Source organism: Indicator indicator, chromosome 6 (genome assembly GCF_027791375.1).
Source record: "Indicator indicator isolate 239-I01 chromosome 6, UM_Iind_1.1, whole genome shotgun sequence".
Classification (NCBI taxonomy): Eukaryota; Metazoa; Chordata; class Aves; order Piciformes; family Indicatoridae; genus Indicator; species Indicator indicator.
Genome location: NC_072015.1, coordinates 34,454,368 through 34,598,546, shown reverse-complemented (window position 1 = coordinate 34,598,546; position 144,179 = coordinate 34,454,368). Strand labels below are relative to the sequence as shown.

At 38.1% G+C, this 144,179-nt stretch overlaps 2 protein-coding genes across 3 annotated transcripts in view; one reads left to right on the top strand and one right to left on the bottom strand.

Annotated features, from left to right (window-relative positions):
• TEX10 (testis expressed 10) overlaps positions 1-51,616 on the top strand; it is a 54,577-nt gene extending 2,961 nt beyond the window's left edge. Inside the window, exons 3-14 of one of the 2 annotated variants that reach the window (XM_054381554.1) lie at positions 4,327-4,570; positions 6,516-6,628; positions 8,788-9,026; positions 12,134-12,269; positions 18,918-19,093; positions 20,049-20,226; positions 34,284-34,372; positions 35,685-35,818; positions 46,861-46,941; positions 48,890-49,071; positions 50,208-50,361; positions 51,479-51,616. In XM_054381554.1, the coding sequence (XP_054237529.1) occupies positions 4,327-4,570; positions 6,516-6,628; positions 8,788-9,026; positions 12,134-12,269; positions 18,918-19,093; positions 20,049-20,226; positions 34,284-34,372; positions 35,685-35,818; positions 46,861-46,941; positions 48,890-49,071; positions 50,208-50,361; positions 51,479-51,592 (1,840 nt within the window). In that variant the 3' untranslated portion in view covers positions 51,593-51,616. Of the gene's footprint in view, positions 1-4,326; positions 4,571-6,515; positions 6,629-8,787; positions 9,027-12,133; positions 12,270-18,917; positions 19,094-20,048; positions 20,227-34,283; positions 34,373-35,684; positions 35,819-46,860; positions 46,942-48,889; positions 49,072-50,150; positions 50,362-51,478 lie in introns of both variants that reach the window. The other variant, XM_054381552.1, reaches the window with a different exon arrangement.
• A 1,205-nt stretch (positions 51,617-52,821) lies between these two features.
• INVS (inversin) lies at positions 52,822-141,444 on the bottom strand. Its single transcript, XM_054381811.1, has 16 exons — positions 141,318-141,444; positions 135,478-135,644; positions 106,084-106,257; positions 100,785-100,952; positions 94,642-94,822; positions 90,771-90,880; positions 86,251-86,422; positions 81,302-81,457; positions 79,314-79,543; positions 77,618-77,724; positions 73,806-74,018; positions 68,533-68,825; positions 64,983-65,790; positions 56,755-56,987; positions 55,770-55,850; positions 52,822-52,963 (listed from the first exon to the last, which is right to left on the bottom strand). The coding sequence occupies exons 1-16, from the start codon at positions 141,421-141,423 to the stop codon at positions 52,848-52,850; spliced, it is 3,315 nt and encodes a 1,104-aa protein (XP_054237786.1). The 5' UTR covers positions 141,424-141,444; the 3' UTR covers positions 52,822-52,847.
• Positions 141,445-144,179: the final 2,735 nt, after the last annotated feature.

The window sequence follows — 144,179 nt, the reverse complement described above, 5'->3', positions numbered from 1 at the left end:
AACTTTAGTTGGAAACAGGACCAGTGAAGCCTTCTTGAGGCAGGGGAAAGGGTTTGGGCCTCAGCCCAAAATAGTTCTGTGAACTTCATCTCTGCAATCAGAAGTGTACAGCCATGGACTACCGTGTATCAGAGGATTCTTCCATTGTGCCCTGAATGATATGCAGTGCTAGATATACCATGCCTTGTGACAGCTACTAAGGTTGAGGAAAATAAACTTTTTACATCTGTTGTCACCTGAATTGGATTCCACTCTTCTGAGGAGCTAGAGTTTGGTGAAACATCGTGATCCGCTTGTGGTTATAAATACTTTCAAAAAGGCGTTTGCAGGCATGAGGAGGAGCCAGAAGAATAGAAGGAGACATTTTGAGAATCCAAGGCGAGATTGGCAAAGCAAGCTGGTGGCAGCAGGAACAGAAGAATGGAAAGAGAAGGGGTATCTGCAGAAGGTACTAAATTGTTCTCATCTATTGCTTTTGTGCCTATTTTTGGTGTATTTATTTTGCACAAAGGGCCAGTACAGCTTTGCTTTAGAGGATATATGCATAATTCTAGGAGTGGAAGTTAGTGTGGTGCCTTTTTTATTTGCCACTGAAATATTTTCTACTCATCTGAAAATGTTTAATTCCGTCTCTTCCAATCCCATCTGTGGCCTTTTACAGGCATTCCCAGTCCTCTACTTTGGCCATACTGCAAGGATAAATTACTTTTAGTAAGACATGGATAAAACATCTGTAATGCTCCTTGGGTACTTCCAAAGTCTGAAACAGTGTGTGTGGGTGTGTGTTTAGAGAAGTCAATGCACAAAATGGTCAAGGCCTAACTATAAATAATGAATTGACTAAACCATAAGTAACTAATTACAATGCATGTGTGTTGATGGCCTCATGGCTAATACTGCAAGTGAACTTCAGCTTAGTTCTTTAAAAACAGGCTTCCAAACACCACTAATAGTAGGCTAAGTTTGTAAAGTTTCTGTATCCTTTTAATCTTGCAAGTTCACTGGGCAGGGATGGCACCTCACTGATAACTTAGTTATTACAGAAAGGGATTTTCAGAATCAGTTTGTGGTAGTAACATTTTTTAAAAATTGTAGCTTCTGAGTTTGGAATGCTGGGTAATTCAGTAATGTAAATATTCAGACTTATTTTCTGCCATGTGCTAGGTCTTTTTACTGTGTGTGAATTGGGAGATCATTAGAATATATCCTCTGCCTTGTGTGCTGACTGTGTTTTGCATCAAACTCATTTCAGGTGTGGAAAACCAGAAAGCTTTTGCAACTTAAATTCGGTGATACCAAGGTGTGAGATCTTTCTTTTGGACTGGAAGTGGTGCTGAAGAGTGGTGCTTCTGTTTCTGCTGAGAAAGGAGAAAAAGCTGTAGAGCAAAGTGAAGAAAACTTCAGAGATCAAAATGGAAGACAAAGCATAGTGAATTAATGTGTGCAATGTGACCTGTGCATCAGATAGAAATGGAAAATACTGTTTGCTGGGAGTTTTGAGTGTTTCTTTGATGCAGTTGGCAGTGCACACAAAAAAGGAGGACAGTAACCTGACTTATACTCTGAGCCATAAAAGCCTATTCAGTGCCGATGGCTTTTTCCCATTTCAAGCAGCAAAAAGTTGTTTCCTTATTTTCTGTTTCTTTCACACTTACTTGACTTCCTTTTGCTGAATTTCTGGTGTCCTCTTACTGTCAAATAGTAGGTTTGTTAATTACTTTCTTTTGTTTGGTCCTGCTTTATAAAAATACTGGTGTTTTAAAGAAAAATGACAGCCTAAAGGGTACACAAATGTTTTGCAGCTCCCCTCAGTAGAATTTCCTATATTCTTATTCCTGTTACCCTATGAGGGTAATAAATTTTGTAATTTGAAAGCCACCTTACCATTAAAGAACAGTGATAACATACATGTGACAAAAAGATTTAACACTTTTAATTGACATAAAACTGTCACAGTTCCAGTGAATCTGTATTGCTAAGGATATTACATTAATCAAATACATAGTGAATAGATGGGTGTAATGCTTTGTCATCTGTTGCTGGCAATTGGATGTTATTTACACCTTTTATTGTTAACCATGAATATTTGAAGGAGCTTTATTTTGAGACATGGGGGTATATTTTGCAGGGGTATGTGAAAGCCATGCCAACTCTTCTTGCCCAAATGCTTTCTGCAGCTGGCTGGAGTAGCCCTTTTGGCATGGGTTCTTCCTCCTTTTTCCATTCCCTGTTTCAGACATGTACTGAAATAGGTGGGGGTTGTGTTGTACTTTCCTAGAAACCTTCCGGTGTGTATTGGCAACTTCTTGGGTTTCATCCATTGTTTAATGGGCAGTTGTTTGTGTTTGGGGTTTTTTTTTTGGTGTGTTTCAGAAATACTTTTTTAGAATTCTAGAGCTCTGTTTTCAGAGAAACAATTAAAGACTGCAACTTCACAACTATGTCAGCCAATTACTGACATTTCAGAATCTCAGCTAACTGTATCATGGCACAGCATTCACAGGACAACCTACCTTTTTAAGTGAGGCTGTGGTGGTGGTGTCAACTGGCTTGTTCAGTGATACTTTAGAATTCATTGTGGTTATAACTGGAAGGTAGATTTATCCTTTGTGTCTTTAGAAGACTTGAGAGTTAAATGTCTGTTGGAACCATTTATCCTAAACTCTCTTTATAGCCTAAAGGAAACTGATGTCTTATGGCAGGGAGGACATGGAAGAACAAAATACGGACAAGTGAGCCGAAACAGGTTGACTGCATGAATTGGTTGCTGCAGTTAATGCTCAGCTTTATTAAATTTTAAGGTATATGGTAGTTGTTGTAGGTACTAAAGTAAAAGTAACATTTTTAATTTTTTGTGACCAACTGTTTCCACTCATTTTATTTTGTGCTGGAGGTTTAAATTCTCTCTCCCATCCTGCCTTCATTGAAATAGCCTGCCTTTGTCTCACATTTTATTCTTTTGCAGATGTCTTCTTGCTACTCCTTTTATAGTTTATTAATACCTGGATTTGTTGTGGTCCAATAATTTTCTTGAGATACCATTTTCAAACAGAAACAAATGACAATAAAATTTTCTGTTATGTGCATATTATAGATAATTGCAACAGCATGAGAAATTAGAGCTTCATGGAAGGATGTAACTAATTGGATAATTTGGAAATGACAGGATGATCAGGAAAAGCTGCTTCACCTCTTTAATCCAATATGGATTGAAAATATTTGTAAACAGATTTCTCTGCCAGTGAAAAGAAAGCAAGTAGTTTTTCAGATCCTATTTCGGGTGTATATGTAAAGAAAAATCACTTGGAGAAAATCACTGAAATAGGAGTTTAACAGGAGATTCAGTGTACCAGTTGCATATTTGGAAGTTAGAATTATGGTGGGAATTTCCTGCTGTGAATCAGAAAACAAAATTGTCATGGAAAACAATGTCAGAAAGGATCAGCTGAAATTATTGTTGCTTTTTTTTTTTTTTCTTAAGGGCTCTTCATATTTGGAAGTCTTTTCAGAAGCTTTTGTACTGCTTAAAATCATGTTTCTTTCTTTAAAGAATCTTGGTTTTGAAATGGATAAAATTCAGATGATCTTTTCCAGGAGCAGGATTTGGTAATTCATACTGATAATCCCTTTTAAAACTCAGATGAAGGGTGTTAAAAGGGAGTGTGTGTGAATAAAGTCCCTGATTTTCTTGCTTTCTGGGGGATGTCCTTTTAATTTAAGCCATATGTGCTAATTTTTTGATAATTTTTGTTTAACTTAATTATCAGATCATGTTAATTTTTCAGCTAGTTCTCCAGAGCTTTATGGGTGGGAACAAAAATTAGTTTTTTGCAGAATGATTATTTTTTAATTAATATGAACAACTATTATGTTTATTATAGCTGAACATGGTTACTAACTGTAATAAACCTCATGCATTTGACAATACTTTCTAGTCAGTCTCATTATTTTGCTTCAAGAAGCTTAAAACAAGCTTTTTTATTTTATTGTGCTGGGTACTGTTGAGTTCTTCTGTAGGGTGGAAATCATGCTTCTCCATTTTACAGACTTTGCATGTAACAATGGGGAAAGAAGTACTGAAATCTAATAATTAGTTACAGAAGCACACAACCTTGCAGGGGGACATGGGAGCAAGTTGGTTGTAGATGGTTTGAACTCCCATTTTCTTTACTGAAATGTGTAGCAAGAAAGCAAGCAAATATTTAATGTGTTAAAAAGTAATCTTTCCTGATTTTTAGAGAAGGAAGGTGATGCTGCTCTTATCTGGTTTTAAAGGTGTAATCTTTATATTTTTCCTTCTTTTTTTTTTTTGTTGTTGTTATTTAGGTCTCTGGCAAGTGTAATGGACAGTGCAGAAAAGGGCCTGTCCTCGGCTGAAAACTTAAAAGGTTTTATTGAGATAATAATTCCGTTACTGATTGAGTGCTGGATTGAAGCATCTCCTGCACAATCAGCTCCTATTCTTGGAAACCTTTTGGAATCAGAATCTCAGCATCTTATGCAGCAAGTGCTTAGTATAATACATTTATTGTGGAAACTCACAAAGCGACATGATGAAACATACAAAATGGTAAGGGAGAAGTGATCTGCGGCATAATAATGACAGCGTGTTTTGTTTTGATTGGAAATTTGTGAGTCGGGGGTTGGAAGTAGTGGATATACGTTGTGAAGAGATAAAAAGCCTAGACTTTGAGTAGAATTTGAGTTTGGACTTTAAGTCTCTTACTCTAGAAAAGAATTGAGCTGAACAGTGAGTTCGCTCATAGTTTCCAGGAATCGTCCTTCACAGACTGTATCATAAAAGCTTTTGAAACTGAAAGCAATATTGGAGAAGATAAGCATTTTATCTGCCAAATTACCCTATAGAACATAAATTTGAACTTGGTTTTATGTATTGAAAAATATTACAGGGGTAGGAGGATGAAAATGAACAAACCCTAAACCTATGGAAAGGCAGGGGTTAACCGAGATCCTCTAATTGCTTGGTGCAACCTGTGTTGCTGTGTCGTGATGGGCACTATCATAAGGCACAAATCTCAGTAACTGGAAATTCCAGTATTTGGAAAATATGCTTGAAGGTTTCCTTTACCCCTGATTATTTTATCTGTCTTTGATAAATGCATTACTATTTTTTTGTAACTTGCTACTCTTCCAAAGATTTTGCAAACTGGAAAAACGTTCTTTCCATTTTGGCTATTGAGAGTTGGAAGGAATTTCTTGACAGCTCTTTATTTTACCTGTGTGTAGGACTGTAGGTCCTTTTGGTAAACAAAAGTCATATATAATTATTGGAAAACATTTGTGGAATCATTCCATTAGACTTGAGTTATGCAGCATACACAGCCTGAGAGATAGATTGAGTGTGTCTGAGCAAAATGTGTTGTTTGCCTCTTTCATCATCATCTTTTCTAGAGAGCATCTTGGAAGCAGGCAAAAAAAAGGCAGCTGGCCAGGTAAATACTTAGAGCTGCTTACTGCCCCTAGCAGAGCTGCTGGTTTAGCCCTAGGGTGCTTGCACTTTGGTCACATGTAAGGAGTGCTCTTGTGTCAATATGTGAGTTGTATTAAGTACAGGCAGTGGCATTGTCACCCTAGGATGTTTTGGGAAAAAAGAGGAATCTGATATGCAGACATGTTTTAGATACAATAAGCAGCTTATTTTGTCCTTTTCCTTTATAGTCACATTTAAATATAAGTGACTGAATTTGAAAATGGAAACATTGCTTATTTCATAACTCTTGGGCTTATAGGCCAAAGTGGTTATTACAGACACTTTGGAAAACCACTCTGAATATGCTTTGTGGAAACCTATTAATCTTTAAAATAGTTTAGTGGTAATTTTATGTTCTAAATACCTCAATATCATAAAGATGATTTTGCCTGACTAGTTTGATAGCAACGCAGGCCGCTTTTGTGATGAGTTTTGCTGGACGCTGAGGAATGGTGACTATCTGCTAACCCACAAAGTAAAATTATTTCTAAATATTTAAAAACATCTTTTTTCTGTAAGCGTCACCTTTCTGCTTGAAAACATAGTTCAAAGCTCACTGACAAAACAAGTACACTAATGGTGGCAGAAGATGAAGGCAATGTCAGATTATATCTTAATGGAGAACTTGGGGCAGTCAGTGCAAGTACCCTGATAAATTGATATAAAAGCACTTTCAATTCACATCTGTAACCCACTCAATGCAATACTATATATTTCCATAGTAATACGTGTTAAGAAACCATGCTAGTCCAGTTTGGGTTAAATGATGTTGCTCAGCCTTGACATACATTGTAATTTTGTTGTTCAGCCTTGACTTGTAATTTTACTCACTTGTTTTGTGGGCCATCAGGGTCATGCTGAGGACTTCACATTTACATCTGCAAGTAGATGTGTTTGAAAACTTGGAAACAGAAGCTGAGGTTCCTGCTTTTCATTGATTCCAATATTGACTTTGGAAGGTGACTACACTGATGCATTTCACTTTCTACCATGTTTTCTGTCTGTCATCTGCTTTCGTTAACAGGAGCTATGGCTTCGAATGAATTACCTTGTTGATTTCAAGCACCACTTCATGCGCCATTTTCCTTACTCTTTGCAAGAAACAGTAAAGCACAAAAAGAAAGATTCGTGCAAAGGGTAAGAATAAAATCAATGTCATCTTATGAAATTCAAAGCTGTAAGATAAGTGAGACAATGTAAGTCATATGTTTTATCTAGTATTAAGTTTTTAATGTTGGAGAAGAAAACCTTTTATTGCATATCCCCTGAAGATCTGAAGGGTTCACAGGTAGGCAGCATTGCTTTGTATAGAGAAGTTTTGGTTGTTCTTTGAAAATTATTATATAGGAAGTCATCTGAATATCCTTTGGTAGAAATTGAAATGCTGTCTTAGAGAAACGAAAGCTTTGTATCCAGCAATTGATCTGGAATTTGCATAGAGCTAAATGGCGATTTCTGTTAGTCTGACTGGTTTCATATGTTGGCATGTTTTCTTCAGTTTGCTGCTGAATTAGATCAAAATGTAGTTGAAACTTCTTTTCATCCACATCTACTACTAATTCAATTACAGGGATGGATAAGTACAGCTAGGAGGGAAGTTAAGGACACATTGTGCTTATCCTGTATGGCAAAGCATTACTGGAGCAGAAGCAGCCAGCATTTCTGCAGTATTGAGCTGGCAGAGAGGATATACCAGTTTTGTTCTGGTACAGGCTGGTGGCAGGTTTTTTCTTCTCTCAGCACCCAGATAGTCACACGAAGTCTGTTCTGGAGTCTTTCTGTGCCATTGCAGTCTGTATGTGTGTGCAAAAGGTATTGGTCATTGTCTGTCTTGGTTTCAAATCCTTGCAAGCTGTGCCACTGTTGATTGAGCTGTAGCAGTAAAAGAACCTGGTTTTACCATGGTGCAGGTATGCCTGAGGTTGAAATCCTGTTTGATATTTTGCCTATTGCATTTTCTCTTCCTGGAAGGGTACATAACATACAAGCATAGTTCTTCACTAAATGCTTTCATTTCAACTAAGTCTCATCCATTAAGTTCATAAAGCCAAAAGGTGTTTTGCTTTTCCAGGTTTTGACTTGAATATCTTTTCTTGAAACTGAAAATTTTACAAATTAGTAGCTAGACAATACAACCATCTTTCTTGCCTTACAGCTGATATCCTGACTAACAATACTTCTGTTTATATCTTCACTCTACTACTAAGTTTTGCACCATTCTTGCAGTGTAAAATAAATATATTCTTGGATACATGGAGGAAAAATAATCTGTGAAACTCCTTGTTGTGTTTTTATTTTGGCTGTTATTTCAAGAGTTCTGGAAACTTAGCTTCCTGCCATGAAAATAGTTGCTCTTGGTTTTCTTGCTTACCAATATATTGGGTTAAAGGCCTGTATTCAAAAAAACTTGCAGAGCACTTCAAGGATTTCTTCCATCTCTAATTTGCAAAATACGACAGAAATTTATCACTGAATTCTGAACATCAGAAAGTTGCTATCATTTGTGCTGTGTAATTGATGACCACAGGCTGAGATTTGCTTGTATTGCAGTGGTTGGTTCTGAACTGAAGAGGGACTGTGCTTCCGTTAGTGCAGGTTGAAGAGCTTTTTGTCTTTTCACAGCACTACTTTGTCTTTTGAATGTAGGCTTTGGTATTGTGCAACTTTCTGTATAGAAATGATGTGCTTTTTCTAAAAATACTTTTTCTTGTATAGTGTGAGTAACCTGACAGTCAGCAAGTAGAGAAATTCTAGTGTTAGGCCAAGCATAGTATCCTTCATTTTGCCTTTCAAACCTCTGTAGAGCAGCAGGGTGGTCCTGCAGAATCTTTTGATGGTGAAAAATGTTTCTGATAACACATAAGTTTGGAAAAAGCACCTAAATAGATTTCTCTATGCTGTTCAGAGTACTTTTTGTCATTGTGTAATAAAGACAATACCCATGTGATTTGTAATAGAAGAGACTCAAACTAAGGTTTTTTTAAATTTTTTAGCTGTCCTTTACTACTTCAAATTATCTAAAAGTGCTGCCAGGCCCAGAGTAAAAATGTCAAACAGGAGAAACCAGCCAGAAATACGATGTAGAATTTTGGTTGTTGCTGCCACTGCAGATATTTTGGCAGCAGAACAAAAAAATGCAAGTACCCAAATGTCAGATATAAAGACTTTCAGTTGGTTTCAAAACTTTAACACTTAGAATTTTTTTTCTACTAGTATGATTTCTATCCAATTAATGTATATTAAAATGAACAAAATATTTTAAAATCTCTCTCTTTTCTTTCTCTTCTCTCCTCCAGCAACAAGTATTGTGTGACATCTTCAAACAGTGTAGACCATCTTTTGCTAAATTTAACCTTGTGTGACATAATGGTTTCACTAGCAAGTACTTCAACACTTCAGATGGATTCTGGTTGGCTAGACATGATAAGGAAATATGTGACAGATACTCTTCAGGATGGCAGCAAGCTGAATAGCAAGCAGGTGAACAGATTGCTTGGTGTGACTTGGAGATTAATGCAAATACAGCAAAACAAAGGTGAGATATAAGCAAAATAGTGCACTGAGTTTGAGGTATTCTAGCATTATCAGGTCATCTTACATCCTCCATTATTGCATCAAAGTATTTTGTCGAGAGGTAGATTGAATTTCATGGTCATCTGCATGAAGCATTGAAAACTGATTTTTAGGAATGAATGTTGTTAGATTCATACTGTTGTTATGCAAAGTATTAATATATTTGTATACCTCTTTTCTGGTTTTACTACTTAAGATATTCTTGTAAATGGGAAGATAAGTTTTCTAAACTTTTTTCTGATAAACAATAATCACTGGAATCTAAAGATGCATGAGAGAGTTCTGATGGAAGCTGCTGTAAAATACTTCCCAAGACGTTTGTTTTGAATCCTTTTTCAAGAGAAAACATACTTCCTGTTTTGATTTGCATGACTGCTGTAGTATTTTAACTTAGCTTGTTCTTTGCTTTTCAAGTACTATATGGTTGTGTTCAATGTAAGATCTTGTTTTACCGGTCTGCTAAGTAATTGATGTAGAATTTATTTAAGAAAGGAAATTGTCAGTAAATCTAAAAGTGGCATCAGTCTATTTTGTTTCACCAGTCTGGTAGAAGTGAATTCCACAGCTGTGCAGCCAAGTAGTTTATAGAAAATGCTTTGCCCGTAGCAACAGGTTTCATTGTTAGTGTTGCAAGATGAAAAGATGTCAGATATCCCTCAAATATATTTGCAGTTAGTTGTATCTCCTTCCAAATCGATTTTAATTGAGTCTTATCTATCCCTGTGCCCCTGATGACAAAGGTGATAACTAATCTTTCCCACCTACACTTCAAATTTAGCTTCATGTTGAGTGGAAGGAATAGTTCAAAGTCAGAGATGTGCCTGTCTTGCCAGAAGAGCTAAAGTGGAAGAGTTGCTACTGGAGGAAGTAGTTTCCAAACTGTTTCTAGACTGTTAAATCAGATACTTCACACTTTTTTTTAATTGAGCATTGACTTTTCTCCTGTTTACCAAACTTCTACCAGAGAGTGGATAATAGCTGGTGTTTTTCTAAACAAAGTGGCCATTTTAATGCAATAATTTTTCTTGGGAATGCAGAAAATAAATAAGCTTAAAGAAGTTTAGATGAAATGTGCAGAAAAGCATAGTGGTATCTTTGCAGTCACGTTTTTCAGGCTTGCCTGTTTGGAGTAGCTGTTTATGCTGGGGTGAAATGCACGTGTTCACCTTTCCCTGTGGATGTGCAGGAGAGCTTTGAGCTGTGATGTCTGAGATTTCTCTCCATTGTTTTAAGATCAAACTCTGGATCAGCTCTCTGTAAATAGAGGTTTGCTTCTTTCTTGCATCTGCTGAGCGTGACTTTAGCAGCAGTTTGCCTGCAAATTATATTTTTGATAAATTTTCATAGAGTAATGAAGAGAACAGTCATTTCAGAAAGAGACTTGCCATGTGCCAGTTAAAACTGAAATAAGTTAAAAATTGAGGACTTGGGATGCATTTTAGGAGTCTGTGTAATTTGTATCTTCTAAGTATACTTTCTAAGAATGCATTTTTAATTTGCTTGTTTTTAAACTTGTTCTGTTCATATGAAACAATTCAAATAGTAGGACCTACCTTACTCAGCATGCCACAGTGTTATTTGAAGGTATCTGAATATTCTACACACTTAGAATATGTATTTCCTACTATACTAGTTCAGTTAGCAGTTCGTTAATTAGCTGAAACCTACATGAAGGTGTAATTGTTACTCAAATAAGAATAAGCCAGTGTTCTGTTTAAGAAGCACTGTCCAAGATGATTCTTCACCTGAAGAGTATGTGAACTGACTTTATTTGATGGTCCTGGTGCAATAAAAAGAACTCAGTAATTTATCTTAAAGTCATTCTTATTTGGTATATTATTCTGTTGTCAAATATATTAGATTTCAACTTCTAAATGGCTCCCTCCATTATGCTTAATTTCAGGTGCTTTTTATAGTGTGTCTTTTAGTGACACTCCCTATGCCATAAATTAACTATCACTAGTAAGATTTTTGCTGATGAAGACCAGCCACTAACTGGATCCAGAATAATTTTCAGTGTGGAACATTCTTGTCTCCTTGGATGGATGTGTGGAACACATAATTGTCTGTTTTTGAACACGTAACTTACTCAGACTGCTCAGTACACCTGTAAGGAAGCACAAAGGTTTCCCAGTCTTGGTTTATGAAGATAATTAAGCGATTGCTACTGCTTAAGTGTATCTTGACAGTGATTTATTGGGACCCCAAGGTCTTCTGAGACAAATTGAGTCAGGTCTCAATACCATTCACATATCTCTAAAGTTTTCACATGCTTCTGCATTCTTTCCAGGCTTGTGTTCTCTGAATTCAGATATTTTCCCATGCTTTGTTAATTTTTATGTCTGGTGGTTTAATTTGCGAGGAAAATTTTTCATCTTTCTCAGTCTACTGTAATCACTTCTCCACTGGCTGGCTGGTTTTGGCCATCTTTGTTATAAAAATAGAACTTCCATACGTTGTTCTAAGTCTTATGATAATGCATAGCTGATGAGAGCTTCAGAGAAGGAAAGGTTGCAGTGGAGTTAAGCACTTCCCTTTTCAGTGGCTTGCCAGCAGCCTCTGAGGTATGTGTTTTCTGGTTACTTTAGCAGATTGTTTTGGAGCAAGCTGATTCAAAGACATGGAATGCTGATAAGACTGGTATGTGTTGCAAGGAGGGAGTATAGAAAGCAGTGTGACAGATTCAGGGAGGCATAGAGAAGGAGCAAACAAGAAGGTTGATGTGAAGTTGCTGCACTAGGGGAAAACTGCTTGGAAGGCAGCAGTGGAAAGCAGGAACTTAGGGGTTCTCAGCAATCTGTGCACTGCCTTATCTTCAGGAGGCCCTGAAGTTTTCACTTGCATGTTGTCTCTGTTCTTTTATGTGGCTCTTTCACAAACGACACAAGAAGTTGTTGGTTCGATGGCTTAGAATTCTATCCAATAGTTGCTTTAAAATATTTCGGTACTATCCTGTAGAGTTAAATGTAGTAGTTGTAGATAAGAAACTATACTTCTTCTGTGTATGTATGTGTGTATAGTCAGAAGATAAAGAAGCACTACTTAAGATTTATTTTTTTTTTTCCCTAGTGGCAACAGAGCCCTTGATAAAGGCAGTGTATACACTATACCAGCAACGGAATCTCCTCTTTCCGGTTCGTACGTTGCTTTTGAAATTTTTTAGCAGAGTTTACCAAAAAGAAGATTTGAGGACTCAAAGAATCAGGTAAAAACCATTTACATATTCTTTTAAATTATTTCAATGTAGTGTATATATTTTGGAATTTATTTCAAAATTTATAATACTGAATTTCTATGTGGATATAAAACTTCATTGTGAATGTGTTTTGGCACTATGTGACTGAAATTGGAAGTTTAAGTTCTCTGTAAAATTGAGATGGATGTTAGCTTAGTTGTCCTTTTTTTCTGAATGTAAGTACTAGAATGATCATAAAGATTTAAAATTTAACTTGAAGTATACTGTTGCAAGCTTATTGTTACTGGCTGTGTGGTTATCATTAGATGTGTCAAGACTGCAGTTGTATCCATGGAGCATTTCTATTGCTTCAGCTCAAGGTCATGGACTTGTGAATTAGTGTCTCTGGTGGTTCTGCTAGTGCCTGTCTGGCCTTAAATACTTATTTCTTTAAGAGAAGCATTCTGTTATTTTGGGTACACATTTCTAAAGACATAAGATTTAAGAAAATATTCTTGTCCTCTTGGGTTTCCAGTTTTGTGCATCTACTAGATAACCAACTTGCTTCAAGTCAGAGATTATTCTTACATTGCTGTGACTGTGTTTTTTCATTATAGGATTTGTCCAAATTGTCTCCAAGTCTTAGCTTTTCCAGAATGTACTTTTCAGCCAAGTCATCTGGTTCCAGCTCTGTTAAAATCCTTAAACACAGATCAGGCTGCATCAATACTACTTTGAGAACTGCAAAAGGGCATAGGTCATATCCATGACACTTATTTTCTGCTACTAGGTAAAAATCAAGCCTCAGCCCCCAGAAGTGCTGGTATCCACTAGCAGAGTCAAACTCTTCTGCAGCTTCTTTGTGTTGTTAATCTTCATTTCTTGTAATGCCCAAGTAATTCAGTCTAAAACCAGAAATGTTGAATATTACCCTGTGAACATTATAAAAAATATAGAGAATTTGAAAGACAGACAAGAAAAAAGACTGGTAACATGCTGTTTTTTCTCGTTTTTTCACCTAGAGTGAAAAAGATCTTTTTCATACTGACTCATTTCCTGGAGGTTACATAACGACCATTTTCTGTACTTACCTGGAAGTCTTGAGCATCTCATCCAGTTTCATGTGATCACCTTACTATGTAGAAAGCTTTAACTTTCTATCTTTAGACATCAGAAATAGCAGTAGTTTTCATGCTGTTCCTCTTAGTCTTCTTCATGGAATTGTGGCATTTCTAGTAACGGAAGAACGAAATCTCAGAAGTGCTTTGCCAAAAGGATAATTACACTTATGTCTGAGAAGACATTTTAGGATGACATAATGTTTGTGTATTGTACTGATCCATTTCTTTACTTTAGAAACAAGTGGGGTTTTTTTCATTTCTTCTCTGTGGACTGTGCAGTTATCCTGGATGACATTCATGTTATTCCCTTCAGTTTGACGTCATAAGTCCCTCAGCCCTCTTGTGACTTCTTTCTTTTCTCTCAGAAGCTTAAGTGCATTCAAAGAGGAGTAGAATTCATGTTGGAATCCATGAAGCTGCTTATTTGTTTGGTTTTTACATGCATCTGAATTAGAGGCTAGGTAGAAGGGTTTGGTGTTTTGTTGCCCTGTGAAAGAAAACTTGATTCACTTACTACAAGGTTCAGAATTAATATTTTCATCTTGATGTGCGTTATCTTCAGCCCTAGTTGCTGCACAGGTGTAGTCATTGTGTGTGTATACACGCTCATATGCATACATATATGTAATGCTGGTAGAGACTTAAGAATCTGTTTAGCCTCACAGCCTGCCTTCAACAGTGATCTATGTGAGATATTGTAGGAATAAGGCAAGAGTTACTTTTCTCTTGTACTCTTAAGCTTCCAACAATGTGCAGCCTGTATTTCCTCACTGCACAAAGCTGCTGTGTATTTACATCACTCACTGGATGGATTTTCTGTGAGATTTTCTGGTCATTCCTTACACCGGTGTGGTGGGTTGGAAATTCCCCCCCAACATTAAATTTGCCAGACCAGCTCAGTTGGAAGCAAATGAAGCTGTATTTACAAGCAAAACTACAATCTACAATGGAATGCCATGAATATGTACAAAATTTACAATATTTACAGGTATTTACAATTGATAAATAGCACAAGAACCCCCCTGGCCAGAGACCAGGGGAGCTGCAACAGCTTCTTCCTTCCTGCCCCCCCCCCCTTACTCGATTACCCTGTACACAAAAAGGGACAAGAGAAAGAGCAGAGAAGTTGTTGTTAATACCAGTCACAACAAAGCAATGCAGTCAAGGTCAGTAAAGCCAGGAGAAGCATCAGCCAGAGCTGAAGAAGCAAAAGGAGAAAAATTGTTTATATTACTAGCTTAAGTCCATTATCTTTCCAGTGGAATTGTTTAGAATTACCATTATTTTCCTTTCTACACCTAATAGTGACTCATTTACGTTTTACCTCTTTCTGTTCAACATCTGAGAAAAATTTTGAAGACATAGACTAAAACAACCATAACCAATCTAAATCAAGAGCACCTGCAGCTTCTTTTGGCAAGGAGTGACAGAGCTCAGATGTCTGAAGACCATCTTTCGTCTGTTTGTTTTGATCCAGCACCACTTCTACCAGGGAGTGGTTAATGGCGGGTGTTTTTTCTAACCACAGTGGCCATTTTAATCCAGTAATTTTCCTGAAAATGCAGAAACCAAATAAGCTTAAAAAAAAAAAAAGTTTAAATGTAATTGCAAAAGATTAACATGTGTCAATCTTGTCTGCTGATCCTGTAACAGTTCAGGAATTTCATTACAAGTAGGAAATCGTTTACCTCACAAATATATATCTGTCTGGCCAGTTTATCTCATCCCTTCAAGATAATTCTTGTGCAGTACTAAATCCAACATCTAGCCAGGCTGTGTAATTAATTTGGTAGCTGTTGAGAAAACACAGCCTTGACATGCTGGAGAAATGGGCTGATGGTTCAACAAGGGGAAGTGCAAATTCCTGCATCTGGGGAAGACCAGGCCCATGTACCTGTACATGCTTGGGGCTGACCAGCAGGAAAGCAGCTTGTCAGAAAAGGACCAAGAGGTCCTGGTGGACAGCGAGCTGAACATGAGCCATCAGTGGGCCCTAGCAGCAAAGAAGGCCTAGGCTGCATTAGGAGGAGTTACACCACGGTGAGGGAGCTGATCCTTCCCATCTGTTCTGCACTGGTGAAGTCACTTGTGCAGTACTGTATCCAGTTTTTGGGATCCCTAATCCAAGGGAGACATGGACATACTGGAGAGAGTCCAGTGAATGCCATGAAGATGAGGAGGGCACTGGAGCATTCCTCATATGAGGAAAGTCTGTGAGAGGTGAAGCCTATGCTAGGTGATCCTGCTCTGGTAGCAGGGTGGGACTAGATGATATTGCGAGGTCACTTCTAACCCTTGACATTCTGTCATTCTGTGACTATCAGGCCTGGAGAAGAGAAGGTTCAATATGTGTAAATACCTCAAGAGTCAGGCTCTCCTCAGGGGTGTCCAGTGACACAACAAGATAGTGGTCACAAAGCAGAATGCAGAAGATGCTGTCTGAAAATCAGGAACACCTTTTTCACTGTTAGTATGACCATGCACTGGCACAAATTGCCTGGAGATGCTGTGGAGTCTCCATCCTTGGAGGTGTTCAGAAGCTGTCTGAACATGGTCCTGGAGAGCCATAGCTAGCTGATCCTGCTTTAGCAGGAGTTTTGGACCACATAATCCCCAGAAATCCCTTTCCACCTCAACGATGGTGTGATTCTGTGAAAGAAGAAAAACTTCCTTCCTGGTTTGGTGGTTAGTTTTCTTAGTTATGTTGTGTGTGGGTTTTGTTTGTTTTTGTTTGTTTGGGGAGTGTTTTATTATTTTTTTCCCTGATTGGTTGGTTTGGGTTTTTTTGTCCTTTTTGGGTGGTTTTGTTGTTTTGATAGTACTCCAGAAATACTGAACTATGTGGTTTCAGGTGATACTGCAAAAGATAGTATGTACCAAAAAGGTAACTGATTGGTGTAAAACCTATGTGACATTAAGGGCCTGGAAGGGTATGTCATCTTTAGCAGACAATGTGGGAAGAGAAAGCAAATTATTGTATTCACATCCACTATGAAACGTCAAGTGATTTGAGACTTCTGAGCCTTCCAACTCATCCACTTCAGTTGTATCTTCTCCAGACTTTTCCTACTGTTAAACACAATCCCTGTATGCAAGGCTATTCCCTCCTATGTCATGGATACTTTAGTTCCTTAAAGTTTTTGTGAGGAATTTTGTTGGGTCTTTTGAAGATGGAGTAATTTTTGTAGTCTTTATGTTACTCTTGCTCACACCTTCAAAGACCTACTTCGAATTCCTTGATCTACACTCAGGGGCTTCCTCCACGTGATTATAACTTTAGTAAGCTGATGAAATGTATTTGTTTATAAGTTATACTTGATAAGCCTGGATGTCATAGAAATTGTAGCCCAAGGAAAATAGGCTTTGGTCTATAAGATGGTTTTAGTTTGAGCTAAAACATTTAAATAAAAGCATATCTATAATGGAGGCTGTCAAGTTCTAAAGCTTAGCACCAAAGGCATTTTAAGGAAAGAAAAAAACCTAACTAGTGGGGTTTCCTGAAGTATGAACAGGCCAGTTGATGGAATGGAGAAGGAGGTCTAGAGAATCAAGTTATAAATACAAATGAAAATTTGTCTTAGGCTGGGGAAGGGCTTGTCCAAGTGTTTTGCCATTTCCTCACCAGCTTTTAGGGGATGTTTATGGTAAACAGACTTAGAGGGAATGGGGAAAAGGGAATTGTTAAGCAAAGTGGTTTCATTCCTGTTTTTCTGACAATCAGGTTAGGATTAACGATTTGTAAATGTCAAGCTCAATTTATTTTCACTTTTTCTTTAGGATTTGAAAATATATGCCGCCTGAACATGAGCCAGCAGTGTGCCCAGGTGGCCAAGAGAGCCAATGGCTCCTGGCCTGCATCAGGAATAGTGTGGCCAGCAGGAGCAGGGAGGTCATTGTACCCCTGCACACAGCACTGGTTAGGCCACACCTTGAGTACTGTGTCCAGTTCTGGGCCCCTCAGTTTAGGAAAGATGTTGAATTGCTGGAGCATGTCCAGAGAAGGGCAACGAGGCTGGTGAGAGGCCTTGAGCACAAGCCCTATGAGGAGAGGCTGAGGGAGCTGGGACTGTTTAGCCTGGAGAAGAGGAGGCTCAGGGGAGACCTCATTGCTGTCTACAACTACCTGAAGGGAGGTTGTAGCCAGGAGGGGGTTGGTCTCTTCTCCCAGGCAACCAGCACCAGAACAAGAGGACACAGTCTCAAGCTGCGCCAGGGGAGGTTTAGGCTGGAAGTGAGGAGAAAGTTCTTCACAGAGAGAGTTGTTAGCCATTGGAATGTGCTGCCCAGAGAGGTGGTGGAGTCACCATCCCTGGAGGTGTTCAAGAGGGGATTGGACGTGGCACTTGGTGCCATGGTTTAGATAGTCATGAGGTTTAGGGTGACAGGTTGGACTTGATGATCTTTGAGGTCTCTTCCAGCCTTCGTGATTCTATGATTCTAAGCTTCTTAATCTTCCTACTGTAGGATAAGGGAAGAAGTGGGTCTGAAATTAGGATGAATTCAGGTAATCCTTCAATGTGAATAACATCTTGTCACATTTTTCAATAAAGGTTATTATAATTCTCATCAAGTACCAAGGGATGGTCAGTGTCCTCAGATATTGGAACAACAGGGCTGTACACAAGATTGAGTTGAGTGACATCAAATGAATGCAGAAGAGGAGGGTTAGGTAAATTTTATTCCAGAGACTTGAGAGGACTGGTGTGTGAAAACGCAGATAGGAAGAACTTGAACTATTACCTTTAAAGGCAGGTGATGCAATATGTGTTTGGTGTAAAAGATGGCATCTCATTTATAGGGGTGTGTACAGTGGAATGCAGTACATAAATGATAATCTTGGGAGTGGTAAAACTGAAGAAAGTCTCCTGATACAGTTCTTTAGAGCCCTCGTGAAGCTAAGCTTCATTGTGTTAGTGACTGGCACACAAAGCAGAAACAAGCTAATGGAAATTTTTGGTGGCATTCCGTACCTGGCAGAGGAAATGATAAATAAAACAGAAGAAAATAAACCTGAGGGAATGGTAGAAGTAGAAAGAGGTGTGTTTGTACAAAACAAGAAATGGTGCACTTAACACTTAGTGGTAGTGTTTCTGGTTCTTCCTTCTGCCTTAAGAGGTATCTGGACTGACAAGCAACATGTCAGCAAAGGTAGAATTGAATTTAAAAGTATAATGAAAAGAGTAGAAGGTTCAGTGGTATTGAGGGTATAGTAATCCCACAGGGTTTTAGCCTGATTTGTAAGTCAAAATGGTAAAATTAATGATAACTGGAAATGTTGCTTTGCCCAGCATAAAAGTGAGTTCACACAAATAGATTCTGAAAGACTTAAAAATGTGCAGTGAGGAACCTATGCTTCTGATGTAACTAGCATTATAGCAATGCACTTGAATCTTCTGATGAAGTATTGTCAGTAAATCAGTGCTGCAGTTCATTGTAATTTAACTGTACCTGACATTAAAACGATTTGTTTTGTCCAGACTGGAAAGAATTAAGTTTGTGGGTTTTGTTGTTTTGGTTTGGATTTTCTTTCCCCAACTAATTTTCCCTCTTTCTTTAGAAGTCGGAGTAAAGTTCTGTCCCGCTGGTTGGCTGGCCTACCTCAGCAACTTGCTCTGCTTGGCTTGAGGAACCCTGAGCTTTCAAATCAGCTGATCGATATTATTCACTCTGCTGCTTCTCGTTCGAACAAAGAATTATTGCAAAGTTTACAAGCCACTGCTGCTCGATTATATGGTAAGGGTTTTTACACTACAGTGTATTGAATTTTGTCCATCACTTGGCAGGGAAATTCCAGTTGTGGAAAATACTGGTGATTCCTAGGTGAACAACAGAATCATAGAATGGTAGATAGATGTTGGAAGGGACCTCCTGAGGTCATCTAGTCCGACCCTCCTGCTGAAGCAGGTTCACCCAGAGTGAGTTGTACAGGAACATGGTAAGGCTGATTTTGAGTATCTCCAGAGAAGGGGACTCCACAACATCTCTGGGCAGCCTGGTCTGGTGCTCCAGTGCCCTCAAAGTACAGAAGCTTTTTCTCATGTTCAAATGGAACTTCCTGGCTTGCAGTTTGTCTCTTCCCCCTTGTCCTGTTGCTGGTTACCACTATAAAAGAGCCTGTTCTGGTCCCATCCTCTTAACACCTGCCCATTAGATATTTATAAGCATTGATAAGATCCTCTCTGTCTTGTCTTTTGCAGGCTTAACAGCCTCTAATCTCTCAGCCTTTCCCTGTAAGAGAGATGCTCTAGTCCCCTCATCTTTGAAGCCCTCTGCTGTACTCTGTGAACGTAAAGCCTCTGTGGGAGACAGGAATGGAGATTGGTTGAGGCCATTGCCATAAAGATTAAAATGAATTGTGTGCATCAAGGCTAGTAAAAAGAGTACAATCTTTAGTTCAGGCTAGCAGGATTTCAATCTGTTAGAGCAGAAGTTTCATTTTTGTGAAATCTGCTTCTGATAATATTGCTTCTCCTTCTTCCTTCTGTTTTCTTTTCCCCTCTTCAGACTTACTTCTATTATCTTCCCTTCAGCAATTGCTACAGGCTTTCAACTAGATGAGAGCAGTTAGAGAAGAGTGGGGTCCCTGTAGGCTTGCTGAAGTTGTGTATGAGATGCTAATGCTATGGAATTGTTACCATGGTTTTTATGTGTTTCTAAGTAGCTGAGTACTTCTGTGTGTGTGCTGCAGATCCGCTGGAGGGCACACTGGTCCTGCTGCCGGCCGAGGCGCAGCGGCGGCTGGTCCAGCTCGTCTACTTCCTGCCCTGCCTGCCCGCCAGCCTGCTTGCCTGCCTCAGCCGCTGCTGCATCATGGGCAGGATGTCCTCCGAGCTGGCTGCCACGCTCATCGGGATCCTGCGCATGAGGTACCGCGGCAAACGGGCACTTTGGTTTCCTAGTTACAAAAAAAGGAACATTTGCTCATTAAGCGTGAACTTGGCACAAAAATTCAGTAGAGCTTGCAAATGTTGATGTCATGAAGAGAGTTAATGCTTCCATCAGTATTTGCTCCATTCACTTCGACTCTTTACACTGACAGATTTTCTCCCATGCTTGATAACAATCATACCAGTCATCTCTAAGGCTGCATGGTATTGAGCACCCTCAACCCAGAATGTCATGGAGTCACAGAATCATTTAGGTTAGAAAGGACCTTAAAGATCGAGTCCAACCATTAGCCTAGCAGTGGCACACTAAACCATATCCCACAGCACTACATCTACACATCTTTTATATACCTGCAAGGATGGTGATTAAACTACTTCCCTGGCCAGTCTGTTCCAATGCTTGACAACTCCATTAGTGAAGAAATTTTTCCTTATGTCCAATCTAAACCTCACCTGGTGAGACTTGAAGCCATTTCCTCTTGTTCTACCAACTGATGGTCTGCCATCACCAGTTGTCCTATCATCACATCTGGTCTTTGTTCTGCCACTGGTTACAGCTCTTCCTTGTAACCACTTGTAGGTGACACTGTAGTGAAAAATAACCAACCATCATTCTCATGTTATGCTTGCTTTCAGATTTTTAAAACTTGCTTTTCTTATAATTATGACATTTAAATAGCCAAATCATAGTAACTAGGCAAATGTCTTGCTAGAAATTTTGTGCTCTTTGTTGTTTTTGCTCTGGCTTGAAAGAGGTTAAGTTTGCCTCTGAAGTCAAGAAGAGAGGTTGCTGTTCTACTGAAGTGAGTGGATGGCTTGCTAGGATTTCACAAGGGTGTTCTGTTTTGCTGCTTTAGAAAAAAATATGCATGATTTTTTTCCATTGTTCATTGTTGTTGAACCTTGGATAAATAAGCAGGAAGTGAGATTTTATGACTTGTGCTTCAAGTGATTTTTTTTTTTTTTTTTTTACCCCTCCTAATGCTTTTGGGAACTTAATTTTTTTTGTTGAAACAGGACATAACAGTTGTCAAATACGGGCCCATTCATACTAGCTGTATAACCTGAGAATAAGGTGACCTAATGTATGAAGTGAAGATGATGACATCTATAATATCCTATGTATAATGCGTTGCCACTATAAAAACGAAATTATGTCTAATTTTGGGAAGGTGGTCTTCAAGTTTTATTTTTAAAAAAGAAAAGTTCTCTGCAAATCATAACCAATTCAAAGGTAATCACTGTAGAACTAAAGTCAATGCTCAGGTGCTTGTTTTGTTGTGAGGTCTTACGAAATTTTCAGAGTGGGAGATTTTTATAGTAATGTATGGTATAGTAAAACCATTTTCTAAAGATGACCAGAAAGCTGCAGGTGGGCTGTGGGCATTTAATGATTTTTGCAGAAAGATGTAAGAGACAGGTGGGGTGTGGTGTTCTTAGCAAAATTAGATTACTTACAACAGAGAAGGAGGATTAACTTCTCATGTTTCAGAGATGCAAAGAAAGCCTTTTAATTTATGACATTTGGAACATGTTTGAAGTTGGAATCAAAGATTGCAGGTTATTCATTCAAGTAGTCAATTGAAATAACCAGATGAAGTCCTGACGTAGTTGTAATAGTGCAGTTTCTTGTAGTGATAAGCCATAACAGTCCTCCTTTCTGGAAGATTGTGAGTTCTGATGAAACTTGGAGAAGAGATCTTATTCTTGAGTGTTGCTTTTCTTTGATAAGGCTGTTCCCACTGAGAGGAATCAGTGTTAAAAACTCAGATTGCTTTTCTTTAGAAACATATCTGAAAATGCTGCCTTGGAAAGATGAAAAAAGAGCTTTTTATAGAGAAAGTGAATACAACAGCACTGAAAATGCATTCTCACCTCTGTAGCCAACGTAAAAACTTGTACAAGTTTTAAAGGGCTTATTGATGACACATTTTCTTTTTTTTTAGCTTGGCTCAGCTTTTCCTTGGAAAAGAAGTTGCACAGTTAAGGAAACAATAGTATGTTTTCTAGATATGAACTTCAGCTTGGCTTTAGGAGCTTCATAACCTTTCATTATTGCACACAGCATACATGAACTAATTTTCTATCTCTTTATCAGAAAGGCCAAGCTGGATTATTGTGTCCAGTTTTGTGGATTGCTTTTAGACAGTGGTGTGGACAAACTGGATTGACGTTAAAGGAGAGTAGAAGAAGAATGATAGTCTGTGAATTGTGATCATGGAGGATGACTGACAAATTGGAACTGTTAGGCAAATAAGGGCTGGGAAGGAGAGGGAACTGTCTGTAAAAGTATATTAAAAAGGAATGAGAGAATGGAGTTTTAGCAGGAGTAGAAATGTCAGGGACTGTTTGATTTGAGTGCTAGCAAAATTTTGTTAAACCAGACATACACACCAGAACAGATCTGTGGAGGAAGAAGGTATAAGTATGCTTCAATGGAGATGCTTTAAATCAGATTGGGTGACTGTGGCAGATTTGGAGGAGGTAGACCAGGTAACTTCTGGTAAGGATTTACAGCTGTTCTGGTATTTGAAGTTGAACATAAAGGTTTTTGAAATGAATAATACTATTGCAAAATGTATATAACTTCACTGTTCTGTGGCATAGGGACACTGTGTTCACGAGACACTTCTAGCTGTAGATTGCATAGAGAAACTGGTACAAAGCAGTCTACCATGAGGAAATGCATTTGGAAACGTGTCAACGATGAGGAAACGTGGTGTGGTCAGTAGATGGCACTGTTGTTCTTCCAGAACATTCGTGTTCTCTGTGGCTGGGGGGGAGTTTTCCTACAGTTCTTTTCTTCTATGCCACCTGCTTATCTGTCCTGCTTTAAATAGACTGCATTCAGGAGCATCAGAGGCTTGCTGCTGTGTTTGGTAAATGTTCTTAATTTCTTTAAAAGCCTTGATTTCCATATTATTCTTGACTGGTGGAGCATGTGTGTTTTTACATGTCTGAGAATGCACATACCCATATATATTTGCCAGGAAGGAGCTATGCTAAGGTGGATTTGATGAGAGTATATATGGATGATAACAAGACTGTTGCATTTATTTCAGGAACAGTCATTATAAACTCAAACTCGTAGGATTTTTTTCTGTGCATAAACTACAGAAAGTAGACAGTAAATGTATGCAGATGGCTTAAACCACAGCCCTGTGATGGTATCAGTTGATAACATTAAATCATAATTGTGTTAGTCTGTATTTTTTTTTTTTATTAGAAAGGTATTTGAACACATTCAGTAGTTTCTACTTCATACTTTTGCAGTGTGGAAATGAATAGCCAAGTGGTCTGCAGGAGCCCATTAAGGACCCACAGTGGGTTCCAAACATTGAGAATGAAGCTGATGTTGACAGTTATTTCCATATATAAGAGGAAAGTTTCTGAGCCTGAGAGGGTAATGGTCTATAAAATTACTAGGATAGTTCCTGTCATGCTTTTGGTCTATATTCTCTAAAGCTTTACCAGTCAGGACAGGCCGGAGGACTGCTGTACAAAGAAAACGGAAATGCAGCCACCCAGTTTTGGATGCTGGTGTATGAATATAGACAGACTTACACTAATTGATCTCTATGCCAACAAACATGTTGCTGCTCTTTGGGCCACTGGGATAGCCACAGCTGGCAAGTTTCAGGTGAAACTGAGGGGCAGAAGGTGTTGACTTGCCTTAATTTCCCTGCTTGTTCTTCTTTAGTGCCTGCCTTGTCCTTCTGTTTTGGACTTGATGTGAGTAAATTCAGTAAATGCAGACAGGTAGGGTTCTGAGAGATGAAAGTGTGTCAGGGTTTTGGGGGGTATAAATCTTTCTCCTCGTTCTTGTTCATACGCAAACAGGAACGGGTGTGGAGCAACATGAGTGAACAGTCTGCCACTTCAGACTGAGACAAATGAGAGGTAACAGGTTCTTGGAGATGAGTTCTCTGAGTCAGCCTCTGATTTAAACCTCTGATGATCTTAAATTTATGGAGACAAATGGAAGCGTGCAGCAAGTATTTCTGAAAGTCTTTGCATTTAATCCACTGGGGCAGTTTGTATGCGGTCCTTAGGTGATACTACTTTGATATACTGAGATGAACCATTCAGCTTGATGCAGTGTGCCATGTTTCTGGAGGAATTAACTTAATTCTTTTTTAAGTTCCTAATTTATTGGAATAACTGGTAAATAATAAAGAAGTAGTACTCTGCTAATTAAAGATAAATGGTTTGTCTTGGGTGGGAATATGTAACATTTGGCATCAGTGGACCTTTGATCTGAAGTCCCAGCCTTAGCATCATCTTGACGGTGGAGTTCTGGTGATTGCTTGAGGATGCAGATACAGACAGGAAGACAGTTCTTTCTAGGAAGTGGAGGAATGTGTTAGTTGTGGATGGTCTAGTAGAGATTAAGGCCATAAACTTTAGCTGTATTCTAGACAGAGCTGGAAAGAACTTTTTGGTGTAATCCCTCTGCGCCCACTTTCTACATTTTTAGGGTAGATGGGCTGCTTCAGAATGGTTTTTAAAGGACTAGTAAGGCATAGGCTTACTTTTTGAGTACTTCTGGCTTTGAGGCAAATCATCAAATATGGAAACATACCTGTATATAGTAGATTGTCTTTGTTGTCTGACAAAGGGGAGGTTTACCATTCATGTACCGAAGGCTGTAGTGTAACAGTTGCAGAGGAACACTGTTTCACTGTTAAGCTCAAGGCATTCATTTGCTACTTCTTAGTGAGTTTGTGGTGATTGAGTGGCAGATAGCCTTATAGACATGTTTCTTTTTTTCCTTTTGTATGAGGTAGAATACTTAAGGTGATTAATGCATAATCTGAGTACTTTATTGTATTCTATGAAATATGGATTTAAAAAGGCAATTTAGGATTGTTATCAAAAATATAAGCTAGTAAGTTAGATTGACTTCACAGGAAAAAATCTGTCTCTTCTTAATATGTCTTGGGTTACAAATAAGGAAAACTTGTTCAGTGAAATCACAGAAATGCAGTTTATGACAGCTGTCTGAACAGGAGCCAGCAGTGTGCTTGGGTGGCCAAGAGGGCCAACAGCATCCTGACCTGCATCAGGAACAGTGTGGCCAGCAGGACTAGAGAGGTGATTGTCCCACTCAGCAGTGGTGAGGCCATACCTTCAGTACTATGTTCAGTTTTGGATGCCACAGTAAAAAAGATCAAGGTGCTGGAACGGGTCCAGAGAGAAACAGTGAAGCTGGTGAAGGGTCTTGAGTATATATTTTCTGAGAAGTGGCTGAGGGAGCTGGGGTTGTTTAGTGTGAAGAAAAGGAGGCTGAGGAGAGACAGTATTGCTCTCTATGACTATGTGAAAGGAGGTGGTAGAGAGATGAGTGTTGGTCTCTTCTCACAAGTCACAACTGATAGGATGAGGAAATGCCAGGGGAAGTTTAGATTAGACGTTAGGAAGAACTTACATACCCAAAGGGTTATCAAAGACTGGAACAAGCTGCCCAGAGAAGTGGTTGAATCACCATTCCTGGGTGTATTTAAAAGCCATCTTGATATGGTGCTTAAGGATATGCTGTAGAAGTGATAGAGTTAAATAGTGGCTGGACTTGATGATCTTAGAGGTCTTCTCCAACCATTGTGAATCTGTGTAATTTATGTGCCTTTATTCAGTGTAGTTACCTGAATGTGATTTATGCATAGTTAGATTGACTGAATGCTTCCTTATGCATAGTAGTTACAATTTCTCTTACAACTTTTTATCCATTGGAACAGTGTGTCTGGAAATTATTTGTGTAGTAGAGAACTGGGCAGACAATATTTCACTGCCTAGATAAAAAACAATGGGAGTTAATTTATGCCATTTCTCTCTTGAAGTAGAATGTCTGTAAATGAGATCTCCAGTGGCTTCAAACAGCCATTTCTTATTCTTGGGGGGGGCTCTTTCCCTGCTGGGGTCTTGCAAAGAGTTGTTTCTGTTGCTCTTGGAAAAGAAGGGTGAGGACCATATAAATAAAAGCTGAGTGCTTTCCCCCAGCGAGACATAAATTCTGTGGGAGTTCCTAGTCTTCACAGATTTGAAATAACTGGGGTAACTTGCATTCTGCTTGTTGTAACTATAAATGGACTCTTTCCTTAAGAGGTAGTACCTTTAAAATATTCTTTGGGTTTCCAGACAATAATGAGGAAGATCAGCTGGCACCTCATCAAGCAGCCAGGTGCGCTTGTTGATTCCCACTGTCTTCAAGAATCTGGGATTTAGAAAGAACTGGGGTGGATATTTTAATGTCTGTTACTTACAAGGTGTAAAACTGTCTCTCCCAATCCGTTATTCAGAGATATTTTAAGGTCATAATAGAGCTTAACATTTTCTATAGATACTACCTTTGTAAGTAAGTACTACTTTTACTTTAGTCATTCTAGTTCTGTGCTTTGCAACCTTTGATGGTATAACTTGGAGGCACAGTGAGACTGCAAAACATAGGTAACAAAGAGCCTGTATACTACTTAATCAAAGTTACTGGATGCCTGGTTGTTGACAAGAAAAAGAAAAGCCTTCTGTTCTGAAAGTATGTGCAAACTGGAGAGACCTGTGGAGAAGGACCTAGAAGTCCTGGTGGACAACAAGTTATCCATGGGGACAGCTATGTGACCTTGTGGTCAAGAAAGTCAATGGTATTCTGGGGTGCATTAAGAGGAGTGTGTCCAGCAGATCGAGGGAGGTTCTCCTCCCCCTCTACTCTGCCACAGTGTGGCCCCGCCTAGAATATTGCATCCATTGCTCCCCAGTTCAGGAGGGATGGGGATCTACTTGAGAGAGTCCAACAGAGGGCTACAAGGATCATTAAGTGACTGGAACATGTGCTTTATGAGGAAAGACTGGGAGACCTAGGGCTTTTTAGTCTGGAGAGGAGAAGACTGAGAGGGAATTTAATAAATGTGTATGAATATATAAAGGCTTGGTTTCAAGAAGGAAGGGGCAGCCTCTTCTCACTTGTGCCCTGCGATAGGACAAAGGGCAGTGGATGTAAACTGCAGCACAGGAAGTTCCACCTCAACATGAGGAAGAACTTCTTTCCTGTAAGGGTCACAGAGCACTAGAACAGGCTGCCCAGAGAGGTTGTGGAGTCTCCTTCCCTGGAGACTTTCAAGACCTGTCTGGATGTGTCCTGTGTGACCTGCGATAGATTCTATGGTCCTGCTCTGGCAGGGATATTGCACTGAAAGATCTCCAGAGGTGCCTTACAACCCCTAACATCCTGTGAACCTGGAGAGAATATAGTAACCCATTATTGTGAATAACAACACTGGTAGAGCAATTGACTGGGTGGGGGGGAATTTCAACCCACCACATTCCCATACTGATGAAATGTAGAAAAGATTTCTAACAGGGTTGTTTTTTTTTTTTTTGTTTGTTGTTGGTTGGTTGGGTTTTTGGTTGGTTGGTTTGTTTTTGTTAAGAAATGGAGGAATACATGAAACGAAATTGTTACAAAAATAAGGTAAAACGGAACAACAAACCATAAACCCCACTTTCATTACAAATGGTACAATGAAAAGTCAGCTCAGGATTCTGTGGAAGGGGAGTCAAAAAGCATACATGTATAGGAAGGTGGTGTGGTTATGAATGGGTTGTTAAGAAGAATGTAAGAATAGGAAGGGGTGTGTGTGTTCACTGTGAAGTGCTTTTTCTGGCTGTATTTTCACACCTCAGTTTGGAAACAAAAATGGAGGAGGAAACTATTGAAGAGGTAACAAAAATGCTTAAGGCACTATTTTGGATATAAACTAAGAAGAAGAATGTGCTTTCAGAATGGTGGCACTTACCTGACTGGGTGCCACTGAGGAAGACTAGCAAAAGATTGATCTGTTTTCCTTGCTGCAGGATCAGAAAGGATCCACTGTTCCTGGGGTGGGTTATGGTGTGTTCTTCCACCTGTATCTGGTCAACAGATTTTACCTTGCTCACTGTTATGTGAAGGTCTAGGACCTGAGAGTAGGAAAGCTAGATTTGTGTTTAAGTACATGGCCCTTTAAATTTGTCGCCAGCTAGTTGGTTGTAGTTTGATATTCCTAACCAAGAGGAGAAGAATTATGTTGCTGCCCTTAGAATTGCTGTTTGCTCATTAGTGAATGTTTCTTCCGATTTCTGCTGTCGTTTATAACGTGTAAACAGTTCTTTTCTTCAGAGACAACCTTTGCAACTGCAGAGCAAATGAGTAGCTGACAGGCTTACTTTTAACAATGCATACTTCAAATTGTTGTTTTCTTAAAATAGGTTTCAGATTTTTTCCCCAAATCCCTGGTAATTCCTTGCAGATGTTTGTTATATTTTTGCCACATCTTCAAATGGAAGGACTTGATCCTTCAAAAGAGATAATGAAAGTTAAAACAAAAAAACTTGCACTAACAAACTACTGCCTGCATATTGTAACCTGTTAGAGGAAAAAGATGGGAAAAACTCTTCACTTCCTCTCAGAGTTTACCTTTGGGGCCTATGGTACATGGAGCAAAGTTGGTGTGAATGATGAGATGGGTACAGGGTTAGAGAAGCACCCAAAGTTTTAATTTTTGTTTAAACAATTTCAGCAGCAGTTTGTGACAGTCTTTTTTTCCTGCCTCTTCAAGAACTACTGTGAAAACTGAGTCCTGTTTCTTAACAGTGTAACGCAACTGATTTGATTAAGCTGATGCAGGAACCTGAGTGTATTCTTTATTGTAGTTGCATTTCAATTTGACTTAATTTTTTTTAATTAAAACTAAAAAGGAATAGACTGTGCTGAGGTAAATACTGGCACAGGGCTTTTCAGTATTTTAAAAGAAAATATTTTACAGCAGTGCAAGTACCTGCCTACTCTGGGGAAAAACTCCCTTTAGATGATTTTTATGAACTAGAATTAAAGAAACAGTTGCAGGAGACCTTAGTTTAGATCTGCAGTCAATAGTTGATACAATCAATTTAAAATGAGATCTCCTATTGCAGTCTGAGTTAAGTTAGGTTTCTTGAGTTATTCTCTTGCAGACATTTAAATAATTCTGTAAAACTTCAGGAACACCCTGTGCTAGAATATCCACTATTGTGGCAGTGGAAGTAGCTTCCTGGAAGGTGAAGAATTAGATTTCAGTTTCCTTGAACAGAAGACCCAAACTCTTCATCTTACACTTCTTGAGTTCTGTAGTCCTTGCATTTATGAACAAAAGGGTGATATCAGAAGAGCTGTGAATCTTGCTTGTGTTTTTCCTTGTTTTACTTCAAGTATTTTTAAAGAGTAGACTCAGGATTTTGAGATTTATTACACTTCTTTCAATGTTGCCGCTCAACAGCAAAAATAAAATTATTAACAAAACTTGCTGTGCTTGATAGGTGCATTACTGTCTGAGTGTGTTTTGGGAGTTTGAGCAGTGTGTTTTACAGGACAAGCGGAAGGATAATTTTTAAAATAACCGCGGCAAGGTTCATGAAAGTTACTTTACCGAAGACTTCTCTATTACCCTAAAGGCTCCTTATAACTACGGAAGTTAAAACCAACACCTTAAAACTGAACCAGAAATCAATTGGTAGCTAGTTTGAGTCAGGAAGCAAAAAGATTAATGATTTGTAGCTGAGAAATAACCACTTGTGCACAAACCGCGGTTGGTTTATGTTGCAACTGTGTGATAGAGCCCACCCTGAAAGAACAACAGTGTGAACAGAAGTCGGTCTGGAGTTAAAATTTAATCCACAAGTGATAACAGGAATGTGTTGCACAGTTGCTGTGACTGAGAAGTATTAGCTATACTAATGGCAAGAGAAACAGTGATTTTTAAGTTAATTAGATTCAGCTTTTCTTTTAATACCATTTGGCATACAGAGCAGGTTACCTAAAAGTGCAATCCTAAACCTCAGTAGAGAGGTTATCATAGTGAGCAGGTAACCTTATGGAAATTACAACTTGTAATTCATCATAGGTAATATGGGTTTGGAGTAGCTGACGGAAGAGGTCTCTCACATGCAATTTGGTTCCTATTGTCAGTAAAAATTTATTCAAAAAAGGGGGGTTATAATAAGAGGCTTCCACCTATAAATCATATATTTTTTTTTTTTAGTTAAATGTCTAGTGTGTAATTTATAAGTATCATGGAATCATTTAAAAGGTGCATGTAGTTCTTAGTTATCCACTGAAGTTTTTTGAAGTAATTTATAATGTATTTTTAGTACATTAATATCCATTCTAGAACTACATTTCTTTTGTTCTGTTGTTTACTTTTGATTTCCTTTAATGTGAACCTTAGAACTGAGCCACTTTACATTACAGCTGTTTGGGTTCTAAGGTAACTGAGGCCTTGACAGCTGGTTAGATTTGTATTTAAACTTCTATGCTGTAATGGTGTTCCACTTGCAATGTTAGGATGACACTGATCTTGGCCTTAATATCTGTGAGATCCTAACCTAGTCTTTAATTACCAGATCTCCTGTTGTTTTTCCATCACACGTTTTGTATTGAGCCAGTCATGCTCACTGGAGGAGTGTTTAAATCATGTTATGCTTTGTCCCTGTTGCTTCAGTAGAAGGTTCCATGTTTTGTCTATTGCATTATGTCCCACTTGGAAAACAAAATTATTCCCCTCTGCCTGTGGAATTTTGTGTGGTGCTCAAGTATCTTCACTGCTGTAGCAGATGAGGTGGTGGTATTTTTTTCCAACTTGCAGATAAGGAGCTGGAGGCAAGGGAAGGGTATAGACAGAAGTACATGGAAGTACCTGCTGGCTTTAGGAATTCAGCAGGAAACATTTGTGTGCTGATTTTTCAGAATATTTAGCATTTACGATCTTGAAACCAAGGGATTTACTCTGATTTCACTGTAAGTGCAAGTGGTGCAATAGAGATCAGGCAGATCTGTGTGCTGCTCTTTAAGATAGATGAATAGCTTCATAGCTGTTAATGGTCTTTGAGTGTTTTTTGTGCTGTTGATCTGTTGCTGGACTATTGATAACTAGCAGACAGAAGGGATGAGAGAAGCCACCACTATTAATGTGGGGTTTTTCTAATCTAAAAGTAAATTTAATTCCTTATATGATGATACTTAGAGAAATATGTTGCCACTAACTTGCTGTACTCCAACTTGAAAAAGTCTTCATTTAGATTCTAACAGAATCTCTGTGATAGAAGTAGGAGGGTGATTCAGTATAATGCCTAACCCTATTGTTTAGCTGAAGAATTTCTGTGCTAAGCCTTTCTTCTTTTAACTCATGCCTTATACATTTGCACGTAATTTGAATGAAGCATAGATTGTCTTTTTTTTAGAGAGAAAATACTATCTTACCACATACCATATTGTCAAACTCTAAGGCATGTACACAAAGAGGACAAGCCAAAGATTGTAGGCAGCATTCTCTTTCTAAATTGAATGCTAGATGGCTTTTAACCTCAATATGCTTTTAACATGGAGGCTTCTTTTATGCATGTAATAAATTTAACTTTAAAAGAAGTCAACTGCAACTGAATTTTGGGATCTTGGTTTTGCATGCTTGTGTCTCAGTGTAGCCCTGCTTACAAGATGAGTCTTAAAACCATTTAATAGCTCTGTCAAGGGTTTGTGTCATGCCCTGCCTTCCTGTTTCCAGGGCAGAACAGCAGTAATTCTGTCTGCTTCCTCTTGTGTCTACACTGATGGAACTTAGCTTGGCATGCTGTTAGGATACTTAGAAGACTTGTCCTGATTAGTGAGTGTGCAGTCAAATGTGGGTAGAAAAAGAAAACTGCTCAAGAGTTTGAAAAGTTCCAAGACACTTAGCGATAAGCTCCAGAATAATTTTTCTTGTCCAGGTATGTCTTAAACCTGTTGTTTGTGTTTGCTAGCCTACAGTGAGTCTGAGTTTTGTTCAGTCTCATCTGAAATCAGTGTAAAATTCTCACATCTACTGGTTCTGTTATGAGGAATTTGGCACATCTGTTTCCTGGAAAAATATTTTAAACCATATTCTGACTGGCTTTGTCATGCAAGTGCCTAATACCTTAATTTGTGCTTACTGGAAGTTCTTTCCATGCTTCCTGTCTTCCTGCTCAAGATTTTATTGTTGTATTTCCCCAACTCCCTTTGCAGCTTGTCATCTGACTTCTTCCAATCTCTTTCATGCCCACCACTTTGCTCAGTGATTGTATCACAGTTTGAACTTGTGTTCAGTAAGACCTACATTCTCTGGAATCTCTCTTCATTCTCACCAGTGCTTATTTTTGTACAATGAGTGATTCCAAATCTGATTCATGGTCCCTGTGCATTGGATTCAAGCAACTTCTTCCCCTTTGCTGAAGAGGGCATGGATTTCATTGTCTCTTTTGGTATATGGATCTAATTCCTGTGTGAATTCTTATATAGAACCTTTGGGAAAATAGGTGGCAAGACCTCTTGCTGCTGTAGTTGAGTATGTATGAAAAATCTTTGATACTGTAATGAGTCATACTTGGACCTTCGTGGAAAAAGGGAAGAAATGATCCTTTCTTCTGGGAGAAGACTCTTTGTGTTATTGTGGGCAGCCAAGCTTCCAGCCTTATGACTGAGAGACTATGGGTTAAGAAAATGAAGACACAACTCAGGCCTCAGAGGAGGACCAAAGGTCTCCTAGGGACTAGCGACCATGCAGAGCTACCTGCACAGAAGAGTCACTAGGTCACTTGAAATATGCCTGTGACATAAGGATGTACCATTAAGAATATGATATGAAGTGGGAACTTTATTTAATAAAGACTTTTCCTGTTCTCTCTCACCTAGCTGGGATTCCCTTTTTTTGTTTTTCCCTAGAATTAACTATCCTACATAGTAGTCTGATTAAATCCTAATTTATTTTTTCTTAAAAAAAAATCTGTAATTACTTTTTTCTTTTTGAGTAACTCCAGACATGTGCATATTCTAGCTGTCATTTTTGTAGACGCTGAAATACCATGGATGTATTTTCCTGGGGTGGCAAAATGTATATTTCTGGCACAAAAGCATACCAAATTCGATATTTTTGCTCCCAAAATCATGGAGCATTAAAAAAAAAGTCTGAAAAACAAGCTATCCAGAATTTTGTTACCCATGAGCCTAAGCCATTTTGGCTGTTAGCAGAAAGAAATTAGGAAAAAAAAAAAGTGATCTGAGGCAGATAGTTGGCTTCAAAAATGGCATTCAGAAGCTCTGAAATTTCACAGGATTGTAAGAGCAGAAAGCAGCAATCTTTTACGGCAAAGATCCATAGTCTACAGTGCGAGTGCCAAGAGCAGCAAGTGAGTAAATTTAAATAACATGCATTTTGCATACTGGGATGTGGCTTTGAAGAGCAGCCTCTTAAGGAAAGCGTGTGAGGTGTAGTTGCTCCCTGCTCCTGCCATTCTCCTGGTTCTGCACCAATGCATGGGCAAGACCTTGCTCTTAGGTGATCAGCAGTGCCTGTTTGCTCCGAGTTTCCATAAGCACATGCAGCTTCTAATATGAGAAACAAAAGTAGGCTGGTGCTCCACTTCTTCCTTACAGATTGCACCTGAAAAGGGAAGTGTCAGGAAGCTTTGATAAGGAGTTGGCTCCTGTCTTTGCGTATTGCTCCTCTTTGTGTTCTAAATATCAAAGCAAGATTTTAATTTAGTGCTGTGTTTAATAGCTTTAACTGCTCTAAAATAGGTGCTGAGACGGCTTTTAAATGGGACCTATTGCTCATGTGAAGAGCTGTATTCAAAGTAGTAGATGTAACAAAAAAATACAGTCCAGCTTAGTAATATAATGACTTTTACCAAATCAGGGAAAGAGAACTAATTTACTCTATGTTGGCTGTTGTCACTATATTAAAGGTTATACTGGTATTTATGAAAAGTTGCTATCTCAGTAATTTAATGAACTTGACAACCTAAGCCCGTGTAGGGCTACAAAGTTCAGCATTACTTGTCTTGAAAAGAGCAGGTTCTGGGTTTGAAGCTATTTAAATTGCTATTCTGGCAACAGCAGCTGGAAACAGGAATGCTAAAATTAACAATTTAGTCATGCTAATTTCTTGTATTGTGAAGGTAGGTTGTGAATTCTTAATTACATGGTTTTTAATAAACTATCTGCTATTGGTTTTGTGTAGATCATCCTTTGCAGGCTGGAAGTGCCAAGTGCAGGATAATTCAGTGAATGATGTGGACTATTTCAGCTTCTTGTTTTCAACCCTTATAGGTAATCCATGTGAATGTCATAATTCAGAATTATTACAATGAAATTTGTTTTGATAGTCAATTACTGGATTTAATTTAGAATAAATGGTGTAGTAAGTACTTCCTGAGAGTGATTATAATCTTGTTAAATGCTTTTGGTATGAGATACCCTTTTTTTTTTTTTTCCCTCTTGATCTTGTTTTTGACACCTTATTTTTTACTTTGCCATTTAGGCTGGATATTTGCATACTTCTCATAATTCTAGCAACTTTCTTTGGAATGAGGAGAACCTAAATTCGGCATATGACACAAAATTTATTTTTCTTAGATTAAATACCTTTTATTGGCTCATAATAATATAAACTAGTACCTCTGGGATTTCTTGTGGATATGCTTATGCTGTTAAAAACATTCCATCAGAATAAAGTAATCAAAGTTTGTTGAAGTGAGCTGCCCAGAGTCAGCATGTGAGCAGAATTACTTGTGCTACTATATTCTTACTGAGATATAAAACCAGTTGTATTCTGTGGTGGTGCAGCTTTGGGAAATTACAGTGGCTAAAATGGCATAGTACTGGGAAATACCTTCCAGTAACTTGTCCTGTGTCTTCATCACCTCAGTTGCTTGCAATATTTAACTACTTTGCTTTCAAAAATGACCTTTTTTTCCTAAAACAGTGAAGAGGAAGCCATATTAATAACTGAGAAAACAAAAGCAGAACCAAAATCACTGTTTTGGAGCAGTAGTTCTGTTGTACTAAAACATCCAATACATGGCTAGAAATAATTATCTAAATGATTTTTAATTTTGTTTGTTTGTTTTTAACCCTGAGGTTAAACACTGTGACCAGTGTTACTGTGAACACAATAGTGAACTGTTCTGCATTATTAAAAATATTAAAATATTAATTATTTCAATTGTTAAAATAATATTAAAATATTTTTAAAAGATACATATGCATTGAAAATGCAGCATAACGTTGGCTTCTTACAGGGTTTATTTCCATTCTATTGTTGTTTAAATGGGTATGGCTTTGTTTTGTGTTGTGTTTTTTGGGTTGGGGGTTTTGGTGTTGTTTTTTTTTTTTGGGGGGGTGGCGGTGTGTTGTGTTGTGGTTTTTTTGTTGTTGTTTGGTTGTTTTCTTCCATTTTTTTCCAGAAGTCAGATATGCTTTGATATTTTGGTATGCTTAATTTAAAATACCAAGTAAGAGCTTTTATCAATGAATGTTATGCAGACATAATTTAAAAGACAAGTTTTGTCAGTGATGCTGCTGAAGTAGAACAATGCTTGACTTGCTTTGTGATTCTGTTGTACTGCTTCTTTTTCTCTAGGGTTTTCAAGAGAGGAGTTGACTAGTCTCCAGGGCATTAGAGGAAAACCACACATTAGCCAGACACAGCTTTCACCTGTCCGTCTTTACCTAACTGATCTGGACCAGTTTTTACACCACTGGGCTGTGACAGAGGTAATACATCAACACTAATTCTAAATGACAGCATACAAACTCCGAGTGCTCTCCATGCCTTTTCCACAGATGCCTAAATCTTGTTCTGAGTTGAGCTGAAAAAAAGAATGAAAAATATAGTAGCTGTCAAACAGCCAGTGTTTTTCTGCAGCTTCAGAGAATATTTTGCTTTAAAAGGTGAATGTTCGGATGTGTAGTATGCAAAACAATACTCCTGGAAAAAATAGGTGGAGGGCTTAGTGGAAAATTCCTAAACACTATGAAGATTAAGACCAGCAGTGTGTTTTGGCTTTCAAAATTAAATTAACTGTAAAATTACTAATTACAGAGTTGTCTTTGAGAGTAAATCCCACCGTTAATTAAAAAGCACTTGCATTAAATGAGATTTTAACTTGGAAATAATATTAAGTTGGCAATGGTGATTATTTAGAATAACTTCTGATGTTTATTTAATCAAAATATTCTGGGGTTAGAAACCCCACCGAATTCAGTTCCTGTTTGTAAGATTCTAAGAGCTGAAATCTTGATTTATTGATCTGAGCCATCGGGTTTTATTCAGACCAGGTACATTAGTGTTCATTCTGGCTCACCTCTTTTTATTGCTTAGCTCACCAGAAACCACTTTAAGGTCTTTAAGGCATGTTTTAATGACATGCCAGTTTGACAGTATTTGTGAAATCTGTCATGATTACAAAAGAAAGTAATAGAGGGTTTTATTTGTATGATCTTTTCTGAGTTTTTGTGGCAGTCTTTTTGGTTCAAGAAAGCAGTATAGTAGATCTTTTCTTTTAATTCATAAAGTTCAAGTGATAATCTAGTGAAACTAATGATAGTCCCAAGAAATACACTGAGCGTGTGCTATTATGTGTTGAAAATTATTTTGAGCAAAGTTGGTCATTTGGTACCATGACCAGCACACATCTTTACATGTCCAGCTTTCTGTCAGCCCATGGAATAGCTAAACTTTCTCATTTCTTCTGCTTTGTCTCTTCTGGCCAGTAACGAAGCATTTTCTCACCAAACTCCTTTATCCAGTATTGAAAAACTGAAATTCTTTTTCTGCCTGTTCTGTACAGTACTGGTCCTCTGTGAATGCAGCAGAGGGGTTACTTGTTCCTCAAGAATTGGCATGATCCCATAGAGCACCTAAAGGATTTCTATATTCCTTACCTGTTTCTGAAAATGCCACCTCTTGCGTCATCTCCGTCTCTTCCTCTGTTTGCTGCTCTTCCACAAATCTAGCAAAGTTTTCTGGGAAGCTACACAATAGGACTATTTTCACTTAGGGACAGTGAAGTGTTCTGATTGTTACTAATTTGTGCCTTTGGTTCCTGTTTGCAAGTTTGATTTACTTCTACCACAGTCTTTTCAGTGTTTTGGTGCCATCAAAGAGAATCATTATTTTCAGAAACTTGAGACTTGCCTTTTTCCTTTTTTTTTTTTTTTTTTTTTTTTTTTTTAAGTGCCTTTTCTTGGGAAAGATTCTCAGAAATGAATGGCAGTCATTAAGTAAAGAGTTGGAAATCCCTGGGTAGTAATGAAAGAGGTCTGCACATCCTATGTGGCACTGCACTTCTGCAGTTGTGTCACCCTGAAGTCTTTTTTTTTTTTCTGGAGACCTAAGTTATGAAAAAGAACAGGAACAAAAATTTCACACATCAAAAATACGTGAAGAACAATGAGAATTACAGTCCCACCTCATTTTGTAGACTCTTAACCAAAGGGAGTTCTGAACTGCTGCTTACAACTCTTATGCTTGTTAAGGAGGAGAAAAGCCTTCACTCTGATTCTCATTTTTATGATTGTGGAAAGTTTCTAGCAAACTGGGTTGTATCAGATATTCCTCCAGACTTACTGGAGCACCTTTCATATGAGATGATGCTGAGAGAGCTGAGACTGTTCAGCCTGGAGAAGAGAAGGCTCAGTGGGAACAATAGGGCACAAGTTAAAACATGAAGCTCCATGTAAACACAAGGAACATTCTCACAGTGAGGGTGATGGAAACAGTGGAATAAATAGCCTAGGTATGTTATGATTCCTATCCATGGGCATATGCAGAACCAGGCTGGGTAACCAAGCTGACCTGGTTTGAGCAGGGGCATCGAACTAGAAGCCAAGAGGGTCCCTTCCAACTTCAGTGATTCTGTGATACTTTAAAAATTTCTCCTCTTGAAAAAACAGAACTTATGTTTCAGCATTATTTTGGGGGTTTTAGGGCATAATGAGATTCCCAGTATGCAGAGATTTTTTTTTTTTATTTGTTAGATTGTTACACTTAGATGTGATTTGTAAGTCAAATTATTCCTGTTAAGTGCTTGCCAGAAGGACTGATGTGCAGTGCTGAGGCTTTTGTGGGGTTTTGGGGTGTGATTTCTTCTCCCCGCCCCAGAATTTATGGACAGAAATGTAGGGGTACCTCTTCAGTAGCTTTCTTTTCTACTAGAGAAGAATTAAGGTATTCTTTCCTCTTGCCTCTGATCTGGTAATAATGGTTTCTGGAACATACAGTGTTCCAAATCTCTTTGTTTTTACAAAGAGAAGAGATAAGCATTAAGGCAACCAGTTACAGGATTCTGTTTATTTTTCACTTGGCTAGATTTGATTTCAGGTGCAGTTATAACATGCTAAGTGATGCATAAACAAAACTATGCTGAAGTTACCACTTAAAAAATGTTAAAAATTGGATGTTACGCTTTTATCTCAGTACTTTTTCTGTGTTTAAATATCTAATACAGTGCTGTGATCACTAAGTTTCAGGGATTTTCTCTTTTCTTTGAGTAACATTCTCATTAAACGTGTTGACCCATATTCCATTTGTAAAGAAAATATTCTGGGGCCTGTATTCCATAAAACCTGTGGGATTTGGAGGCTGGACTATTTAAAAAAAATGCAGGAGGGAGAAGGGGCATGCACAAAAAAAATCTTTGTTTGGGTTAAAAAGCTTTCATTTCAAGATTTGCCAGAAGTTGCACAGGAACACACTTTTGGTAGAGCAAGTAGATTCCACCAGGTATTGAACAAGCTGCTTTGCTCTCAAAAGAAAAGAAAGCAAACAAACAAAAAAACCCCCTGAATCCCAGAGCTGTAGTCTCTGGGGAGAAGACTGCCAGAAAATCATGAGGCTCTTCTGGGATGCCTTGAAAGACAGTGAAATACAATGGTTCTGTGTTCACTGAGTTTGACAGAGGGGAGTTTGCAGACTGCTTTCTCCAAGTGGATATAGTTCAAGGTGTGACCAATTTTGGACTCATAATATTTTTAGCTGTGACAAAGTTATTTTATTTAAATGAAGAAGTGTTACGGGAAATAATAAACCCTAGCTTGACTTAGTCATGCTTTTGGTAGCACTGAGTAGAGCAGCACAGCTGCTGAATGCTGAATCCTTCATGCTTTCCTTTGCTGGATAAGGAAGTTCGTGGTGATGCTGTAGTGAAAAGCAAAATATTTGCAGTAAGTTAAATACCTAGCAAGTGAGAACAGCCCTCTGTTGGCTGTGGAGCAGGCAGCGTTCAGGCCTCTACTTCAAGAATTGTTCGTTGAAAAGAGTTCCCATTGTGTAGTTTTAATTCTGAATTTCCTCCTAACAGCAAAATATTTTATTGTAGATGAAAACAAGTAAGGAGCTGATGGAATTAGGATTTGACAGCCTGCTCTCCTATTAATAAATGAGACTAATAATCATGTTATTATTAGTCTGTCCATCTTCCTCTTTCTTCCTTTCCATCAAGAGTTTTGACTAAAGCATTGCCTAGTTTTTGGCTCTCTGATAAACACTAGCTGTCCCTAAGTTTTGTGAAAATTAGCAAGTGGAAGAGAAAAAAATAGATTGGTGTGATAGGTTAGGAATTAACTGTCCTACCACAGAGATAAATTCCTCCAGGCTACTTGATAGCCCCAAGGGGAGGACAAAGGGTATTGTAATTTGTTACTCTATTCCCTTTTCCTGTATCTCCCTATTTAAGGAGCAGACTTTCCATTCATCTCTTTCTCTCTTGCCTCTCTGCTCTGGGCATGTGGCTGCTGCTTTTGCTTTTGGCCATGTGGGAGTGAGGACTGGCTGGTGGAAATCTATTTGTGTAGATGAGGCCTGCTCTGAGCCTATCTTGGGGGGCCAGTGAGGCCTAGCATGGGGGAGGTTTGGCTGGCTGGGGGGATATTTTTGGTGTGTCATTGAGGCCTAGCACAGGCTTCGGTTAGGGCTTAGCCAGGGAAGAGTCTGAGGATGTGTATATATATGTCCTTTTGCCTTAGTACCTTTCTTTATTTGGCTTACTTTTGTAAATAGTATTTCTATTTAACCTTCAATTCTCTGCGAGTGTTTATTTACTCCTTTGGGGTAAATTCATTCTGTCCTCAGTCCAGAGCTGTTTCAGCTCTAAACCAAGACAATTAGCATAATTAGTTTGTAACTCAGTTTCTGCATCCTGTGTGGCAGCAGCCCTCTGGCCAGCCTGCATGGGCATCACTGCACCAGGCTCAGCAGGTGCTGCCCCTTGTTCCATAGGGGCTCCAGGGGGTTGTGAGGCAGGAGCAGCTGGGGTTATGGTCCTGAAGAAATGGAAGGGCGAGGATCCCAGGCATGAATCTGTAGGAGGCCTCAGCTTGTTGGCTTTATTGCTCATTGTTGAACTTTGTTTTCAAATCCAGAAGGCAGCAGCCCCAGCTTTCTGGTGCTTGCTGGCTGTACTGTGCAGTGTGTGCTGGGCATTCCGAGTGGTCAGGAGCCGCAGGAGGCAATCTGATGTGTAACGTATGCATGTCAGGTGCAGAGGAAGAGGTGTACCTCTGCGGAGGGCAGGCTGTGTGAAGAAGAGTAACTTGAGGTGTTTTTAAATGGCAGTTTGGACTTTAGGAGTGCTGTATCCAGTGCACTTGATAGTATGTGGCTAACTAATTGGTGAAAAGGCCAAACAAATGCACTTCTGATAGGAATTAATGCTTTTAAATTGTTTATAACAAAAAACTGGTTTGAGATTGATGCTTTTTGTAACTGTTTGTCTAGAGAGTGGTAACTGGTGTAATGGAAATCTGCAGCCATGTTAAATTTTTGTGGAGGCTTTTAGGTAAACGGTGATTTTCACTTAAGGAGCAGTGCTTTAAAAAAATTGTCCCTTTAAATGCTGTTTTGTGTACCTGTAAAGTTCAATCTTTATGTCTTGTCTAAAAGATATGTTAAATGTGGAAATCTTGGTTCCTGTTCTGGAGTGACTTCTGCCTTACTACAGCCAATTATTTAAAATCAGACCCTTGTAGCTGAAATAAATGGTGCTCCAGAATGAATGGTTGCAGCCTTAGGGGAGAGGATTCAGTCTTTGCTCATTTTAACTGTGCCTATAGTGTTTGTCGGTAATTTTGTTCACTCCTCTGTAATTGAATTGCTCTGCCAGTATCAAATGAAATAGTGCCAACAGAAATGAACAATTTAACAAGGTAACCATGTATACATGATAATTTCTGTTGTAATATTTGATATTTGTGACACTTTAACGTTTTGGAGGGGGGAAAGCAAATGATAATTTGAAGGTTCTGCTTGAAGTCAAGATTCTAGAGGGATATCGAACACATAGCAGACTTGAAATAAAATACTCAGCAAACTGTTTAAGAGCAAACCCATGGGAAGGTCAGCTGCTTTTAAAAGCAGTCCTGAATCCAATAGACTAATGTGTGTCAAAACCAGAGAAGTTTTATAAGTGAAATAGGAGGGGAAGGCTGTACCTGCACTGACAGGCTTTGAAAAATTCTGGTAAGTCAATGAAGATAGCAAGTCTTAATGAATGCTAATTAAAAGTTCTGAGAGATGTTTGTTTTGAGAAGCAAAAGCTAGTTTTGCAGCACTATAGCTTAAGTTCAAGCAGAGAGGAAACTTTAAAGAAAACCACTAAATTTTTTAAATGTAGATTTTGAGTTGAAGTTCCTGTAAGATTTCAACTTGTCATGTTCATTGAGTTTTCCAGGTTAGAGTTAGGCTGGGGAGAAAGGGCAATTGAGGATAAATAGTATCCCTTCTGAACTAGAACTATGCTATACTTCTTATCATCTCTAAGGAGGGTAAAAAATACTTTATATAATCCTGATAGTGCTTTGTAAAACTACATCCTGTCCATATTTATTGTTTAGAAATGAAAATGTTAGGGCTTGGAGTTTTGTCTTGAAAAGTAATGCAAATTCCAAAGAAACAAAAATAACTTCCATAGATTAAATGATACCTTCTAATATGAATAAAGCTTTTTCCAGAGGTCTCTTCCATAAATTTCTTAAGACATAAAGCTTTAAAAAAACCAAACAAAATCAAACAGCAACAATAAACAAAACCAAACCATAATAAAAAGACCAAACAAAAAAAACCCCAAACTACACTCCCTCCACCCCAAACCCCAAACAAACAAAATCAATAAAACCCAAACCTCAAAACATGAAACCCCAAAACCTAACTTGGTCTTCAGGCCTGTGCACCACTGTACCCATCTCATGTGCTTCCAGCATATCTTGTGACCTCTTACAGCCAGGGGTTATGTGTTTGTGTGTATTACTAACATGAATTAACATCTCCACAGTTACTGTGCACTGGTGCTGCCTATTCACATCCTGGCTTATGATCCCTAAATGAAATTTGCTCAAAAAGACAGGCTTTGTGGAACAAGAGCTAGCTTTCTAAGTGTACAGTTTTCTGTGTTTTGAAGCTCTTTTGTTTAGGAAAGGGGCAGGCAGGTAAATTGGGAGACTTGTACATCAGATATTCCTTTGACTGTCCTGCGTGTGATCTGACAAGGAGGAAGAATCATCTGTGGTGACATTTGGTAGTGAAGGAAGCTGTGGAGTTGTGAAAGAAAGGCTTCTTATGGCTGCAAGAGGATGAAACAAAAGCTCCTGGGCTAGCAAAGCTGTTTCATGGTGTTTATTTGAATTTTGTTAGTAAGATGGCTTTGAGAAGAGAACATAGCTGTGCTGTTTTTCCAGGTACAGTTTTGTCTACTGGATAGCACATGAGCTGTTGAGCATAAAACCTGGGTTTGCTGACAAAAGAGTATTTTCAGCAATGCCCTTTGCTTAGTGAGGCAGTAGGATTGTCTCTAGCTCATAGTTCTCTGCCTCCTGGCACCAAGTCGTGCTGGTACCCAAATTTATACATGTGGTCAAATTGTTGCACAAGAGGTGAGCAGTGGTGATTGCCACTTGTGTATTTGTGTCCTGTGGCAACTAAAAACAACTTCATTTGGGGTGGTTGACTCTTAACGTAGGTTTAACAGACTGCATATCCCAGCCAAGGTGTCTGCAGATAGGCAATCACCACAGTTCAGCAGATGCAAGGTGAGTTTGTACGCTGTGGTTATCCTGTTTCTGAGCCAGCAGTTGGACATTAACTGTGTTTTGTAATCAGAACTTCTAAGAGTTTGGAAATAGATACTCTGTCAAGATGTGGGACTCAGTACACAGTTTTAAGCATTTGTAATTCTTAAACAACTTTCTGTACTCCTGTTTTGCTACACTGAATGTAACGTTAAGCCACAGAGTGATTTTTTTTTTTTTTTTCCCTGTTGCCCATTGACGTAACGTTCTTCTGGGACTTGATGATCTCAAAGATCTCTTCCAGCCTCAACAGTTCTATGGTTCTGCAGGCTCTGTTCCTTCTTTTTGGCTTTTTCCAATTTTTTAACCTAGGTTTGGTTTTGGTTTATGGTGCTTGCATGGGGGTTTCATGTAAGGTTTGTTTTTTTTTGTGTTGTGTTTTCTGGAGTCACTGAATCAGGAATACCTTTCATATCCGCCCCTGTGAGCTTAGCCAGGGCAGAGGAACAAAGATCTCTTGTTGCACGCAGCTTTCTCAACAACTCAGGGCACTGTTAATATTGCCCTGTCAAATCAATTTATTTCAGAAGGAGAAGCAGCACCTGTCAAGGGAGTGCACTGTCTGATAAGCTAGGGTGCTTCGGGGGAAGCTGGCCAAGCTTCAGACAGCAAGCTTCATTGCCTGCCCCATCACCTGAAAACTTCTCATTTTCTACGCTCTGCAGTAACATCTTTTACTGGATAGAGTCCTGCTCGAAACAGCCATTTCGCAAGGGCTTGGGAATTGGCTGCAGAACAGCCTGTTACATTTTAGTTACCCATGTTTGAGGTGGATGTCAATGCGAATTGAAAAATATATTTTTCTAAAGTTCATGTTGGGATATAGTGTCTGGTGTGTGCCAACTTTCTTTTTTAATAAAATCACTTCTCTTGCAGTCTGGCCTGTCTTTGGTCTGACTTCACAGAGCCAGCTTGCTGAAATCATAGAATCATAGAACTCTCAAGGATGGAAGGGACCTCGAGGTTCATCCAGTTCCAACCTCCCGGCACCTCAGACCAGATCAGGTTGCTCAGAGCCCCATCCAGCCTGGCCTTAAAAACTTCCAGGGATGAGGTTTCCACTACCTCCCTGGGTGACCTCTTCCAGTATCTCACCACCCTCATGGTGAAGACCTTCTTCCTAACATCCAGTCTGAATCTACCCACTTCTAGTTTTGCTCCATTCCGCCTCATCCTGTCACTACTTGACACTCTAAAAAGTCCCTCAGCAGCTTTCCTGTGCCCCTTTAAGATACTGGAAGGCCACAATAAGGTCTCCTCGGAGCCTTCTCCTCTCCAGACTGAATAGCCCCAACTCCATCCAATTATCCATCCTGCTTGCTTGGTTCCAGGCTGTGCTCACACCCGTGTGTGTCTTCAGAGGAAATTGAATACTTTTTCTTGAAAAAGAGTACTTTGCAACATGGGTAAGCTTGAAATAATATGCGTATTTCCCCTGGAGAGTTACTGATGAAATATTTCCCTTGAGGCTTTTCAGGTCAGTATTCTATCCCATTACAGGAAGCCTTCTCAGTGCTTTTGGGTTTAAGTTGCTGTTTCTCCCCATTTTTGCTGGCTTCTGTTGGGAGTTTTAGTCTGGCGGGAAAGTAACAATTTCCTGAGGTACTATAGGGAACCTGCTGTTGTATGATGGGTAGTTGGGCTTGTCTGATCAATAAGGTTTGATTTGAAAAACTGCCAATGGATTAAGAAGCCTGTAGTATTTGCTGCATAATGTTAACAGATAATCTCTGTGTTTAAGAGAATGCTTTTCTTTGGCTTAATTTAGTGAAGTAGACATTCAAACAAAATTAAAAAGGAAACAAACAAACAGCCCCCCCCCCAACCTCTAAGTCTAAACCAAACCTATTATAAAATACTTGTCTCAAAAAGATAGAAACCTCCTTTGTAATCAGAAAGTCTTGTTCTCTGTCCATGCAGTTCAGTAATGCTCTGAAACAAAACTGCTCTGGCTTTAGTCCAAACCCAATATATGAATGTGCCAAAAGTGTGATAAATGCTAATCAAACCTAAAATAATGAATCAGCTATGACATTTTATTATGGAAATTAAACATCATGCAAACCCTTGCCTAAGGACAATAAATTGTCAGGAAAAACACTAATTTTCATGTGATAATTAAGTTTTCTTTGCTTTTCATTTCCATGTCTAATAACGTTTCAGTTTCACTTTTTGTAACAGGCATTTGTTCTGAAAGCCATTTTAAACTGGATTTAATTTCTGGAATTGAAAAGGATTGCCACTCCCACTTAATCGTAGGAAAATAGAACTGGATGTAGGGAGTGATTATGTTATTTTGAGGGTCGGAAATATCTAAAAGGTTGAAAAAGTAACTTGCCAATGCACATTGCCACAACCCTTCTAAGCAAGCATGCTGCTTTTTGACAGTACCATGCTTGTTTTCCTCGCCAGTTCTGTGAGTCTGAGCGTCAGCGATTCCTACCTGGTAGGCAGTGCTCCTACAGACTGTCTTTCAGGGAGAACCTCAGTGGACTGGTAGGCCTGTTCTAGGGACAGGACCCTAAGCCTACAGTTCTTTTCCTGACCTTTCCCTTTCTTTGGAGTCTCTCTTCAGATGGAAATGCTGTGGACTGATTATTCTTGGCACAACGTAGGTGATGTTTTTTCTGTTGTTCTTTTAGATGTCTTGACCTGCCCTGATTGAACTGAAGTCTCAAAACCAGGACAGTGTCACAGAATTTAATCTGTCACATCAGGTCATTCTGTCAAAGTTTTCTTTAGCTTTCTTCAGGCAGCAAGGAATGGGTTTTGCTGAATTGAGATACTTGTAAAAGTATCAGGGACTTACTTTACTCAAATGTCTAATTTTTGCTTTTTTATTTCTGATTGCCTTAATCACAAACAAGATTTCAATCCTCTTGTATTGGTCCAGGCTTCGTTCCTCTTGTATTGGTTCTTCCATTTTTCCTTATCCTGAGCAGGATGTCCTTATTGCTAATGGTCTAATAATGCACTCATGCTGTGTGCACTGCTGCCTGGGAGCTTCAGTTGACACTCTGGTAGGATGAGCAGCAAATGTAAACAGAAAAAGGGGTCATCTAAACTCTCTAGTTTGCAAATTATTGGATTAGATGGGAAGGATCAGGAACAGAGAAAACCATCTGCTGAAGACTGTATTACAGCTTGCTAGCAGATCTACAAGAGCACTGGTTTCTTTGTCCTGTCCAGGAGCCATTATAGCATTTTATGGCCAACTCTTCCCCCAACCCCCATAAAAGCAGCTGGTAGCAGTTCATAAGACAAGGTGTCCCTTTGTAGTATTTTACATCACTTTCAAAACATGACATTTTTGTCAGTATAAAGTCAGTCAGAAATGCGTCTTTGCTACTTTCCTCATTACATTTTTCTGTCCTGTTTCACTGTGATTACTCTTGTTTCCTGCTTGATAAAGTTACTTACAAAGCTGTTGTCTGAAATTCTTGAGCTCCAAGGAAAGGCAGATGGAGGTTTGGGGTGGTGCTGTAGCTAGATAGAATATTTTTTTGCCTCCTACTTCTACCACATAGGTAAAATGAAGAAAGGCACTACCAAAAAAGTCAATAGTGTAGGCTGTCATCTTGTTAAACACTGAGCAGTTGTAGATATTTTGTATTTAGGTTTGTCAACAAAGAATGACCACACAGGGACTGGTTGCAGTTAAAGTACTTAACTATAACTTTGTTTTATTAAAACAGGTCATCTGTCACAGCTTGTCCACTATACCTTCACAAAGTCAGTGTTTTGACATTCTCCAGACGGGCATCTGTAAATACCTGGTAAGTACCATATTGTCTTCTAGGTTAACTTCATTGTGATAAATTTTGTAACAGTCCTAATTAACCCTCAAATCCATTTTTTCCATTATTTCATGGATAATTTCAGCATCTGTAGAAGTTTTCCACAAGATAGCAGAGTTTTAAAAAACACCTGGTAGCTGTTGGTATTCTTTGTGAATAGTTAGCTTGTTTTTAAGCCAGGAGAGCTGTAAATGAAAGGCTTCTGGGTTTGCTTTGCTTTCCAGAGGAGTGACTGCCAACTCCAGGTGAGTTTTAGTCTGTCTTCTCCTTCTAATCCTGAACAATCTCTGAGCTGGGAAGGGGATGACAAAGCCAGAGGTGGGAACAGAATTACAAGGGACAGAATCTGCAGCTGGCTGTGATGCTCCTCGCTGAGAGGGAGGACTTGGCTGTCCTGCCGAGACAGTTCTGCAGTATAGGAGAACTACTGAAAAACTGTTAGACCAAAGCTTCCACAGGGCATGCATGGCTTACCTGTCACTGTAGTCTGGTTTTTTGGGGTGTGGTTGCTGATTTAAATCACAACTTTGAAATTGTCTTACATGTACTACACTGTTGTTTTGAGAGAAAATTAATTTGGGTTTTGTAGTTGATTAGACCACTGCCCAAGATGTCTAACTGAATGGTGACACCTAAGAGGGAAGGAAAGGCACCATGCAGGCAATAGCCTATGTGGGAGCTTATTTGAGCAGCGTCGTCTGCTGGATTTGTATAAATTGAATTGTATGTGTTCACACCATCTTCCAGACTGGCTGACTGGCATGTTTCACCATCAGTTTTGGCTAATTTGATCTTCACTTTATATACAGACATCCATGTAGCTCACTATTGTTATTTGCTATTTGGTCAGGAGCATTCTTAGCAGTTTTTATTATTTAGTGTTTCTGTGTCCTGTAGGAAGGGTCCAGGTGACAGCTTGGGCCAGTGCTTGTGGGCTTGAAATATACCTAGTGCCTTATAGTGGAAGTATTTAGAAGTTGGATCTGTCATTGCTTTGTATCTTCCACCTCTCAAAAGTCATCATAGCAATGAAATACATTCCACTTTTCTGCAGCTTGTACTTTATTGATCTTTTTCTAAACATTTCTAAAAGAAACAGCTGACCTTGTTAAGTGAACCAACTGCTTCTGTCAGCTTAAAACACTGTACTGGCAGGTGAGCAGATTAGGCTGCTCCAAAACTCCTTAAATTAGTTACAAGATAAATGGTGCCACATTAGCAATGTATGAATATTTTTATGGCTTTACAGAACAAAAATCGGAAGAGTTACTCAGTAACACTTCAAAATGTAAACTTCTAATTCACTGTCTCTACTCCCACCCTCCCAGCCCCCAAATTGTCTAAATTGTTTGCTGTGCTTATACACAATCAATACTCAAGATGTTCTCATTTGAACAGAAGTGTCAGCCCAGCTGTGGGCCCACCATATGTTTCATTAGCTTTAATTTACCTTTGCTCATAATGTTCTTACTCCTGCTGAGGCCATCAGATTTTGAAGGAGGTGCACCCTGATGACAATCCAGGAGAAGCTTTTCTTTCTGGAGAGGAAATCTTTGTCTCTTTCTACCTCAGTGACTGCTCAATGCTGTTTCAAGACACAGAAGGGCTGCTCTATCCCTTGTGTGCTTAAAAGACATGTTCTGTCATAAAGGTTCTGTTTGTGCCTGTACCATCTTCCAGAGCAAGGTGCAAAGCAGTGGTTTGTTTTAAAGATATGTTTGAGATGAGTGTTTACTTCAGAGAGGATGGGATGAAGAAAATAAGGATTTGAAAAAAAATGTGGTACTGTGTAGAACTTGAACAGAAACAAAGGAATGTGTGTTGTGCTAGGAAAGAGATTGATGCAGCTCTAGGCACGCTGCTATGCCAGCAAAAGAAGTTGTATATAAGGTGATGAACTTGGTTGGCTCTTTCTGTTTTAATACAGGTTGGGTTGGTTGTAATACCTGATAGCACAGCTGGATCTGTTCTATGTGCCATAAATAAGCTCTTGGATCAAGCCTGCATCCTAAGTGAAACCCTGCACAAGTTCTTAGCCTCTTGTTGTTACAGCCTTCTGTACTTTCTGCTAACGTTAGACAAAGAGGACGCAGAACACCTACAGAAAAGGTAATGCTGCTTTTCTTACTGTGTTAGGTGCTCTCTGCATTTATACCCACAGGTATCTAGAGTTGTAAAACAGCTATGTCCCCCCGCCCCGGCTGCCAACCTCCCAGTTTATTTTGCCAGTCTCTCTTGCTTACTTTAAAACAGTACTTGGATTTAAGAAAAACAGCTGCAGAGTTAGCTGGAGTTATTTAAAGCAGTAACTGAAGAAAACTTCATCTCAGACTGTTTTAGTTAGATGTCAAAACTATTCTGACTTTAGAAAGGACTTGGCTTTATAAGCTTGTTCTCTTAACTGACTTGACGTTTCAGCTTCTAACAACTTCGCATGCGTTATTTTATAGACTACACACCAATCTATTTGAAACCTGAAAAGCTACAGGTACCATTTACCATACAGATTTAAATAAGTTTATTTACTGAATCACAGAATGTTAGGGGTTGGAAGGGACCTTGAAAAATCATCTAGTCCAACCCCCCTGCCAGAGCAGGATCACCTATACTCGATCAGACAAGGAATGAATCCAGGCGGGTTTTTAGTATCTCCAGAGAGGGAGACTCCACAACCCCCCTGGGCAGCCTGTTACCTATGTAAGTTTAAACTTCAGATTTTTCTTCTGACTGTTCTACGTACAAGAAGGTTTTTCAAAGCTTACATAAATTTAAAGACATGCTTTTAAAGCCAGAGTTCTCTTTTACTTATTTAATGATCACAAAAAGCTGGCTCCATTGCTTGATTTCTGCTGAGCCTTAAAAATAAAGATTTTGGGGTACCTGAACAATGACTTGAAACAAGACTCTTCTCAGTTGCAGCAAGTGGAAATTACTCTGTGTAAGAGCTTCAGCAATGTTTGTAGCTCCAGGACAGGGCCTTTACATTTTTTCCCAGTACTGTACCTAATTTCAGAATATTAGCATTTCCTGGTAGACATTTTGTGCTTTGGCCCTAGTTATGGTGAAAGCAGTTGGCCTGATTGAATTCAGAGGCAGCTTTTCTTGTACAGCTGTGGGACTGGCTCACAGAAGCATACTTGAAATACCTGTCCTCTGTCATTTCAATTTCTGTTCTCTCTTCTTCTCAGGGATATGCTGTGGGGATCATGTATTTCTGCATTAGCACTCCTGCCACGATTACTGAGACTGATGCTGCAAAGTCTGCAAGTGAGCAGGATCTGTCGGGAAGAACTGCCGGTTGTTGCTCAGTTGCTTCGCTTACTAATGCAGCATGGTCAGCTCAGAAGCCATATGATCACAAATGAATTTCTGGTGCAGCAGATTATCAAGGACATCATGGTATGAAGCTTCTTGTTGCCTCCCACCAATTACAGGGGTATACAGTGGTTAAAATTTACTGTAGACATGAAGGACAGATAGTTAGCAAACCCCAAGTTATGGCTGTCTTTGATTTGTCTGTGTGGAAGGCTGCTACTTGTCTGAGTTCCTGTGGTCACTGCACAGAGGACACACTTCTGTTGGCCTCCTAACAAAATGCACTGGAAGGGGATCACCCACACAGCTGTCCCAAAATAAGAACCCAGTCTTTCTGTTTACTGGAGCAGGGCTATGGAGCTGTATGAAGGTGTTACTAAATCAGATAAACTCTCTTAATTACCTACAGTGCAATATATTCTCTTCCAAATATTGCAAAACCCAGTGCTTTTGGTTCACATGGCCATGGGCCAGTGGTTTTGAGAGTTAGAGTTGCTTTTTCTTCAGAAAAAAAATCTGAAACTGCTTTTGTGCAAAGCTCTCAACCAGTTTTGAGCCCAGAAAGCTTGTACAGTAGGGCAGAGTAAGTAAGCCACATGTATCTCATAGTAGCTTTTAAAAGGTGTGTCACCAGAAACGTGTAACCTCAATTGTGGTGAAAGCAGTTGTGAGAGAGTATCATGGAAGTTCTCCAACAGAGAATGAAATGGTTGGTTTCCTTCGGTGTTGAAAATGCCTCAGCCCGTTTTTGTGGTGGTCCAGTACAGGTGGGTTGTGCTTGTTGTTTTTTTTAACCCCTTATGAGTGAAATTACTGGGCTGTGTCAGTCTGTTAGTAGCAGTTCTCAATAACCCCCCAGCCTCCATGAGCTTTCCTGCTGTGTAGAACCACACTCATTTGCATTTTAATTAAGTAGAAGTTGCAAAACTGGAGAGTAAGCAAGGCACAATAATGAAAAGGAAACCACATCTGTGTAGTTCACGTAGTCTATAAGGTAACACTGAATTGGTGTACCAGGAAGTACCACTTTGCTATTTCAGCTCTAACAGGCCTACCATGTTGAAATCTATAAATGAGAAGAATAAGGTCACCAGGGCCCCTGCCATCTTTGACAGTGCACCTGATCAACTGCAAAAACAATGCAAAGCTTTGCAAGTGCTGTTGTGAAACTGAATTTTACCCTTTCCTCCCTTCTTTTTAGACGCTGAAGAGTGGTGAAGTTCAGGAGCAGTGGCTAACAGACCTCCACTACTGTTTCAACATTTACCTTGCCTCTCATCCCCAGGGACCTGGCCCTATGAATGCGGTATATTAAAGAGGTTGAACTGCATTTATTGTAAAGCATTTACTTCTATTTAGTTTTGAATGGAAGATGTTGGAACAAAGCTTGTCAATTTTTTTGTAAGTGAAACAGAATAAAAATTTTACACAGAACTGCACTACCTCTGTTGCCTTTCTCTTTGAGCAAGGAGATGTTACTGGAAGTCTTGTTAGTAGCTGTGGTGACCAGCATGAGGAGTATTAAAGAAAACCCAGTCTCCTTGAACCTTAAGTGCTTGCAGAGAAGCAGCCTTACATTGAATCATAGAATGGCCTGGGTTGGAAGGGACCTCCGAAGGTCATCTAGTCCAATCCCCCGAGGATTCTTCTCGCCCACGTGCAGAACCCTGCACCCTGACCTCTTAGTTTGAAGCATCCTATAAAATTAAAAAACTATATAGCACCAACTAGGAGGAAAACCCAGAAAACTACGTACTTTGAAACTAGAGTAATGTTTTTCTTTATTTTTACTGAGTTTGTACGTTTAAATACTTTTTTTTTGCAAAGTAAATAGTGTACGCTGGCACCTCCAAAGCTATTATGAGAACAAGATTTTTTTCTAGAATTTCCCATCTTTACTTGCTTTCTATAGAAACACATTTGTGCATGTATAAAAAGAATTACTAATATGGAAAAAAATCAGTGATAATACTAAAGGGTAGAAAAACAGACACCCAGCAATTTCCCTAAGCTGTGGAAAGTAATGTACTTACTGAGTGTTCTGTCAACATCTCTACTTTTCCTTCCAGATGCAAAGCTAGCTAAGAAACAGTTGGTTCTGTAGGACAGAAGTGGAGCATGAAGAGTATTCTTCTGTTCCTGTTTACATTTTGAAATACATTCAGTAAATCCAAGGTGAGATAGAACAGCAGTTTCTCTTAACTCTTACATCTTTAGAAGAGTTTCCCTCTTCTGTGAAGCTGTTTGATTCAAAATTCCTGCTTCTGACAACGAAGACTTTGGGAGCCCCTACAACTATTGGAATGCTGGACTTAGTGCTCCAGTTTCTGTTTCCAGACACAATTCAGATTTCATCCTGTAAGTAAATAAATTAACACAGTTTGATTTAAGAAGTAATTTGTACACAAAATGAGTCCAACTCCTTAGAAGTCAGCTTGGTGTGTAATGCTGAGATAACACAAAACCCGAATATGTGTTCAAGCTTAATATATCATAGATGGCTTTGTACAGTAGGAGAGGGAAGAGTTGTACCAGAATGTACTTCAAAAATTCCAAACATTCAGGTTGGCTTAGTGCTTGAGCCTTGCATTCTGTGGTTTTGCAGCAGTGGTTGGTCTCATGTTGTATGAAAATTGCTTTGATTTTCCCATGTTCTCCAGCAAATTAACATGCTGTAGGTTGTTTACTGTAAAAGAACAAAATGGTTTTGATGAATAACGCTAGTGGATAAAAGAAAAATTTGATCTACACTGGATTCTAGATTTCATAAACAATGCACCCAGGAAAAGAACAACACATGCTAGGACAAGAACAATCTTTTTCCTGACAGCTCACTGTTCAATTATCTGTAACTAGAGTTTGGTGTCTGTGGCACCCAGTGCAGCTGACAGAATGCTGCTGCTTTCTTCAGCACAGCCTGTAAGAACAGAGCTTAACTTGAGATTTACCTTCATAAACCAATGCAGGTTTCCAGGCTGATGGTTCAGTCACTAAATCAATGCCCTTGGCTGAGTTTGCTGAAGAGCAGTAAGAGACTTTGTTGAGCAACGTTTAGCAACATTAGGTACTGGGTCATTTCTAGAAGGGAGGGGAAACTTGTCCAGGCCAGTACTTTCTGAATGACTAGAAAGCAAAACTGAATGTCAGCTGAGCAGTCTCCTCAGTTTTGAGTCTGAATGAGTCCAGACTGGTTTTACTTACTGCAATGTGTTCCAAATAATGGTCTGTAGAGATTGGATGTGAACATTTCAGTGCTTTATCCTGTTTGAGCCAGGGTTAGCCCAAGTGCACATCTGAACATTTCATTGCAGGGGTGAACCCAGCACATCTTCAGGATATCTTTCTAATGCCAAGAATTGCAACTTTTTACAACTCTATAAACACACTTTGATGTCCACAGGGAAACAAAAAACCCTGGCCTACTGCTGAGAGCCTCTTCAACTGCCACTTACTGAACTGACAAAAGGCATCTATTTAATTTTAAAATATATTTTAAAAGGAACTTTCAAGTTCCAAATTACTTCAGTTGTAAGTCATGCCAGCATTGTTTGAAGCACTTCCCCAGTGTCTGTACATCCCATTGCACATGCCTTTTCTACCTGGCACCCTCTGCCCCCTTAGGTATCTGTGCCTCTCAGTACCTTTTGTGTGTCCCCACTCCCCAGCATTTGGTCTGGTTTTGCCAGTAAGTTAACTGATTCTGGTGTCTGTCCCCGTTACACATTTGTCACTGCATCATTTTTCCACTACCTCTACCAACATTAAACCAGGGCTGACAGTCAGTCTTCACCTTCCCAGATGCACCTTCTGCAAGGGAAGAATCAAACTGAGCAGCATTCTGACCTACTCCAGGCACCTACGTCAGAAATACAGTATCTGGCATTAGCCACTGACAGCTCTGAACTTTTCCAACAAACGTAATGTTGTCATGCACAAAGGCAGGCAGATGAAAAACATGTTATTGTCTTTAAGTAAGGGCTAAAGTTCCCTGAGCTCCTATTAGGTGAATAAAAGTAGGTAGTGTTCTAAAGGAACTGGGCAGAGTTCCTATCACTATCCTATTCGTCACCAAGTTATGAAAGCAAAGGACACTCAAACCTGAAAAGAAAGCCTTTTTATTTCAGCAGACAGGGAGGCCCTGTTGTCCTGAGAAGTTAAACGAAAAGGAGCATTATTTGCTAAAGCTCTTTTAAAATTTAGATTAATGTCTGCGTGAAGAGGTGGCAATCAAACACCTGTCTGGGCAGGCCTCTTTAAACAGTTTTCAACCAGTGGAAGAAAAAAAGCCTCTGTCTGTTAGTGAGGCAGAAACTCACCCACAGTGCTAACAAACTCAAGGATGGGTCTACTGTCAGATTTCCTTTTCCTTTTGACTTCAGTTTTGTTAGAGCGGCTGGAAAACGTACTTCATGTCCCTTTGCGAAGTACCTGAACTGTCTCCTTGAAGCATTTGCTTTGTTGCTATCTAGCTGTGGCCTGCCTCTGAACTACATGTCATACAGCCCTGAAGACCAAACTTCCACCAAGGCATATATCTTGCAGTGAAGGGCTCCCATTACCATCACTCCCATTCCCAAGCAAGTGTACAACACTTGAAAAGGTCTTTCAAATGGCATTTAGTAAGGGTGCAGGAGGAGAGATGGCCATGTATTTTAACTTAATTTTTAAGGTATCCATCAAATACTGTCACCTGCACAGAAGTTCCAGCCTTTAATGACTTCCACAGTACTTTCAGTGTTCTTCAGTGCTGTTCTGTATTACAAGATGTGGTCCCATCTATCTGCCTGCATAGCTTGACAGCTCTGATTGTGCCAGCCCTGCTGCCCCTAAACCAGTGCCATATATAAAGTTTCAGTGGCAAAACAGAACTAAGGTTTTCTCAGGGAAGACTTGGTAATGACTACCTGGCTTCTGTGTTAGCAACAAATAATGACATGATTTCATTAAAGCCTTAAAGTTTAACTGCAAGTAAAATCCTGTGAAACAACTGAGGCTCTGTGCAGAGCACAGAACCCCCATCGTGCCCTTTTTAGAAGGGCAGAGATCAGAAAAGTAACTTTAGATCTTCAAGTTTTCACCTGTGCACTAAACCCCTAGCAAACACATATATAAATTCTTGGCACATTTAGAAATCTGCTCTCTTCATTTCTATGGGACTTTTAAATAGTTGAGCTGCTGAACTAAAGCGTGAGCATCTATAAGCAGTTTTAGCTGCAGCTGAGTGATACCTGGCTTATCACTGTACAAATTCATTAAGGTCTTTGCTAGTAACAGCCCAAGAACAATAGGTTTTCATAGAAATGATGCGACATAAGAATAAAAATGCAGTGCTCAGTAAGTCTGTCATAGTGAAAGAAAAAGCAAGCAGTCACTACAGTTGGGTAGTACTGACAAGACTTGATACGAGATCCCAGTTCTTGAGCAGTTTTTGTCCTTTTCAGAGACGAAACCAATCTCATCCATACATGAGCAAGAGAATGTGTATGTCCTACCTGAGGCCAGCTGCACATCAGAAAGCTTCAGCTTTGAAGGAGGTCTTGTTGGCTGATAGGCTTTGCCTTCCTGAGAGCGTCCTTTAAAAAAGCAGTAAGAACAGTTCTGTGTTATTCGCAGAACGATGCAGTTATGTACAGCTATAAACTAGTTAAAGCAGGCTACATCATTATTTTAGCCCAAAAATTGTTCTGTAGGACAGAAAATTGTGACAACCAGTACTGAACTTTAACTGAAGTTAAAATACACCTTGCAGCTGCTATAAAAAAAGAAGGAAAATAAAACACACTATTTAATAAGCTATGATTATCTAAACTATAGAGCCATGAAAGAAGTGACTTATCACCTGGTAAAGTACATATAGTTAGCACATCCTTACGCCAAGTGATCCATACGAGCTGTAAAAGAACTCAAGGTTTAAAAGCAATGCTTTTCCTCAACCCTCTTTTCAAGCTGCATTCCTTCGCACCATGCTCATTCAGGCACAGTGCAAAGCAGTGCAGTGTTACCATAAAAGAAGGTCTTTACCAAAAACAACCAGCTGTCTTCAAACAGGGAAGATTTTAAACAGGGAAGAAGACCATATTCTTTAAATGAAAATATTTAGAAAACAAATCAGACCTCAAAAAATTTAAAATGCTGTTTAAAAAAACCCAAACAAACCAACTTCCACATAGCCACGGTGCAGCCATCCCCAGATTAACGGCTCTGTTCTCTTTGCACATTGATATATGTGAGCAGCTCTGGCAATAGAATTGGTTGGTTGCTCAAGACCTGTGCTGGAATGTGGTGATTCAGACACCTTTAGCAGCAGCCACTTTAAATCACAGACGTCTTGGTTTGGTTCAGAAGACCTGAGATTTAGACTAATTTTTGTAAATAGTTGAAATCTCTAATTAATAAGAAATGTATAGAAGAACACAAAATACTCTGTCATAAAAATAAAAGCATAGGTAATGTAGAATATAGTGAAGACAAAATTACCATAGATCTGCTTAAGGATGGACTGCTTGCTGGTTTTTATGGCTGAACTGGCTTTGTTTACAGATTTCAGATTTTTACATGAAGGAACTGATTTCAGAGGGCTATGGTTCAGCTGTTTCTTCCAAGCAACCTGAATGAAGAAGGCAGCTGTCTCTTGTCTCCATTTGTCTTCATCTTCTTTGCACTGCCGCTTAGCACCGAGAAGCCGAAACAACTCCTGTCTCAGCTGGTAACTAGAGAGCAGAAAAGAGAAGAGCACTTGTTTTAGGTGACCTGTTTTAACTTTAGTGCTTTCCACGCATCAGTTCACATGGTGGATTACACCAGTAACTGGGAAAACAGAACTCCCACTGATGCGCTAAGTCATTTGGATGAGAAATGTTTGCTCAGAAGAGAAAGTAGGAGCTGGGTTGAATTCTGGATGCATCCATTATTTCACACAGCTGATACACAGATCTGGCATTACACGTATCAAAAGTTACCGTACTGCAGCATTGGCTTATCAGCTGCTTTGTAATATGTGGAAAATCTAGAGAAGACAAAACCTAGAAATATTTATGTATTAAGAATATAATCAATACTGTTTGCTCATTTTTGCTCCACTGACAGCTTCATTACACCAAACTTTCTCATATGCTAAATTTACCACTGTGCCAGAGACAAGCCAGTCCTACCTCTTACACATTCAACTGCATGTTTTCTCTACAGAAAACTGAGATGTTCTCCATCCCTCTTCTGAAGACACTCCCCTCACCTTCTTTTCAGCAATCTTTTCTTGCTATTTTTCCCTCCCCGTCACCTGACCAAATCTTGCCACAGCTGCTTTGATCTTACAGGCACAGCCCTGTTCCAAGTGGCAATCTGTTGTTCTCACTTTGGTGGATAATTGCATCCACCAAAGGGAGTGGTTTGGCCTTTTTTTTTTCTTGAATCAGATATAAGAATTCAATCAGATATTGGCATTTCACACTCACAAGTTAATTAACTGTCTTAGCAATTAACTCAATCTTCTAGTATAAACCTGTCATGAATATTGAGTAACACTTGTAAAATATTAATTATAAGTATTTGGTAACAGGCCAAATCCCACTGCTCATCATTCCCTCTAGCATTCAAAAAGGCTTCTACTTCATGCACTAGTAAAGGGAATGAGGAAAGAGGGGGAAAGAGATGATTTTGTTCTGTTGCTCCATCTGCAATAAGTTCTAAATTGCAACAGAAGACAACGCAACCAAAGATGAATTTGTTCAATATATAAGCCAATGCACTATGAAACTCAAACAAAAGAGCAGCTGTATGTAGAAAATTAGTACATAAGAGCACAACAGGGGGGTGTGATATGCTTGGTTAGAGCCCCAATATTTTAAGCTTTCAATAAGCTTAGAAAATAATCTCTGAAGTTTGCTGAGTGAGATAAATGTATTTAATCTTAATTTAATGGGGCTTCAGAATTCAGGCATGTAATGTTACATAGCTCACCAAAGTACATAGATGTAGGGAGCAACTGTATCTTACCAGTAATGGCCATAGTGCCTACAAGTTGCAAAGAGATGTATGAATTCAGAAGTATTAAGAGACAGAAGGTAAAAAAAAAAAAAAAAAGAATCAGTTGTGTAAAGTAACATCACTTAGAACTTTTCTACAGGGTAAGAGAGGAAGTGAAGCAGGGCACAATTACAGTGATTTGCTAATACAGCTTGAGCTGAGAATGAGTTACATGAATACCACTGGAGGAAAAACAACTGGGAAACTGCTTCATATTGGTGCAGAAAAGAAGACAAAGCTATTCTCTTGGAATTCAGTAATGACAGCCAGAAGTTTTGCTGATACATGAAATGACTCATTCACAGACACTCTACCTTTGCACTCAGCTGTGGTTTCATGTTTGTAGAGAACTTCTGGTAGTTTTTTTAGCAACACGAAAACTGTGGGGTTCTGACACTGAGAAGATGTTTAGGCAGTTATCTTTAGAGCATGTGCACAATTTTTCATTTCAGCTCTCCCCTAACAGATTGTTCTGAACTTAGTGAGAATTAAGTAGAATGGGACTGAGTTTGATGCTCTATGAATCTGATGTGGTACCTTAATAAAACACACAATGTGTAGTCAACAAAACTACTGCACACAAATGTGGAATGTATATACAGACTGACAAAAGCTGGCAAATGGGGTTCAGATTCATTGTTACAGAAGCTCTAATTTTAAAAACTACTGCTCTTCAAAGTATGCCTGTAGCATTAATATATTAAAAATACAGCTTGGCTCCAGCAGGACAGCAAGAGTGACAGCAACCAACTTATTTCCATCTTTTGTCAACTTACTGCGGACCCTGGAGAATGGCACAGGCCTCACTGTCCCCCCACAGGAGAGTAAGCCAGACACAGATCTGTAAGCCTCAATGAGCAGAGTAAGCAATTAACCTTTGGCAAGCCACACACCTTAAAACACACTTTTGAGGACAACATTTGTAAAGTTTGTGGACTGTGGGAATTGAAACATTTTCCCAAGAAAGGCAGGTTTAATATAGTGAAGTAGACCAGTGCCAAGGTGTTGTAGCTCACAACAGCTCTCAATAAGTAAATTATGACTACAAAATTTGCAGAGTGAGACAACCACACTTAATCCTAACTGAGAGAAATGCCAGAACTCACATTTGTACTTTTATATGGATTTTTTTGTGTAGATTTAATGATGTATAATTCTATTGCTGTCTAAAGGTGCATGCTATTTACCAGTGCAAGCCTGGACCCAAAAGGCAAACACAAGACTAAGTGAGGCCCACAGCCACACAATGGCTACCTCCTTATAGAACTGTAATTCACCGTACAGTGGGTGGGAAGGAAAGTATTTCAGAGAGAGTGTCATAATAACTATTTAGTAGTCAGCACATACAGATGTCAAGTGTGAACTAGCTAGAAATGCTTATCATGACTTCTTGACAGGCAGGTGCCACCATCTGACTTGGGATCCACATACTAAAATACCCACACTACTGCTTTTTTTTTTTTGAGAATTCTGCTTCAAAGGAAGAGGCAGAACTCTTCTTTTTAAAAATAAACATTATTGCTGTGGTAATAGCATGAAACTAGAAGAAAATCTGTTTCAGCTTCACAGCTCTCATCATCCAAGTTTCAAAACCCTCAGACAATAAGGTTCACATTGATCTTAAAGCTTCAGAAGAAAAGGTGGCAGAACTGGTGGGCCTGGGAGAGGGAATGAAGGAGGGAAGCACAGCTCTTTGTAGCACTGTAGTGCTGTCACTTCCACACTGCTGCCCAATGAACTGTTCTGTTCTGCACCAAACAATATTGCTGCAAACTGTACTGTAACAAATCTCTAGCAACAGTAAACTGTTCACAGACCTAACAAAATGACAAAGGAGGAACTGCCAGACTAATCTTTCCTGAAGTCTTGTAGACCTGCTGATTCTTGTTAGTGTTCTATAAAACACGAGCTTTACAAACAGAACAATTTTATTTTTTTTAAATAACAAATGTCTTTTAAACAATCTTTAATCCTCATGATTTCCAAAGTGCTCTGAGTAAGCACCTGCACTTCTTGCTGTGATAACATACCACTGCTGTCTCAGCAGGTGGATACTTTGCAAAGATCTATCAAAAACCTTTAGCTTGTAAAAACTTGGATGATTTTCAGAGGTAAGCCAGCTCAACACAAGTTTGATCCCCTTCTTGTGAAGAAACCTGCACAAGCAAGCACTACACATCTTTATGCTTTGACTGAATGCGATGGCATGGGCCTGCTGCTCTGTCAGAGTGGAAACAGCAGAGCCTTCAGAAGTGAGAGTATCACTGACAGATACAGTCTCCTAACTTTAGTTAGGATTTACTTTAGTTTCTGGCATCTAAAAGGCTCTAAGCACAAGAGACAAATTTGGGATCTAAATTAGAAAAGAAGGCCAAGGAGCACATTGCCAGCACTTAGCTGCTTATACGGTGTTTGGAAGCAGCAGAGAGAGCTGATGAGAGCAGTGGTGGATCACCAGGAGAACAAGTGGCTGCTTTGCTTTGCAGGTCAGTGTGGGTGCAAGGAATATGGCATGGAATCAAAGAAGCATAGAATAGTTTGGGTTGAAAGGGGTCTCTAAAGACCATCTATTTCAACCCCATTGCCACGGGCAAAGACATCAACTAGATCAGGCTGCTCAAAGCCCCATCCAGCCTAGCCTTGAACACTTCCAGTAATGGGGCATCAACAACCTCTCTGGGCAAGCTGTTCTGGAGCGTCACCACTCTCATAGTAAAAAACTTCCTCCTTAAGCCCAGTCTAACTCTATCCTGTGTGATCTTAAAACTGTGTTGTCACTACAGCCCTTGGTAAACAGTCCTTACATATTTAAAGGGCTGCAATCAGGTCTCCCCAGAGCCTTCTCCAAGCTGAACAACCCCAACTCTCTCAGCCTTTGTTCATAAGACAACTATTCCAGCCCTCTGCTCATTTTTATAGCCCTCCTCTGGACTCTCTCCAACAGGACCACGTCTGTCTTGTACTGGATACATAAATAGCAAACAGAGATAAAATCATTAATATAGGTGATACTGTATAAAAAAAGTGGCTCCAAAATAAATTTAAAATACCATGTTCCAACATTTCTAGTTTTCCACAGAATAGGAACATACTCAAGTCAATGCAAGTTTTATACTCCAACAACAGTTCACTGTTGAGACAACCTAGAATATTAGTAGACTGCAAATCCAACCTCATGCTTGCAAATATTTTGACTGATCAGTAAAAAAGCTGGAGCAAAGAAGTATTTGCTGAGCCAAGACATGTTAGAATGACCACTTTTCAGTTTAGTAGCAAATGGACTGTTGGTTTGGACAATGGGGTGTCTGGTCTGGTGTCCCTTCCCTGGTAATGGGCAATGTCAGCTCCTTCTGAGAAAGACAAGACTTCATAAGTTAACTGTAAAAAGCAATGGAAGAAATACCAGAACTCCACAAGCAACTGGAGCTCCCTGGTGTTTCATGCAGTAAAGCAACAGAGGTAACACTCTGCCTTCAAAATAAGAAATGGGATTTTTGAAGCCTGGAAGCACCACTGAAAGCAGGCAGCACAATGATATGCCTCTTTAACTCTTCAGAGTTACACGGTACTTGATGAAAAAATCTTTCCTTGTCAGAACAGCAGGCTTGAACAGTAAGTATTCAAAACTGCTCTCTTTTTTGGTCCTGGCCTTGCTTGAAGCGCCCCAAAGGATGTTACTAGAGCAGCTGAACAGCCCAGGCTGGCTGCCTTCCACAGCTGGAGGTGGTGACAAAGAGAGCAGACCCTGATGCTCTGGCTGCTGAGTGCCTCCCCCTGCTCCATGCCATGGCAGAGTGGGCTAGATGCAGATGCTGCCCTGCACTGGGAACACTGATAGTACTTGGTTCCTGGCACAGCAGGGGGTAAAAACAGCCCATTTGAATTTCTCTGAGGGCAACAAAGCTTTCAGGCATGACCCAGAAGAAGGGAGGTCTACCAAGGACTGAACATTTATTCTGCAGGCAGCTGAGCATTAGGACCCAATTCTGTTGTTGCAAGAAACTTGCAGTTTTGCAGAGACTGGTGTAAAGGATGTTGTTACCTTCCACATGCTCCCAGACATCTACCAGCTGCTCCCTGTGTGGTTGGGGGAACAATTTTTGCATCATTACCAAACTATACCACAGCCTGAGAGCTGAGCTCTCAAGGGAACATCCTTCTTATTTTTTCTTTAATTAAATACTAGAATATATCAAAACTAGGATAAATACTAGGGTATTCATATCAGTGAGAACTGGGTCCAGCCCTATGTAATATATTCATCAATGATCTGGACAAAGGGATAGAGTGTACCCTCAGCAAGTTTGCTGATGATACCAAGCTGGGAGGAGTGGATGGCACACCATAAGGCTGTGCTGCTATACAACATGACCTAGAGAGGCTGGAGAGCTGGGCAGGGAGAAATCTATTGAAATTCAGTAAGGGCAAGTGTAAAGTCCTGCACCTGGGGAAGAACAGGCCCATGTATCAGTACAGGTTGGGAGTTGATCTCTTGGAGAACAACTCTGAGGAAAAGGACTTGGGAGTCCTGGTAGACAACAGGATGATCATGAGTTGGCAGTGTGCCCTCGTGGCCAAGAAGGCCAATGGCATCCTGGGGTGCATTAAGAAGAGTGTGGCCAGCAGGTTGAGGAAGTTCTCTTCCAGCTCTACTTTGCACTGGTAAGGACTCACCTGGAGTACTGTGTCCAGTTCTGGGCAGCTCAAGAGGGACAAAGAAGAAGAGAGTCCAGCACATGGCCACTAAGATGATCAGGGGACTGGAACATCTATCATACGGAGAAAGGCTGAGAGAGCTCAGTCTGTTTAGCTCAGAAGAGAGGAGGGTGAGAGGGCATCTTCTCAATGCTTACAAATACCTAAGGGGTAGGTGTGTGTTAAGTTGGGCCAGACTCATCTCAGTGGCCCCCACTGAGAATAAGAGGTAATGAGCATAAACTTGAACACAGGAAGTTCCATCCAAACATGAGAAGGAACTTCTTTACTTTGGGGGCTGCAGAGCACAGGGACAGGCTACCCAGAGAAGTGGTAGAGTCTCTGTTTCTGGAGACTTTCAAGGCCTGCCTGGATGTGTTCCTGTGTGATCTGCTTTAGGTGATCCTGTGCTGGCAGGGGGTTGGACATGATGATTTTCAGAGGTCACTTTCAATCCGTAACATTCTGTGATTCTCTGATATATGAAACCATTAAACTAGTGAGAGATCTAGAAAGATCAGCTATTAGCAAAAATCAGCAATCTATAGTTTTCTGAATAGAACTTCAATAAAAAACATTAAATATTATTTATGCACACATTATATGCTTCACCTACAGCTGTCATACTCTTCCTGTCAATTTTGACAGGAAATTAGGGAACATAAACACCAAGAATAACTGTATTTCTGATGCTGAAACTCAGCCATTTGCCAGAAAGCTAGGCCTCAGCACCTGTAGCGGTTGCTTGGGAAAACAAAACCACCAAAACCATGAACGTGTCCTACCTCCTTTCTCCTCTCACCACTTCTCCTTGTCTATGCTTTTATAAGAAGGGGCCAATCCCTTCTCAGTGGTGCCCTTTGACAGGACATGAAGCAACAGATACAAACTGGAACACAGGAATTTCCACCTGAATGTGAGGAAAAACTTTCCTGTGAGGGTGATGGAAGCACTGGAACAGGCTGCCCAGAGAGGCTGAGGAGTCTCCTTTCCTAAAGACTTTCAAAATCTGCTTGGACATGTTCCTGTGTGGCCTGCCCTAGGTGAATCTGCTTTAGCAGGGGTTGGAGTTGACCTCTCCACAGGTCCCTTCCAACCCCTACCATTCTATGATTAGCTTTTACTGTGCAGTACAATGTCACATGGTCTGGGACACCCCTTTGGTAAATTTGGGTCAGCTGTCCCTGCTATGTCACTTCCCAAGCTCTTGCCCACATCCAGCCTACTGACTTTGGAGTGGGAAGGAGAGAGAAGGCCTTGAAATTGTGTAAGCCCTATTCAGCAGCAGCCAAAATGCTGTTAAATTTGTTTAGTCACAAATGCAAAGCATGGCTCCATAGGAGCTGCTATGAAGAAAGTTAACATCTTGACTCCAATATGCAAGAATACATATTAATCAAAGTAGGACCATGCTGGGGAAAGTAAACACTGGGACACCTCACTCCCTCCTGTCTGCCTCTTCTGTACAGAAGTTACTCTTGCTCAGTCAAGTTATTCAAGTTAGCTTCAAGTTTTGGCAATAAACCCCATCCGAGCTTCCAAATCTCTTCTGATTTGGCTATCCACTTAAAAGTCGGTTCAGAAAAGCATTTCAGCTGCATCAGTAAATGGTGGTGAAGGATCTGGTTACAAAAGCCTTTTCAGGAAAAAGCCTACATCCCTACATGTGCAAGCTTGCCAGTGAACTCTGGGATAAAGTAAATCTTGATTGGCCCACTAAAGAAATACCAGTGCTGGAAGGAAAGTTTAGTAACTTCTCCAATTATTAAAAGTCATCACCTACCTTGCACTTTTTATGAACTTACTGACATCATTCTAGGTGACTGGAAGCCACTTCCACTTGTCTGAGGAAAAAAGATTGTCAAACTCCTGATTTAGCATTCGTAACGGTGTAAGTAAAAGGACCAAAAAAGTGCACTGCCAACAAGCCTGATTTAATTTACATCTGCTTGTATCTTGCTCTTTAGCTCTTGAAACAGTAGCCTTACCTTCTCCATGTCCTCTGTATGACTGTAGCAGCATAGTTCTTCTTCCGAAATAGCTCTTTTCTTCTTCTTTCTTTTTCTATTATCTGCATTCGAATCTCTAAAGGGATTAGTTCAATATTTGTACTTTGCCATGAGACAGAACACAATTGACCATCTGCATTCCTGGATCCAATTACGCCTGTTTTTTCCAAGTTCAAACTGTCATCAGGAGCAGAACACACTGCTGGGTTTCTTGGCACAGTTCTGGTAGGTTCTGCCTCAGCAGACAACAAAGGGGAGGCCTTGTTTGCCAATTGGTTGTTTCCCACTTTGTTAGTTTGTTCTCCAGCATGCACGCTGTCATTTCTGGTGTTTACAAATACTGTTCTGGCACTTCCAGGCCTACTAGAGCCAGCAGGTGAACATCGCTCATTATTTACCTCTTTATTTCTGGGTTTCTGCTGATGCCTTTTGCCTTTGGCAGGCACTTCACACTGTTTTGGGTTTCTCACAATTCCACCAGTACAAGTGACGCTGCAGAAGGACACAGCCATTCCTTCACAATGGTCCCGGTTGCCAGATGAAGGCTGACTCTGATCTCTTGGTTTTTCCCCAGCACTAGCAGTCCTACAAGCAGAAGTATGCCTTCTGCTCCTCTGCACACATGTACCCATTGCCTCCGTGGTGTGCTCCTTGTGCTTTCCTCCATGCAGTTCCATAGGAGCTGCAACCTGATGATGTTTCACTTCAGCTTTTGTTCCCTCTTTTGCTTTGCCGCAATGAAAATGGACACAACTTGGCTTGCTTTTGACGTGTTTCCTCAACGAACCTTTAGACAGAGAAATGGAAACCAATGTTCAGTCTCTGATCCAGCAGTTTATCTCTGTAATGTTTTTGCTCAGTTACCCTTGAGGCACATTAGGATTTACTTAAATAAAAAATAAGGTGTAAGCAGGAAGAATAAGAGGAGGACATGATTTGCCTGTAACAGTATAGTCACAAATTTCTTCATTTGCTTTCTATTCTACAAATATTTTTCTTTCTCACATTACATTTGAGTTAGATGCCTAAAAAAAGAGTCAGGGAGAAACTATTTTTTCAACTACCCCAAACCAAAACCTGGTCATCTTCAAAGAAACAAGCTCACCACGTGGTGGAGAAATGCAGCTGTATGAACACACCTGCTTGTTCCACTGAAGACATCATAACAAACCTTCCCTGTTGAAGCCTATTTGCTAAACTTCTGTTCTAGCCACCCTGCACCCTGGCACATGATGACAGCCAGGGTAACCCACTGACCCAGAAAACCCAGAGTGCTTGGCTTCTCAGCATTTTCCTTGACATCCTAAATGAAACTCTGAAGTCCTTCCCATTTCTCCCTTGCTGCAAGATTTCTTTTCTGAGCCTAGGGTGGGAAAATAAATCCTGTGTGATAACTGCTTCTAAACACTCTTCTGAGAATGACTCAGAAGCCAGATTGGAGTACGAAACTAAAAATCTCCATCTACCATTCACCTTCTATTTTGTTAGGAAACTAACAGAGGAATGAGAAAACAGACCAGACAGGATGAAATGTAATTAACAGACCGGCTGATAAAGGGTAGGTATGAAGGGGAAAAGAAAATGGAGTTATCTTTCATATAATAGAATTACAGAAAATCTTCTGGATTATCCAAAACCTGGTAAAACCATGCTACATTTTTCATCACCGTAACACTTTTACATAATGTTTTCTTGATGGGACACTAAAACATGGCAAATTAACAGATTAGACAGAAGAAGATTTGGATTATCATCAATGATATCTCCAACAGAGATTTATCACAGTGACAGGTCAGTAGGGGGTGGGAAGACACACTGAAAAGCAAAGAATTTCCAAGCAATAGCCCACATAATTTTTCCTATCACCATGGAAAAGGTATTCTGGCACAGTTGCTTCAGGAATTCTCCAACTTCAAGGAAACCTTTGATCAAGAGTCCAAGCTACACACTGCTAGCATTTCCTGCTGGTTTGAAGTCCCTAGGTTACTGCGAAGGGTAGTGTAGAGAACTGAACATTTATGTGTGTTTTCAAACATGCCAACATTAGAATCCTCTGCAGAAAATTTGGTAAACTCAGTCCTGATCTCTGTAGTCAGTTTGACCCTACGGTCCACATTTCCCATGGACTACCTACAACCTACATCCTTAGGTCATTCTCTGTGTGAATGCAATATGTTGTTCCGAGAAGCATCTGACTGATGCAATACAGTTTCCACTGGCAAAACAACTAAAAGATTTTGGCAAAGACTACATAGAGGAGTAAGTGCAAGAAATGTCCGTTCATTCCTCTATCACTTCTTTGTCTTCCTCTTCTCTCTTCACTGTTCTAATGCTTCCCACTTCTTTCACCTTTTCATTTTTTCAGTACTTACTAATTTCTCCTCATTCCGTTCATTACAACTATACATTTTTCATTTGGCAATTGCTGCTTCAGATTTTACTTTGCCATCTGAATACATTAATTAACATAAAGTTAATACATATAGAGATAAAACCTCTTTGAATTTTTAACACCTCTGTTCATCATTAGCTATCACAGTGTATGTTAGACTAAGAGACAGACTCTGCTTTTACTGTGACAATATAGTCAAGTATTCTGCTTACCAACATATTTCCATATAAAAAAAGCTAAAAAAAAAAATCTAGGTAAAATGATTCAGTGGGAACAGCTCTTTGGTCCCCCCCCCCCTTTGGATTATTAAAATTTTCTGATTAGCAGAATTTCCAGAGGAATTAACAATAATTTTACATCTGAGAATGAGTTCTTGCAACTTACCTTAAAGAAACTACTCACCCAAGTTTTGCTTCTAATGATAACAAAGATGCTTGAACATGATCAGTTTTGAAAGATTTGAGCCCTGAGCTCCTATATCTGGCTGAAGTCTGAACTGACTGAAATGTTACTAATATTCTTGTCTTGAAAAAGTAATATAGGAGTGGTCAAGAAATGATGAAAAACGGATGACGTTTACAGACAGAATAAAAGAATGGAACAGTAACAGAGAGAGCTCTGACACACTGTTTCACTTCTAAGAAGAGTTTCACTTCTCAAAAAATACCCTACCGTGTGCTCAGCAGGAGGACTTCAAAGACAGATCATAGAAGAACTTTGTCACAGAGAACAAAGCTGGCTGTACAGCTCCCTCTGTACACTAGAGTGTCATTTAAGACAATTTTACCCTCACTTTAACCTCGTTTAAAAACAAGAGGTACAAATTGTCCATTCACATTCTTCAAGAATACCAGAGATATGCCAAATATCTTTAATCTCATTTTCTCCCAGCAGTGCAAGGAATAGAACAACTACCAACAACCTCACATATTTTAGGTACTTTTTATAGACACTATAGAATACTTAAGCTGACAGAACACAGATAGAGATTCTTTTACTGTCTAACTCTATGCTGTATGAATTGCTTAAATAATGAAAGAACAAGAAATGACAGAAAGACTAAAACAGGTCCTATATAAAAACACCATCAGACTTGGACAAAAAGGATAATCAGGACAATTACAAAAGATTACAAACCTTGCCTGACTTCATGACCTTCACTCTGAGGCTCTGCTGACTCCTTTGGTGTCCCTTTGTTGTCACAAGCTTTAGGTGAACCTCTACTGTTTCTCCCTGGTTGAATTTGTGAAACACTGAGGGACAGAGGTCTCTTATTCTGTATATCAATTGGCTTATTAGGTAACTGTGAGATGCTGGTAGTCTTGTCTCGGTTTGCAGGGTTCTGTTGTGCTCGAAACCTATTTTGTTCCATGTTCTGCACCCCTTTCTGTAGCTTGGCTTCTTTTCTCTTGCTTTCCTCTTCACGTTTCCTGTAATTATAGGAAATAGCATAAGAATTCCAAAGACAAAATCTTGGGAGCACGTATCTAGCTTGGACACATTCCTTTCTAGAAACCTTACACACTGCCACAATAACCTCTGACTACACCTTTTTTTTTTTTTGAAGTGTATTAGCTTGATTCAAAATAACAACTGACTTGCAGCTACAGCCTAAGCTCCGTCCTTATCAGCCAGCTGCCCTTTCAGTTTGCAGCAGTTTAGATGGACTGAAAGCAATGAAACCTATGTTTTTTTAATAAATATACAAAAATTTAAAAAGCAGGATTTTTGAAGAGGTGTCAGAAGATGAGAACTGTGATACTAATAACGAGGTCTGTATTTAGTAATAAACAATGCTTTAATATAAGTAGCAATTCAATGCACTGCATTTGAAAAACAGAAAACCTTAATAATCATCACTTGGAATTTTTTTTTTGTACTTACCTGTGTCATAATTGATACAGAGAATCATAAATTAACTTTGAACTAGCAACTGATACTGATTTGCTTCTATGTATTTATAACGTCTAGATAATTTATTTTACAGTAACACTTTATACATCATACAAACGATAAATCCTGAATATGTGAGAGGTGAATGGAAAACTTCTGTGCATGTACTATGCCATCACAACTATGACATTTGGTTCTCATAAATGAAAGAAGTCATACATCTCTTCAATAGTGTAGATAGGAAAGAGAATTTTGGACAACGTTAGGAATGATGCATCTGTTGAATAAAGTTTTGCAGCCTGTTTTGAAGTACAGTGGGATATCACTGTGCTTTAGCTGTTAAATTCTTTTTCCTAGCAAGCAGAGTAAACCCCATAGCACTTAGCTAACATGACATACCTACCTACCACTGGATTTGTTTTTATAAATTAAGCACTGGTTGGAAGATGAAGTGACACTTTGCCTGTTGGAACAGACAGGTGGTAAACGTCGTATCATGTAGCAGCCTGATATTTTAACTTGCTTCCAGTGCTGCAACAGAGTTTGCAGACTGTTGACACATTAGCTCACAGAACAGCATATGACAGGTTAGTTATGCAGCACGCCATCCTCAGCTCCTGTGAGTCGTATCAATGCCAGTGTATGTCATTTCAGTGTGAGCTGCCAGGGAGAAGCCTTAACTTTATCTGTCAGTACTATCTTACCAAGCACACTCTGCAGAAGCAGCTGATTGAACTTTGTACCTGAAAAGCTGCTAATTGATCTGAAAAACGCACTCCTGGCAGCCTGAGATTCACTATGCCCTCTGGCACAGAAAAAAATGACCAGTTTCAAATGATATCAGCATTCCACAACCAGACTATGTGGAGATGTCTGCCTTGTGTACACTATGGATCTCATACATCTGCTATTACACTGCTACCTGAGCAGATAGATCGGATCTTACTATTCACAGAAGAGTATTTTTCTTTTTTTTCTTTTTATATTCACAATAATCAAGCAGCCTATTGCCAGTAGTATCCTCCATTCAGCACATTAAAATAAAGTGTGAGACTTTAATTGTGCGATACACTATCAAGCCAGAGTGGCCTGAGCCCTCTGGATGAGCAGATTAATCCTAGAATCATGGGATGCTCTGGGTTGCAAAAGAACTTTAAAAGTCATCTAGTCCAAACCCCTCACAGTCAGCAGGGGCAACTTAACCAGATCAGGTTGCTCAGGCCCCATCCAACCTGATCGTCAATGTTCCCAGGGATGGAGCATTGACCACATCTCTTGGGCAACCTGTTCCAGTGTTTTACCACCCTCAAAGCATTAAGTGCAGCAATACACCCATGGCAAAGTTATTCAAATATACACAGGACCAAAAAAATGCAGAAGTAAAAGGGGAGATATTTTTTAAAAAAGGTCTTGTTAGTGTGCAAATTTTTCATATTAAACTGAAGAAATAATGCATGAAAGGGATTTCCAAAATCCCTATCCATAGGCCATCATCTTAATTATCACAGTAGAACTTAGCTGATTAACAGACTCTTGAATACTTATGAACCTCCCCTTCTGTTTTGCTTTATTCAGTCAGAAATTCAGTTATGTTGCAATGAAGCCTATCTCCAAAAAACCAGAATTTCCAGGCTTTACAGTTGTTTAAGCTGAGAGAGCAGGTTTCATGAACAAGTAAGGAAGCAGACAAGTTCCTGACTTATAGGCTTTCGGTCATTTTTAAGTATGTTCTGGTGACTCAACAACTACAACTCAACAGTGATAACAGAACTGGCAGGCCAACATTTTCCAGTGATAACTGCAACAGAGTTTTGTCCTGAAGGGTCAGAAATTTTTATTTCATTACAAAAGTGAGAAAATCTAAACAGCCTTTAGCAGATGGAAAAGAACAGTTTCAGCCTTACATGTTAGTGAAGACACAGAGATGCTTTGAATTTTTGACCCTGCTGAAATGAATCCAGCCTTTTCTATTTGTTAAGAATATTTTGCATTTTCTATCTATTCTGTGGGGGACATTATAAATTTAGAATATGTCCACGTGCCTGGAGAGCATTTTTAAAATTACCCTTGCAAAAAAAAAAAAAAAAAAAAGTTACTTAAAAAAAATCCTACCTTAAAATAGATCTTCGGGTATGATCCTACCACTGCTGAAGCTTTACCTGGACCAGAAGGAGTTATATTTCATGTTGTGTAACTATCTAGCACGATGCTAGTTTTGAAAGCATAATACTGTTGATTCATAACATGTTCAGTGTCTGATCTACTACAACCTTTTAACAGATAATCCTTCACAAAAATGCAAAGATATAGTTAACTTCTAGTATTCTAAGGGTATTGGTCTTCCCAAGTGTGTACAGCAATCCATTTGCCTTTACCTATGTCATGTTTTTATCTCTACCACTTCTTATATTTATGTAAACACCATTTCTAATTTAGTATTCAGTGTATTTAGTCTTCTGCATCTTGGTGCTATTTGCAAACGTAATACTTTACTTTTTAAATGAAAACATTACATAGTATCAGGTTCAGGATGCATTTATGTGAAATTCTCATCCATATATGCTTTCAGTTTCAAGCTGAATGCATCCAACAGCTTTTCAATTCACACTACATTGCCCTGCTTTGCTAGCTAATGAGAATGGCACATGAGAAAGTATGAAAACTTTAGGCAAGTCTAAATAACAGCCACTGTTTCTCCATGACTGCAAAACCTGTTATTCTATCACAAAAGAAAATTTAGTGTCTTGATATAATTTCTTCTTAGCAAATCCATACCAGCCATACTTCTTTCTTTGCTTTGGTCCAGAGACACTGACATTTGCTTACTCATTCTAGAAGAAGGCAGGTATGGAATTACTGTAATAAATCCAGTGAAAAACCACAGAGAAGCTTAAGAGACTGGAGCATCTTTCATATGAGAAGAGGTTAAGAGAGCTGGGTCTACTCAACGTCACAAGAGAAGGCTCAGAAGAGAAATCTCATCTATGTCTGTTAACACCTGATGTGAGAGAATGAAGAAGATGGAACCAGACTGTTCTCAGTAGGACCCACTGACAAGACAGCAAGCAGTAATAAGCATCAATTAAAACTCACCAAATTCTACCTGAACACAAGAAAACTTGTTGGTTTTGGTTTTTTTTTGTTTTTTTTTTTTACTGTGAGGGTGATCAGACACTGGAACGTGTTGCCCAGAGAGGTCGTGGAGTCTCCATTTGCATAGATACTCAAAACCTCACTGGACACGGTCCTGGGTGAGCTGCTCTCGATGGCCCTGTTAGAGCTCACACTGTTACCAGTGACATCCTTGAAAGGCCTCAACTCTGAGTTTTGGCTTTTCTAACGCCAGCCCTACATTCCCAAGCAACGTTCTCACACTCTTCCTTTGCTGCTGTCCATTCCTGCTTCCGCATCCTGTGTGCTGCCTTTTTGCACTGCAGCTCTCTCACGGCTTCCCCACCTACCCAAATTGCCCTCCTGATACGTCTCTTTGCTCAAGGAAATAATAGTGTGCACGTTGTCTTGGTCTGCATCAATCTTCATTTCATAAATTACCATTTCTTTGATAGAGGTTTGTTCAACATGTGAGAACATATTTGTATAGAAATATTTCACAGGCACTGACTATGTAATTTTACTAGAAAATAATACAGGTACGAGATGTTGTTTGACTTTTGGTTAAGAAAGCAAAAGCACTGACTAATTAAAAGCATGCAGACTTAGGAATTATTTCTATTAGTGAGACTCTCTGAATTAGCATATTACAAAGCAAGTTTTGAATATATACACTGAAATAGTTGGGGGGTGTGGGTGTGTTTAATCTAGGAGTTCACCACCATTCTGGATTCCCACCTAATGCCTACTTTTATCTGGAAAGCACATTTTCAGCATTAGCAGGGATATTGCATTTTCATATGTAGCAACACCTTGGCCAGTTTTGGTGGTGGAAAGCACAGAATGATGACAACATAATGTCCCTCCAGTTTATCAGAGAACATAAAACTGCAATTAAATGAAATTTGTTATGTGACAGCTTGATTTGCTTGTACACTCCAATTGTATTTTAATCCTGGTTTTATGGTATTTGGTACACAGATTTTGTTTCTATTGTTTTTCAAACAAATCAACAACAGCTTAGGAAGTTTCAGAAAGTACATCAGAAACTCACCAAGGAAGATTATTTAAAAAACACCCCCACATTTCCAGGAGGCAATCTTTTTTTAATTTAATCTTCAAGATGTGGTATCACAGATTCTTCTGAATATGACTGTCATCCTGTCAACATGCTAGTTCCTCAGCTTTTGTTATTTTTTTGCCATGTACTTGCATATTATATAAAGCTTGTTATTTATTTTGGGATTGTGTGGAAAATTTTTTCTATCTATATGTGTGTATGGGGAAAAGTACATTATATCCTTCCTATAGTTTCATTAAGAGGAACAATAAGTGGTAATGAGGAACAGAAAATCATACACTGATAGATAGAAACTTATGGAGTAGATTTCAAATCTCAGACTTACTTGGCAGCAGCATCTTTTCTCAGCTGTTCATGTTTCATTAAAAGATTCTTCCTCTCTTGAAAAGCCTTTCTAACTTTGTATCCTTTGTAAACAGCCTGAATTTTGAAAGCAGCAATGTCCTGTATGGCAGCTATAGACAGAGCCCCACGTTCTAACATGAACTGAATCACTTCATGGTGCTCACCAAGCAAGGCATAATCAAGTGGAGTATATCTAAAAAACAAACAAACAAACAAACAACACTCACAAAACAAACCCACAACAATTATCAGTGAACCACAATTCTAACCAAAATAGGTATTTACTTGATCCTTATTTCACAATAAGACAACTTCTAGTATGAAGACAGATCAATGTGGTTATTCAGTAGGCTATTTTACCCATTTTTGGTATTATTTCCTTGTCTTACTCATTCTATTCACCGCAACTATACTTAAGGATTATTTCAGTCTCCTAATAAAAGGAGAGAGGCAAGACCTTATGAAGTGTTGGATCAAAATTTTCCAAAGACCTACTCAGAGAATTAACTGCTTCAGGCAAAAAAATCTTAAAAAGGTGTTATTGAGGTTCTCACGTAGAAATATAATCTAAATAGAAAGGAAGTTAAAGCACTTTTTGTGTAATTTCCATATGAATTTAAGCTCTTGAGGCCTATTGTAACAATGACTGAGATCAGTATGACTGACCAAGCAGCAAGATTACATCTACGTCAAGGGATAATTTATTCATTTTTAAAAGAACTAGAGAAATCTAAGTCTGTTTTCAAATGAGCACAGGTACCAAAAAGCAAGAAATGGCTCTGTGGTGTCAAAGATGGCCAAACTCTTTTTAAAATAATTCCCAAATTTCCCATTGTCAGCACAGGAGTAAAATTTACATACCTCCCTCACCAACACTGAAACATCAGGCAAAGACATTTAGTGACTTAAAAGTATCAGTCACAAACCATAATCAAGGCCACATAATACAAGTCTATAAAACAAATGGTGTCAATGCATGATGCAGTTGTGAAAATCGGGGCTCTTCTTGATGGTAACTTGCTAGGACGCAATGCTGGTAAGCAAAGCAGAAGAGACAGAAAGCACAATTGGACTTGCCACACAGCAATGATTTGATGGAAGGATTAACAGTGTCTGAACTGAAGTGTCTGCAGGAATAAAGACAATGACATAACACGAAAATTTGTATGTCAAGGTGTGCTGCTGCTGGTGTTTAAAGAGATACAGATTTTTGATAACCCAGCAATAGGAGCTTCAGAATCACAGAACTGTCAGGGTACGAAGGGACCCCAAGGATCATCTAGTTCCAACCCCCCTTGCCATGGACAGAGACACCTTCCATTAGATCAGGTTGCCCAGAGCCCCATCCAGCCCGGCCTTAAACACCTCCAGGGATGGGGCTCCTACTGCCTCCCTGGGCAATCTGTTCCAGTGCCTCACCACCCTGAAGAACTTCCTGATGTCTAACCTAAATCTCCCCTCCTCTAACTTGGAGCCATTCCTCTTAGTCCTATCACTACCTGACACCCTAAAAAGTCCTTCACCAGCTTTCTTATAGGCCCCCTTCAGATACGGGAAGGCCGCAATTAGGTCTCCTTGGAGCCTTTTTATCTCCAGAGAATGTTTCAGAAAAACATTATTTTTAAAGCATACTTAGTTCTGAATGTTTTAATTAACAGGTACAAAAAGATACTAAAGCAAACTTTATGCTACCTACATGTTTGTACCAAGGTAATGTCTTATATTATGCATCCCGGTCATGAAGGCCCATATTTTTAAACATGGATTCTCTAACTCCATTGGAGCTACCTTTGAAAGTAAAATAAATAAATAAATGCTCAAATCAAATCTGAACAGGGGTTTGTATGATTGGATACCACCACATGCCCTGCTTACAACCAGCCATTACTCTCTGGTGTCACTTCAAAGCCTGTTATAAATTTCCTTTTCCACTGGTTACCTCTAAAGCAGGTAGCATTTAAATGAAGCTGACTTCACAGGAAAACTTGCAAAGACGACATCAGCCATCAGATGCTATACATAATTTAGCACAGAGTTGGTCAAGCAGCAGCTAGCTTGGCAATACATCAAGTTGGTTTACAAAATAAACTTGCAAAGAACAACAAATTACCACCTTCCTGAATAGCACCTGATCACCGATCTGCTGCAGGCAAGTGGTCAGCTTTAAATCCTAGATGCAATCTCGGCTTTGTCTTTTCACAGACTTCTTTAGTTTTAACTACGTTTGAATTTTGAATTGTTACTTCAGCTTGCACTCTTAAAAAGTGAAGAATGGAAGTTTCTTTCTATTGGTACATTGGAAAAAAAATTACTATTTGGAGAAATTGTTACTGATTAAAAAACTACTTCATCCAATTATGGATGAGCCATATCCATGAGATATTTACTCTCTTTTACAACACTTGACCTGATTTTTCCACTTTCCAAATTTCTGATTTCTTAATAAACTGAAGTGTCATAGATAATTATTGAGGGAATTGTGCAAATTTTAGATATTTTTAGGAGAATTACATTTAAAGACTGATTCCATCAAGAAATACTGGGGATCTGTTTTGTTCTGCACATGGACTAAGTGCTAAAGGGCTGACATCTGGAATATTGCTAGTTACATTTTGAGTAACCTAGATTTATACACAAGATCAAGTATTAATGCCAGAAGAGGAAAAAAAATAGATATGAAATGAATGACGACAGTAAAGCCACAGCAAAGGTCTTTTCCTGACATTTGAGCATCAGTAATACATTTCCACAAAGTAAGGAAAACAGCAGTCTCCTTCTTAGCAAAAGAGTGGCTTTTAATCTTACTTATCAAGAGTAATCTAATTACAACTGTTTATTTAATTTTCTATCAAAAATTTCTAAAAAGAGCATTGGCACTCCTTAATTAGGAACTACTTAAACTTCTATGCTTCTCAATAAAAAATAAGAACAAAAAAGAGATGAGTGATTTAGAGAACAAAAGAGAAAAGATAGGGGAAGAAAGCAATTAAAAACTAGAATAAGTATGGAAGTCTCAGATTTAGCACTAAAATATGGGGTTTCAAAGTCCTTAAGTTATTTTAAATGTTGAAATATTCAAATTTATATGGCATACTTATGATTTTATTTATAATTACAAAGAGGTCATCTACTCTGAAAAAAAGGCATTATAAATTTCTGTTAATAGTAATTATATTCAGAGTCAGGTGACTAATTTGAACTCCACAACCCAAATCACTTTTAAAAAAAACTATTAATTATATGTCAATGAAAGACAAAGAAAAGAGATGCAAATGTACTGTCTCTTTACAATTATAGGAGGATTCTTTTCTTTTTTTTTTTTTAACTAGGCCTTTAGCACACAGTTAACAACCAGGTAACTTGTAATCACCATTTTAAAATGTTAACATTACATTTCTCCTATTTTTTTTTTCTTCTCACTGTATTCTCACTAAACAGAAAAATTCCAGTCTACTCCAACAGCAGCAGAAATGCCTTTTCATCCTTTCTCTGCACATACCCACTGCCAGTTAGAAGTGAAAAAGACTTTTAATATTTCAAACAAGACTAGAATGAGTAAATACTTGCAGAAATCTGCAAGTTCAAGATTCAGAGCATAAACAGTTGAAGCTGCAATGTCTTCCTTAGAGACTTTTCAAGTTAGGAAAGCTGCTTACACTGAAACCCAAGACTAAAAGCACTCCTTTTAGATACAGGATCATGATTCTCTATCACTATCTGAACACTTAACATTTGAATCAATAGGTAGCACTTTTGCTAAATTACAGAATTATGCATTCAGGCAAGAAATACCTCTCCTCACTGTTCTCCATATGATTAGGGAAAGCATCAAAACCAAGCAGCAACTTTATAGCATCAAGGTACCCATTGTTACAGAGCCAGTGCAAAGCAGTTCTTCCCTGTAAACAATAGAACAGAACAAAACCAAATATTATCCCCAAACTCTATCATGCCACAATGGAAGTCATAAATCATACTGTAATTCAATGCTTTTCTGGATGTGAAGGACAGATTGATTCTTCTAAATAAATTTCCTTGTTAAAATAAAAGAATACAGCTTAAAATGAAGTTACTCAAAAATGAACTAGCTTTTTTTTTTTAATGAGATTACAACAATAATGCTTTTTCATGTAAAGTGGTTGAAAAATAGCATTAGGAGACTAGCTCTATAGCTACTTTCTTTGCAGCTACGTTATCCAGGTCTGAAGCAGCTCTCACCAGCATTTGTAGTTCAGGCTGTTTTCTATGCTGCTCCAAAACACTGTGACACTGAAAAAAAAATTACTACAGAAATCAAAATCTGATTAAGTTTGAAGAAACCTTATGAGCTCAGGTAAACAAAGATGATAGCTGTGCTTTCGAAAGAAGCCTAATTTCCAAAGTCTACTTTGTCTCACATAAAGCTGAGATCCAGCTCTCAAGCTGTACTTCATACAGCCAGCTTATATATGATCACTATTGGAACCAGAACTACAGAATCACAGTCCAAATACCTCAAGCTCTGTTAACATAAATGCAACATAGATATTTCACTTTGTTTCCAGGCCATGCCTTGCTTGTTTTGAACTCTAAATGCAGGAAATACCTAGGAGGCTGGTAAGCACGAAAAACATGAAGACATTGAGTTCAATACTAGCAAGCTTCCTCCTGAACCCCATGGGTTGAGGAGCATGCTGCAGTGTCTCTGTATGAAACAGGTGGATGTGTTCAGCTGTACTCAAGGTGTTGCCATACATCTTGTAGCAGGTTGGAAAACCTCACTAGCATGCTCTATAGAACTCATCCTAAAACCCACTTTTCCATTACCTGAAATTATCCATGCCCTACAATGAACAGCTACAGAAAAGTTAAACAAATTAGGTGAAATTCTTTGGAATGATGATGTTTAACCAATTTCTGAGAAATTATGTCATATAACAAAGAAATCTGTCATGATGTCGCACAATTATTCTGGCTCCTAATTTCACTTACTGCTTGAAAAAAGGCACAAAAGAACATACAAACTAATCAGTGGGTTAATTTTTTTTTTCACCTGGAAGAGTGATACATATGTAGATACTTCTGTGCATAAGTAGTTTGTGTGCAATCTCACTTGCAACATCTTACTTATTCTATCTCTGTGCTGAAGAAACACATTACAGGCTATAAAATCACATTATCACATCAGCAGTTAATAAGGAATGCAGAAGTTAAGAAATCAGATGACTAACATGACTCCTCAAGAAGATCACACTTTGATAAGAAAAAGTAAAAAAAAAATCTGGAAAAATATGAATCTTCAATTCATACTGCATATTAAAATATTATTTTTCATTCAGGATTTTAACAGTGAAGTCATAGGGAAAATGATGTCATGACACCTTTCCTTTCATGATAAACAGCAGTAAAGATGTTTCTATGTCCCAGAATAGAAAATTACTTTGAAGAAAATGTTTTGGTTTATGGTTATTCTAAAGTTAAATACATAGCCCAGTGAAGAACAACATACCTCTTTATCCTGAATATTTGGATCTGCATTGTTTTCCAGTAACACGACCATGCAGTTAATGTAACCACCATAAGCAGCGCACTGCAGAGGTGTTCTACCTGCATAATCCTGCACATTAGGGTTGATTTTATTTTCTATCAAGATTTGGCACACGTCAGCATTTCCTCCCAAGGCTGCCCAGTGAAGGGGTGAATGGCCATCTTGGTCAACCAAATCCACTCTTGCCCCTCCTGTAACAACAAATACGTTTTTGACCATAAAAAGAAAACAGCTTTGAATGTGAAGAAAGGGGGGGGAAAAAAAGACGATTCAGATAAGTATTTATGAAAGTAACTTTAACTTCGTTGAATTCAAATCCTAAAGCCTAAATAAAAACTGAGAATGAAATAGCTACAGTGAGAGTCAGGAATCTAACTTTTTTACAAGCTTCCAAGTACTTTCTCAGATGCCCTTGGAAAACCTAGCCTTGATTTGTTCCAGGCCTATTAGTTTTCAGTCAAACTTTTATTCATTAACAACAAAATAACTTTTGAAAATTAGACTTCAGAGGAAATCTTTTTAAATCTCTAAAGCAGAGAGGAAAAAATACTTACAGTGAAAAAATGACATGCAAGAAGGCTTTTTTACTTTTTTTTAATTCAAGCATGCTAAGACTCTTTTATGCAGATAATTACTTTATGCATTCTTGTAAGATGGAACTTTCTACAAAAATAACTCTGTAAATAAAAAAAACTCAAACCCACCAGTAACAATGACTGTCTATATCATAAAATATTTGATTAAGCATAAATCACATTCTGATACTCAAGCTTCTTGCACAAACCAAAACTAAATGGCATAGGGAGTGAGAGGAAGAGGGTAACAGGAGGTTAAGAGATGCCCAGCAGATCAAAGAGGGAAGCAAGCTCTTCAGTAAGAAAGGCTGGCTGGTGGAAAACTTGGAACTTGTTAGCTCGGATACTTCAGCTGTCCATAAATGAGATAATATCTCAACTTGGAGGAAGATTGCTTCCAGCTACTTAGAGCACTTCTGTGAGGCTACAATGCCAGACTTTTGCATTTAAGATACCACTGCTGTTTGCCATCCTTCTTACCCTTCAACAGAGTTTTGACAATTCTAACGCTGTGCATTGTTAAACCTTGTTTCTGTCTGTGAGTGAAACACTGCTTATAAAACCAGAAAATATTAACGATTTAGGATTTCTGATAGCTACTTTCACTGAAAAATAAAGATTAATTTAAACAGTCAAAAAGTTTTGAAAGAGGCCCGAATATGCTTTCTCACAAACAGAAGAAAAAAGGAAGGAAAACCACACAACCCTGACATTACATTTATTTACTATTTGCATGCTATTTGAAGAGTGATCTGAAAACAGAGAAGCTGTTAAACTCGAGTCTTTGGTTTTCTGGTTTCAAGTTCTCTAAATCTAACATGATACATAGCAAGTTTGTGTGTGTGTGCAGCCAAAAGATAAAGCTTCAAAATAAAGATATTGAAATTTATATTAAGAAAACATTTAAATATATGTTATTTTTTGTATAGCTTTCTTTTCAGGAGATATGCTGTCTTCTGTATTATTCATGAATGTGTGCTATGACTATCAAGCTGGCTACAATCTAACAACTTATTATACACAGGTATACATTTTTGCACTTCACTTTTACATTTGTGACAGAACAGATGCTTTCTGGGGGAAGAGGTGGCTTGGGAGACTACTATGCACTTAAAAAGGCTTGAGCAGAAAGGAGTTGTGGAAAAAACTCAGTTTTCAATGGTTCATATTTAACATTTCTAACCATTTTGCACAACATTCTCTTAAGCTTTTACAGTTACTAGCACTGTTCCACAAAAGGTACTTACAGACAAAACCTGCTTTAGGGAATTCATTTTCTACCCCTCCTCTTGCTCAGCTATGCTGTTTCTTTCCCAGTCCCACAGAAAGCAGCATCAGAACTCTGAACAGGTTTGAAAATTCTAACCAGCTGACCTTTAATGAGTGTTTGTATCACTTCTTTGTGTCCCATCTCACAGGCTCGGAAAAGCGGGGTATGTTTCATGACATCCAAAGCATCCACATGTGCCTTATGTTCCAACAGCAATTTCACTGTGCTGACATGGCCAGAAAGGGCAGCAGCGTGTAACGCTAGAAGAACAAAGTAATAGGAAACAGAAATCTCAATGCCACAAGCTTTAGAGGCTCACAATTAAGTAAAAATAAAAGTGAATTTCAACTCTTTTGGTGGAAAAGGTGCTTCAACAATCACAAAAAAAATGAAGGATCTTAACAAGTGATCACTAACCACATTTTCTTGCCATACAAACAATAAGCAGAAAAACTGTTAGCCCTCAAACACATTTCTCACGTGTACAAATAAGATTTTTAACCTTAACATCACCAGAATTGCTTATACTGAGGATTTGTGGAAGGTTCGCAGCTTCCAATTAATAGAACATAACGTGATCTACTTCTGCCTTTGTTTTGCGGTGTTTCTTACGTCACCTAAGTGGAGATTAAACTACCCACTGCCAGTGAAAGAAAGCTTTCGTTACTTCTTCAGTGCTCTCTTGAAAATGCCTTTTTTTTTTTTTCCAAATAAGCAAAGCTAGCTGTCTCAAAACTAACTCCAGACAATTACCCAGTTATTCCTGTACCCTGCTCTTTATTCCACCCCATCCACCCCCGAATTTCTTGAAGAAAATTTTAGACAAAATTATGTAGCAAGGTCATCACATCTCATACACTATCTGCATCTCCCTTTTTTCTTCAGGGAAAAGATGATGGAAAGACCAGGTGCTGCGTTTTGTGTCATCTCTACAATTTATGAAGCCCAGCTGCATGAAAACTATGCAAACTACATTATCCTACTCTTCCAGTTTTCTTTGCCCTCTCATATTTGGACATACAGAAATTTCACTGAGTCCAAACAAAAAAATAACACAGAGATTCTTGAAGTACTTTAGACCTCAGAGGTAACGGCAATGGGGTCCCATAACTGAAGCTGCCACAACCTAACACAGCATCCTTTGAGCACTGTCAGCAGGAGTTGAAGAAAACAATGAAATGCCAGTGCAACCAGTTCATGGCTCTTCTTGAAGGAAAGGAGAACTATACAGATCAATGAGATTTCAAACCAGTGGAGGACACAGATTGACGATTTCACTTACAATTTGATTTCAAAATGTTCTGGATTGTTTCCTGTAGTCAGCAACTGAATCAGATTACCTACATTCCCATACTGTCCTACACATAGAATATTTTACAGGTGGCAAAATCAAAATAGTTTAGAAAGAAAATACAAACCAGTACAATTCATAAATATGCATTTAGCAAAGTGAATTCATATTTCCCCATGAAATTCACAAATATTCATCCTCAGTGAGAATTCAGTCTGCTCAAGCAAGTGAAATATGGGGCTGTAAACAGTACCTACATGTCTCCACTTGTTTAATGTTAAAACAGGCAGGGTCAGAATCTAGCAGAAGCATTATACAGAAAGACACACCACAAAGGGCAATACCAGAAGGAATTGCTTCTTGAACCATAGCCAGAATATCAAAACAGTCAGGCTTTTTGTATTTGCCTGCTACTGATTACCACTGGAACAGGCTTCCTGCAGCATATGAAACAGTAACCCAGCACAACCTGTTACACAGGCACTCCTAAACGGCACAGTTGCTCACACTTGTCTGTGAATCAGATCCAGATGAAGTGTGTTGTCTTAAAGAAAATATTCTCAAAATTAGCAATAATAGCAGAAAAATTGAGGCACTTCCTACAGAACTGGGGGGTCACAGAATGAGCGGTGTTGTCTTTAAGAGGACACTGATGTTTAAGCATAGAGGCACTCATCGCACTGGTGAAAAATATCTGTAAGCAGTAGGATCTGTGGCAAGAGCCACCCACTCTATGCGAGTGGGTGGCTATCAGTACAAGTTTGACAAGAATGAGATTCCTGCTGCTTTGTACATTCGGATGGACTGGTTTTCATGGTCTGACCTCACAGTAAACTCTAGGTTCTGGGTTTTGTACTGCATTTCTTATGAAACCAAAGGCAGTAAACCACTCCATCAGATGACACATGGGGTGTGTATAACAATACAATAGAAAAAGAGCTGCTGTGTCAGCTTGGCCAGTTCTTCCCCCCTATCACTCATTCTGACGCAGGCATCTTGTTTCGCACTTTGTGCTCAATATTTTCTTGTAAGCCAAATTTTCTGTGATGGAGTCACGGTGACTGAAGAGATTCTTCAGCCAGCTGGTCACAATAGGCCCTTTGTTCAGCCGACAGACAGAGCCCTCTCCATTGTACACAGTGACGGCAGAGCTATAAAGCTGCCCCTGTAATGCTCCTGCAGAGCTGATCTCTGAGAGGAGGGAAATTCCTTTCCCTTGGTGTCATTCTCCTACACAATACGGAGAGTCTGGATGTTCAAGCAAAGCTGAATGGAGAGCTTGCTCTTTTTAAGTAAATGCAAAAGGCTGCGTTAGCGTTACTGCAACATTATAACTGAGCTTCACTGAGTCTGCACACAAAAGTCAGAAAAAGGCAACCTTGAACTCTCCTCAGCAACTGTAACCCAGGCAGGGTGGCATGAAAGCTACTTTCTATTAGCACATAGTTTCCTATCGAAATACAAGGCCACTTTTTCCCCAGCAAAACTTCAGAGTGATTTAGAACTCTCATTAAAAAAAAACCAAAAACAAAACAGGTCTAAAACCCAAGAATGATTTACTGGTGGGCTTCCTTTTAAGTTCACAGCTCACTATAATAAAGCCCATGCTACTGCACATGCTTGCACAATGGTGAAGTTCAGACCACTTGACAGCAAGCATCAAAGGGCATAGCTCCACTTTAGGACTATTACTGTGTTCTACAGAAGAGCAGTTTCAAGTAAATGGAAAATCTAGTCATTTACTTGGATTTAAAAACTCTACAACAAAATCAAGACTAAAAGATGATTACACATCACTGCTATGAAAGGTTTAAGACTGAAAGATACCAAACCACCCGAATTATTCAAGCATGAAATCCACACCTGAGTGGTTTCAGATATACAGTATGTGATTACTGTATGCAAAGAAGAAAACCCCTTGTAGGGAGATTTGCACCGTGACTGCATCATTACTGCACCTTAAGGTCTAAAACAAATACTGTAATGTATTTAAAAGGCAACTGTCAGGAAAGAACAAATACACATGAGACTGGTAAAAGATGAAACAAGACTGAACTGTAGAGTGTGTAGTTTGTTAAATCATCTCTCAAAGGCTGAGATTTTATTTGTTGCACTATTTCTTATATTAAAAAGTTACAAATAATCATAAATCATAATTTGTAAGGAAAGCCAAGAGTTTAAATACCTAAATAGAATTTCACGCTAATTGTATTTGGCATTTTGTGTGGTATGGACCCAACACACCACCAATGGAAATAAACAATGTTGGGGTTTTGGTGGTTTGTTTTTTTTTTTGGTTTGTTTTTTTTACTAAGAAAAGTATTATTCATACAAGGTATCTTTCAAATCAGGAACCACACAACCCTGACATTACAGTTATTTACTATTTGCATTGTATTTGAAGAGTGATCTGAAAACAGAGAAGCTATTAAACTCGTGTCTTTGGTTTTCTGGTTTCAAGTTCTCTAAATCTAACATGCTACTTAGCAAGTTTGTGTGTGTGTGCAGCCAAAAGATAAAGCTTCAAAACAAAGATATTGAAATTTATATTAAGAAAACATTTAAATATATGTTATTTTTTTGTGTAAAATAGCATAGCTTTCTTTTCAGGAGATATGCTGTCTTCCGAATTATTCATGAATGTGTGCTATGACTATCAAGCTGGCTACAATCTAACAACTTATTATACACAGGTATACATTTTTGCACTTCACTTTCACATTTGTGACCTAACTGTGACTGGCACAGGGCAGTTCATGACCTCTTCCCACACAGCTTACCCCTGAAGCCCCCCGCTCCCAGACCCCTCCACTTTATGTCAAATATATCCACATTCTCCTGTGTTATTAGTTTGTTTTTGTTTTGTTTTTCAATTCAGATGCCATCAGCACACTATACAGCTCCACTACTTCTACCTGTATCTCTCAATACTCTTGAATACACATACCCTTAAAGACTTGTTAGAACTGTTACTGCATTTTTGTTATGAATAGTAGATAAGTACAGTATTTCTACCACACATGTTTATATTTTTTTTTCATTAAAGAAGATAAATTCACAGTTGTTACAGGAAATTTTGAATGTATGACTTGCATGCTTGAATTCTCAAACACCAGTTGCATGCTTATCTTATCTTAATGGGTTGATAAACTTGGGGGATATCAAGTGTAACCTCTTGTTTGGACAAGAGAAGTGTAATAAAGATTAGAGCTATTGCACTATCTTTACAAATAACTATGGTACTTACAATGTCCACGATGGCAGTTTAGCCACTTCACTGGTTAGCTTGCTCTACATTGTTTCAAAGTTTGTTAACAGGCTTTTTCAGGAGGGACTTTTTATGCAATTATATTTCATTCTATTCTTTCACAGAATCACAGAATGCCAGGGGCTGGAAGGGACCTCAAAACCCCCTGCCAGAGCAGAATCACCTATGCCAGGTCACACAGGAACGCATCCAGGTGGGTTTTGAATATCTATTCCTCTCCCAGGATTACAGATCTAACTCAATAGCAGCATAGCACTACATTTCTTTGTGCTGTCTCAAATGAACTGGTCCAATTGGCACAGAAAAGATTTGCTTCTTTCCCACAATAAGGCAAAGAGGTGACTCACACACACAACTGAACTAATGTGGAAATATTTTCAGGATTAAGATACACAACCAGGAAAAGACTAACACAGCTTTAACTAAGATTTTTATGTAGTGGAAACCACACTAACTGCAAATATCCAGTGGATCCTTACTGTAAAGCATCTTACCTGTGCCAGCGTATTTGTCTGTCATATTGATATCAATATCCAATTTTAAAGTCAGCATAGTCTTAATAACATCATCACTGCCTTTGCCAGCTGCCCACATGAAGGATGTTCTTCCCTCAAGATCTGAGTCATCTTTTACAGAAGGATGTTTCAAAAATACTTCAACTGTTTCCTGAAAAGATATACAACTGAAATTAGAATTAAAAGGAATCTAAGAAGAAACTATTATGTCTCATTTAGCTGTTTATGAAGGAAATTAAAGTTTCATTTTCCCTTTTTATGTTTGTAGAGAGTAAAAGCTCAACAGGAGCACCGTGTTTTCTGCTATACCCATTTCATTGTTCACAGTGCATCCTTAACTATGAGTTTAATGCTGTTATTTATTTCATACTTTTGCCTTCTAACAGTAAAACATCATGTGTCCATCACAAGGAAGTAAGAAACACTGCAGTCACTGTGAAGAAAGCAAGGTAAAAATATTATTGGCTTGTCAAAGCATTACTGTAACGCTATGATGCTAAAATAACCTTCCTTCAAAATCATCTCCTGAAATGTCTCTTTGGCTCCTGTTCCAAATATGGCTGCACATGCAATTAGTTTGCCAAACTCTAATAATTTGATTACTCAAAGGAAAAAAAAAAAGTACTCTTGGAGTATTATTTCATATAATATGATATCATATTATGATATCATATTATGATATCATATTATGATATCATATTATGATATCATATTTCATATATTTCATAGTATCAACAGGTTACTAATTACTGAAATATTAAAAATAAAAAAATATTAAGAAAATGTTTACACCAAAGTCTGGGCTTTCCACTATAGTTGCTATAATAAAGTCTCTATCTATACCAAAACAAAAAGAATTATTTCTTCAAGTTCTGTGTTTGTGTTTTAAGCTTTCAGGCAACAAGCCCACTTATTTAACCTGCTGTCAAATTCTTAAGCCACATAGGAGAGGATGAGAGGAAATCACCACTGCTAGTAAAGAGAGTCAGGGAAAGATTCTTCTGTCTAATGCCTTATAAACATTGGGCATTTAACAATTGGTAAACATCTCTTAAGAGCCACTTATAGACTAGCCAATAAAAACTGAAAAAAGTAGTTTCATTGTTTTTATATTTTAGTATTAACAGTATTTTATCTTTTCCCCTTGTGCGACTCCAAAATAGCTCTATCACATCTCTGAAAAGGAGATTCTTTGGATATAAGGAATCAAATGCTTATAATCACAAAGCTGCTTAAATGCTCAAGTCTTACTGATTCATTTGGATTTTTTTAACTACTACTTCTTATTTCATCCCTCTAAAGAAATAGGAAATTTTTAATGTATCTTATACTGATGTGATCGAAGATCCTAAAAGCTTCATGAATTTGGGTTTGTATCTGAGCTATCAGTTTATTGCAAAAAGGTCCAGACAGAAATAACAAGGAATGGAAGCATTAAGCCTTCCACAGGAACCAGCACGTGTGTATAGCTTTGTGTAGTCAACACTGACCACCACTACACCTCAGACACGAACAGCTACTCCTTAGGCCAGCAACTTGGCACCTTACCAGTACTCTACACTGCTTGATGTCCTGCAAAGTAAAAGCAGTATGGAGGCTGGACCTTTTCAATACTAAAGCAAACACCCTACAAATATAAATAAGAATTGTATTTTCCTATTAAGGTTTACAGCAAAGGAATGTTTCTTTCAAATGCCTTTTTTTTTTTCCTAGAGATTTTAATGGGAAAAAGTGGAGGAAAATCTGAGTGCTGTAAGAGTATTTTCCAAAATGAGGCTATCAACTTGAAAACAAAATGAAATTAAATTAGAAAAATATGGTTAAACCCCAGGAAAAAAGAAATATCAGTTTAATTCCACATGTACTTTGTCTTGAAAAATCACGTATTTTATTTCTATTAAAAAAAGTGAATACAAAGCTGGAAAACAATAGTAAGGGAGAGAAGAAAACATGGATTATTTCATTCTGTCAAGAAACCCTGAAAAAACACTGAATATTTTTGAATATTCACATTTCATTTACTAGCTCAATCTACACAAGTATATGAAAGGGACGTACATTGTCTCAAACATCTCTGAAGAAATTCAGAAGACCAAAATACGTTTAATCCTGCATTCTGCACACTAAAATCAATACTAATAGAACAACTGCCTTCACACATGAAATTAAAAAAAAAAAAAAAAAATCTATAAAGGATGTTTATTTAGCCCCTCTGTAGGACCCATAAGCCAACTAGATTTCAAGCAGCCTATTTGGGTGGTTATATTATGTAACTTCTACAACTGTTCCTTCTATAATAAGTGTGGATAAATAAGTCTTAGAGGAAAAAAATTTTCACATAAATTAAGTGCTGGCTAAGTCCCTTCAGTCTTTAAAAAAACAAAAACATCTTATTAATGTAAGTTAACTCACAGAAAGAGCAAAGAGCATGATATTGAGTCGTAAAACTGAAAGCAACACAAATATTTGTAATAAACACAAACCAACAAACTTCCTTCTTCTCATTAGGGACTAAGAAACATCACATTTTAACCACAAAACAAACCACACCTATCCAAATTTGGGCAGACTGAAGAGAACAACAATGTTGCTCTCAAATCATGAATCCATACAGATGCTACTGCCCAAGCAATCATGAACGTGTCTCTACTCACTATGTGTACAGAATGCAGTGGTGAGAATTACTCAAGGATTTGTATGTAATTGAGAAAAAAAAAGCCAACGGTGGTGCTCAGAAACAACCAGAGTGGTAAAAAAACAGAGAGAGGCACCAGACATAATTCAGGCACGCACAAAGAGGGCTCTTGGATTCATCACGAGCTAAAAGAGGCTTGCAGATCTGAATGAGATTTTTCTGTTTGATTTTTCATGTAAGATGGGAAACAGTGGATTCATTGTAAGTACACAAGATTACAAAAGAACTTCTGATTTCATCACCTACTTTATTTTCCCATAAAAACCTAAACCATGTCATAGTTTGGCTGCCCAGTTAGATCAAAAGGCAGCAACATAATGAAGATGTTTCATACAACTAAATCGACCCTGGAGAAAGAAAGCCAGTATGAAAAAGCGTTTTTTGGAATGTATCAATATAGAGAAAGAAAAAAAAAAAAAAAAAAAAAGATCATCACCAGACTGTAAATAAAAATATTCTAACTTTCCCATGAATCTGTCTCAAAGTAGAAAGAAAGGCTTTTACAGCATAAAAATCATAGGCATGAGTCAGACCCAAACTGTACATACTATGTAATGGACAATAATCAGCATCAATAAAAAATTCTCTAAAAAGGTGTACATTATACAGAGAGACATGCTCCAGTGAAAGTAGGAAATAAAAAAACATCCCATGGTCTTACTAAGACCATCCCCCAAAACTCCCACCAAAATCCCAATACTCAGAAGGAACTGAAAGCAACAGCTGCAGTACTAACATATATTGGTCAGTTCTCTCTTTCAAAAATATTTCTGCATTTGTTAACTAGTTCTCAAGAGGATTAAAATTTTACCAGTTTTATGCAAATTAACTAGTTTTATGAAAATTAACTGTGTGTAGGCAAGAAAGATCCAAATTAATTCTTAAGAAAATGATGCAATATGCACTACACAACTACATTCATTAGGCAATGAATAACCCTTTTATTAAAGGGTGGTTATGAGTAATACAACTGAAGAAACTTAGATGGGAGCTCTCAGCCTACTATGCATGGCATAATTCAGCTATGAGAGACAGCAGCGTGAAAAAAAGTCCTCTCATGTTGCAGTGCTTCAGAACTACTTTTATAGTAGCGTCTATGACAAGCAATCGTTAAACTGATGAGTTTTATACTTGGCTGTTCTGCATCTGAGCTTACTGTGGAAAAAAATTAACTATTCTACCAACATAAAAGAATTAGGCTGCCTGTGAAGCCAGTTTTATTTGTTGTCTGAATTTAAAAAAAGATTTTAAAAAATATTAAAAACCTTAAGAAATACAGTGTTCACGAATGATTGTGACAAGAGGTACGTGCTCTTTAGCCATGCTTTATGAGACAATGGATCATTCATAAAAGCAAATATTCATAAGTTAATCACCTTCTTGAAGGCAAAGACAGGTCTGACTGGTGCTGAAGCAGCTGTGCAAATACTCATACAGGTGATCTTACTCCAGACATCCTATAACTGCTTAGATTCAGTAATAATGAACCTTAAACAGTGAATGCACTGTAAAATAGTAGGTGCCATTCTACTGAAGAACCAAAACAGTTACTGTATTTTCTGATGCTAACATACAGATCAAAGGCCCTTTCTTTGCACAGCAATTTAGTTTTTTTTTTTCCCAGACCCATTTTTAATAGTTAAAAAATAACCATATCTGTATCACATAGAAGGGGAAAACTCTGTATTAAGCTTGTGCAGACAACTGTGTTTATATGATTTTAAAAACAACTCAAACACTTTGTTACATTATAAATGGTTCAGCAAAACATATTCATTTCACATTTAGGGTATGTGCTACTTACAGCAAAGTTGCTCTGTGCTGCATAATGTAGGGGAGTTGCACCTTGGCTATCAGATGGGATAGTTCCAAACTTATTTCTTTCTAGTAAGAGATGGACAATCTGTGCATGACCTGATAAAAACGACATAATAAAAACATACATGTATGTTGAATCCTAAACATTTCCCCCATATATAAAAAAACAAACCAAACAAACAAACCAACAAACAAAATCAAATCAAAGAACAGAAGAAAGCAAACAGACCAATAAATAATAGTACATTTATGTTGTACCTATTATAGTCTAAACATAAGAAAGAAACATTGTATTTGATATTTGAACTATTAAGCTTGGTATGCACATTCTTCTCAATAACACTGCAGTTCCACACCCTGGATCCTTGTTTTTGAGGGGCACCTGTAATTTGGAATGACCTATGAATAGGAACATGTGGAAAGATTTTTCTTTGTTTTAGAAGAAATCACTATAGCATTTCCCTAAGGAAAAACCCAGCAGTAGTTGGTCAGACAACTGCAATATTAACATGGCAATGAATTCATCGAGTATTTCCAGAAAAAGCTTCTGATATTTAGTTGAAATTCTGCTTTTGAGTGAGATGCAGTAAAATGAACAATAGACTGATGATGATGAACATCTGTCCATCTGAATCAACAAGCTAACCAGTGACAATTTCATCCTGTTTAACAGAAATTAAGCATGAATCCTTTACCTAGATTTTATTCAATAAAAATTTCAACTGAAGATGCAGAGCAGAATCTGGAGGCTAGTCTACTACCAGCTGCCATATCTGCAATAAGCAACAAACTGACACACACAACTCCTTCCACCAAACCTGATTAGAATGTTTTTAGATGAAAAATCACAACATTTTGGGGGCAATGGGTAAACTTTATATCCACTTCACAGACAGGAACACAAAGACTCAGTATATTGTCATTAAAGTCAATTGATCATAGAATGTCTTAGGTTGGAAAGGACCTTAAAGATCATCTACTCCCACCTCCACACCATGGGAAGGGATGCCTCTGCTCTAGACTCGGCTGCTCAAGGCCTCAACCAACCTGACCTTGAACACCAACAGGGATGAGGCATTCACAACCTCCCTGGGCAACCTATTCCTGAGTCTCACCACCCTCATACTGAGGAATTTTTTCCTAAGTTCCAGTTTAAACCTACTCTCCCTTTCATATGCTTTCTTTTCTAGGCATATGCAGCTCATGGAATATCTTAATGATTTTGTATGTTAAGAGGTAGCATAAGGCATACATCACATAAAAAATTACTCTGATTTTACAGGAGAAATTTCCCAGTATCTTGTTAGTGGGGAAAACAATTTTGCAGTTTATTACTTGTGCACACTTGACTTGAATTATCTTAGAATACATTGGGGGAGAAAAAAAAAGAAAAGGTAAATCTTTCTACTAGCTGTAGACTTTTAAAATGAAAACACTGGTAATTGCAGAATCAAGCTGTGTAACAGCTGTGGTCTGTAACTTCAAAAAATTTATGAGATGGAGCACTAGGCAAGCCTTCTTTTGTGGAATGGCACTTTCAGACTATATGTATAGAAGTACCAGAAATTATTGAAAATGGTCATCTTGGATCAAAAAATATGAACAGCTATGTGGGGATTATTTTTAATAGGAGCCTTAGAGTGAACAGAAATACTCCTCTTGCCTTCACTCAGAACATCATGACATTCTGTTCCTTCCTACCAGAAAAATACTAAAAAGAAGAGATGCAATGTTGCTAAGCTCTTTCCATCTCAAGACTGTAAGAAGTGAATTGAGGTGCACTGGAAAAATCAGGTTCTGAGTGAAATCCTAGCAGGAAAATCATAGGAATGCTGAGCCTGAAAAAAAGATTGCCTGCACTTTCAGAACACATAGCTAGTAAAAGGGTAATACAACTGTTCGATAACGACAGGTCTACCTAAATTGTCTAGAGAAAGAAGGTCTGAGAGAGTTGGAAAAAACCCCACATTTCCACTTGGTGCACAAATTGGTGCAAAGAAGGATCTCACTTAGACATTAATGCAAATATTAAAACTCAGTTCTTGAGGTGAAGAACCATCATTTATGTAGGACACTTATTTAGAAGGGATGTTACTTGGCTGATTTTTTATTTTCTCGAAAAGAAAAGGTAACAGGAGCAACAATGCCATAAGGTAGAGTTACATGCAACCTATCTCCTTTAAAAGAATATTTGTGGTAGTATCCATACACTGCTTAAAACCTCCTACCGCTAACCCAGTTAGTAACATTTTAGACTTTTTGAGATCCGCATCCAGTATTGAACTTAAGAACAGAACCCTGAAAAGTGGTCACGATTTACCAGTCAGAAGCTCCCCATGAGTATTTGCTATTTAGAGACCTCATCAAGTCCACAAAGGATTCTGCAGGTCTTGGCACGCTCACTAGACAATCCATTTTTCCAATAGACAAAACTTTTATCTTAACTAAATCAGTTTCAAAACATAGTAAATTTTGCATCTTGGACAGAACCAATCCTATGACACTTAGTGAATTTTCACAGATAATTTGTGAAACATTTTATCTCCACTGGAATGCAAATCTGAGAACACACTTTTTTTTTTTCTTCTTTACACTAAATAAACATAATCAAACTACATGTATATTGTCACTGGAGTTGCAGTAACTCGTTCCAGTGAGCAATCTGATTCTTTTATTGGCATTCTTTGTCTGCATTGTCCCAAAGGGTCATGAGGATGAAGCCTTATAAAAAACCAGGACAGACAGTGCTTGAAGATTCTTCCCTTTCATCTGGTACATGGTGTTTATTTTTAACTCCTGCACATGGGAGGATGAAAATAGGAGGCCAATTTTTTTCTCTATCATATTACCTTTGTGCCTGTCATGTTATGAGTTGCATTTGCCAGTATTTAAACTATTTACATTTAATCCATATTCTGGTTTGCAAAGATCCAGTTTTGTTAAACCGAACAGCGCAGAATCCACAAATGCAAGGTATATAATTTGCAGAGCATCTGAGTCTCCGGGTGGTGTGAACAGAAAAAAACTTTATCTGAATAAAAGCTCCTGTCATCTGATTAGATTACCATACTGTGTCTGATGAAGAGCTTGTACTAGGAGTAGAAGTATCAGCTCTGCCATTTTCTTCTTGTTCACTTGAGCTCACAATATCACATTATCTGCAGTTTCTTTGTGAGAGTCTTTTTAAGGCACTTGTCTATTTTGTGAGGAGTAGTTCAGTAAAAACTAGACAATATAATCCGTAAACCAACTTAATATGGCACGTGTAAACTGCAATACATTGCTGTAAACTGAAAGTGAACAAATGAGTCATGATGTCACTGTCAATGCTTCCGCATTTTGGAGGACTCACTTTCTTCAGGCAAACCCTGTCATACACATGGAACAAGTAAGGCTGCTAGCATCAACCCATATATTAATAGTAGCAAATTTTTTTTTCCACATAAAAGTACTTATAACCAGAAGTTCTGGTATTTTCTTCATGCACTGCAGTGGATAGTTTTGCACACATGCTGGGTTGTGCATACCCCACTTCAGACACAGTTGCTATAGAGCAACAAGGGGATTTTTTTTCCCCCCATTTATGAACAAAGCTATAGATGCAAGAACACTCCAGTATAACCTAATTGTTATTAAATCACAACCACGTATAGACTGCTGAAGTAATGCATTTTATAGTGCTTTGGAGAATCTGAAACTGAAAAAAAACCCCGTCAACACAGAAACTAGTCTAGCAAAAACGATTATTGTTCTAAGAATTAGTTAGCATAATGCCAGGCTGGAAATAAACAAAAAAGAGAGAGAAAGAATCAAACCCACAGTCAATTATTAAATCACTTCAGCATGGCCCATTTTACCAAGTAAGGCTGCCCAGTGAAGAGGGGTTCGAAATAAGTTGTCGTAAGATGTCACATTGCAGCCTTCGTAAGAGGTCAGGACATCAACAACTGCCACATTCCCATCAGCAACAGCAAAATGAAGGGGTGTTCGTCCTTCGTAGTCCTGCCAGTTAAGCAGAGATTCTGTAGGTGCAGCTTCCTTTGAAAATAAAATAAAATATTTTTTTGAAGTTAAGATAAAAGCTTTATCATCTTTACAGATTTCAAATTTTCTTGAGTCTTACAATGAGATAAATTTTCCTTGTTCAGTAGAATAGAGCTCTACGACCAAAGACTTCTGTTACAGTATATACTAAATACTTCTGTTACCTATAGGCTATTTTCAACTATTTCTTACGGAATTTAAAAAAAATACTTAATTATTGTACAAGACCTGATTTCCTGTAGTTTTACCTGTCTGTTGTGCAAGTGGATTCTTACAGTGATCTTTAAAAGACTAGGTCAGGCTCTTGTGGAAATAACTAGATCTTCTTACTTGATCTTCTAAATTGAACACAACATATGTATCTCTACAATTTCTTTTAGAATACTCTCCTTTTAGAACAAGTTAATTGCAATACTTTAGCATTTCAAATCACATCCCTATCAGATGTTAAGGTGTCTAGCTGACAGGATAGAAGTTAGAAACTACTTCTAATAAATGTACCTACTTGTAATAGGTGTAATTTTGAAAATCAAAATCTTTTAAAGTATCAAGATCAGTCATTTGATCACATAACATAGGCACTGACAGATACAACTGGACTTTTGATCACGTCTTTGTAAAAAACATGCTAGGTTACTTTCACATAAGACCTCTAGCTATACAGTTTCTTATTATGGTAATTAATTCCCTCTTTTAGCAACTTATTCCTAGATCAATTTGTCTTCATTAATTTCTTTCTCAGGCAAAGCACCAGAGCAGACCAAAATGAACACCATCTCAGCATTGCACAGATATCCAAGCGGCAAGTATCACAAAGGCCCATGAAATACAAACTTTAAACTTCACTTCCCTGGGGAGAGGGGGGGAAAGAGGTATCTCTAAAGAAAGTGGTAAACAATAAACCAACAGAAACTCAAGAGTGCAGGACACTAAACATCTAGGGCAGAAGCAAATATCAGAACAGGAGTTTAAATAAACTATACGGACTAAGTCTGCTGTTCTCTTTGCAGAATTCTTACTATGTTACTTTCTAATAGTGCCCAACCTTCTAATGCTTGATTGATATGTTATCTAAAGTTAAAACATTTACTTCACGTATTATATGTAAATGCTACGTTGCCTGTCTCATGTATGAAAAAAAATGTATCGGGTTTAGATATTAGTAGTGTTAGCCATGTTTTGCTAGGGAAAAAAGTTAACATACTTGAAAAATCCTGTAGCTCATTACTGTATCAAGCCACAAGTATATTAGCAGATAATCTAATAAAAACATTAAAAAATGATACAGCTCTTAACTAAAAAGACAGTTAACATTATTAGATGCACAAACCACACAGCATGAATAACGCTTCTTTAAATAAGGATTCAAAAACATTGATGAGCCATTACAGTGACAAGTGAAGTTTTATGTCCTTCCCTAGCTTTAATAACTCTAAAGAGAAATCTAACTGATAACACACTCACTTTCTGTCTATTCAGAGAGCTCAGCAGGGGAAGTAGAGAGACCTGCAAAACCTCAGCAACCCGGTGGAGAAGGACCTAGGAGTCCTGGTGGACACGTTATTCATGGGACAGAAATGTGCCCTTGTGGCCAAGAAGGCCAATGGTATCCTGGGTTGCATTAAGAAGAGTGTGTCCAGCAGATCAAGGGAGGTTCTCCTCCCCCTCTACTCTGTCCTAATGAGACCTCACCTGGAATATTACATCCAGTTCTGGGCTACCCAGTTCAGGTGGCACAGGGATCTACTTGAAAGAGTTCAACAGAGGGCTACAAGGATGATTAAGGGATTGGAACACATGCCTTATGAGGAAGGGCTGAGAGACCTGTGGCATTTTAGTCTGGAGAGGAGAAGAGTGAGAGGGGATCTAGTAAATGTGTATAAATATACGAAGGCTTAGTGTCAAAAAGGAAAGGACAGCCTCTTCTCACTTGTGCCCTGTGATAGGACAAGGGACAATGAACGTAAACTGCAGCACAGGAAGTTCCACCTCAACATGAGGAAGAACTTCTTTAGTGTAAGGGTCACAGAGCACTGGAACAGGCTTCCCTAGAGAGGTTCTGGAGTCTCCTTCTCTGGAGACTTTCAAGACCTGTCTGGATGTGTTCCTGTGCAACCTGCATTACGATATGGTCCTGCTCTGGTGGGGGGTTGGACTCGATCTCCAGAGGTCCCTTACAACCCCTAACATCTTGTGATCCTGTGAACCCAGAAGTCATCTTTATGAGAACCACTTGTAAGAATGACTAAAAACAAAGGATGATATGCACAGAAATTACTGACATTCCAACTCCAACAGAGAAAAACCTGTTTGAACAAAGACAAAGAAGAAAACAAGTGCTTCTTCACTTCACCTATAATTTGTTGATGTAACATGGAAAGCTAACTATGAAGTCTCCTAAAAGCACAACATGCTAAAAAAAACCCCAATCACTCCTAAAACTCTCAGCTCAAAGTCACTGACATTCCTCCAAAAATACACCCACAATCAAAGGCAAAATGATAATCTTTTAATGACAAAGCCACAACTGATATTTTAGTCTAAAAGTACCCACATTTTGAATTTTTTTGGCCACTTGCACTGGAATTTTATAGCCTTTTTTCTGCCTACATTCAAGAGTAAAATTTATTTGGATTTTAGGTGGGTTTAGTGTAAAATTCTCTATAATTAAGGTGTTGTAATATTTTAAGCACAATACACAGAAGAAACAGAAACTACACCTTTTTCTGCACCAACTAGAACAATGGAGTTCTAGGCAACAATTGAAAGTGTTGTATAAGTAAACATAATGTCTCTTACCATGAAGAATAAATAAAGAGAAGAGATACAAAATAGATAGAGAGCACTAAGCAGTTGCTTCCACCATATTAATTGAAATTTATTCTGTTCTTTTCTCCTTAAATCTTCCCAACGTTTTTCATGTAACCAAGCATTGCTGAATCTGCAAAGGTGGAAAAGGAAGTTGCCATGAGAGGATCTCCAGCTTAGAGTTTCTCTCTACTTCATATTTGCTTTCTGAATATGTCATGAGTTCCATTTTTGCTGTATTTCATGGATCTCAATATCAGACATACCAATTTCTGCAGAACTGTCACCCCTGCAAATCCAACCTATTTCTTCAGCATTCAGTTGAGCTGAAGAAGAGTTGCTTATTTTGGAAATCCCAATGGGCTAAAGTACAATACAAACACCAAACAGAAACATGACCCTTAATTTTATGAACTCATGAAGACAAGACAACAAATAGACACATCCAGATGGCAGGGCATAGAAAACCAAGAGAGAATTTTTCAGTATAATAGGCTATGGTTTCAGTAGAATTAGCAGCTTAACCTTTGTCAAGCATCTGTGTAGAAGCACCAGAGAAAAATAATTTTCTGGGGAATTCTTCCAGTGTTAAAGATAACAGAAACATCATCAGTGTTGTTTTTCATAACTTAGTCAATAGGCAACAAAGGCTGACAATGCATATTGACCAGTGGCAGACACCAATGACTACTATCTGCACTGTATCATGAAATCAAACATAAATGATTTGTGCTGGATGTGTTCTAAAAAAAATGAAGATGTGACAGTGACATGGAGTTGTAGGCCTTGTGCACCACAATATTCTTGTGAACTTAGAAATGAAAGTTGAGACAGAAATTTTAACTGTATGGGTACGTTAGAAAGAGCATGCAGAGAGAATGTGAAAAACTAGGAAGTTAACCTGGGTAGGAAGACCTAGAGAGGAGTAAGAATCAAACATGATGCCTGGGCAATATAGAACTAGAACAGGATAAGATGGCCAAAAGTATCTAAAAAAGGAGTGGAAGATTTTGAGCTCTGACAAGTAAGAAAAGCACTTCAGTTTGAAGAGATCTTTCTAAAGAATTAAACTTGGAGGTACCACCACCAACAATGAAAGGTATTTAAACTCAGCGACAGCTTCATTCAACAGGCTGATTATCTAGTAGCAGTATTTCTGTATCATTAACTTTTGCAGTACATTCTGTAAGCTAAATTACAGTTTTTCATTTAAACTTGTTATTATCTTACTTAATCAATAAGCATATATAGACACAATTATGTGCAGTATAAACAATCTAGTTGATGCATGAAAAAGCCTAGGTAGAATCAAGAACACACTCTTTCAGCTGTCAGAGTGAAAAAACAAAACCCAAACAAATGAAAAAGAGCCAAAAGCCCTGGATGTGATCATATTACCTAAAGAGAATCTTTAACAACACCTTCAGTAAGGAGACAGGTATTTTTGACCTTTTGTGGAGCATCTTGTTGGGAGGGAGTTAATTGCCCTTACAGTAGGTATAGTGCTGGACTTTATGATTAAAACTACTGATAACACATTCATGTTTCAGCTGCTACTGAATAGTGCTCACATAGCATCAAGGATTTACCTCTTTCATGCTTTTCCTCATCCAGCTCCCCTGCTCTCATCAGTGAGTGGGCTGGGGGTGAACAAGAAATTGAGAAAGGACACAGATGGAATGTCTAACCCAAATTGATCCAAGCCATATTCCATACCATAATAACATCATGCTCAGAAAATAAAACAAACTCAGGGAAAGGAGGAGACAGAGGGGACACTCATGGCTACACCATTTGTCTTCCTAAACAACAATTCATTTTCCACTTGGCTGGGAGAGGCTAATATCTGCCTGCTGATGGGAAGTAGTGAATAATTTTCTTTTGACACAGCTATTGCTTTCCATATTAAACCATTATGACTTTCATCCACGAGTCGTCTTGCCTTTCTTCTTTAAAACTTTCCAACTTTTAAAAACAATTACTTTGACTACCTAGCATTTGAAATAAAGAAAGCCATTTGAATACAGCAATCCTTACCTACTTCTCAGAAAATTTGTTTCTCTAATGTGGCATGAAACTGGATAGTATGTACAACCAAAAACTTTGTGCAAAATTTGGTTTGTGACTAATTATTTCACAACTGAGTGCAAAATACAAATACCTTGAATAAAAAAAAGTATAAAAAAATACAATAATTAATTTGTCACTGGAAACTTCTCAAAACTTATTATTTATCAGTAAAAAATAATATCAGTTACTGTAAGGTTATAAATGGGATCTGGAGAAAAGCAAAGTATATTTTCATATGCTACAAGTTCTCAACTTGCAAGCTAATCAGGTAAACAGACATGTAAGCCACTGTAGTTAGCTCACAATCAATATATATCTAGTTTGAAAGACCTTTGCAAGACAAAGATACAGAGATTGTTGTAATATGAGAGAAAAACCTCAGACTTCTGTATCTTTCCATGTTAGTGAAGTTCTGGGATTTTCACAGAATAAAAATCAAGGTAAAAGTCAAGTTGAGCACATAACTTCATTGCACTCGTTGTAAATGTCAGTGTAGAAAGTGAAACTGAAATACTGCAGAAAGAAAATATGCCAACAAGGAAAAGTTATTAATTCATACACAATAATAGTTGGGAAGGTCTCTCACTAAACTGATCTTAGGCTGACTAATAACTGATCAACTATTTTCCAGAATTTTGACCTGAAGACTAAACAAAATCATACTTTTTAGTAGAGTTAACTATAAACAAACTTTAAAATAATGAAGACACACAACAAATAATCAGTGTACAAGATGCAAATGAGATGGGTAATATGACTGGTTATTTTAACTAGGAGAACCTACAACTCTTTCCTCTCTCGCTTATCCCCCAAATGAATAGTTACATACATTGAACTAAGAGAATATATATAGCCCATAAGTTAGTGCAAAGATATTCACTCATAGAACTCTGAAGAAACCTCTTTCAAGAGAGCAAAAATATTTAAGATGATTTCTTACAAAAATCTGGATTTTAGGATAAAGCAAATGATTTCATTCTCAAAGAGTCAGTAGATGAAAATGAAAAATACAAGGAGAATAAAAAATATTTCAGAGTAAAGTAACAACTACAGGAAGTGTTACAATAGAACTTCTTACCAGAATACATTTCACTGTGTGAATTGCACTAGGGTCCTTGTTGTTAGCTGCCCAGTGAAGTGGGATTTTTCCTTCAATGTCAGGGATTCCAATATTTGAATCATGTTTTATGAGAAGTTTCACATGCTCTGGGTTATTGTAGTAGGCACTCCAATGCAACGCAGTTTGCTGTAAGACAACATTCTCAAGTTTTACAAACACATTGAAAAAAGGTTGGTTAGAACCTGAAATATGATTTAACTCTATTTTCCTGGAATGAATGAGACCACCTATTCCAATTCCTCTGTTCAAAGCATAGTCAGCTAGAATAGGTTGATCTGAGCATTGTTGGATATTTAGGTATCTCGACAGACAGACTCTACAACCTCTCTGGAAATCCTGTTCCACTCTTTCATGTTAAAAAATAAATAAATTACATTTAAATTTATTATATGTGTCAATTGCCTCTTGTTAGTTCACTGGAGACCATTCAGAAGAGTCTGGCTCCATCTTCTTTACTGTCTCACATCAAGCACTTATACACATAGATAAAATCACCCCTAAAGTATTGTTTCTTCAGGCTAAACACCTGCAGCACACCCTCAGTCTCTCCTCGATATCAGAGGCTCCAATCTGTTACTCGGCTTTGTGGCTCTCCACTGGACTCACTCCAGTATGCCTATGCCCTTCTTGTACTGGAGAATCCAGAAGTAGACACAGCATTCCATTTGTGGTGCTGCCAGTGCTAAGCAGAGAGGAGGGACCACAGGTAAAACCAGCTTTAAACAATGGCTAATGAGAAATCTTTTGTTACACTTCAGTGAAGACTGAGAAAATGGAACACAGCTATCCAGGGTAGGTGACAACTCAAAATCAGATTTCAAACAAAACTGAACAAAAGGCCCATCTACTGAGCAAGAATAGACACTTGCACATCTTTGCTGCTGAAGTCTGAATAAGGTCTAAGCTATGCCATCTTACATGAGAATCACACGGAGAAGCACTCATGTGGTGTCAGTTATCAGACCTTTGTTAGCAGCCCCTCCTTTTATGTCTTAGGATGAGCTCTTTTTTAGGGAACTACCAAGTAGACAGAAAGGTTGTACTATCACATTAAGTTACTATGGCACTTACCTACCAGCTTAAAGCAACAAACAAAAAATATTCAGTGCCATCTTCTTCTAGTAGAGAGTAATCATGTTATATGCTTCTCCACCAGTTAGTGTTCCAAGAGATTTCCAGTTTGAAGAGAGACCAAACTAATTACTGCAGTTGTTCTGCAGTGCATTTCTGGTGCTGAGGCCTGCTTCAGATGATCATTGTAAGACAGACATGATTGCATGATACCAATCTCATATTTTTTCTCCAGGTCTGAAATTGCTGTGTCCAATAGCATTGCCCTGTTGGCTGGCTGAGTAGCATGAACAACATTCTCCTGCCGTAGTCCAAGAAATCCTTATATAAAGTAATTAATTCCCTGACAGAATTACTTAAATTCCAAGCCATGACTGTTACTTCTTAAGTAAAGCTGACCAGTATCCTTAGAAACTGACATCTGCAATGAAGGCAAGACCTTTTGATTACCAGGAGGCCAATGTAGCCATGGTATAGTGGCATTTCTCACCTACAACCTGCTTGTCAGTCAGTTGCCTATATAGACGTAGACATAAAAGACAGTTGCTCTCCCTCATGTTCAGGAATTACATTTGATGATTTTGATGCACATAGCTGCAGTAAGGGAAAGGAATAAGCTTGTGCACCCCACAGGGTCAAACATCTTGGACTCTGTCCCTAAGACTGCCTTTCATCAATCCGAATTCCATCTTTGCTACTGTGACTACTTATGACACAAACTTGAATAAAAGTGCTCTACATGCTGTGGGAAATCTGGCAAGACTTTAATATTGCCTTGGAAATCTGCTAAACAACAGGGAAGGTTCCTAAAAGGTTTTGGCTGGTTTCCATATACTTTTGTTAACAAATTAATGTGGTCAGGAAGTCAGCACGACCTCTCCAGAATTACTACAGTAATTATAGCCAGGGTTTCCATGATACGTGTTAGAATACCGTGGAAGGTAAACAGCTGAGTGCTGAGGCACAGGCTGGTTCAACTCCATTGTCCAGAGGGGCAGAAGATATATTTGCTGGAAATTGGGCTTGCAGCTGTCTTGTTGGAGTTTAAGCAGAGTTTAAGATGTATCAATAGAAACTCCATTCCCCTTCTCTTACTACACTGTCTTGCAGCAAAAAAAACCCCTCTGCTATACCAGATAAAGAATGATGAATTCCACTAAGACCAACTTTGCCAGGCTGGTACATTGGTCATCAGTTGATCTGAAAACATTTGATCAGGGCACTCACATTTGAATCAGTGGTAGATTAGTGCCTGGTAGGGAAAGCTTTTGAACCAGGTTCCAAGATCACTTACAAATTGTAAGAAAAAGACCTTACTGTTCTGTGCTTCAAAAGCTGTGTCATCAGTAACAGCTTCAGTTGCACTCAATGCCTTGCTTACCTTGCTAATGTTAGTTACAGAATTGGTATTTGGTCTTCCTTTTGTTATCCATATTCACAGTGCTTCACTTTTTGTTACTATATCCTTGCAGAAAAACTTTGGCTTAGGGAACTGTTCAGAGATACTAGGTATTTAGCTTAAATAAGTAAGTTTTCAATAGAATGAATCACTTAAGAGTTATAAACTGCTATGTGACTTAGTATGCTGCTTGCTTAGCTTTACTTAGCATGAGTAGCTGGATTTACTGAAGCCTTGGGCTGCAAGCTGTAAACTTTTACCTAAGCTGAAACTGCGCAGAACTTGCATCTATTCAGCTGAGGCGAGGCCTTCAGAGCCCACACAAAATAGCATGTGAGGAGCATCAACAGCAGCTTTAAGATGATGGCCTGCCTGAAGACAGTGAAGGAACACAATAAAGAGTAAGAAGATGTTGGAACATCTTAGGCCAGAAGCACTGTTGGGCTAAAGGGTGCATGCAGACCGCATGAAGCTCAGATGTATAGTCTGTAACGGACTGCCCAGCGATTTCTTGGTTTAGGGTCCCTCTCCAGAGGTACCGAGCTTGAGGTGAGTCTAGTGCTGTACCATTTTATTAAATTATTTTTCGTGAGATATTATACCTGAGACTCTACTTTGAAAAACCTAGGGTTTGGGCTGCACTTCTTTAACAAGCACATTCATACCTCTGGATTCTTTAAAAGCTGTCTCTTTCAGATTTGAGGGTACACACCTGCTCAAGCACACGAAATTTAAATCAGATATTCCCACATTAACAGGTCCACAATAATTACTAGAAATCTGTCTACTAAAGGCAATGTGATTATCTCCCAAACAGAATACACGCCAAACATGCCAACAAGAGAGATGAATCTGTTTTGTTCAAAATGTATGCAGAAATGCAAGAAATCCTTTCCCTAGGATGTCTGTCAGGACTGTATGAAAGTCCTATGCCTGCCCACATACTACTACTAATGCTAATGGAGGCAACTGGTTCACGTGAGTTTTAAGTAAAGCTTTTCTAAGCACTCAAAAACACAAATTTGAGCACCTAATAAATGCAGTTACTATACACTAAACAACTATTCTTTCTTTTAAAATGGTTTTAAGACCTATTCCTGAGCACTGCCAATACCTCTCTGTATGAATAGCAATAGTAAATCAGTTGTTTCAAGAACTGTATCACTTTCCTTCATTTCTTCTGGCTGATCTTTTTTATAACAGTCTTTTTTTTTTTTTATGAACTTCAGTAGATTATTTCCTGAGGCTCTTAGAAGTCAGCATGCTTCTAGAGCAGGCTGGTAATTTATTGATGTAGTAAACCACAATTTGACTGCAAACGGACAATACATGCACTATATGACACACCTGGAAAGTCACTTGGAGATCTTCTGGCCTTTCATGCAACTCTTGTCACTACAGATGTAGAAAATTAATGTGAAGGACTTTATTCTAAGAAGGTAGTAATGTAAAGCACTGAAGATATTAAGATTACATTTTCTCCTGAGGAAGTGTGTAGTTTCATAAAACAAATCTCAAAGTGACTAACTGGTGCTCTGCTTCAAATGAAACTCTCAGGCCAGAGTGTCAATCAACTTCATCATCACAACCCTCTTGCTAAATGATGCACTTATGGAAGCAACCATGAATATGTATTGATAGCAAACCTTCTGCTGCCAATCAGTCCATTTTATGATAATAATACTAATAACAACAGTAACATGATATTTTTAATTGTCTCTGCTAGAAAATTTTCTTCAGAAATGGCATCACATTCTATTCCAGGCCATAAAATCATCTAGGAGACTCTAAAAGTGTTCCACTTTTACTAACAGAGATATAAAAAAGACAGTTTTAAGATATGGATATTTTTACCCTTGGACCATCCTTGTAGATCCAAGTGAAGGGGTGGAATTGACAGACTAAAGCTGAGCCAGGGAAAAAAACAGGAGGTGGGATGCTAGTGGCTTGAAGGTGTTGTCCTAATTTTTGTCTCATTTCTCACACAGCAACAAATTCAGCAAACAAATTTAGCAACAAATTAAACTAATTTTCTTTAAGCTGAGTCTGTTTTGCCTGTGACAGTAACTGGTGATCGATTTTCCTGTTTTTATCTTAACCCATGAACTTTATCAACTTATTTTCTCCTTCTCTCCTGTTGAGGAGGGGAGTGAGAGAGCAGCTGGGTGGGCATTTGACTGCTTGCCAAAGCTAACTCACCACACATTGCTAAAAGGTAGTACCTATGGACTGCTGTGTCAATATCACCACTATTTTAGTGGCCCTAGTGCAGGCTGAAATCAATTGCCCAGGGTAAGAACAATGTCTGCCAAGAGCACACCTGCGTTCAGCTCAGCACCCAAAGAATCATTTCCTTTTTGTTGTTGTTTAAACTCACCTTTGGTATTAACAAATATTTTGAAGGCCTTTTGCACAGTTTTCTTGTGACTTATCATTAAATGATTCTAAATGTAAGGTTTTTCCGAAGATGCAAAGCAAGATAAGCTTGTTATCCAGGATTATGATGTTACAGAAAGATTCAGTTCTTCAAACTACTAGTTTTTGAATCCTCCATTACTCGATGTACCCTCAAGAAGGATGTCAATGAACTCAGTGCAAAGAACTTTTAAATCTTTATAGTAAAAAAAAGTTAATATTTCTAAAGGTGATAATCATTATACCACCATTAGCACTGTTTTGAAGACTCAGAAAAAGTTTATCACGGATTTTTCCATAGACAATTGTTTGATGTAACACCAATTTGTAAAGCTACTACATGTGTTCTCTTAAAATAAGCAGTATTTTTACCTTGTTTCTGTCCTGGGTATCCACTTCTCCTGGTGCCATATGTTTTAGCAACAAAGCTAAACATTTTGGGCTTTTGTGACGTGTTGTTAAATGTAATGGTGTCATATCCTCCAAGTCCTTCTGCATCCAGTTCCCCCTACGAGCCAGTAAAAGTTTCATGAAGCGGTAATTTCCCTGGGCAAAGAAAAAATATCAGAAATTTATTCCAATTTATTGAACCAAATGATGATACTGTTTAGATGCCTTTGCTGTTGTATTATAGTGCCTAAAAAACCCACACCAAAACAGATCTAAGCTTTAGAAACACCTAACAAAGATTCTTTGTAGAAAAACATTAACTTTTGATTTTTCAGTCTGTTTTGCTACTTGATATTAGATACATAGCTTCCATTAGCAGAGTGTGTAAGACAGGGTTCAGTAATATCAAAAAGACTGCAATACTGTCAGTTTCTTGACAGTTTAACCTCAATAAGTATAATGTAAAAAGTGAAATAAGACCATTACACACTAGTTTCAGTAACTAAGCATGAAGAAAGGTTATGATTTTCAAAATGAAAGTAAGAAAAAGAACAGGGAATGGTTCAGAGAGAGAAAATGTACTCATCTCAATGACCAATACATGGAAAAATGATTGTGTCTTGTAAGTGTTAAATGCATACGAGTTTTGACCTGCTGCATGCATGATAAATATTGATGGGACAGCTAGCTTTCTGAACATATAAAATACCTAACACTGCAGACTTACTGGGTTCTCAAAAAAGACACTGTAGAAATGCTCCTGTGACAAATACCTGAGGGTGGATCACAAGGAAAACAATCCAGTTATCCTTCTCAAATCATTGAAGAAGCCAGTCAAAAATTAAAGATATAATCATTCTTTACAGACACTGTAACAGGTTGCCCAGGGAGGTCATGGATGTCCCCACCCTGGAGGTGTTCAAGACTAGGCTGGGAGAGCCCTTGAGCAATCTGCTGTAGTGTAAGGTGTCCCTTCCCATGGGAACGGGGTTGGAACTAGATGATCTTTAAGGTCCTTTCCCACTCAAACCATTCTATGAATCTATGCAGTCATGAACAGTCTGTAGTGATTTAAGGTATAGCAGCCTTGATTTGCTGCTGCCCCTTGCTCAGGTTACTTTCCATGTAATAAAGATGCTACATACAACATTTTGATGCTTCCACTTCAAAACAAAGTCTATTTTTTTAATGCACCTTCATTAGTCTCAGCCAAGGAACAGTAACAGCTGGAGTAATAACTCATTAAAGTGAAACAATTTGACCTAGTTTGTATGATCATGTTTTAAACATCTATATTCTTTCCCCACTCTGACTTTTAACCTTTCCTAAAGTGAATGTGCTGTCTCCCAGTTTTGCTCACTGTCTCCCAATGTTTCCCAAAATACGAGATTTCACCAATTTCATATATTGGCAGTTTAAGTATCAATTACTCATAAACATAATGAAAATAGAAAGCTCAGAAGAGAAGAGAAATTGTACTAATACCGCTCACTCAGCGCAAAGCTGCAGCATTTCATGAAGCATTATTAAATGATGCACATAAGAAAGGTGATACTTAAATCTACAGAAGTGACATCTTTGGATTCTTCTGCTTACTTCTCTAACTGGATTTGGATTTTTCTGCTTACTACCTGCAAATTATCATATTTCAGTCTGCTACAATTAATTTATAAATCCTGTAAATTAGCACAGTCCATTTAGGCTGTCTTAGGAAAACCAACGATAAAGGCAACCACACAGACAAGTGCAAGCAGTGCTAACAACCTGGGACACTTCTGTGTATCATCAGACCCAGAATCACACGTCAGTTTATTGTCTATCAGTCCTTGTTCCTCAATAAAGGAAAAGCCTGTCAAAATCTGTACCACAAACCTGCATGAAAACACAAACTTCTCTTGTCAGAGACAGCACGACTACTGTATTCTTCAACAGCGTTCACAGCAAGTAAATACTGACTAATTCTCTCTCTTCTGCTGGGTGACAGGAAAAGCATAACCTTAGGATTTTGCCCCTTTAATACAGAGACACACCAAGTCATTCACTGAATTAAAGAGGCAGAACAGCATAATGTCTGCACACACGCTAATACATGCAGAACCAACTTAAAATGAATTCATGACAAATTTTGAACAAGCTAGGGATGAAAAAACTCCTCATTACTGCTATTATACTTTACAGATAAATATAAGAAGAATTTGCAAAACACATTTGAAAAGAAAAGAATTGCAATATATCATGATGTGGTTAAGTATTAGACTGGGGGAAGACAACACTAAATAACTTGAGAGAATATTAGTCTTAAAAGAAATATAGCTGCTTTTCTACATCATAGAGGATAATGCATTTGGTTTGTTTTCAGTAATTTCTGCTCAATGTGTATGCATACATATGAAAGAAAAAAAATTGGTTTTCTTTTGTGGATGGATACTTTTGGGAAGATTTATGAGTATGTTGTGCCTTTTGAATGATTTCAGCTGAAGACTTCAAGTCAAGACAATACATAAAACTAAGGAAATACGCATTTTTATTATTAGATTTTTTTTCCCCTTTACTGTACTTTATTTTTGATGTTACACATTTTTCACCCCTTACTACCATATTATTCTGTTGCATGCTTAGTCACCAGCAACTCTCTCTCCTTAGGAAACATACCTGAAATAAATCACCTCACTCCGAAAGAAAAGATTCTCTCTCTTTCCTAAAGATTTAAGACTTTTTTTTAAACACCACCAGAGAAAACACCTGTACTAACATCAGTTATTTGTAATCATCTTATTCATGATCTTACTTCTGACTGCTGTTCTTTCCTGTAGTAGTACCACGTATGTTGCTGTGTTTTTTTCACTTGTTAGAAAATAACACCATCCCTATTAATGACAAGAAAAATTCTCCACCTTCAACCGATTACTGCTTAAGTATGTAAATGTGCAATGTATCAATGTGTCTTGAAGGATGACTTAACTGAGATCTTACTAGGTGGAGAAGGGGAAAAAGTATGCTTAACCTGAAAAGCAGTTACTAGTCAAACTCCTTCATTTTAATAAAATTCTTGTATCTTTTAACTTGTTAGTTTTTACTCAGAGAAATTGCATTTGATTGGCCTAAAGATTCCTGGGCAGCAGGAAGCACTTTGGTCAGTCCACACTGATAGTGTCTCCAAAATGACTCTGTTATAATGTGAACACATGGTAAGCAAACAGAATTAAATATTAAATATAAGATACAGAAACACTGTTCCTGGTAGCCAAAGTTTACTATTTCAATGCTGATTCTTAAAATTCCTTTATTAGTTTTAGACAAAAGGAACAGCTGACAACTATCTCCAGCATAATCGGAATGAATACTTTTGCTATTTCAAAGTTTAAGCCAAGTCTACTAACTGCAGTGGTGCAAAACATTTTTAAGTAGACAGACAAATCAACAAGCAATCATTGCTCTGACATCAAGTTGTGATTTTGAACAAAGTTCTGAACCCCAAGCTCAGCTACTAAGCAGTCAGAAAAACTCCCCTTTCCAAAGCATTTCAGTAGAGAAAAGATCAACGGGAGAAAAGTCTTAGCCAGAATCAATGAATTGGCCAGAATTTAGATTATTGCAGAAATTGAGTAAGTTATCTGATACTAATTGAAAATTCATTCAGACAAAAAACCCTGTCTCATATTTTCACTATGACTCTACTGCCAAGATCAGGTTCCAGCAAAAAATTGCCTGTAAACTCTTTTCTACCTACACTTCTGGGCCTACAAATTAATTTATTTCTTCATCCATCTAAAGCAACTTTTTCAGCCTATTTTCTCACTCTGGCCTGTTGAGGAAGAGAAGTGAGAGAGCAGCTGGTAGAGCATCTGGTGACCAGACAAGGTCAGTCTGTTCCATATGGTCACCTATGTGAAAGACTACAGAAAAAGCAACAGTGTTGTAACAGTTCTAATCATGGGTTGATGCTGGGATTACTGATGGTTGTATTACCAACACTCTAAAACCATGAGCCTCAGACTTTACATCATACCATTCTACACAGCCCATCACAGACCAGCTACGAGTTGCCCAGCTATCCTGTGCTTCTGTTTCAAAGACTTCCTCAGAAACTGGCCCATGGTATCTTCACTCAGCAGTATGTAGATTAGGGGAAGAATATTTGTTTTTCCTTTCCCTGAACCAGTAACAGTCCTCTTCTTCCCTAGTAAACTAGTGGAGAACAGAAGATCTAGTATGTAAGCAAACCTAACATGGGCACATGGGTACAGGGAAAGGCAGGAATTCCAGCATCACTGGAAAGCCACCCTTAACAGCTAAAATCCTTCTGGGACAGGTTTCAGCCTTCCTCCAAACAAACAGGCAGACATATGTTCCTACTGGTCAATTGTCCAAAACAGTTCATTGCACTGCATTGCTTCGAGTAATCATATTATTGCTTTACTGTTGGGAAGATTCAAATAATGTTAATCACTTCTGCTAGCTGGCTCTCTGGTAATAGCACAACAGACCAATAAACCTAACATAGAAAACACTATAAGAAAAAGAGATTTGTGCAAATGTTCCAGTATCCGAAATGGAAAAAGAGAGGGCTTGGCACACATTATCTAGCAGTATGAGAAAGATTTAGAGTTAAAGTTTTTTTGTTTAATGTACATGTTTAATACATGTAGATAATTTAATACATTCCAAGACATGTTAAATCCTGAATCTTAGACTACCACAGAGCTAAAACCAAATTTGCTGTAGCTAATCCTGTTTCTTGTAAAAGGTTTTACTCTTCATGTAAACAAAATTCTTCCAGAAACTTCCTAGCATACAAGTGTTAACCTCCTCAAAAAGTGACAGGACAATCTCTCCTTAACTGTCAGGTATCATGCATGTTCCCTCTGAGACCCAAGACAGCTTAACCTACCAGCACAGAAGTCACATACAGTAGTCTGCTGCATTTGGTAGAAGACCAGCAATGCCACCAGTGGCAGCTGGGATCACTGCTCAGATATCAGGAGATAAGAGAACAACTGCAATTAGTACGTACTAGGAGCATCTTACTTCCTCTCCTCTTAGCTGGCTAAAATCTGATGCTTTTTCTGATTCAGAATTGAAAAGAAAGTAAGTGCAGTTCCTGTAAAATGTATTTTCTTTCTGTGACCCAAAATCAAAGTCTGTAACAGCAATAGCTACATTTAAAGTAGCATCATATAAAACATATAAATGCAAAAACCTGGAGTGCTGACTGTTCTTATGTAAAGTAAAACACTATGGAGTCATGATCATCCTAATACTAAGTGTGCATATGTTGAAACTAAGTTTCACTATAGACATCTCCTGGATAGTCATTAAGTAGACAAGGGTCCAAACACTTTTACAAATTACAGATAACACCAACACACACTACACAAGTATGCTTACTGATAAAACAGGAACTAACCTCCTTTATCTGCAAATATTCTTTCTCCTTCTATTGTTTCTATCTTATATTGCTAAAGCCTCAGTAGATCAATATGCCTCTCCTGTATCAGATGTGGTTCTAGAAGAAATGGGAAGGATAGAGGGAAGGGGGAAAACAGAACTATTTCATCTAAATCCTAAACGAACGACAGCATATCAGTTTCACTGTAGTCCACATTCTCAATTATCAGGTACCAACAATCAGGAAGATTATGCAGAACCCTAAATGAAATTCTCCAGGGTATATAATGATGAATGACACTGAAGTATTTTGCACAGCAAACTTTTAAGTATTTCACAGACATACAGACTTGCTTTGAAGAGTTCACCTGCATTTCTGGAAACATTCTATTGATGCGTAACAGAGCTCTGTGAAAACGTGTTCCTTTCTCTTCCTACTATTTCTTGTTGAATTAACTTGTTCATTTTATAACCACGTGCTTCTATGCTCTGACTGGATATGAGTCTGAGGATATATTTTTAATCTTTGGATTTTCAAAGCATACTGCATAGTTAAACACAATACCATTTTATATAAGGAGAAACTGAGCTGTACAAGATAAAGCTAAGAGTCAAAGGATTATGTATACCTCTCCAAGAATCAAAAGCACATCCTCATATAGGCTACCACCACCTTGTTATCCATGGGTTAAAAGGGACCTATCTCTCTCTCTCTCTCTGTATATATATACACACACATGCCTTATTTCCCTCTTCAGTGCTGAAACCACATTTTCAGAAAGAGTAACAATTCTAATCCCTATTAAAATAGTTAACATGACTTGAAAGACTGATTTGCAATAATTTCTAAGGGAGTGCCCATGAGCTGGCTACTGCCTGTTACAGCACAGCTAAACTTTGTTTTTGGAGTACCTACAATAGGCCTGGGAAGATTTAGCTGACTGTAAGGGTTGCTAGAGAACTAGGGAAAAAGCAGCCCAGCATCTCTGTATAACCTTCTGGTAAATACAGCAGGGGTCATTAAAAAGAACACCAAGCTGTTAAACCATGAAGATGCTACTTTGGCTCCAATTCAAAATTACACACCTACTTTTCCAGTACTGGCAACAGACCAACTAAAAGAACATAAAACAATTTAAAAGTGATCCTTACAAAGGAGCTGGGTTTTAAGGGCTCTTCATTGCCAACAGCCATATGCGCTGCAGATGCAGTCAGGGCATATGCTTCCAGCAGAATAGAAAGCCTTAAAAATACATATTTAAAAATGAAAAAAAGCACTGGTCTTTCTTATCTCAATTACAAAGATTAAACACTACATCCTCCCCAAATGTCACTAGCTCTCTGCACTCAGTTGAACTCATTTTTGAGTTTTGAGCATTTTTTCATGTTTTGAGCACAAACAAGCAGAGATGACAGAGTGTACCAAAAGAGGTCCCAGTAAGTAGCCTACTGAATGTAGGGGCAGTGGCTTCAAACTAGAGAAGAGTGGATTTAGATTGGACGTTAAGAACAAGCTCTTTACCATGACAGTAGTGGAAGATGGAAACAGGTTGCCCAAGGAGGTGGTTGGGGCTCCATCCCTGGAGATATTCAAGGTGAGGTTTGACAGGGCTCTGGGAGACCTGATCTAGCTGAGGATGCCCCTGCTGACTGCAGAGGGGGTTGGACTAGATGACCTTTGGAGGTCCCTTCCAACCCAGACCATTCTATGATTCTACGATCTTCTAGTGCTTGAAGCATGTGTCTAGTGTTAGTGTAAATATCTTGTTAGATATACCAAAACCAGAATTTGTCTCATCAGTTAAATACATTCTCCAGTCTATTATCACACTGACATCCTCAGTCACTTTCAAATAATATATTCATTATACATAGAATAAATAATTCTGCTCCCCCCTACAAACACACACAGACTTGCATTTTGGACTACCATATTTCCAACCATCCCAGTTATTTCAGTACTCTCATACTTTTGGTACCCCAGACACTCTAATACCGTCTTTGACAATAAGATTTAATCTTGTGTCACTCTGAAGTATCCTCTGAGAAACAACTACTCATGATGCTAATAAAAAAAATATAGAGTAATACTAGATTCAAGTGCAACTCTTAAGGATTTCTAATATACTCCTTCTGATCTTATAGTTCACATTTCAATTCTATTTCCCATTTAACTTGCAATTTTCCATCTACACCTAGAGTAAATATTATCATACAGACCTAAAAATGCAATCTATTGAATTTATTTCTAGAAAAAGCAACTAGCAAAATACCCACTTAGTCTTGAAGAACCTACTATTAACAGTGTGGTGCACATTTTACCCAACTTTCTATTTATTTTTACATATTTATCCCTTAGAAGCTAATTTCAAATTCCTGCATGCTACAGAGGTCAAATAGGCTACTTCTCTCAGCTACTTCTCTTCCTATTTAAAACACCTTTTACCAGTATCCAAAAGTGTTACTGAATACCCCAGATTCTGCAATGTTATGATTCCCAAAGATGTTTCCTTGAACAGAATTCTTTTGCACCTTGTCCCTGCTATTTCTGCACTAAGATGAAATTTGTCAAAATGGGACATGAATCACTGACCAGAGGCCCTGACAGAGAGAACTACAGCAACTAAGCCTGGTCAGGAAGTGCACAGAAGTCTGCAGGCAAGACGTAAAATAGAACTCCCCACAAAATCAGAAGCGTGGTCAGCCTGTTTAAAGGGGTGTGTTCAAAGACAACAAAGAAGGAGTAACAGTGCAGCAAGTCCACCACACATAACAGTAGGGATTTTAGAGTTCTGATAATTATACATCCCAGCATAGTTTAATAATTTATTAGGTTATTAAATTTTGATTTTTGAAATATGTTCATTATTAATTAAGCAGTACTTACGTAAGACATTTTAGCACAATTTTCTTTTGTGAAGGAAGTCTATTTAACAATCAATAACTCTTCTTCAGAGGAGTATAATATATAATTCAGTTACTTTTACTCTCTTACAAACAGAGCACCAGGAAATTATTACAGTTGAATTAATTGCAAACACAAAACAGGTCTGTTTTTCTAATAGTATACCAGTTGTAGTATGGGCAGTGATCACATTTCTATTGTCTTTAACTATTATTCACATTTGAATTTTCCTTTTTTAATTCATAAATGTTATGTAAGAAAGTACAGCTGGATATATAACAACAGCATGAGAGCAAGATAGCAAGCTGTATCATAGCTTACTACCATATCCAACCACGTACACTGTTCCTTTGTTTTAGATCCAGTTTGGGGCAGAAAGAGAACTGGAAAGGTGCATGGAAATTTAGCACACCAGGCTTGTTCTGCCCCAAGTATACCAGTGTGGCAGCTGCTCTTTCTGCAAGCAACTAAAAGCTGTGGACTTGTTTATGAAGAACAAAACAAAACATCATGTGACTGCCAAAAGAAAGCATCCTGCAGAAGCCAGACCTTCAGGTGTGCTGAGACCTCTCTTTATACAGAGCAATTTCTAGTCCTTTTATAGGGGAATACTTTCATCTTGTATATGGAGCTGAATTCTATTGGTTAAGTGAGTTAATGTGCAAGATAAGAAACACTATATAATCAGCTACTTTGGGCAACAGGGAGTTCTGACTTAGGGATTCTGGGACTTCTTCTGTTAAGGAGATTCTGTTAGGGACTTCTTCTGAACTTCTTATTCTTCCCTATCCTTCAATGCTATTCTGTTATTCTGTGATGCTGGGGATTCTGCAATGCTGTAATAAAGCACTTCTGAGATTCTCCACTCTCTGCATTTCTGCTGTAGAGCAGCAATGGGGTTTGTGCATCATTCATCACCAATAGCCCCTGAACCAGGGATAAAACCAGGGATCGCAACAGGGAATTCAGTGTACAACATGCTAGTCCATATTCCAAGATAAGACTGAATTGCTGAGATTTTTTTAGTCAGACTAAATTTAAAACCTTTTAAATGCAGGATTTCTTAAAAGTTGGAGTTAAGATTTAAGAATTGCTTACGTCTGAAAAACCAAATTGTCTGTACTTTTTAATAGTGACTGAGTTTCTAAAGTCAGTTTAAATCAATACATTGTCAACTAATAAGCTGCACTGTACACTCAGACAAGCACTGGAGCCAAATACGAACAACATGAAAATCATTCAGATCTTAGCTGAGCAGAATATAGCAGGCACTTTGCACTACATTACCAAGCTTTTTAGCACAGATGCTACAGTCAAAGTTTAGACAGGTCTTTGAAGAAGGAATGAAAGTCAAAAAATCTGAACACCTTAATTGCTAGCTAAGCCTTTAAAAGATAAATATACCCATGAGCTTTCCCTTTAAAATGAAAATGCTAACTGAATTTAACCTGCTTATGCTCACAGAGTAGAAACTGCTGTCTTTGACCTACCCAATCTTCTAAGATAATTTTACTGTATACACAAACACTCTCTTTTCTGCAAGTAGGTGCTGAAGAGAGGATGCTTCACTCCACAGATCAAACTAGCCAAAAATTTTCAAACCCCAGGAATTTCAATAGCTTTGGAAGAAAAGGGGGTGTGCATGTGGTTTCTTTAGAGGTTGTTTCATCTATTAGTGTCCCTTTGAGAAGAAGCACACTCTTAGAACATCAGAAATCACTTAAAATGACATGGAGCATATGAAGGACTTTGTCACCAACACCTGCCAGTTTTGGTAGCTTTTCAGTGAACAAACTAAGCAGTTACAAAAACAGAAGCTGTGACTATCGTGTTTCTAATCTGATACATAGAGGAACAGAACACTGTTCCAAAAGCAACTGAAATCCATACATCAAAAGGAGCATTTTGATATATTATCAGCTAACTGCCAAAAATCTGACAAGGATTCTTCAGAAGAAAAGTTATTAAAATAGAGACTAGCAAGTAGCAGTATTTAAATTGCAAGCAAGAATTATCTAGAGTTATAATTAAAAACATTTGCATTTTGAAAAATTATCTGTGTGTGAAACACTGAAATCTGTTGGTTTCCAATACACTGAAGCTGAACTAATATCACCTGGTTACAACAGCTACAAGCCCTGTAAGTACCACCCTTTAAACATATCTGACCACACCAGTCTTACATTCTTTAAATATCCATTGTTTTTTTTATAACAGCTCCTGAAAAAAAACCCAAACAAAACCAAAAAAAAACCTCCAACAAACAATAAGACCCCCCAAAGAAAGAAAGTTATTTAGAACCTCAGTTTGTAGTTAAAAAGAGTAAAGTCACCATCAAAGTAGCAGGCTCTCTCTCTGGTTATCACATGCTATATGACTACTGTGCAAATTCAACACATAGAATACTCTTATTTGAGCAAATAAGCTCACAACAAAATTTATATAAAATTTTGAATACATTTAAAACTTAATACAGTCTTTAAATGTCAAATATTATATCAAGAATACTGAAAATTAGAGTAACAGGCAAACTATCAATTATTGGTTTTACTCATCTCTGCTGTATAATTCTTCATTAAAACACAGCAAGTGCAAAAATATTGCCACTGTTGAATGAAAACACCCCAAAAGTGAGTGTGAATAAACTAAATTATTTCTCAAATTTAAATTAAGGTTATCGTGTTAATCTATCCAATTGCAAAGTCCTACAGAACAAATACACTGAAGTGTTTTAATTTATTAAACCTAACAGTTACAAGGACATTCTCAATCCTTTCAAAAACTCCCCTCAAACTTTGGGACATACACTGGGTACACTGGGCAATTAGACACTGAAGATAATTCTTAGCTAATTTTTTCTGTACACTGTCCACTCACCATGATAGTCTATACTAACTACATTACAAGGAAAGTCAGCAGAGGTAGTAGAGGAACTACTTCTTCCTGTTCTCTGCACTCCCTCATTAGCTGGCAGATGATAGTCAGAAGACTTCATTTCCAGACACATCTTCAGTAAAGCTGCTGCAGAGGGAATGGAAACAATGTGTCTCCAAAACAGGCAAATAAAATACAATAATGTAAATGTTATTGACTACAGGGAGCTAGAACAGTGTTTCTTCTAGCTCTGGAACAAATTCAGCTGAAATTTGAAATTAAGTGCTAAGGTGGTTTTAACTGGAGCAAAACTAAGCAGTTAATTCCATGATTAAAAACGTAACTGAAAAACTAAGTATCCTAATTAGGATTACTGCTTTAGACAAAACCCTTAACAGTCATCCACTGAATTACAGCTTTGAAAAAAAAATATTGTAAGCTTTTAATTACCTCTGATTGGGCAAGGATGGTGCCATGTCTTCTATCTAATAAACCACTGGTGGATAGAAATATGTGATGTTTTGGTAATCCTTCAAGTCAACCATGGCAAAGACAGCACTGGTTTTGATGTGGGTTTAATCTCACAAAGTACCCCTTTAAGCAGCTTGGTTAGCAGCACCTAGACTCAAAGGCAAAACACTCAAGTGGAGAGAAATTCTCAGAAAGCTGAATAGAAACTTATTTTTTTTTTACAAGTTTCCAAGCTGAATGTGTTCAACTGTCTGGCAAAGCATCTTAAGCAATAGATCAACCAAGAACATCAGTACAATTTGAGGCCAGTTCTATCATGCAGTTTGATAGAAGGCATGGCAGTGTCTGAACTGGGAGCATTTCTCCTTCTTGCAAGATTGGCTTCAGTATCTTGGTTTCCATAGGAATAGACAGAACTATCAACTGGCACACAGTCAAAGCATACAACAGAAAAGACAAGTGATCAGTACTATAGAAGCCAAGGTAAAATTGTTTCCCAGCAGAAGGAAAATAGGTGTTTGCATCTCACTGCCTTTGACCTCATTTATCCATGGTCTGCACATGCTGTTTCTAGGTGGTGTTCTCAGCTCTTCAGCTCTAAATTTTATGGCATACCTATAGTAATTAGCAGCTTTCATGTAAAAAAAAAAAAAACCACTTCAAGGATAAAAATGCAATTAGCATTCTTATTTCCAGTTGATTTCTTCTACTGTTACTGAACTTGTTTCCCTGTAGTGTTCTTTTGAAGTCACTCATGCAGAAGTACTCACAACACACAGTCTCTGGGGATTTACGAGAAGAACTGAGACACATCATCCATATTCACAGGATACCTGCTCACTTCTTCACAGAGTATCAAATATTTCAAACCCAAAGTTTTAAAAAACCCATTATATTTCAAAACACATTGTCATTTGAAAGATTTGACAGTAAGTACTGGCCCCCTCCTCCCCAAAAATACCAATACTAGAAAATATATACTAAATCCATTAAGTTAAACAGTCTTGCACTAAGCATACCACTAAGGAACTGAGAAAAATATATCCCTGAAATATATTCTTTTTGAAAATGGCATTCTTCAAATTCTTCTTGAATCCTAGTAAAGTTCTGCTTTATGCCTATATTTACAATATTCTTTCCATTTTCAGTAATTGTCTGTACATCTTACAAAACTGATATTTGCAGATGTCCAAGACTTTTATTACTTAATTATATTACATTACCTAATACCTCCTAAGCTTCCCACCTCCCTCTCAGAAACAGAAAACAGGATGGTTGTTCAAAAGCATTTTAGCAAGACAGAGAACTCCTCCATAATCTGCACATACACCAATTTTTTTTAATTATGCATGTTCATAATTTTAATATTACAAACTTAGAATTCATATGCTTTTCCTTTCTTCTAGATGTGTTTTTATGCTGTATGTAGATTTCTATTTAAGCTCTAATAAAAAAATACTATAAAACTCAGTATTACCCATGACAGATTCTACCTGAAAAACAAGTCTGACTACTGAGTCAAAGTCCTCATTTTTTATCCTAACGTTGTGCACTACTGTTTCACTCTGGATGCAAACTAATCACCATTGCTAGGAGCAGTACTGTGCCACTCTTCCTTTCACTCTTTAATTGCACCCCTCCAAGGGCTTCTGCATGTGATGTCCTTACAGACTGCTGGAAGCAACAATCCTTGCAAAATGAAAACTTGCTATATATACTCATTTCTGAGTGCATCTTCCCAGAATTTTTTGTTATCATTTTAGCTGCTGTTTTATCTGAATATAAATCCATGTCTTTTAATGGACTTAAATGTATTTCAAATATCTTAAGCCCCTTAAACCACTGTGTGAAATAATCACAAAACTACATACCAAATTCTGCTTTATGACAAAAGTTCTCCAGCCACAGTGAAATTTCCAGAACTACTATGGAAGTAATGAAAATAACTTGCAATAAAGGTAGGTTCACCCTTACTTTAAACAATTATTGAGACACTTGAGGCTATTTTTATATACTGCAATATTTTATAGCTTCTATAGGCATTACAATGATATCTGAGATTAAAAATTAAGTCAGAATATACCTACAGTACTGGTAAATAAATGAAACTACATCCTAGCAGTAGTAATAGCACATTCATTTATCTTTGTTTAGACTATAGGCAGATAAAATAATAATTTAAGATTTTTTCTTAAAGTCTTCCTAAAGACTGTATCATATTAACAGAACATTGTAAAAATATGTCCTATGCATATACACACACTCACACACACATATATGTTTAAATGTTCCCTGAACATTTAAGAAAGCTGAACATATCCAGATGGTATTCATAAATTCATAAATCACTTTAAAGTAGAAATCATTCCTCATTACTAAAAAAAATAGTTATTATTCTCCATTAATTTTTCATTCATTAATTAAAAACAAAACAAGGGTCCCAAACTGCTCTATAAAGAGACCAAAAAATTATACTTTTCACAAGTAACAAATTAATTTTGTATTAAAATTAATTTTGTATCAAATGCCGACTTAGCTTTTGCTTTCCAGGAAACAACATCATTTTCTTTTCAGTTAATACACACCCATTTTGACTTGGGTGTGAATCACCTAACTCTCTTTAATCAACAATTTAACTAACTGTTTACAGACAAAGAGAGAGACAAATGAAAGATTAGTGCTCTTGGATTTTGTGGCTGACCATAAGATCTGAATTTATTTTTCAAATACCTTCTAGAGCAATAGCCTTGCATGCTGAAGACATCCTATCTAGTATACTATTGATTCAAATGACAAGCCTGAGCATCAGATTAAGGACATGTCAGACACCTGATAGAGGATTCCTGGAGAATTCAGCAGAAAGGTGTCCTGTTTCAAAATGATCTATTGCTGGTACTACATTTATTGAAGTGTATGCGAAAACATCTGACACAAAACTAATTCACTTAAAATTAGAATAACATTTATAATCAGTGAAAACAAATACTTTTACTTTGCACCAAAGAATATCCCCCCCAAAAGTCACCTCAGTCAAACAGAGATCACCAAACAGCTCAAAGCTGAACTGAACCAAACCGATGAGCTAACTCTAGTGCCAAATCTGGACACGAAACAAGTAAGCCGTTTCTCAGTCCCAAACACAACATTTCCTCTTGTAACCATTAAAGATCTGTTGTGAGGTCAGCTGCAGAGGGGCAATTAATGCAAGAATGATGTTTCAGAAAGGACACTCAAGCAGGGAGATGTCTTTGTTTGCAAAGGTATTTTTTAAGGTATAGACTTGGCAGCAGACATCAATGTCCTGGGAGAAGAGCTGGGCAAGTGTCTTGTGCACTGGGGATGTTAGACATGCTAAAGGAACAGCAGTATGTGGAACAAAATGAAATCTATTCAGATCTGAACCTCAACACTTTGAGTGTGTTAAGTACCACATTTAAAATGAACCCCATTTTTAAGACACAATCATTCTTTTCAAGTTCAACTGCTAGAGAAATTTTCACTTATCCTCAGGAAAAAAAAGCAAAATGAGAGAGGGAACATATGATAACAGCATGTACAAGAGAACTAGCAGTTGAAAACTAGGATAATTAAGTCAACTTAAAACAGCCAAACATCAAGCAACATGGAACAACGCTCTCTCAAAAAGGCATAGCTCATGCCTGCACAAAGTATTTGCCTTCACTGAGCACAGTTTTGGCTAACTGTACTAAAGTATGTAGGCATCCTGCTCAGTACTAGTCTGTCTTCCCAGCAAAATCTCTGAGTTGAAGTTAGGGACCAGTACTTTTTCAAGCCTTAAGTCCTCACATTTTAATAAAGGATCACTTTTACCTTCTCATTCTTTATAACTGAGAGTCTTCATAAACTGATATGAATTATTTTAGTAACTGATAGCAGCCTGAAAAATTATTGCTGCGGAAGACAATCAGAAAAAGTAACAATAATAAGATACCAGCCCAGAAGCTCTTCCAAATTTTACTCAAAAAGTACGACCACGAACTTGATAGATGAAAATAAAGTAATTCTACCAGCTGGTTACACAGATATTTAAGATATCATTCCATATGCTATGCAGAATTAGTTCCTTTTAATTGAGAAACACAACACAAGCAGAGCATCTCTACATTCTGGCACCACGGCTTGCACTCAATTCATATTTTCAAAATCCTTTAGAAAAATCACTCCAGTTAAAGACGTTTCTTTTGTTATTAATTTTAATGAAATTTCAAATGCTTGATCAAGACTGCTCAACAGAGGTACTGGCCAGATACTACAATATCATGACAAAATCCTTCTTGGCAGTTTGGATCATGAAAGCTTATTTCAAGCACAGGAAACATGGTAGAAGCAAATATAAAGCGAAACGGAGGAAAGGAGGAGAGTTAGCAGAACAAGAAGCAGAGCTGGGATGTAGAGAAGTGAAATTACACTCGAAATGGGAGACAATAGTTTGCATAATGAAAGTAAGTCAAATAGGTTAATGAAAATAGTTGTGATACTGCTGAAGAAAAAGAGAAAGAAAACATCATCAGTAGTGATTTTTCTAGCTAGACTAAGCAGGGCAGAGAATAAACTAAAGACCATTGACAGGGCAAGGAGCTTGTCTGGAAAAAACTTGTTTGGAAAAAACAACAGGGGAAGGATTCTGCTACCAAAAATTTTGCTAGAAATTAAGACACTGAAATAGCAAAGTTGCTAAAAATTAAGACACTGAATTATGAATAAAAATAAAGCTTGACAAGAAAAAAAAAATCAATTTTCAGAAGTATGGGTAGATTTTCAATAAACTAAAAACCTAACTTAAAAATCTTTTAGTAATAAAATGGGCCTGGGCCTATTTTATAATTGCAAATCTCATTTTATCACAATGTTTATATAGCACAGACAACACCACAGTGTAGAAACAGTGGGTCAGCTTCAAGCCAACCTGACAAAAGCAGCATAATACTTCTCTTGTAGCTCAGCAATCTTGGCTATCAAAGCAGCAGGGGAACACCATGATCTCAGTTCCTCACCTGTCCTTCCTACAGTTCACACCAGAAGGTTAACCATGATTAAGTCAGATCATATGGACTCAAAAATAAATGTCAAGACATGAAATCAAAGTTGGGGAAGCAATGAAACCGAACAGAAAGATGAAGCAGAACTGGATTATGACAAAAATCTGAGGTTTAGCCCTGATAAAGCCTAGACTAGAAATAACACAGGTAGCACAACTGCCAGATAACTAACTACAAAAGCAAAAATTATTCAAGAACAATGAATCCAGACACTCTCACAGTGATAGATCTTTGAGAGCATGGCAGTCAAGAGGAAAAGCCTGACCACCAGCAAATATGATGTCATGAGTCCAAATGGTCATCAATAAGTGGTGCAGAAGAAAGGAACACAGCATGGGAATCAATTCCAGCTGAAACACCAATAGTAAAACCAGTAAAACTACTTCAGAATAATGAAACCCAGGAAAAAGTATCTGTGAGATTTAAAAAAAAAAAAAGAAAGAAAGAAACACAACAAAACAATAAGCCTATAAAAAAAGAAGTAAAAAATTTCTGTTGTTTAATTAGCTGATATAAAATAAAGGGTTTTTTTCCTCCTCTTGAAAAACTTCACTATTTGAAGGTCATCAGCAGTTAAGTATGTCAGATCCTTCTAAGAGGTGGCCAGTTATACTGGCAACTTTGGCCAAGTACTATAGATCTCTGGGAAAATGTATCACTTAGAGAAAGGAAATACTGGTATGGTTACAGTTAAGACTTGCTTTGAAAAGAGTAACAAAAAAAAGACAAGAAACCACTATTTTACTAATTTTATAAACAAACAAATCCTCCTTTAAAATCTAGTCCTATTATTTATTCTAGTGAGGTAAATATTAATACTGTAAACCTTCTGAGATATTAATCTGAAAAAAAGTTATTTGTTCTAGCATAACTGTTTCATTGGATTTATCTTCTTTAGAACACATCTTTCTCTGAGAAACAGGCAGAAAGCAAGGGATCAGAAGCAATGGTAAGAAAGCAGAGACAAAATACAGCTGGCAATTTTACAGTCCAATGCAGGACTGGATCATAGTACTGTATTTACAGCAATATTGAAACAACTGCTTACATCTTATAAAGCATGTTGATAATACTGAACTACCAAACCTTTAAATCAAAATACCAAATAAAAATATTCATTTTCTTTATAGCTTCTAAGTGATTCCCTCCATTGGTGGCTACTATCCTCTCCCATATCATAATCTTTTGCATTTATATTCCTCATCTGAGTAGCTAACTGGCATTTTTATCAAAATGTAGAACCAGTCTGATTTAGTATCATGCTGCCAAGCCTGTTTTACACAAATTCTGTGTGCATGTGTTAGATACAGAAAGAGCACACCCCAGGCATCCTCATTAACTGGAGCGATATGTAATTAAACAAGAAGGGGTTAAAGTGTATGTTAGCCTATTCTACTTTTCTATCTATTACTTTTTAAAAAGCTTTCATATGTCTTCTTCCTCGTTTCTGAAAGCTAACCATCCCTTCTTCCTTTCAGGAAGGCTGACATTTGACAGCTTAACATAGCTGACAGGGTTACCCAACAGCCCACCCTCCCTATTCTCAATCCAATTAGACCTCTAATCCTCCCGATGAAAGGCCCAACTACTCACGTTCCTCATGACAACGACAGCTATTGATTATTTGTCACTACAGCTAACACCTTCTCTGTCGAGGCCACTCTGACAGAAGCAAACCTACCAAATTAGACAGCACTTTATCTGCCCTGGAGGCCAAATGGCACAACAAGTAAAGGCTAATAAATGGTATAAAAATGAACAAATCATAACATTATGACAGGCTGATCGTTGCCAGCAGCTTCACAGCTCAAGCTTGATGCTCTGTTAGACCTGTTCCTTCTCTTTTCTCTTCCAGTCGTGCTCCAACTTTGACTGAATTAAAGGCCAGAACAATTAAGGCATTTGACCAGCAAAGATAAGCTAGGATAGAAGTATCATCAAGGGACACAAATGTCAATAGCAGACTACCGATTGTCAATAAAAACATTCCAGAGATGCAAATGCTCATGACTCTGCTCTCCACTAGGCTGTACTGACTCCCTTTTTACAGAGCTCTTCTCAAGCCCAGGCGGAAACTCTGGGAAAATTAACCCCAGAAAACCAAGCTCGAGCTGGGAAGCATTCTTATCAGGCTGGTGATACAAACCAGCACTACATCATTTGAATTTATCATTAGAGGTTTTCTTGGATTGTTTCTCAAAAAAAACAATGGTCTGTCTCTAGGACAATAAGCAGCATCTAGTTACACAGGCCCTCACAAGTCACATCACTCTAAGGCAAAATGAAAAGCAGCAACGCCATTTGTTACATTTACAGTGCCACTATCCAAAGATATTAACAGCAAGATTAGAGGCTGTTTAATGCAACAAATGATAGGAAGAGAACGTTAAAATAAATAAATTTAAAAAAAGCACAACCACAGGAATGTTGTTAAGATCATGCAGCCACAAAAATAACATGAGTAAAAATACACAAATTCCTGAAGCAGTTTAAAAGCAATTAGTACTTCCCTGCTGTAGTTAATTAGTGGGTTTCTCAACTATGCCAAAAAGAATGTATTTTCCAGCAAGGGATGCCTGCACTTCTGAATTTACCAACAATAGGATAATACTAAATCAAATTACATTAGAACTTCAATAAAAGAAAAGCTTCTTTAGTGAAAGAAGACATAAAATGTGAGTATCTGCTATTCCTCTTCGAAAAATATCTAGTTTGAGGAAAATGTTCCTTTGTAACATTTAGGTTGTACAGATGTAGAAAATTACATGCAAGTGCAACAGGATACTATTTAAAAAAAATGTAAACACTGTAAAAAGATTTATTCAGTAAAAAAAATTAACAACCAAATTGCATAGTATTCATGCTGAGACTGTTTTAACCACTTAGCTTGCAAAATACTCTTGGAAATGAAGGCATATTAATCATTTCAGTCAGATGATTAAGCTCTTTAAAAAATGAGCAATTCAGTAAAAATACAGATATTTAATTGCATAGTTTGGCAAACATACCACTTAAGATTACTACTGCCCAAAGAAAAAGTGAAGCTACAGGACATTCAGGTAAATTGGCAAGCCAGTAAAAATAGCTTGAGAAACTGAAATTGTATATAATGTTTCTAGGAAGCAATTAAAATTATTACTATACTGCTCAAAAATGTACACCAAATATAATAAATCACTGCAAATAGGAGATAAACATAATAGCTTTTAAATAATGTAGTGTACCATTTAGTAGACATATTTTTATCTACAGTGATACCCCCCCATTTTTAATACCATTCTGCCTTTTCCAAAAGGAGCAGAGTTCAGCACCCCTAGCCCTGAGTCCCCTCCAGACCTCTAACAGTGCACCCAACCCTATTCTCTGCATTTGAGAGAGCTGAGCAAACTCACTCCAAACTCTTTTTTCGTTCAAGACTGCCCACCACTGCTAACAGTGGTGACAGTGAGTCCACAGTGTTCCTGGGAACTCTTTGGGTTTTACAGCATCAACATTTTCCCCACTGTTCATATGATAAACCTTCTACTTATCCTAGATTATACTCACTGTGATGGTTTGTTCTTACTTAGCAGATTCTCATTCATTTGAGCACATAACCTCATTTACAGAGGAAAGGAATACATATACATATCATTTTCCCAATGTGCCTTTACCTAGTTCATTAAATGCATTCTCCTTTGGCTTTCTCTCTCAATTTTAAAAGCTGTTTTTTTTAATTAATCTTTAACTGCGATAGCTAAAACCCCAATGTTATATACCAGAGGGCCGTCTGGTGCCAAGTAGTAAAGCAAAATTACTATTCCTAATGTCTAATCTTATTAGCAAAATCTGTAAATATCTTTGTATAGGTATTAGAGTTACTAACCTGATGATCTGCCTCCCCTATATTCCCAGGGCTTCTTCTGGGAGACTGATTTATGCTATTTGGTTTATGATCACTATTCTTGATAAGTGTGAATTTTTTTCCCCTATTACAAGTCAGAATCAGATACTGTATACCACTATGTTTTTCAGGTTATGCTCCAGGAGATGTGCCTCCCTGAGAATTGTATCTGAACATCCTTAACACATAGCAGGACCTAATCCTTTCATCCTCACAAAAGCCTTAGACATATTTGTCCTTTGTTCTACTTTTAAATCAGGTTTGTAACCACAGAATCATAAAATCATTCAGTTTGTAGAAGATCATTAATGTCACTGAGTCCAGCCATCAACCCAATACCACCCTGCCTGTTAAACCGTGCCCTAAAGAACCATGTCTAACCCTTGTAAATAAAACAATCCTTCAAAATATAGATGGAACAATGACAGCTGCCAGTAACCAACTGTGCCAGGCAACTGGCAACCACCACTTCATGACCATGTAAAAGACAAGGCACTACACTTGGTCCATCCCTTTCCCTGCAAACATACTCTGCTGTGTAGTATTTGCCTAAATACACCACAGGTTCTCCTGCAAACTCTCTTTAAACCTTCCCCACTCATCTACAGTTTTTGCTTCTACTATTCTAAATGGGGAAAAGAATATTATTTTGCTATGACAACTGGAAGTAGATAGAAACATTCTGTGTACAGCAAACCCCTTAGATATTTATAACGCGTTTGAATGCCTCATTGAGTGATATTTGTTCTCTTCCACAATCCAATCCTACCCAAAGGCAACAACAGCCACTATGTTTTTTGTTTACCCATGATATAATTCCTTTGATGCTCAAAATGACTGATGGAAAGTATTTAGGGAGGTAGTCACAAATTGCAAGCAATGTTTTCAAACTTGCTTTTTTTGAGTAAGAAAATTTAGCAACTAACAGACATTTAAAATAATTTAATGTTGTAACATGTGCCATAGCCTATAGACATTCACACCGTATCTAGCAGTGCAGTCAATACAGAGACAGTCCCATCTTCAGCTACTCTAAAATTCTGATCTTGAAGTCAAAAGAACCACTTTGACATGTAAACTTTTGCATAACCTTGTCTTAAAACGTGATTTCATACTAACATAAAACCAATGAGAAATCAGATTCACATGCCTTAGTATCTGCTGTGCAAATGAAACCTGACTTACAGAACACCATTTCCACAGTTTTATCTTCTGCAGACAAAAGAAGTGGCTGGATTTTAACCCAGAGCTCAACAGTAGAGCGAGCTGACTGGTGGATACCAAATGGCTATAGTAACTTAATGAGCATCCAATACCGTATATGTCTGTATCTTTTTACAAGGCATGATGAAGTGTGCAAGCTGAATATATATTGCCTGGAAATATGAGAATCACATATTGGTTTTGCAAAGTAGCGCCCAAACCAAGCTCTCCATCCCAACAAAACTATGGTCAAGCTTTCTGTCACAATGCTGCTGCTCTATGATGTTTACTACAGCTGACTTGGAAAGCGTTCTCTCTCCTGCAGGCCACTGATACACCAATGAATCAAGATACAGAATTTCTGAAGTTGAAGAATATACAAGATGGTCTTCTGATGATTCTCATAGTATTTCTCATATTTCCCAGAACCTTTTTATACCAATCATTTCCCTCTCCAGCTACATGCAAAAGAGATTATCTAACAAGAGGCTTCAATCTGGTATAATCTTTTGTGTATGATTGTGTTTCAAGCCACCCTGCACCTTTCAGTGGAGAAATGGTGAAATTTAAGATACTCTGGAACTACATCAGAACGCTGAATTTGCAAGAGAAAATCAACACTAATTTCAAGATCACTTTTTTGTACTTCAGTATTTTGCTCACTGAGAAGTAAATCAAGACAAGTTACCACAGAGGCATAATGGAAATATTAATGAAATATAAAGAACCATCTAAAGGAGGATTTGAGGCCCACACAAGATCCTGAAAGAAAGCCACAGCTGCTATTTATCAAACATAAAACCCTTTCAAAGGGTTCTCTGTTTTTTGCTCAACACAAATGCTAAATACTTACCTACGTTTTAAAGAATATTTTTTATGATATCAGAGTTCATTTAGGAAGTTCCAGCCCTGCAAACTCTCTGGCTGCTTTATTATTCTTCCTCAGCAGTGACAGCACAGCTTTTGGGGGGACTACATTGTAAATCAGGTCTCTGTAACAATGTAAGGTTTGTCGTCTTAAATGTCTCCTGTAGTTATTTTTTCCCATTTCAATAGTGTTTAAAGCACAGATCAATGGTAGCGTCAGCACAGACAATAGCTAAAAACATTTGGGAACACGAGGACTTGCGCTAAACAGGCAGAAAATTGTTATTTCGTAGAGTTCCTTTTCTGTTGACTCACTGAACAGAGAGCAGGTCTGCAGTTGTGAAAAGAGTTCAAAAGGCCATGGGCAGGTCCAACCCTTTGGTAGCTAGATCAGCTTATCTGTTACACAACATATGGAAATCACATACAACAAAACTCTGCCTTCTGCCCTTGAGCACCTTCAGGGTGCATTCACTAGAGAGAACCCTTTGTTCAGGAAAGTAAACATCTATATCATGGTTATTCTCTGTGGCTGAACTAAACACAGAGGAAACTATAGTCCTGCATATAAAAAGAGTCGTGCTCTTCTGACTAGCTGGCCAACATTCCCATTTCACACACCTTAGTTTGTTCAGATTTGTCATGTTGATTAAATTGTATGTTCTATGAAAGTATGACATAAGGAATGTAAGCTCATTCACACTTCATGAACCTGTATGCACAGAATTTGTATTACTCGTTAGGAGCTCTCACTTAAGGGAGATCATCACAAAAGGTTACCCAGCCTAGGGAAAAAAAGAACACAAACTGACCACCACCATCTCTGAAAGGCACAATGATTTATTTTCATCATATGGACCGAGAAAAAGTTAGAAGCACATGTGCTCTTCATACAGTTTACCTAATGCCTTATGAATGATTTGAGAAACCAAAACTTGAAAAAGGTAGTGAGGGAAAAACTTGCTCCAGGGAAGTTTTATTCAGGAGCTTTTAATACAGATGTCTTTTTACTTGGATAAAAAAAACCTGCAAACAGCATTTGGATTTTGGGTCTCTTGAACTACCTTGACTGTACTCACTAGGTAAGGCTTGGGAATAAGTCTTCATAAAATAAGTGAATTAAATTCTGTTTCAAATTTTTGTGCTGTATCTTATGCTTGCCACAGGCTGTCTTTTCTTCTTTACCTGTATGGTTACTGGTGGGCATACAAGAATAACCATACTTTTATAGTTTAAGCAAGCTCACAATTTAAAATCATCAAAATACACCCACCTACTTTACACAGAATTCGTAACTGCATCCTGGATCTATTCTAATTTGTCAATAATTGTGTCAGCAAAGAATTAGTACAAGCTACAGAATATTTAATTCTTCAACATAATGAAAGACATTTTCCCACTGGGGTGGTATTAATCTTCCCGAAGGCAAAATTAATATCCTCCTGACAGTTAAGCATCCTAATAGATTATTTTAAATGCATATTATTAGCATCCAGCAATGAAACTATTGAATTTTTTCTTCTATCCCTGTTAACAGAAAAGGTTGTGCTTGAGGTATTCATAGAGATTGCTACTTCCCCAGAGTAAACAGATTGTTAGCAAGTGAGCATCCTCTGTGAGAAATTCTGAAAGAATCAGGCCTATTGTTGGTTGTTGGTTTTTTTTTTTCATATATTAAACTGCAATTAATTAACGGAAGAGAAATTTAAAAACAAAAACATATACAAGTAATTTTGGTATGTAGAAGCATTTCAGTTCAGAATTATCACAGGTAGGTGTTAAGCAAGTTGCAAATAAAGATTAGAAGTAAATTGTTACCAGAATGCTTACAAGTGGAAATAAATGTTTGTAGGTTAACTACAGACTCCCAGTACTCCTACCTGTCTCCACTGTCTATTTCACAATAATTTAAAATCTACCATCTTAAATGACTTGTACCCAATAATAATACAAGTCCTCAGTGTGGAATCTCTGGATCAGTCACTCTTTCAGCTCCCAGTAAATGACATCCATGTTCATAAAGTTAAAACTGTCCTCTAAAATTCCCACAGCAATAAACAGAAGAGCACTCCTGCAACATTTTGCATCATTCTTCTGGTGGGTTGGATTGTTTTATGGGTCTTTTTCGTTTGATTGGTTTTTAATTCAATATTTCTGAAGTTAATGATTCGACCTCTCCTTTTTTTTTAAGGGTGCACACTTTTTCTAAACTGCTTAGGAGACCTATCCATTTAACGAGAGACTAAAGCATTCTACCTTTAGAGTGGAACCGAAGAAACCCCAAGTAACTTCATTTACACGGCCTTCTGCCTACAAGGACTGAAACATCTCCATCTTATGGCTGACAAAGACAAGGCAGATAACACAAAAGACCACGTCACTGAAGAGTTGAAACAGATGACTTGCCAAAAATCCCTGCATGAAAACCTACATCAGCCAGATGCCTGAAAGGATGACTGAACTAGTAAGCGTGCCCTAAGGTACTTATCTGTACTTTAGGGTGAATGACCTGCACTCTAAAGTGCATTCATTATAAAAGTGATCTAAATGATCAGCTTATATGTAGATGTCTGCAACATGTTGCTATAGTTGCATGAAATTATTCTCACTCCATAATCTCATGTTGCATTAAGGCATATTTTGAGTATTTCCCAGCAAGAGAAACATTTAAGAGTTTACATTTCTAGCTCCTTATTGACATTAAAAATGGTTTTAGACCAACAGATGTGTAAAACTTAAAAGCTGCAGTACAAAGGATGTGTACCACCAAACGGAAGACTCACCGTCAAGAACATTAATTATTATCATTAAGCAACCACTGAAAGTTTATCAAATCAGTGTATAACCACAGTTATTTTCAAAAAGCATTTCTATTTTTGAGTAGTATTAACAGCTGAAATTTCTGACTCTACCTTATTAATTCAGGAACTTTCTGCAAGGAAAGGTATGAGAACACTTGTGCTTAATCTGCTACCAAAGAAAGGTGGGGAGGTGGACCAATAAATCAGGGAATAACCTAACTCTTCCTTCTTGCAAATAATCCAGAATATCATTAATGAAATCTCAGACAAAGATTAAAATTGCCCTTTATTGAGAACCTGATGCATCTTTCCAGATAACTACTGCTTTGCAGACCCACTTCAGTGACAAAAGGTATATGGACAAAACATGGCAAGACAAGGATGACATAGCAACTTTGAGTTTTGAGACCTCAGTTTCCTCATTAACTGCTAAATATTACCTAGATATTAAAACTGCATTAGACAGGGTTACGGAAATTGCCCTGGCAATTGCCAGAATTGCTTTCTGCCTGTGTTGAAACCCTTTGAAGTGAAAGAACATGGAATGGCATGGGTCAGTCTGCCTAGCTATGGTAACAGGGTATTTTTGATACAGACTATAAGAGCATTTATACCCAGTGTAGAAATTTTGATACTGTTTATTGATATCCAAAGCAAACCACAGTTACTTTGACCGCTCACATTTCTGAAAGATAGCTTCTAGGACATATGAAGGAAAACAAGCAAAAGCACCAGAATCCCTAGGAAGGGATCATCTACATAACTGCAAATAACAGAGTACTTAAACAGGAATTAGAGGTTCCAAAGAGGAAGGATTAAGGAATTACTGTAAGACTCTATCACATTATCTAATATTTTGCATGACCACATGGGTAATGCTGTAATTTTTACCTTAAATTTAAGAAAAACTCGGTATTGTCAACAAACAAGCATCTGAATTTTGAAACATTTTGAAGGGTTGGAAAAAATGCTTTTATGAAATAAAATCCTTATGCAACAGTAATAACAAACATGACAACCCTGAACACAACAAAAATTTACAGTGGCCCTGATAAATACATAGATTCATGATTAAACAACATTGACAAAGTTTCCGAAATTCTCACAAAATTTTTCTATTTCTGTCTGAAAATCAACTTTCACTATTAGTTACTGAGAAGTTGATTTTTTTTTTAATTTTTTTTGTTTACTTTTGGAGGAAAAAAAAGAACATAAACAAAAAAATAACAGAGAGGAATAAGAAAAATGCAAAACGTTATTTAAAAAGCCAGAACTGTACAAAACATGAAGCTCATTTGAATTTTGATTCCATGTATTTTCCTGAAGGCATTCATTACAGAAATATAGATCTTAAAATGTCAATAAGGAAAGACTGAAGACAAAATTTTACACACATGAAATGTTAATTTTATAAGCTGACATCAATAGTGAGTAACTGGCTAGAAGACAGAATGCAGCTTCAAGAAGAGCTAAGTCAGCCAAATGGAAAGCAGCTGCAAGGGCTGTCCCCTCACTGCATTTTGCCACTCCAGCACTATGATGGCACAAGCACGTAAGTGGCTATGGGGTGAATCACATCTGTCTAGTACATTACACAGTAAGTGGGTGACTAAACAAAATTTGCTTAAACAGCATGGGTTAAAGATGGTACCTGTTTTTTTCAGCTGCACTGCCAACTGAAAGCACATGTAAGATAGTCCAAGCATCACGTAGTATAAAATGCCCTTTCATGATTGCAGCAAGACATAAAGGAAATGAAGAGCAGATGCAGTTCATGGATACTGTGCCAAGGAAAGATCTCTTGCCTTGAATAGCAACAATACAGTATCCACAATATGAACATACAAGGATTTAAACAAGAATGTATATTGCTTTAATAGGATAAAATGTATTTTTTAAAACCTGGTGGAAATACAATTTTTAAATATGCTTAAAACATGCGCATGCCTATCAGGTCACTTAGGCAAGAACAGTACCTTTCAGCAATTTTCAAAGTCTCTGACATTTATAAAAATACCTATCTTTGAAACAATAACGTCACTTACAAAGATGAAGTTAACTCGGGTACACTGGAAACAAGGTTATGCATGATGACTAAAATACAGGGGATGGTGTAACTGGGAGCAGCCCTGCGGAGAAGGACTCAGAGAAAAGTTAGAAATGAGTCAACAATGTGCACTTGCAGCCTAGAAGGCTAATTGCATCCTGGACTGCATCAAAAGCAGCATGACCAGCAGGTTGAGGGAGGTGACTCTGCTTCTCTGCTCTTGGGAGACCTCACCTGCAATACTGTTGTCCACCTCTGGAGCCCTCAGCACAGAAAGGACATTAACCTGTTGGAGTGACTCCAAGGGAAGGCCACAAAAATGATCCAAGGGATGTAGCACCTCCTATAAGGACAGGCTGAAAGAGTTGGGGTTGTTCAGTCCAGAGAAAAGGCAGCTCCAAGGAGACCTTATTGCACCTTTCAGTACTTAAAGAGGGCCTATAAGAAAGACGGGGACAGTCTTTTTAGTAGAGCCTGTTGCAACAGAGCAAGGGGTGATGGCTTTAAACCAAAAGAAGGGAAATTTACACTAGATACAAGGAAGCATTATTTGACAGTGAAATAGTGAAACACAGGCACAGGTTGGCCAGAGAGGTGGCAGATGCCCCATCCCTGGAAACATTCAAGGTCAGGTTGGACTGGGCTCTGAGCAACTTGATCTAGTCAAAGGTGTCCCTGCTCACTGAGAGGGTGTTAGACTAGATAATCTTTAAAGGTCCCTTCCAACCTTAAGCATTTTGGGATTCTATGAATCTGTTTCATTAGGACGTATGTAATCAAAGAAACAAATTAGCCTATTTCAACTCAGCTGTAAGATACTAGGAAAGAAAGGCTTGGGTTTGGGCTGAGCTGGAGTTAATTCTCAAAGCATCTTTCTAGTGCTGTGCTTTGCAGTGCTGTAGATAACACATCAGTGTTTTGGCTACTGCTGAGCTGAGCACCCAGTCTGTGCTTTTCCAACACTTCCCTGCTCTAAGAGTACACTAAGGGAACAAAGCCGAGCCAGCTGACCCAAACTGGCCCAAGGGACATTCCATGCCATATGACATCAGCTAATACAAGAACCAAGTGAAAGAAGGAAGTCTGGGGGATTGGTCCATGGCATCTGTCCTCCAAAGGAACCACCAAGCATAGAGAGCCCTGCTTCCCAAGACCAACCATTGTCCTGCTGATGGGAAGCAGAGTCTAACATCTCTCTCTGCTTTTCACTTCCACAGTCTGTTGCTTTTGCTTATTATTCTTTGCTTATTATTGCTTCTATCTCATAGCTGGCTTTTGTTATATTTTCCCCTCTACCCCTGTCCATCTAAGGGGGAGTGATAGAGCAGCTTTGGTGGGCATTTGGCCCCTAGCCAGGGCCAAACCATCACACAAGCCAGCAAGGCAAGGTGGTAGAGGTGCTCTTTATATGAGAGCATTTAGTACCTTTATCACCAGCAATCCAGAAGCTGTTGTATCTGTTGCTTTAATAAATTAAACCATTTGATTGTTTTAACTTTCTCATCTTCTGTCAGAGCCAAATATTTCCAGTAAGAGTCCTGGGCTCCGAGACAGGCAGACATAGGGATATTACCCCTAACATGACACTGACTATCCCAAAATAGACAAGGGCTATTTTCTCTAAAAAGTACAAGTTCTTAAAGACACAATGAATTGCAGCAGACAACTACAAATACATTCCATAAAAAACACCAAAATACAAAAAAAAAAACCTCCTTTGAGATGGCTCAAGATTTTAAAAAGCTCATAGCCTTATTTGCCTCTAAAATAATTAAAGCCTCTAAAGATACAAGATCCTTATGCAGTACAGGAAAACCTCCTTTATACCTGCTGTGAAAACCACAAGTTTACATAATTAGCAACTGCAATGTAATTACCTTTTGTGCAGCAAGATGGAGAGCAGTTCTTCGGCTACGATCAGCTCTGTTAACATCAGCTCCAGCCTTCAGCAATGCCTCTGCACAATCCAACCTGTCAGCCAGTACACAATACATAAGTGGAGTCCTTCCAAACTGATCCTCTTTATCTTTCAGTTCTGAGTTTCCTAAAAGAAAAAAAAATAAATAAAAAATTAAAAATCACATGAACCAGTTAAGTTTCTGATTATCTAACTAAAAGTAGTACTTTTTTAATTAAAATGGTAGCTCACAAATGAACAGGTGATTAAAATAACGGAGTATAAGATAGACATTTATAGGACATTTCAAAATATATTTACAGAAAAAAAGTACGTTCAGAAAACATTTCTTCCACAAATATGCCTACCACCAGTAACATTCTGCAGTGGTATAACTGTAAAGAATTTAAAAATAGTTATACAGCTCCTGTCTGCAAAGATTATTCAAAACCTGCCTGGATGCATTCCTATGTGACCTTCTCTAGGTGATCCTGCTCTGGCAGGGGGAGCTGGACTAGATGATCTTTCGAGGTCTCTTCCAACCTCTAATATTCTGTGATTCTCTGTAACTGCACACAAACCAAATAGCCCTTCTTAAACCCATAAAAATTGTAACTAAAACAACCTTTGAAGCCTACTCACAGCAATGGTTATTTAAAAAGAAAACACATGTCAATATTACATCAATATGGGTATTTATTTCATAGTGACCTACAATATGGAAACTACTAAAATACTTCTCAAGCTTTCTTGAATCGTTAAGGTTAGTAAGGCAGCAATTAAGCTAAAAAAGAAGTCTGAAGTCCTATTAAAAAAAAAATTTCAAAACATTGTGTTCCTATTCATAGTCAAAAAACCCCCAAACACACCAGTATGCACCCTTCGCTATAAAGTTTCACATTTCTACTATGTCACCACACAGAAACTAGCACCTATAAATTAATGGGTATCAACTATCCTACACATCCCAATTTTAAACATAATCTCCCAGGTAGCAATACTGTCTACAGTTATTGAGGGAACATTGAATTTTAACAGCTAAATTAATTTTTCATTTCAAATAGTCCCTGGCTTGCCTGGTTGTTGATGCTTGCGAAGAACCAAAGCAGATGCATGCTCCTCCTTTACAAACACAATCTTCATTCTCCTCTAGCATATTATACTTATCTACCTAACCAGTAACTGTATTCTTCATTATAATTTCTATTCATTCACCCAGCAGAAGAGTCAAGTAGATTAAAGGGAATATCAAGAATTAAAATTCATTCTCTACCAACAAAGCCTCTCACAAAAAAACCCCAAACCAACACTGTTAAGCAGGATAATGCAAGCTAGAGCCAACATTTGCTCGCTCACTCCATTTCTGAGTTCCTTTAAAACCATGTTACAGAATGAATCATGAGAATAGCATCTTCTCTTGCTTAGAAATTGTGATTTTCATTGAGAAAACACTTTCTGGTCTGTAAAAAACAGTTTAGGAACCTTTCCAAACTCTTCTGTGACTGCAGATATAGAAAAACAACCTTTTTGTTCTTCTCCCACAAGCTTGCCTTCTCTGACTGTCCCTTCACCTTAACAATTCACTAGCTTTACAAAGCAATTGTCTCTTGGTAATTATTCCTAACACCAAAACAGTCTTTTACTGACCTGTGTCTACCTTTCTCAGACAAAAGTTTTTTGAAGAACACTTCCTTGGTTTTCAGTATCCACCCTCACACTGATGTTAGCCATGCTCACTTGCCTTTGACCTTCCTAAACTCTGCATTTTAAGTGCATTTGTATTCACTTCACACTGTCTTTAGGCTCATCTTTACATTCTCCAAAGCAAGTGTTTACATCCTAATGTCCTTCACCATTTTCAGAGTACACAACTATAGCTTGCTTATGTTGCTTTTCTCTGTATACCTGGTCAAGAGTTGCAAAATCTTATTTAGTAACACTGATCCAGGTCTTCCTACTCAGCAGAGATCAACCCAAGAGTTGGTTCTCTTCTGGGTTGCCAGTCAGTTGATGATTTCTAACAATTTAGTTTTAGAATCATATCCTCAGTAGCCATTTACCCAAAACATACAAAAATAACTTTCATTATCATGGAATCAAGGGGCTCAATTCCAAAAGGTAACTCTCATATTCATACCTCATCACTTCCTTAGTCTGTCCAAGCAGTCACATTAGATACTAACATTTCTACGCATTTTTTAATCCAGAAGGGGAGAAAGGGCAGAAGGAAAGAGGAGGTGAATTCTGCTTAATTATTAGAAGACAGATCATCTCTTGTTAATTGAAAGAATCTTGTCTTCTGTAATATTTGAGTTTTATTCCACCATCCACACTGCAGAACATGGACAAATAAAGCAAAGAGAATCAAACAGAAACATGCAACTGCATGACTTTATGGTTAATATTTCCAAAGAATCATCATGTCAGATTTAGAAGCATTTGTATGCAAACAATATGTGACAAGGGTTTTAGAATGAGGAGCTGGACTCAAAAGACACCTCAATTTAAGGACTATTATACACATTTTTGTGTTCCTATAAGCAATTAAAACCCCATTAATCTACAAAAAAAATTGTCAAATGCAAAATAATCCTACAAATATTTTTTCCCCAGAAGTAATAATGGTAGCAGTAAAGTCTGTGCTGTGAACACAGCTCCTTGTGGAGCACCTTGACGCATGCCAGCACAGAGTGTGCTCAACAGTTCTTCACATTGTGAGGCACCCTGTAGCTCATCATCACATCAAGTCATGTGAAGTTCTAGGTTAAAACAGCCTGTGAAGAGCTGAAGAACTTTAGGTGTAGATACAGGTTGACTACTTGCATGTAGGTCATAGACCTGTGCAAACCAAGATCCTGCCTCCTCCCTGGGGGTGTTGCCTCCTCCCTGGGGGTAGCCAAGGCCAGGATGGATGAGGCCTTCAGCAGCTGAGTCTAGTTGCGAGGCATCCCTGCCCATGGTGGGGAGGTTGGGGTGGGTGATCTCAAGGTCCCTTCCAACCTAATTCATTCTATGATTCTATGAAATATGAATGCTTAAGATTAAAGCCATATATGGGTTTTAACACTGAAGAATTGTTAATTAACATGTGTTCAATGTTGTATGAAATATAAAAAAAAATACTGTATTCCCCAAAATCTCAGAATACACAATTCTAAAAAAAAAAAAAAAAAAAAAAAAAAAAAAAAAAAAAAAAAAAAAAAAAAGTGATACAATACTAGGCAACTCATGCAATGCAAGCAATAAGCACACTTCTGCTGGAGCATTGGTTTACACAATAAACACTTGGCATGTACTGTATATTATGGTATTTAATTAATTAATTGTTTAAGGAAGTCTTGCAATTAAGCATTACCAGTGGTCAACATAAAGGGGCACTTTGTTCCAAAACCTCCTCTCTCTACATAAATTTTCTACTTACCTTTGATTCTGCCTACTTATACCTCTTACTGGCACAGGATGTCAGAAGGAACATAGTATCCAGAATACATTGTTTTATTTCAAGCACCTGTTCTTTAAAAACCACAGGCTATTAAGAAGCAGATGATACACCCATCTTCATAAGTAAATATAATCTATATGCTTGTATACAGTTGCCCATGCTCCATCAAGCTACAGATGGAAAAAAAAGACATGGAACTGGTTAGAGAGGCTGCTCCAAGAGACTGTTGAACCAGCCTCTATGCCCCTCCTATATTAATAGCTGAATAGGGAACACTCAAAGAGTAACCAAGTCTGACTCCTGAAAAGGAGAAAGTCAGACTTCATGTTACTGCATATACCTCTAGCTACATAATCAAGATGCAAAGCTTGGCTGTTAAGAGAATATTGTTAAGCAATCCAGCACACACGCAGGTAATGCTGATGCAATGCCCACAATTAGGTGCTACAGCTGCACAGCGCAGTCATGAAATTCAGCAGTAACACCAATTGCTCAATTTACTTCTGGCACTACGTTACACTTCCAGCAGTGCCTGGTAAACAGCTAAAAATATTATTCTGATGCATACTTCTTCTTCTAGGCAATACTTTTTTCCTTTTTTTTTTGGCCTGTCCTGGCAAAAGTAAGGTCTGTGTCATATCCTGTCAAGACACAACAAAGCAGAAAAGCCAAATTTTGCTATTATAGCAAAAGCTGAAAAGATTCTGCAGTTTCCCCTCTCATGTAAAAACAGCACGCAGCATTTTTATTTTGTTGCAGCATGATCACCATTAAAAGAATAGTGATTTCCTTATGTGTTTCTAATGGCTGTTTTGTGGTATATTTGACAAATTGTATCAGCAACACAGAAGTATTTGTTTCTTTGTTTCCAAAACACATCTTTTGGCTGTGAGATTAACAGAAGCACACTGAAATTAACAAAACTGTTGTTGCTTCTGATAGCCCGGACTTGAAAGCTCAGACTTCTTTTCCTCACAGCTACAGGCAAGCAGAAGGACTTTTTTTAAAACCCAGGTATTTAAAGCTACTTTGTAATTGCATCCCACAGATTTCTAGAAGCATCTCCATACATTCTAGTGTGAGGTGTCCCTGCCCACGACAGGGGGGTTGGAACTAGATGATCCTTATGGTCCCTTCCAACCCTGACTGATTCTATGATTCTACCAACTACTGATCTGTTGTTTATAGTGTGCTACTAAACAATGAACAAATAGCACTAAATGCAAACAGTACATGTTTGAGCCATTATATGATAAAACTAAGTTGAAGGTCCAACAAAAGAAAAAATTTGTTTCAATCAGTAGAACTTCCATAAAGTCAGTTCCCACCATTTTTATCTCCTGTTTGAGTCAGATCACTTCCAAATGTCTTTTGAAAGAATCAGATACACATTGTAAAGAACTATTTACTGCTTTCTATACAGCTTAGACAACAGATTCATATAGCTTACTATCTTGTCTTCAACACAGGCCAGCAGAAGGCACACAAAGAAACTTGACTGCTGCTTTAGCACGATTACCATTAAATCCTTTACACCCATTAAAACTGACAGTTAATGGCATAAATACAGACCAAGGTCCTTTTAATATCACAGTCCTTTTACCAAGGTCCAGGAATGTGATTTTCAAAAAAGACCGAGCAAATAAAACTTCCACAGTATCATCAGGAACAGCATTTAATTGGAAGTACTAAAAATCTAAGTGTTCACTTACCATATGACAGTCACCTTCCGAATGCATGTAAGATTGGTTTTGGAACATAGAATTTAAATATACTGCTTTTTAAAACTACTAGCCTGTAATACCAAGAAGCTCTTTGATAGCAAGAGAAGGCAAAATGTTTGGTTTCTTAATTTTTAATGGATGGGAACTTTTCCTTTGTTCAGCTTTGATAGGACCAGACTCCCTCCTTAGCTTTAATTTGTCCTAAGAAATGTTGTTAGTGTATCAACAAATAAGGCCAACATTTTGTCTCCAAATACTGCAGTGATAAGACTTAATTAAATACAATAAATAATCTGCAAAAACAAGTTTATCAAATTTCCCCCAGACACAATGCCAAAAATAAGGATTTGCAGCCATGATATTTCAGCCCAAAGCACTTGTCCAGATTTTCAAAATCCCTGAAACAGGAGTCCTGAATAATTCTTCTGGTTGTATCACTTACGAACTTTCTGCTTTACTTCACATAGAGGTACCAGCCAAAGGCAAGAGGAAATAACAAGTAAGAAAAAGTGGTCATATTTTCAGGACCACATTTATGCTAGAAATACATATAATTAAGAAATGTAAACATATCTTAGAGATCAGAGCAGTAAGTCAAAACCAGAAAGCTTCAATTCTAAGCAATCAAAACACATCTACAATGAAAAAATTTACCTGCTATTAGCTTTTGGAGGGTACTCTTATCTCCATTAACAGCAGCAGCATGCACTTCAGATGCCAAGGAGGAACCACTGAATAGGCAGCTTGATGAAATATTCATACTCTTTCAAGGTATTACCATAGGTCAGATCTCCACCAACAACATTTTTTGTAGGAATTCAGTTCTAGAAAAAAAAGCAATAAAATAGTTTTCATAGTGAGTCATTTAAATGACTCAAACAATGCTGAAGATAATAAACTGTTCTGTTAAAAACAGAAAAGAACAAACACTTTTTTTTATGGATTAAATCTACCTCTAGGCAGAATTCAAACAGAAGAAACCTATGTTAAAGAGATACATTTCTATATACACATATTATAGTTTCATTGCCTTCAACACAGGTTTCAGCAAATGAGCTTTGAAAAAGTCTGCAAATAGCACTGTAGTAATCTACAAATCCAATAGGATGTTCTTCAGGGTGTTCCCATGCATGCTTCAATTCAGTAACCAATGATGTTTGTTATCTAGTATCAAGGTTTATAAGCTGAAGTTTTTTTATTTTGCCAACTGGCATAATTGAAATAATCAGATCAGCTTTTTTACAGATCATTAGTGTTCTTCAAACCTGAGAAGCAGGCAAATGCGTGTGTAAAAAACCCCATAATTAATTAGACCAGAAGTTTGGCTTTAAATCCTGTCTCAAACTGGCCAATGATAGATGCCAAAACAGCAAAAATATACACATCTGTATAAAGTAATAATTATAAATATCAGTGTTTGGGTAAAACGTTAGTAATGTACCAGAAAAACATTCACTTCGATGTAAAATGAAGTAAAAATTTCTACAGCAGATATTAAGCATGAGATAATAAAGGTAAATGCCTTACTTACAAAGGAAAAAAAAAATAAATCAAATACCAGTACTCTAATATAATTGTAGATTCTTCTTCACAAGCTCCAAATTTCCTTGAAGAGCCGATAAGAGAGTTAATACAGGAAGTTTCATTGCAAATCTAATTAGTTCTTCAAAGAGCATCCACACAACCATGGTATCAGTTCATACCACATCCCCAGAATAAGCAGAAACGTGGAACCACGTGGTTGTGCAAATCTACTCAGCAACATATCAATGTACTGCATCCACTCTACCTGAAAACACGTAGTATAACTCAGACACTGTCTGAAGTATGACATATGATAACTGCTTTTAACACTGGCATTGAAACTGCTGCTTCTCCATCTTGCCCTCAGCCAGCCAAGTGCATGCTATGCTGTTTCTTACAACGCCTAGTAGCATCAGTGAACAACCCTTTCCTGCAGCTTGTCAGGTTGAGTTTTCATAAGCCATGAAAATTGGTTCACCATATTCTAAGAAATAACACCTTATTTTCCACCCTCTCTCTCTCCTACAAGAGCTAGTAATGGTGTGACTAGAAAGGCATGAGATGCTAGTTTCCTTGAGTACATATACTAGAACTCTTCACTACTAGAACACTTCCTTGTTTGTGTTCAAGGATCTCCCTCTGTCATCTGTTGGTCACTTCACACCCAGGAGTACGTACAGTATTGCCTAACTTTATCACTCCTTTGAGAATATGCATTGTGGAAATAGGCAATGGATCACCACACTTTAATAAAGCAAGCAATTTCCCAGAACCCAACTTTTGTTTTCAGCATCCCAGTCACTTACCCAACACCAAGCGTGTATGGCATTTTTATACCTACCTGAAGCAACTGGTTATTAGAGCACAATGGTTACTTGATTCTACACGAGCACTGGTGCACTCCATTGAGAACACTGGTGCAGAATCATAGAATCACAGAATCATAGAATCAAGAAGGCTGGAAGAGACCTCAAAGATCATCAAGTCCAACCTGTCACCCTAAACCTCATCACTATCTAAACCATGGCACCAAGTGCCACGTCCAATCCCCTCTTGAACACCTCCAGGGATGGTGACTCCACCACCTCCCTGGGCAGCACATTCCAATGGCCAACCACTCTCTCTGAGAAGAACTTTCTCCTCACCTCCAGCCTAAACCTCCCCTGGCGCAGCTTCAGACTGTGTCCTCTTGTTCTGGTGCTGGTTGCCTGGGAGAAGAGACCAACCCCCTCCTGGCTACAACCTCCCTTCAGGTAGTTGTAGACAGCAATGAGGTCACCCCTGAGCCTCCTCTTCTCCAGGCTAAACAGTCCCAGCTCCCTCAGCCTCTCCTCATAGGGCTTGTGCTCAAGGCCTCTCACCAGCCTCGATGCCCTTCTCTGGACATGCTCCAGCAATTCAACATCTTTCCTAAACTGAGGGGCCCAGAACTGGACACAGTACTCAAGGTGTGGCCTAACCAGTGCTGTGTACAGGGGTACAATGACCTCCCTGCTCCTGCTGGCCACACTATTCCTGATGCAGGCCAGGAGCCATTGGCTCTCTTGGCCACCTGGGCACACTGCTGGCTCATGTTCAGCCTACTGTCGACCAGTACCCCCAGGTCCCTTTCTGTCTGGCTGCTCTCCAGCCACTCTGACCCCAGCCTGTAGCTCTGCATGGGGTTGTTGTGGCCAAAGTGCAGCACCCGGCACTTGGATTTGTTGAATGCCATCCTGTTGGACTCTGCCCATCTGTCCAGCCTGTCAAGAAGCTTGAGGAGGAGCTCCTTACATAACTTTCTGAAAGTATTTATTCTCACAAACAGTTTTAGACTAATTTTTGTTCATCTGAAACCTATAGAACAACATGATTCTATCCTACTTCTCCCTTCTTCCAAGAATGTCAGCATAACATGACCATGATGTTAAATATCTCTTGGAAGTGATGAATGCTTTGATACTTACTGGGTTTGGTGAACCTCTCTGTATTTCAGAAAAGCCATCACATTTT

Excerpts from the sequence above, each read along its gene's own strand:
- INVS (XM_054381811.1), bottom strand. The coding sequence starts at position 141,423 with ATGAATATTTCATCAAGCTGCCTATTCAGTGGTTCCTCCTTGGCATCT. Across the intron at positions 56,988-64,982 it reads ATACAGAGGACATGGAGAAG|TTACCAGCTGAGACAGGAGT; the intron begins GTAAGGCTACTG and ends TCTGCTCTCTAG. Across the intron at positions 55,851-56,754 it reads CATCCTTAAGCAGATCTATG|GACGCTCTCAGGAAGGCAAA; the intron begins GTAATTTTGTCT and ends GCTTTTTTAAAG.